General features: G+C 38.3%; 3 protein-coding genes across 14 annotated transcripts in view; 2 read left to right on the forward strand and 1 right to left on the reverse strand.

Moving 5' to 3' along the window:
* LOC102682215 (b(0,+)-type amino acid transporter 1) overlaps nucleotides 1–10,416 on the reverse strand; it is a 13,721-nt gene extending 3,305 nt beyond the window's left edge. The window contains exons 1-5 of the mRNA XM_006626352.3: nucleotides 9,606–10,416; nucleotides 5,688–5,821; nucleotides 3,857–3,986; nucleotides 3,456–3,580; nucleotides 1,971–2,058 (exon numbers count right to left, since the gene is read on the reverse strand). Of these exons, the coding sequence (XP_006626415.3) occupies nucleotides 1,971–2,058; nucleotides 3,456–3,580; nucleotides 3,857–3,986; nucleotides 5,688–5,821; nucleotides 9,606–10,346 (1,218 nt within the window). The 5' untranslated portion in view covers nucleotides 10,347–10,416. The remainder of the gene's footprint in view (nucleotides 1–1,970; nucleotides 2,059–3,455; nucleotides 3,581–3,856; nucleotides 3,987–5,687; nucleotides 5,822–9,605) is intronic.
* Nucleotides 10,417–13,306: 2,890 nt separating this feature from the next.
* Nucleotides 13,307–63,717, forward strand: LOC102698873 (pumilio RNA-binding family member 2). 12 transcript variants are annotated; one of them, XM_015357032.2, is made up of 23 exons: nucleotides 13,307–13,570; nucleotides 19,930–20,323; nucleotides 40,344–40,412; nucleotides 42,015–42,120; nucleotides 43,222–43,409; nucleotides 44,570–44,739; nucleotides 44,911–45,181; nucleotides 46,076–46,169; nucleotides 46,675–46,800; nucleotides 47,262–47,404; nucleotides 47,964–48,102; nucleotides 48,663–48,806; nucleotides 49,219–49,512; nucleotides 50,307–50,543; nucleotides 50,899–51,166; nucleotides 52,474–52,603; nucleotides 53,163–53,297; nucleotides 55,409–55,546; nucleotides 55,886–56,011; nucleotides 56,613–56,684; nucleotides 58,572–58,693; nucleotides 59,522–59,714; nucleotides 60,978–63,717. In XM_015357032.2, the coding sequence occupies exons 2-23, from the start codon at nucleotides 19,943–19,945 to the stop codon at nucleotides 61,107–61,109; spliced, it is 3,678 nt and encodes a 1,225-aa protein (XP_015212518.1). In that variant the 5' UTR covers nucleotides 13,307–13,570; nucleotides 19,930–19,942; the 3' UTR covers nucleotides 61,110–63,717. The 12 variants fall into 12 exon arrangements, with proteins under 12 accessions (XP_015212518.1, XP_015212545.1, XP_015212537.1 ...); XM_015357059.2 differs by having other exon boundaries at nucleotides 46,690–46,800; XM_015357051.2 differs by having other exon boundaries at nucleotides 13,308–13,570; nucleotides 53,163–53,291.
* A 15,446-nt stretch (nucleotides 63,718–79,163) lies between these two features.
* On the forward strand, nucleotides 79,164–100,430 carry LOC102686252 (syndecan-1). Its single transcript, XM_006626372.3, has 5 exons — nucleotides 79,164–79,398; nucleotides 95,154–95,226; nucleotides 96,336–97,000; nucleotides 97,381–97,483; nucleotides 98,077–100,430. The coding sequence occupies exons 1-5, from the start codon at nucleotides 79,333–79,335 to the stop codon at nucleotides 98,241–98,243; spliced, it is 1,074 nt and encodes a 357-aa protein (XP_006626435.3). The 5' UTR covers nucleotides 79,164–79,332; the 3' UTR covers nucleotides 98,244–100,430.
* The last annotated feature ends 38,194 nt before the right edge of the window (nucleotides 100,431–138,624 follow it).

The following is a 138,624-nucleotide window of genomic DNA, read 5'->3' on the forward strand; positions in this document are numbered from 1 at the left end:
AAAAAATGTAATGAGCTAGACATAGAAACAAATCATTATAACCAAGAGTATGTTGAGAGGCAAGACTTAGTATATCAGATGTAGTAGATAATGACAAAAACCCCACTCAAACATGGGATAAGTTTAAATGTGCTGCCCTCTAGTGCTTTGTACCTCTGAAGGAAATAAATGATACATGAAAACATAATTATGGAATCAGACATACAGCTCCAGCTGAAGTATGTGTTACGCCCGACATCCCTCCCTAGAGGGTGCTCCACTACTCCTGTTATTGTTTCTGTGATTAAGCTACCCAGGTGTACCCCCTTAGGTGTATTATTTAAAGACTAGCTCCTCCAGTCCTCGGGGCTCATCATGAGGGTAAGGATGTCGCGAGGCCCGCCTTGCACCAGGAAACCCTATGTCCGTCTCCTGAGGGCATAGGCCTCATCCCTGACACCTCCCGCTTCCTGAGCCCTGGGTCTGGAGGATCATGCCCTGTCACCCTTGGACCTCCATGTTTTGCCCGTGTTCGTGTTTTCTCCCTTCCCGGGGATTTTAACCTTGTCGTGTCCCAGGATGAATAACTTGTTGATGGACTCCCAGACTGTGCCCTGACCTGCCTTAGGACCTGTTTGGATTTGGATGCCATTCTTTGTCTTCCCCGTTCACTGTCTCACAGACTGTCACTATTGTTCCGTGCACTATTAAACCCCTGTGTTCCCTTTTACCACGCCTCCTGTTTTATCCAGCTCTTACGGCATCGCATATGGTCTACTACAAGACCTGACACGGATTTCAGTCCGTGTGCTTTACAGTATGTTAATAATAATAATAAAATAATAATAATAATAATAATAATTGCTTACACTTATATAGCGCTTTTCTGGACACTCCACTCAAAGCGCTTTACAGGTAATGGGGACTCCCCTCCACCACCACCAATGTGCAGCATCCACCTGGATGATGCGACGGCAGCCATAGTGCACCAGAACGCTAACCACACACCAGCTATCAGTGGGGAGGAGAGCAGAGTAATGAAGCCAATTATTAGGAGGCCATGATTGGTAAGGGTCAATGGGAAATTTGGCCAGGACACCAGGGTTACACCCCTACTCTTTTTGAGAAACACCCTGGGATTTTTAATGACCACAGAGAGTCAGGACCTCGGTTTTACGTCTCATCCGAAGGACGGCGCCTGTTTACAGTATAGTGTCCCTGTCACTATACTGGGGCATTAGGACCCACACAGACCGCAGGATGACTGCCCCCCTGCTGGCCCCACTAACACCGCTTCCACCAGCAACCTATGTTTTTCCCAGGAGGTCTCCCATCCAGGTACTGACCAGGCTGCTTAGTTTCAGTGGGTTGCCAGTTGTGAGTTGCAGGGTGATATGGCTGCTGGCAATCAGATATTTACCTTATGTACTGTTTTGTCAGTTTTGCAGCAAAATGTACAAATAATTGTATGTTCTTATGTGCCAACATACAATTTGCTCAACAGCAAAAATGTTGTGTTTCTTCTTTTTACTTTTCAGCATGAAATTAACCTTGACTTTTTCAATAGATATTAAATGTCACATTTGAGCATATAGTAGCAAGCTGATCACAGTGGAACTATCAATGGCATTTTCTACTGCATTTGTGCCATATCCTGGTTTCTATGCCATTAAGTAATTGAGAGATCATGTGACTCCATTCCCTGGATGGGATGCTAGTCCATCACAGGGTTACACCCAGCAATACGGATTCCCATTTATATACTTTGGTGGACTGGAGCAATCGAGGTCAAGTACCTTACTAAGATACAAAACCAGTGCCTTCAGCAGGAACATGAAACAACAACACACCACAGATGAGACCAGAGACTTACCCTCTACAAAACACTGCCTCATATGTAAGTAGAGTAACACATACATAAAAGTCTCTAGCAAAAATGAGCATAGCTGTTCCTTTACGAAAGGAACATGGTAGAAACTATGGAGTCTCACCTTGTAAGGTCTGTGAAGATGTGGCTTCCTAATCTTTAGATAAAGAAGGCCAGACAGTGTTATCCCATAGAAGAACCATGCAGTGAAGCTGTAATTGAGATCACAGGAAATAGCCTACACTTGGTAAATGTGATAACATAATTACACAGTCATATCCAAAGTAACACAGCATAAAAGAACACCTATAAGGAACAGAATAACTAGAAAAATAACCTTAACTTCCAAAGCAAAAAAACAAACTTGAAAGGAAAGAAAAGTTAATTGAAGTCACCAATTTCAATGTATTTTGTAAAGGAATGTTTATATACAATTTACACAATAAACCACAGCCTCAGTAAATGAAGGGTGTCTGTAAATGAATGGAAAGACATCAATTGGTCCTTTGAAGCTTATGTGGTCTTTCATGAGCCTGTGGGGTAATTAAGCAACAGATTCTAAAGTGTTGTGGCAAAGGGCATACAAAATAAAGAAAAAAGAATCTGTAACATGCAAATATTTCATTTATTTTGTCCAATTACTTCAGAGATGAAAAAACATTGAGTTAGTTTTAGTGGTTTAATTAATTTGTATGACTATTGATTCAAAATGGATAGTTTTTTACTGATCATAGACGTATAGGCTTTTAACTTTCAAAACATCACATCATTACCTTCTTAACAAACATGCCACATGACCTTTGCAAAATATGAGTTGTAGTTTATGACTTACTCATGGTAAATTCTGCTACAACAGGGAGGGAATAATGATCTAGCTCAGGGGCTGGAAGACTTGAAAGAAAGGCTTGTGTGTTACATTTCAAAATAAACATCACCCACACGGTTTTATAATGGATTAAGATGATTCAGTTATTAACTGTTTCAAACGATTGCAGCAAAACATTATTGAACACTGAAAAACTCTTGGACAAGAGTAGCATTTACACCCAGGGTATATCCTATCTTGCACACATTACTTGCTGTGATAGGCTCCAGCTCCCCCTGTAATCTTGTTGGGTAAAGGTGAGTTTAACACTAAACTGCAGCACCCACCTTAGCTACCAGCCCCACTACACAGCAAAACAGAGAAGTAAGAAATTGCATCACTTGTTGTATTGTGGGGGAAATTTAGAGGCCAGATTGTTCCAACCGAAAGTCAATTTTAGCCAGGATTCCTGATCTTATAAACAGTGCCTTGTGGGCTTTAATGGCCAAGTAGTCAGGACCTTGGCTTAACATTTCATCTGAAAGATATCTTTCTTGAAGCAAATTGCCATTGTCTGAAGCAATGGATTTGAAATTCTGGTCCAGAAGGAAGTAAACCACCTACTAGTATACAGTAACAGGCTGTTTTGTTTTTTTTAGAGGTATCCCTACCGGGACTGAGCTTGCCCAACCTGGAATAGCTGCTAAGGTTTGAAGAGATTGGGCTACAAGGCGGGATAGCTGCAGCAAAATGTACTGTGGACTGTGTAAAATTGATTTGTGTCTCCTAGGATGATGCTCATACCTGAAGAAGTTAACGATAGTCTGAAAGTCTCCGGGTATCAGCACCAACAAAGATAATGTTGTGGTGAAAATCAGAGCAGGGGAAGGAGTCAGGCGTCGGGCGTGAGCCATCGCCAGGATGTCCGGCTGAGCAAAACCAAAGCAGAGCAGCTGAGTTACCATGGAGTGACAGAAAGCTCGAGCACATCATACCTACACACTGCTTTAGCTTTTATGGCAAATGTTTAGTAATGATTTTATTTATTATATTTTACAAAGTCATACCTTCCTTTTAAAGGCAATTTTTAAGTCTCAGAATATATTCATTGATCACTGAGTATCTGATGGTGTTTTTAGTATTATATTGTCATTAAGAACGTACACGACAAACATCAACCTTCTTTTGGTATTTCCTTTCCTTACCATATGTCCTTCTCTTGCTGCCACAAAGCACACTCGCCCTCCACTGAAGAAAGTCCCATTGAGAGACCCGAAAGCAGACAGTGCAGCAGCCACTGACATCAGCCAAGCCCAGCTGCCAAGCACTTTGGTCCTGTTAGTAAACACATAGTTACATTCTAATAAATATAATTGACATTCAACAGTGTACAATTCCCCCCTATTTTAATGTGCTTGTATACTCTGGTTGACTTCTGCTTTGAGGAATTATGTAGCTTTCAGGTTGTCTAAACAAGAATTTAGGCCAATACAAATTTAAAATATTTTATGTATCATTAATGTAATCAAAATGTATTCAAAAAGTTTTGCAGATCAACTATGGAAATAAGAACAAACATATTCCTCACTAATTATGCATAATCTCAAAACAGTTAGCCCATTTGTCAACAATACAAGCAAATTCCCTTATAACAGAACTTTTATTCTGAGAATTGGTTAATGGATAAATTTATAGAATTAAGAAGTACTGTATATAACAGACCAAATTTTGCTTTGAAGGGACAAGCTTTGAAAATGCCCATTAAATTTGTACTGACAGTGTCTTGATGGAGATTCACCAATCGCAAAAAGTGCAATTTATGCACAAATTTCTCCAAAATGGATGAATTCATTTTTATAAAGATATCTTTAATAAGTTGTACAAGGCAAAGAAAGAACGTATCAAGATCATAATCCGCTCCGGCTCTTTCACATTTTAGTTGATTATGTGCACCTGCCTCCTATCCTGCCCCTCCTTATTTAAGTCAGATGCTCTCACTATTCTGGGCTCAGCATCGGGAGACGGACACCTGGAAGCTTGCCTACCAGCGGGTCCTGGAGTGACCCGACAGTATAGGCATCACCACAGCATCCTGACCATCTGGGTCCGGGGCTTGGAGCTCCTGGCCACATTAACCCGTTTTTATTCGCCGTCACTGCACCAGATCCCGTTCCGGTTTTTAACCTTATCTTGTTTTTGTCTTGGATGGATCACCCGGTTCTGGACTTTTGGACTTCTCCCTGGATTACCCCCTGGACTCCTCTGGACTTGTTTGCCATGGCCACACACCCCTGAGCACCAGTGCACAGTCATAACGCTCCCCTGTTTGTCAACCTGACCAGTTCCTCGTTGTCTCCACTTACTTCCAGATTATACCGTCTGCATAGGGCCCTGTACAAGGCATCGCTACAGAACATTATGAGGCACATATTTTTGATGTGATATAATCTTGTATTCTTTGATAATTGTGTGTTTTTCAGCTCTCAAATCACAGCTATGAACCTTGCGACTGCACACAGGGAAGAATAAGGAAGTGCAGGAAGACTAGTCCACTTTGAAGTCACATGTGTTTTATTACAGGCTAAACAGCTCCTTCCTAGAGGCAAGGTGTCAATTGAAGAGGTGTGTTTCTCAGATACAGCACCGAACACCTGCAAGTGCCAGAGAGGCTGCAGGGGTTTCTGTGTGGATGATAGTCAAGAGAGCTCCAGCTGACTAATGTCACTGTATCCCCAGTGGCACTCAACCATGCATGCAATCCTGGTCACAGTTGACAGTAACATAACCCAGTGTTGATCCCACAATCACAGAGTTCAATATGTGTACTTTTATGGCTTGAATTACTCTGGAGCCCCAGCATTTTGCCCACTATTAAATAAAAATAAAAAATTCAATCAAATGCATTTATGCACTTGGGCACCTAAGAAAATTTGGTTATACACATGTTAAATGCAGCTGTTTTATATGAATGATCACAATGTCCTGAACATTGACATGTTGTTTTTTAAGGTTTTGAAACACTTCATTTTATCTCACCCCCATGTGACAGCCACAGCATTGGAAGACATGAGTTCTCTGGGAGTCATGGCTGCCAGGTAGCTGACATTTACCAGCAGGTAGAGCGCTGTTACCATGGGGATAGCTATCATCAGTGCTCGTGGCAGATTCACCTGGAAGGAGATCAAAAAAGGGCTTGATAATGCAGGTCACGACACAGAATCCACTCTCCTGTCTACTCACCACTTACAAATTACTGACAAGGGACCTAATGATGGCTTCTTGTTCATCAGAGGTGTCTTTCATCTATTGAATAGAAAACCAACACAAAGTACTTGGTTTATAAGAACTTTAAAAAGGTAACATATGAGAGGACCTTTCAGTTACGATTCTGCCAATTGGTGCATCTTATTTATTTAATAATAATTATAATAATTGCTTACACTTATATAGCGCTTTTCTGGACACTCCACTCAAAGCGCTTTACAGGTAATGGGGACTCCCCTCCACCACCACCAATGTGCAGCATCCACCTGGATGATGCGACGGCAGCCAGAGTGCGCCATAACGCTCACCATACATCAGCTATCAGTGGGGAGGAGAGCAGAGTAATGTAGCCAATTCATAGAGGGGGATTATTAGGAGGCCATGATTGGTAAGGGCCAATGGGAAATTTGGCCAGGACACTGGGGTTACACCCCTACTCTTTTCGAGAAACACCCTGGGATTTTTAATGACCACAGAGAGTCAGGAACTCGGTTTTACGTCTCATCCGAAGGACAGCACCTGTTTACAGTATAGTGTCCCCGTCATTATACTGGGGCATTAGGACCCACATGGACCGCAGGGTGAGCGCCCCCTGCTGGCCCCACTAACACCTCTTCCAGCAGCAACCTTAGTTTTTCCCAGGAGGTCTCCCATCCAGGTACTGACCAGGCTATTTGATTAATTTCAACCAGTATTGTCTTCAACAACATGGCTGGGTAGTGTGTTTCAGGCTCCTTGTTCTGTTGTCTTTACAGAACCCTTTGTGTAAAGATGTGTCCCCTTGTCCTTGGTTTTAAATGCATTACGTTCCCACCTGTGCCCTCTGGTTTGTGGTTCACAGTTTATCCTGAAATCTACAAGTAGTGTGTGGGCTGAAGTTTTCATATCAAGCCATAGGCTTGTTAATGACAATGTGTAACAACTAGAAAACATAGTTGGACCAGACACTGTAGTTCCTAGAATAAAATATATAACACAAGGATGGACAATCCTAGAGTTGCATGGCAGATATTTGGAAGACGTTTTTTCTCCCCGAGATCTTAGAAATTTGGTCAGAAACTTCTAGCCCTTTTCTTACCATCTACTAGACATGCAGCAAACTGTCGGCTGAAAGCTGGCTCTCTTCTTCTTCTTCACCTGTGTTGGTAGATCCATGGTTTTCACTACTAAAGCTTCTACCTGTACCTTTGCTTAGGTTTCTCTTTCAGCTTCCCAACCATGGGAAAACTTCCAACAAAACTTGACGCAAGACTTAGACGACAACTCCAAAGACTGGTATTTGAGAATCCCCCTTTAGGATCTCATGTGCATGAGGTTATCTGAAACCTGGAGAATCTCACCTTGGAGACACGGAAACACTCATCCCCTCCTACGCAGTCCTCAAGGACCCACCCCCTGATGACTCCAAGCTCCACATGCCTCTCAAGTGGCTTGTCCCTCTATCTACCTACAGTACCTGGTTTTCTGGCCACCAAGGACTCATATATGATCTCCTAGCACAGGATCCTCATGGCTTCTGCCTCAAGAGTTTGGGCACTGAGCATTCCAGCATCACCTGGTACAGCCACTTCACTGTGTGGGCTTCAATTGCAAGCCCAGAGGGGACTGGGTAGCAGGAAAGACTCATCTCCAATGTTTTAAGCTCCAGTTCTTTCCAAACACATGCCTGTATCCCCCAGGTATCCACATGGAGTTCCACAGCCGCCTATCCTTAGGTCGTATGAGGTATCAATATTAATCTCTATTTTATTATTGCTTTTATTCCTCATTTACAAATTTCAAAAGTTGGGAAAGGACAGTTTCCAGTCTTTCAATCCTACTCATTTACATTGCATTTAAAACAATCACATGTTATGGATCCTACCTGCCTGGGCATTGTACACCACAATTCCACAAAATTGTTATTTTTCTTAAATAAATGTAAGTGCTTTAATTAAAAAATCTAAGCTTTGGGATTTATTAGGTATTGAGGAGTAGGTCAAGAAAGTGTGTTTCCGAAGCAAAGGTCATCCAGGACAGGGCAAATAAAGTTTAAAAAAATATTGTCTTTAGTATAGTTGTAATTAATAAAATTATTAATAAATAATTAATAATTAGCTAATAAGGACCTGAGCTAGATCGAACACCAGAAGAGAGTGGGACTCCCAGGAAACAGATCTACTGTATAAGAGATCTAGAACGGAGGGCATTTGTGAACCAGCTACTCTGCACTGTAATATCCGATTCTTCCAATTTTGCAGATGGGCATATTTGCTAGACACCTCACTAAGGCCACAGTTCCAAAACTAATACCCAAGTCTATGTAGGTTCCGCACCATCCAAATTAGCAGCACAGACAAGCAGTCTAATTACAAACATGGGAAGACTGCCTGTGGCCCACCCCCACGAAGCCATATAAAGCCTTAATTGATATATTGATCCTGCGAAGTACTAATTTAATAATTAAGAAGCCTGCTATAGCAAATTCCAGAATGCAGCAGATTTGATGGGACATAGGTTGATTTGCACCTTACCTACAGGATGGTCATTCATCTTTAAAGCAATCAAAGGCTTGTTTCAACAACCAGACAGTAAACATTCAGATTTGTAGAAAATTCACTGAATTCTGAAGTTTACAGAAATGTTTTATCAGCTAACACAGAAGAATGACCTATAAGTATAAAGTGCCATTTTACCAAAAAGTGGAGAATCTGGAGCTCTCCGGAGCTGGAGAGCTTCACAGTAATGGTGGATGTCTTCCCCATTTAGGTGTAAGCCATGGTCAGGGATTGGGGAGTAATACTTGATCTTCTTCTGTCTTTTTATCCCCACGTGAAAAATTTGAAATTTGAAATTCCACATTAGAAATATTGCCTGCATTAGGATGCTGAGTGCCCAATTAATGCACTTATAACATCAAGACTTGATTTCTGCAACTCTTTGCTCTATGGGCTCCCAAACAGTAAGTTGCAATATATCCAAAACTCTGCAGCGAGACTTCTAACTCACACCAGACCTTGGCAGCATATCACTCCTTCACTTAAGTCTCTACATCTGTTGCCTAGTAAGGCACAGATTTAATATACTGCAAGATCCCTATACTGACTTTTAATGCTTTAAAAGAGTCTGGCCAGCCCCATTACACATCTCTGAACTACTTTATGTTTCCAATCCCTTTTGAAGGCTCTGGTCAGTTGAGCCTGGTGCTTTGCTCAATGTATCTAGGAATAAATCTCAGACTTTCAAAAAAACGTGCCTCATCTGTTGCAGCGCCATAGTTATGGAATGCCCTTCCTCAGACTCTGGGAGAGACAAATTCTCTGACTTTCTTCAAATTTAAACCCAAGACTCATCTCTTTATTAGGGCCTATGTCTGATTTATCTACATTCCAGCTGTATGAACCTGTATGTTTTTGTTAATTTTTTTTATTGAACTTTTCTTTTCTTATCTTGTTTTTCTCCTTATCACTATGTACAGTGTCTTTGGGTTTGGAAAGTTACTTTATAAATGAAGCACCTTTCCAAACGTATAAATTAAATGTTTAAAAAAGGCTTTAACTTTGGAGAATTGAGTGATGGTAATAAGTACTCTCACAAAATACTAATGATACCAAAAGAACATTATATTCACATACACATAAGTCAACAGAGTTATGTGATTTTAGGCAGAATCTTACTTTTTTTACAAACACGAAGTGTAAATGTGCTCACCTCGGGGCGTTTCAGTTCCTCAGTTGCATAATTCAAATTGTTCCACCCATCATAGGACCACAGACCTTGATAAAAGGCCACTCCTATGTTGTTTATGCCAACTATTGTGCCTTCAAATGCCTTGTGGAAGCTGTCTGTGTGTCCTCTAAAGAGCAGCAGCACTCCTCCGATCACGATCACCAACAGGGCCAGCACCTTGGCCACTGTGAAGATGACTTGGATGGACATTGAGAACCGAACATTGAGGCAGTTCACAATTGCTAGTGTCAGTATACAGGCAGCAGCCACACTCTTGACCACCAGCTGAGGTGGGTAGCAGCCCTGATAAAAGGGGGCCACAGCGTACTCTGCAAAGCTCAGGGATATTCCTGTAATGCTGGCTGGCCTCACTACAAACATGGAGGTAAAAGCGAGAAGGAAGGCTGGCAGAGGCCCTGACGTCCGGAGAATATAGATGTACTCCCCTCCCGATTCCCGAATGACAGTTCCCAGCTCTGCATAGCAGAGAGACCCCAGCATAGCCAGGACACCACACGCTGCCCAGATCACCAAGCTTCCTCCTGGACTTCCGATATTGTACAGCACCCACTGGGGGGACATGAAAATTCCTGATCCGATCATCGTGCCCGCTATCAGGGACACGGCACTGACCAAACCAACCTCCCGTTTCAGGCTGAATGTCTGCACCTTGTCATTGATCCCTGAAGATGTGTAAGATATAACAGAATTTTTCCTGCTCATTTTTCAAAATCTTGACCGTTTCAATCCAGCTGAGAGAGATCTCTGTTTTGAAGAAAATGAATTAGAGAGCAATGCTGCTCTGTCATGATGGGACAAAGTCACACTTACAGCAATTTATTCAGTTAATAATTACATTCCCAGGGTTAGAAAATGGGTTGAACTCCACTTGTGCAAAGTGTACTAAAAATATGGTACTAAAAATAAAAATGATGATAATGTATTCCAGAGGTGACCTTGCAGAAGGGATTATTTTCAACAGTAATTTTGTGGTAAAGGAATTTTTTTAAAGTGAACTAATAACCCAGAATTAAGTTACACTGAACAGAGGTTGAGGTGTTTTGATTTATTCCTGCATCAGTCCTTCTGCTTGCTAATGGAATAACAAAGAAGTACACACAAAATTGCAAGATGATTGTGGTTAGTGAAGAACCTTCCAAAATCTGCCACTTAATAATTGACTACATTCATGGGCTAGACATAGCATACATACTTATGTCACACTCTTATCTGTTTATGCTATAATTCAATTCAAGGTCCCTGTTCCAACCTACATCTGCTTGCATTACAAGCCTCCCTTGCACATATAATTCTCTGTGTCTACTGATACCCTTGTCTGCCTTTTTTTTCCCACCTCTGCTGCCCAGCTGATGTTATCATTTGTTTTAACTCTCCATTATTGTGTTATCCTGCCCCACTCTGATAGAACCAGCTGCTAGCAAACCCAACTCCATCTCTGAACAGCTTCTGTGACTTATTCAACAACCACCTACTTAACCTGTATTTGTAACGCCTGCTAAAAACAGGAGGAAGCATTTTGGTCCATCTAGCTCATCTGGTTTTTAGTAGGTAACTGCTATGAAGATTTCATTTAGACATTTATTTAAAGGAGCTAGGGAACTCTCTTCAACAATGTATAGAGCCTTAAAAAATATTCAGACCCTTGAACACTTTTCACATTCTGTTGGTTTCAAGTTTGCAGTCATGGCACTTTGAAGTAGCAATGAACATTTATTATATACAAAACCTGATCTGTAAGTAAACACAAAGACCAAAAAAACAAACAAATAAAGAGATTAAGTGGTGAAATGTATTTACTGTACTTGTACAAAATTACCTCAACAATTAATTTAACATTTAGTTGAGTGACCTTTCTATGAGTGCATTAATAGTGGTTAACATAATTTAAGAATAAATACACGTCTCTTTAAGATTCCTCAGTCAGAAATGAGGAATGACAAGCTGCAGCATAACGTAATGCTGAGACCACCAGTAGGTATGTTACTGACTGGATGATGTGCTGTGTTGAGTCTGTGCCAGATGTAGCTATTTGATTTAGACCAGTCTTTTTTTTTATGTCTGGCTCAAAAAATGTTTGTTACATGTGTGCATTAACATTTAAGTGTTTTGTTGCATTTGTAAAAAAAAATGCAAAAAAATAGTTCAAGTAGGTAGCTGTGTCAGAATGCTTAGGCTGCAAAGGAACAACAAAAGGTTTATTCCATGCTGAAAAGAGAAGAAAAGTAACAAAACATTTTGGCTGTGGAGCCTTCTTTGGTTGTAAAAAATATAAAGCATGGATGACAAGCACTGCCACTCACGATCCAAAGAAAGCACACTTTATTTCTGAGAACAAAGTGAAAGACGATGTGCTCTACTGGAGCTTGCAACAGAAGAAGAAAAAAAGAACTGTAATACAGGGCACGTATTTCGCTCACCTAGATTCCCTCTGAATCCCTAAACCCAGGCGGGGTTCTCCTTTTTATTCCCCATTGGGGAGCTGAGAGGCTTCAAGGAGAGGGGCTTTCACACCAGCAGGAGTGGAGCCCCTTTGCCCTCACTGGACTGAGTCCAGAAATTTCCATCCAACCCCTGACCCCTCAACAGCACAAGTCTCCTCAGCAGCCACACACCCAGGGCTGTGATACCAGAGCAACGCAGCAGCGCTGCTCCCCTCTCCTGACACACAGACATCACTGCGTGTGGAGGGAACTCTTTACACAGTGTTTATGTGGTCAGTGTTAAATTCCATGTTGCAGATAACAACATTCGTTATGAAGGTCTTAAATGATATTTTGTATAACAAACTTGCATTTCTTTCTCCAGATACACAACGTGGATGTAATTATACACACATTGTAAAGAGATAAAGGCGAAGGTCAGACACGCTAGTTTTGCCCAGTAATTAAAATAAGTAAACATCTTGTCAGAGAGGTACACACATCAGTAATATAAAAAGTTATCTAAAAATACAAATATGATACTAGGGTTTAACTTTCAGCTCTTCTTCTAGTATTACCTTACTACATAAGAACATAATCCTTTCTCTAGAAGTTAATTTAACAAACTTAAATATACTGTCAATTGTTTTAACACACAAGCTTACATCTGAATAATTTACATTTACAGTTTTACTAGAACAGAAGTTCAGATGCCCAATCAGTACTCCACGCTGCGGGACTAAATATCACTAAACACAGAAAAAATGGGATGTCAAAAGGTTAACATCAGGAGCAGGGTTTAAACTGTCTCATTAATAGCATCTCCTGAAGTCAAACAAATTTGTAAATATTAAAAAAATGTAAATATGTCTATATAAACCAGTTTAAATAATACTACATAAACTTAAACCTTACAAAATACCATTTTTCATCAATTAAGCAATTTACACTGTTTCAAATTACGTTAGAAAAATGATTTCCCTCCATCTCTACGTAAACCGTTAATAAACCTGGATTTTGCTGACCTCAAATAAGTGCGACAAGACAGACAACCACGTGATTTCCTGAATTCTATTTATATTGCCAAATGTCTGCTTCCTTGATGCTGTTAACTAGCGATAAGCCGCAGTTTCTCTAGAGACAGCAAGGGTGATGAGAACGTACCTAAACGAATGTTCTCCTACGTGGGGCGCAAATCTCTAAATAATGCTAAAAACGAAACAAACCCGAAACTCGGTAACCCCCCCGGCTTGTGCCGCCGTGCTGTAGCGGCTCCCATCGCGCAGGTCTGTGGCGGAGCCGCTGCAGCTCCTCCCTCTGCCTCTGTCGCCATGTTGTCGGTGCTCCTCTAGCCCAAGCTCAGTTCGAGAGGGGAGGGGGGAGAGGGCGACACTTCCACTGAACGTACCACGTACAAACCAAAACCATTAAAACACCGACATCCACCAAAAAACAAAACAAAGTCTGTATATAATAATAATCCATCGCCATCCAGCAGCACGGCCTGTGAGTATCCCGTCCATCCCCAGGTTTGGATCAAATGCACACCTTGAGGGACTCCATTCCGGGATTATTGCCAGGGACCGAGTGTTTAGAACATGTTTTATTATTATTATGATATTTCCTTTTGTTTAGCGGGTAAGGCTCTCTGTTTAGAGCAAGGAGGGGGGCCATGTTAGTGTAGTAACCCAGCAGCAATGGCTGGCGCAGGTCTTCTCGCCGAGTTTGTGTTTCTGTTCGAGCTTTTCCGCGGATTGTTTTAAAAGAAGCTGGAAGCTTCTGTTTTGGTTTATAGCTTTCTTAAGCGACATACTGGGGACGGTGGGCAGCTGTATTATTCTGTAAATGCTTTTTGGGTGCTTTTGTCCTGCTTTCCTTTTAAATAATATTGAAGGTAAGAGGCCTCAGCTGTTTGTAAATACTGCTCTTGATGCTTTTTATTATGCTTTATGCTTTCGTTAGACGTTTACCAGCGCGTGTTTATGTTTACGAGGATATTATTTTTTGGATCTCCACTTTTAAGTAAACATAAAATAATGTTTTTGAAGTCATAGTGCTGACACCTCGAGAGTTTTCTTTTTGTCTACTTTGGTAGTGATGGATTTCCTTTTATGTGCCATCCTGTGTTATTTATTGTTTGAAAACAATTTGAACTCACTTCACCGTCGTGAGCTGGAGTAAAACTGTCCTGGTACAGGAGAGGTTCGGTTCTGCTTGGCTTCTTTCCCGGTCTCTATTTCCAAGAAGTTCACTTGTTTACCAACAACTGGGTCATTTTCTTTCCGTGCAACTAAAAATATCCCTATGCATAAAGACTTTTATATTTTGTGCTTCCCCATAGGTGTAAAGACCCGTGTGATAATACAGACGTGTGTGCGAAGAGTTAATTTTAATAGCTCTTGCTTTCTTTTTTCTCGATGTAGTTAAATGATCCTGGCTGTCTTACACTTAGCCTGTCTTTACGGTAACTAGGCCTCATTCCTTGTTTATGCTTTGTCTTCTCAAAAGCTTCTCGCAGACAGTGGTGGTTCTGTTAATACAGCTTCTGCAGGCGACCGGTTAATAATACCACTGATACATGTAGGACAATACTACCATTAGGAACACAGATCAGATTTTGAAACATAAAGCTAATGATGTTGGCTGTTCTAGATTGTATTCATTGCTAATATAAATCCGTGTGCATATAAATGTCTTTGTGGGCTACATGTTATTATTGGCCTAAACCATATGCAGCAAGGGTGTTAAAGACTGTTCTTTCACATTTGTCTGAAAAGTTGTTGCTGTTTACAGTGCAAACTTGCTAACCTGCCATGTATAAAATATGTATTTTACTGTTTCAAAGATGTTACTTTTTTTATGACCAACCTCACAGTGATGGAACTGTGGCAAATACAGCCCGTCTACTCAGCAGGCTGAAAAGGTCATGGTTTTGAGGCACTGTTGTAGAAGGAGTGGGGGGATGGGCAGTTAAAAAAAAGAATAGTCAGTGCTATTTTATGAAAAAAGCATCTCACTTTATGTGATGGTATTCAGTTTTTCTCCGTGTATTACACAAGGCAGGGCACATTCGAGTGCCTGATGGATGTCATTGAAGGATATATTATTTGGTAATCACTGAGCAGTGTTTTTAGACATTTTGCAGTGATGTATCAAGTGTGTAAATGTGGAAGTCACGTTGTTAAACAGCGAAACTGAAATATCTAAATTAAATTGGAAGTCTAGTTATGTGACACTGCATGCCATTTTTAACTGAAGTGCATTGCAACAGTGTTGTGATTCACATGCAGTGGATTCAGTTACAGTACACATAGTCTAAGTGCATTAAATATTCTACCAAAGGCAAGAGCATGTCAGATCATAAATTTAAAGAATCGGTTCTCAGGTTAGTTTAGTTTTTTTATAATCCTTCTTGTTTTTTTCCATCTTTACTGATTGAGTTATATACAACAGGCTGACAGCTCTAGGATGACAGAGGTTATGCCCAACAGATAGTGAAAGTCCTTGTAGTTTTTGTGTGGTGTTTGTACTGAAGGGACTCTTAAGCATCTCGAGAGAGAAAAGAGTGCTGCTTACTCTTTAAAGAAGTTTGGAAATGCTAAAAAAAAACTATCTTTTTTTTTGTTTAGAAACACAAAGCCCAAGGTGCCTGGAAATGCAAATAGTAAATAAAATAAACATAATTATTTAACAATATATTATCCATAAACCATCGTATGATAAAACAAATGTTCATGTTTCAAAGTGGATGTTTTGCCACAAATGATTATGTTCTTTGGGATATTATATAGCTTTTTCATTAAAATGAACAAATAGTCCTCCTGTTGATGCATGTATATATACACACCACATTAAAAAGCTATTGAGAAGTCCATCATAAAACTTTAATATTTGTTTACCAGCCATGCTTTTTGCTTATTTGTTAATTTCTGATTTATCTGTTACTTTGTTCTTGATCTTTGAATGGTTAAACATTTAAACTAGAGAAGGTGTGTTTAAATTGCCCAATCCGCTGTATTCTTGAGCTGTGTTACTCTGAAGATGGTGTGCACAGCACCTTAACTCTTTCTCCTGTCTATGTGCACAGCATATAATAAATTGAAATTTTTTTCTTGAGGGTAAAGTAACTGTAGGCCTATATTTTTATCAAAATAAAACAAGAGTTTGGAAGATTGCAATTTTCTATTTTTTTCTTGTCAGATATGATTTTCTATTTTGTTAGAGTCACAATTTCATAGTTTTATGATCGTAGAACTCAGATCTCCTTTCTCTATGAATATGTTTTGCAGGGGACTGTGAAACAACTTTTTACTAGTAGAAGGCAACATATCTCTTGTGAAGCTCATGGTTATATTTATTAAACTGGATACACCATGTCTCCAAATTTCCATTTAGGATGCATTTATATGTTATTCAGTTTAAGTGTTCCCATAAACTAAATGCTATTATAGAATGTATCCCCATAAAAATAAAAACACCCCCATACATCGGAAAGTGTCTCACTAAACATCTGGCATGAATTTTTATTTGTCAGAATTTATGGAATTTAGACTGGAAAAACAAGTTATTCAAATGATAGTACTAGAGTGGTTGGTATTAGAAAATGACACAGAATACCTGAATTTTAGAAAGTACTTTGAGCCTATCAGACAACATTGTACACAGCTTGTAGTGTATTGTAGACATGGGAATTATTTGTACTTCCAAGCACCCTTAAGGTCAAGTTACATCAGGGAAAAAAATGACATCACTTACAGTGGCTTGTGTAAAAATATATTTCCTCAGGTTGTGAACACAAGCTGAGATACCAGAAGTTTGCTTTTGGTATTATTTTCGTGAAGGAATCGCTATAATGACTGATCATGCAAATTATTGCCTGTAATCTGTAATAAAAAAATACAAGGTACGCAGGTTGAAAACTTTGCGGTAGGCTTTCTAATTATAAGATTTCTGGATGAATGTCCCTGTATTATTTTGCATTAAATGTAATGTCACTTAAGTGGAATTTCCTGACATTTTTGGGAATTTGTGGACAGAGACCCTTGTTATTATATATTGCTGTTTAGATTTAAATTTTGAGGACATTTTCTTGGCAGATACACTTAACACGACATTTGCCTGTATTAGACATTTATATGCATTCGTTAAAACATTATTGTGAGAGGTTTCTCAGCTGCGTGTGATGTGTAACTGTGTCATGCCGGTGTTTATTTCCACACTCGTCCCCTTTGTGAAAGACCCCTCTTGCACTTGTATTTTTAGTTTGCTCCAGAGCTACATTGGGGCCACAGCGTCTCAAGTTTGAACACTGACAGAACAGCTTTTTGATGTGGCCCAGGGTTGGCCTAATATATATGTCGAACATACAAACTAGCCCCAGGCTGCCTTTTTGTATCACATTACCAGTGTGAACATGTAGGTAAGTAGCTCCCTCAACCTGCAAGCAAACAAAACATGGAATCAAAAACACTATGAGCTGACAAGTTAAGCGCGTCTGTTTTAACATGAACAATACAGTCATTTGATACTTGACTTCAGTTGTAATTTGGGGATTATGTAAAGACTTCTTTTAAGCATTGAGTAATTTTGATTGCGAAAAGCGTACTTAATGCTATTAGAATTCAATTTAAAACTCGCTTTTGCTTATCGATAAGTGAAAAGCATGCACTGGAATGGATGATTAGGAACTTAAGAAGATGGAAAAACAGAGGTTGAAAACTGCTTGAACCTGATTTGTTTTTAAAATAAAAGCATTCCTTTTATTAAAAATTGCTTGGAAGTTTTCATGTGAGCCCTTCAGTTGTACAAACCTATCCACCTGTTCACTGACAAAACAAATTGCCAATAGAATATTGTGTCGATTGGCAGTAGATTTAGTGCAACAGTCTCAACAAGTTTCCCTGAAAATAAGTAATTTGCAGTATTTGTGATTAGTGGTTGTTAATAGTAGGATTGCATCAATGCACATTTGTATTACATTCCTCTGGTAATCTGGTCACACAGAAAGTAACTTTTTGCTTCATTTGTATTGAAGGTGGCTGCAACAGTTTACAGTTACTGACCAGTAATTGCACATATTTAATTAATATACATTGCTGCAGTGGTATTTGAAGCATATTGGTCCTTTTGGGGCCAGTACAAAATCCCTTTGAGCACAGGAGTTGTTACAGATGAGGAGTGATTAGTAACTAATTGATCCAAGTTTGTCTCCACTATTTATTGGAAGATGCCAGGTGTTTGGCTTAAACAACATTCCTGAGCATCTTGTTCCATTATCCTGCAAACTTTGTTATTTTAATGTATTGTTGCATTGTAGATCTATGTAATAATGTACATAGGACCTAATATCCCGTACACCACCAGAACTGCTCAAAGGAAACTTGGCAGAGATGTGATTTGTTCAAATGGTTATGTCAGCTTTTTTTGTTGATGATTCAGAACCAGGAATTGAAAACAGTGCCTTATCAAAAACAGCATCTGGTATTTAACAGAGTTTAATATGTGGTGTCATTTTTAAGTGATACTTGTTGGCATCAGGCATTTTAAAACAGAAATTCAGAAATTATAGTGATGGGTTTAAAGTAAAAGCGGGAAATAAACCACAGTCTGAAGCAAGAGCATGAAAGTCTTTATGTAGCATGAATACTACATGGATCACAGCACCAGCAGTGTTGCAAGGAGTGAAATATCCATCTAGCTCATGATCCTGTCACCCCTTCCAGTCATGGCAATTTACCAGTCAGCATTTCAAAGCACATTTTACATATTAGTGAGAGCAGTCTGCCGAATTTGGGCTGTTTTTCCACTCGTGACTTTAAACACACGAGGTCATATGTGTTTCGAGAGTGACTGGAAGGTTGAAAGAAATGCCACGACAAATGTGGTGCAGAAGAGGGCTGGCCTAAAAGGTAGAAAAGGGATCTATGCCACTCTTGCATTTACTAAAGAGGGTTATTCTGCCAGTTCCTGGCTACCTCTGGAGTGGCTGAACATAAGGATGATTCAGGAATGGCCAGTTTCATTGATGCTGCTAAGAAACGACATGTGCCAGCATAGAGCCATCCTACAAATGGTTCAGAACAGTGGAATACAATAATATGAGTCAACTCAAATATACGTTTAAAATAAAAAAAATCCACATTTTTGTGTCATAATCTTTATTAAATAATAGATTGTGTAATAGTTCAGGACTATTTTTTTTTCTAATAAACACAATCAAATGAGAAAATAAGAAAGGTGAAAAAAGAGAGGAGGCCATTTAGCACATCTAGCCTGTTTGGTAGTTAATTGTTAGAAGGATCTCATCCACCTTTTTCTTGAAGGAAGCCAAAGTATCGGCTTCAACAGCATGATTGGGTAGCTTGGTCCATACTCCTACTGCCTTTTGTGTACAGAAAGGCCTCCTGTTCTCAGTTTTCACACATACTTCCATGTAATTCCTCAGGTTTTTGTTCCACTGTTAATTTTTGAAGAGGTCCTCTGGGCTGACTTTGTCGGTACATTTGAGAATTTTAAAACTTGTATCTAGGATATGTAGGAAGGTATAGTACCCTGAACACTTTAAATGAAAACACAAAGTTCAGTAAGTAGCCCTTTCCTCTGATTTAAAAAAGTATGATGCATAACCCTGTATTTCATCATCTTAAGGTATTCTGGTGAGAATTAAGATGTGAAATCTTTTAGTTTTGAATGAGGCGATTGTGTGTAGACTAATACGAGTTAGAGTACCAAGGGCTGAAGATCATCAGCGTTGCCTACAGCCTGACACAGGTGTTACAGCTTGCTGAGTGTCACATGGCGACATTCAGTCCTCTCACTGAGGGCAAAGGAGAAGATCCTCAATCTCTGTCTGCTTTTATCCGCAGGTTTCTCCGTGGAATGAGCATTCCATGCGTCCTCCTAGGCATGAATGAAGTGGCCTGGCAGGACACTCGGGGAGGAATGATGCATGCGAATGGTGCTCAGGAGGCCGGTGCAGTTGGGGTTGGGGTCCCTGTGCCAGGATCCTTACCTGGTGCTGGGGGTGGGCCGGGTCCAGGGGGTGCACCCCCTCTACAGGTTCTGGGCGGCGGCTCCACCCCGCACTCTCTTCCGCCGGCCGCTGTCGTAGGCGCCCCGGGGGTGCAGCCTCCTTTAAGTGGGCGCTCCCAGGACGATGCCACAGTGGGTTACTTCTTCCAGCGGCAACCAGGAGAGCAGCTCGGGGGTTACACCAGCAAGCACCGCTGGCCCACGGGGGACAGTATTCACATAGACCAGGTAGGTTGGATTTGTGGGAAGGGTTTGCCCCCCACCCCCCCTTTCACTGTAACCAGGGCATCTGCTTGTGGCTTGGCATATGGGAGGCAGGCGAGTCTGATGTACGTTTTAAATAACTCCTTAAATGTCTTTTTGAAATGAAAAATCTAAATTTAGCTTTTTACTGTTTTTAAAAACATTTTCCTGGGGTAGAAATAAGCTGCACAAGGAAGTCAGTAGAATAGTGACAGAAGCAGATTTCAGTGATTCTGCTGATGTGCTATCCTTCCAAATAATATGCCATATGCAGCTCCACTTATGGGTGCAAGTCTTCGTCAAAGTGTGTGAAAAGTAGAGCACATGAGATAGCTAAAAATGTTTCCAGCAAACTGTTTGTTCTTTTGCTTTAATGTGGTAGCAAATGAAAGACTTCAGTTCTTACAAACGTAAGCAAAGAACACATCGTTTTCCTCTCTTTGTTCATGTCTTTTCTGTATTAAAATTTAAGCAACTTAGAGAGTAAACCTTCTAAAAGGTACTTGCTTTGTAATCTGAATATGGGTGGCGATTCATAATCACATAAAAAATGTTTTTTATCCAAACCACACAAATGCAGAGAAGAAAGTGAAATAGCATTGTAATTTAGTTATTTTTTATTAGGTGCATCCTATGACTCATTTACTGGAACAAAATAAAATACTGTAGCTAATACCATGAAGTGCCGGCTCTAACATTCTTAATGGATGAAACATTGTGCTGCACAGTCTATCCCTATGAGGTTATATGAGATAAAGTATCACAGTAAGTTTGTAAAAGTAATAAAAATGTTTTATGTCTGCCCTCTGTCGGACAGGTGTAGCTACTCCACTCTTCTCTTTAATATCGCTGCTGATATATCGAGGTTAAACTGAACCATTTTGTGACTATTGTTATAATGGTAGAGGCTTTACTTAAAGGAGGTTTTGTAAGCTGTAGTTAGAGCCTGCTTACTCTAGTGATGACTTTCATGCTGGGCAGCATGGTGGCGCTGTGAAAAGTATTGCTGCCTCACAGTGGGAGGGCCCTGGGTTCAGTTCCTGGGGTGGTATCTGTGTGGAGTTTGTATGTTCTCCCTGTGTTCATTTGGGTTTCCTCCCACAGTACAAAGAAATTCTGGTAGGTTAAGTTTTGTAAAAATTGGCCCTGGTGTAAGTGTGTCTGGACTAGTGTCCTCTCCAGGGCGTATGATGCCTTGTGCCCTTTGCTTGCTGGGACAGGTGACCCCAAATTGGGCAAACTGGCTAAAACGTAGGCAGTAGATGAATAATTGTATGTCATGGAGACATTCATAATTTTGCATTGCACAGTCCATCAGTTATGAGTGAGCTGCTTCTTCTGGTGAGGATTGTTTCAACCCAAGCCTAACATTGCAAAGTGTACTCTTTAAAAATGTAAATAATATTTCAATGAATAAAATGAACTGTATTAGATATGATCTGTATGCTGGCATGACGTATTGATCTTCAGCAGTAAAATCGTGTAGTAATAACTTTTTGGCACGAGTCAAGAGCAGTACAACTGTTTAATGTTGACGTGACCAGGCAGCTGCAAAGCAACGTGTTTCTCTTTATGTAAGAAGTTTTTTTTATAATGGCACTAGCAGACAAGGCCCTGTGATGTTAGATTAAATTAACTGCTGGTGTGGCCTTCTGGCTGTTTGTGGGGGCTGTCTGTCTGGCGTTTGCATGTTCTCTGTATAATCACATGGGTTCTCCCCCAGGTCTTTTGGTGTCTTTCCACTTCCCAAGGGCTAGCAGTTTTATTTTTATTCGGGTGCTGTAAATTGTCCATCTTCAAGGTGGGTTTCAAGGGGTTTCCTACTGTAGGTTTGATCACTGTGAAACCAAATTGGTACTAGTGAAACAGAACCAAATGAGCACAGTGGGCCAAACGACTCTTCTGATCTGTGGATCTTAATGCATCATTTGTTATCCAGCCCCACTTCTTCTAAAATGCAGTGTATTTTTTGTAGTTTTTACCTCATCCGTGCAAATACATTTTTGAAAGTGTTATAAAATTGCCATTTAAAGTTTTAGTGGCATTTTTGTAGTAAGAGGGATGGTTTGTAAAATGGAATTGTATTAATTTTATTGCTAGTTTTTAATTCATTTGATGAGATTTCTCTATGGGAAGTTATTTTGATATAAAATAATTATAATGCTTCACACATCTGGCCAAAAAAAAAATAAGAGTACAGTACTATTACATTCAAAATTGCATTCTTAGATTTAAAGTAAAAAATTATAAAAAAATTGTTTGTGAACAAAAATGATTTTTTTAAAGTATGCCAGTATTTTCTAGCTATTATATACTAAGGCAGTGGTTCTCAAACTTTTTGGACCAAGTACCACCCCTGATCAAACCAAAGAATCCAAGTACCACCTACAAGTCATCTTCTCATAGGAACCCCAGAAAAACTCATTGACCAACATGATCGCGCACACACTCACACATATAATAAATATTATTACAATAAACTTTATTTGATATAGCACCTTTAAAGGTTGCTTCTCAAAGCGCTTTACAGAAAAAAAAAACAGAAACAACAACAATTAAAAATAATAAAAAAGCACAATATCAGCGAAAGGGGTGGGCCTGTTTAGTCGAGCAAAGCAGATGTGAATTTATTGGTCAAGCCTTTATACAATTCACTACAGAGTCTAACAGATTTTCAATTGTCAGGCATTTTCTTGATGGCAAAGGTCTCGCGATGAATGTTGTGCGTCCATTCAGTTCTGCAGCAACCTCTCTAATTCGTGCACCTACACCGCTGTGTCGGCTTGTCATTGTTCTAGCACCATCTGTACAAACTCCGACACATTTTATCCAGTCGATGCCATTCTCTTTGATAAATTCATTCAGAAGCTGAAATATGTGCTCTCCTGTAGTTCCTGTTGGTAGCGGCTTACGGAACAGAAAGTCCTCATGGGACGTACCCTCAAACTGGTATCGAATGTAAACGAGCAAATTGGCCAAATTGACGACATCTACAGACTCATCTTAACACGCTCTACCAGCGTACTTTTGATATCATCCGCCATATCAATAATTCTACGAGTGACTGTGTCTTTCGGAGGGGGCAGCAGGTCGAGCTGTTTAGCAGCTTTTTCTCCACACAATATATGTCAGCTCTTTTGCCAACGGTAAATAAGGTTCTTCAAAAATAGTGTGGGGATGACCTGCTTTAGCAATCCGCTAGCTTTCATTTTCCCCCTTTTCCATTTCATGAGTCTGTCTCAGAAGTTAAAAGAAGTTTTTATTTCATGTGCATGGGAGCGAAACACAGAGAAGCTTGGTGTATTTTTCTCAAATTAACCTAGAACAGTTCTTAAATATTTTTATTTATCACGCTTTCCTGTGCTAACAAGATTGGCAGCGTTCGTAGCACTCAATTCTATGCATTCCTATGCTTACAACATTGGCATTGTTCCAAAATCACGCACATTCTCCTACCTCCCTGTTTGCTGGAGATACCTTTTTTAAATACAATTGGTCACTTACGTTCGTAGCACACATTCCTATTCAATGGTATAGAATTACATAGTAGCTCTTGTGTCCACTCAAGTATTGGCGCGCGCTGTATCGTAGTACTTAGGCTGCGTATTCGACACGTATTGAAATAGAAAATGTGAAAACTCGTCCAGATTTTTCAGTGCACACAACAAAGTTCCAGGGTCATATGGCGTATTGCCTGGCGGCGCTCCACGTACCACAGTTTGAGAACCACTGTACTAAGGTAATTAATCTGAAGTCCACCGATATTGCATAAAGTCTATGAAAACCACTGAACAAGTGCTTAAACGAAAGTGCATGGAGGTATACAATCCTGTATAACCGAGAGCACTGCCAGAGCAGCATGTATATTTGATAACTCATTGCATTTACTGCCATGTTACATATAATCATAATTATTGCATTTTTGTGTTGCGTGTTTCATCCCAAAAAACAACCTGTTATACAATTCTCAGGTGTGCCTGGACAGTCAAAAAAAAGATATACTGATATTCACAATGTGGGCTCAACCTGTACTGTTTCTAATCCTATTCTCCAAGGATCTTTGCTGGAGAAGATCAAAATGTGAAATTTATATGCAGTTCAAGTCACTTAATATGACCGGACTTTCCCCATTTTTGGAAAATAATGATTGGTATCTTCAACCCTTTGTCTTAAGCTCCCATTTCTAGCAGAAGGTGCAGTCTTTAAATTAACACCACACTTTTGCCTATAAACAGATAACTGGAATTCCAGAGGGTGCAAGGCAACACAGCAAAAAGCATAGACTGCTAGCTTTCTTTCACCTATATAATACTGTCTGTTACCAGGACAGTGTAAAAATATAGGGTCAGCATCCACAAGGTGAAGCATGGAAGAATTCCTAAGAAGTCAAAAGGTTTTCTGCATCCTCCATATTATGCAGAGAGGACTCCAGCAATCAAAGCCTCAATGACAGTAGTGGGAGAAGAAATGTGTCATGTCCAATCATCCTTCTTTGGATCGAAGTTTTGTTTTGTCCAGATATATGTGGAAGCTGGTGTGCAATGGAGACTTGGAAGACTGAAGGGTGTGGCTTGCTGGCACTGGGGACTATAAACATATATTCAAATTCCCGCACTGTTGTTAAATCTAGGATTCTGTCTGTACTACAGGGGCAAACAATGTAATGGGTGAACTTTGTGCAGCACTGTATTGTAGCTGTTTGGTTTCTTTTCTCAGTCTGAATTATATATCCTTTTCTACCTATCCAATATAATGAAACTTTTCCCACTGGTTCTGATGATTAAAACCCCCTGTTCTCCAGCGAGATCACTACATGGAGCTTGTTGGGGATACAGTTATAAGAATGTGAGAACTCTTTCAATACTCCACCATTGGGTTCCCTGATCAAAAGGGCCACCACTTTTCATACTGCTTGCACAGTATCCTAGTTTTAATGCAAGGGCATGGTCCTTGCTGATGGGTAGTATTTAAGTTGATGAGCTACTCTGAGAACCACAGTTCAGGTTTAATTAATGCAGCCCTCACATGTGTCAGGACCATGATATATTGTCCTGGCTCGGGATGGGTGTTGGCGATAAAGACAACAGGGGGTCATGGCCACAGTCAGTGAATCTCAGTAGGATCCATATCAGGGTCTGTTGTTGCTCTCAAGTTCAGGTTTATTGTCATTATACTTATATACAGGTAAATGGTATAATGAAATGGTATTTAGGTAGCTCTCAGACGGTAAGCAGTACCAAAAAAAAACCAACAATACAATTGTATAAGAAAAGAAAGAGAGAGACAACAGGCAATGTGCAATACAACAACAGGCAATTTGCTAAACAAAATCAGATGTGCAAAATCATACATCAACAGAATGTAATAAAGGATAGAAAATTATGGGGAGTGAGCTTCTTGACGTGAGGTAGAGGTGGATTTCTATGTGTATTTGAGTTTTGGTATAGAGAGAAGGCACTGTGAGGATTCAGATCATAGGTCAGAGAGGCTGAGAGATTAATAGCTTGATAGTCTGGGGGTAAAAACTGTCTCTGAGTCTGGTAGTCTGGGCCGGAATGCTTCAGTACCGGTTTCCAGATGGTAGAGGGTCAAACAGTCTGTAGCTGGGGTGTGTGGGGTCTTTGATGATGCTTAGAGCTTTTCTCAAGCACTGTCTGTCATAAATGTCCTGGGTGGATGGGAGAGCAACCCCAGTGGTGGACTGGGCAGTTTTTACCACCCGCCGTAGGGCTTTGCGGTCAGCAATACTGCAGTTGCCATACCACACTGTGATGCAACCTGTCTGTGTGCTTTCTGTAGTGCATCTGTAAAAGTTAGTGAGGTAACTCACTGGATAACTGGAAAGAGCTTAAGAGTGGTAATTCCCAACCAGTGTTAGTAACTACTGTGATTGGCCCACCTGTGGTCACAGGGCTGCTTCATGATGGGCTGTACTTTGTAAAACTAAAAGTAAGAGCCCATCAATGTAATGGTAATTGCATATCACTCTCCAGAATTGAGCTAAAAGGATATTGTGCATGACTCCTTTGAATGTTGCCAGTAAAAGATGAATGTTTACTGTTACTTTGCATTTTGGAGGGTAGAAGAAATGCAAATATTTGTTTTTGTTTCAGCAGAATTATCAGAATGAAATTTTTTAAATAACATTGCTGGTGGAGGTCAACTTCAGCGACAAAAAGCCATTCTGCAGGAGGCTGCTGCAAGGAACATTCTGAGCATGCCAGTGTTAAATGACGCTGTGAGAAGATGAATAGTTGATGAAAACAGTGTATTTTGCTATACAGTTGCCTGAATCCACTGATGATCCCAAGGCCATATGATTGCCCATTTTTGCCAGGTACAGCTAGGTTGTTACTTTGTGCAAAGATGTACTTTTAAGTGATTACTCCCCTCCAACATGACAACAGAAGAGTGTTTTTGATACCTCTTATGAGAGAGGTAACCGATAAGAGGAAGCAATCTGGCCCATCTAGCCTGTTTGTTAGTTAGCAGTTAATTGATCCAGGTATCTCCTCCAGTCATTTCTTGAAAGAAACCAGGTTATCAGCTTCAACAACATGGCTTGGTAGCAAGTCCCTGTTGCCATTCACTGCCAGGTACGTATTTTATCTTTTTTGGTTATGACGGTTGTAAAAATGAATAGCAGGAATAATTTGTGAACATCTTTCAATACTACTTTGCACCATAGTTTGGCTTGGGTAGTTATGGTTGATTTGTGACTGTTCTCATGCTTTCCATCTGCCATGTCTTGCTTGTTTTAAGTGTCTGCTCTTAGGCATTAACTTATCTCTAGGTTTTCCTATTTCACTGGTTTCTGCAGTTCCCGAAGGACCCCATTAGGGTGGCTGCATTACTTGTATGGTAATGAATTCACAGGGTCTTATCCCAATGACTTTAAAGGATGTGTCGCTGATTTTTAAAATATTAAAACGATGATTCCTTCACTCAGTCACCCTGCACCTCTACAAATAAAAGGGTACATAAAACATTGGCTTAAATCCAGTAATTTGGCACAGGGAGCCCTTCCCAGAAAACTAGTTCCTTAGTCTGTTTAGAACTGTGTGCCCCACAGTGTTTTTGCTACTGTGAAAGTAGAAATGTATTTCCGTATTATCCCTTCACTAGCCAGGTGTTGCACATAGTGCTTCACATTCACATCCATAAACATCCCAGGCTACTCAAACAAGGTTCCAGGAATATCCAGGATTAATATTCTTCGCGATGCACGACCAAAATCCCCCGCCCAATTAGTGCCACAGTTTCCTCATTTATCAATACGTTACAGCAGGTGTCGGAAACCTGCAGCACACACATCCCTTTATTGGCACGCAAAATGATTTTTAACAGCATGTGCAATAGAAGTTTAATGAGCCAGGAAGAAATTTAAGTTAAAGATGATAAAAAAAACAATGAACTGTTCTGAAATTATCTACATGCTACCCACTGAACGGTCTTTGGTGTAAAAAAAAAAAAGATTATTTACTGCATTGTTTTGTAGCAGCACTAGCCTGTTTTTATAGGAAAGCTCGCAATCCCATGCCACTGGTAACATTTTTCAAGTGTAAAGTCACACTTTTTAGACAAAATAGTGGTTGCTAAGAAAGCAAAGTTAGATGTTCACTCATTTCAGCCCTTTTGGAGAGATGAATGGATTTGTTTTACATGAAGACCATGCTGTTTCTGCTTTTAGTGCGTGGATATAACCAGTGTACTGCAATTAGCAATTCTTTTGAGATGCTGCGACTCAGATTCCTTCAAGAATTCGAGAAGTGGTGTGATGCCTAAAACCCATGCATGACACAACTACAGGCGAAGATATAGCTAAGATGTTTATTAATCATTTATCTATCATTAAGAAAACATTTTCTGTGATGACTGACAGTGCCCTTGCTATGGTCAGAAAACAAAAGGAATTCGTAGAGATCATTTTGGATCACATTGGCCACCCCACTGGAAGTTTTAATTGCATTGTTTGTCAGGAAACACTTTGTGCCAATATTTTGAATTATAACTTAAAAATGCAATGACTGCAGTGATGAAGATAGTGAATTTTCTTTTTGCTTGATTTCAAACTACTATGAGACTGAGATTGGAGAATTCAGAAAGGGAAAGCATGGGCAAAGATCACACTTAGTGTTAAGACGTGCACATTCTTAATTTTAGATATGATATTTTAATATTAAAATGTTATTTTTCAAAATGTAATTTGGGCTATTATTGACTTTAAAATATATCAGTGGCATGCAAATCTGTAAAAACAAGTGCATGAGCTACCTCTTGGCACACCCCTTCTGAAAGATTGCTGTCTCTTGCGTTAGAGTGAGTGTAAGAGTTGAATGTCATTCTGATTCCATAGCCTTTTTTGTAATTCAGTGAAGTCAACCAGTTTGTTGGTTTAAACTGAGGCTCACAAAGTTATTCCTAAAGTGGCCTTTCAGGGTCAACTTTTTGGCCATGGTTACACGGTTTTTGTTTCTTGTCATATCAGTGGACAGTTACATGAACTCATGTTAAACCCTCTCTTTTCTGTTTCATGTGTCCACAAAGTCTGTCAACCTCGATGGGTCTCCTTCATGTTTAAGGGGTTTCCTGTTTACATTTTTCAGTTTCTTCACTTTCCTCCCAGTCATGTATTCATGGAGTGCTCCAAATCAGTATCGGCCGTCAGTATATGCACACTAGTGTCCCTTTTGGAATTTTGAGTGCTTTGTGATCGCTGCAGAGAGTGGACAAAATATGGAAACACGTGGGTAAATGAGGGACACCAAGTATTTAAAAAGCAAGGTCTTCCACACAAGCATTAATAGACCAAATTACATCCTGGCATGCTTGGGGTCAGGTAAAGAAATGCTGGACAGGCCTAGTTGCCTATAACTATGACTTGCATACCTGCACGAGGAGGCCCCAGTGTCTTTAAAAGAGGGGTGATTGTTTGGGCATATTTGTCAGGAGATTCAGTGACTAAGACAGCTTGGCATGCTGATGTTCAAGAGCCACATGTCTAAGGTGATGTAAGGTGGAACTTCAAGTTAAATACATCGTTAGAAAAGGGCAACAATTGGTAGAAATACACTCTAGGATTGCGATATCCATGCAGTGTTCCAAGTACAAAGCAAAACAAATTTCAATCTGTGGCACAAGCAGGTTTGTCAAAAATAGTCCTCCCAAAACTCCACAGAACAGTATTTTTGTTGGGATTGAGTGCACAAAACACCCATCACACCTGGCATTGAAACTTGAGCGAAGAGCACAGGCAGTGGGCTTCCAAGCAGTGGAGAAATATCAGTTGGTTAGATGAGTTATCCTTCAACTTGTGATCAACGAACAAAAATACATGTGTAAAGAAGTCTATAACACAGAGACCTTGGCTCCAACAGTTAAGGGTTCTGGTGTTTCTCTATTGTTGCAGGACATTTTCCTGGCATGGTTTGAGTGCATTGATTCCTTTAGAAGGCAAGGTCAATGCTAAGCACTACTTACCCAGTCACCCAGTGGTTTAATGAGCATGACACTGATATTATCCATATGTTGTGGCCTTCTAGGTATCTAGCAATCAAACAGAATTGAGATGGGAGGTTCTGAAATGACACCTGGGACAGCATTTTCTGTTTCAGTCAACCGGGTGTGAGTTAATGCTGCATCCCTCCTGCACAATTCCAGATGCTGGTAGACTCTGTGTTGTCCAACACCTTATTAAGTGACCTTACATGACTGTTTAATTTAATGTTATTATTAATAATAATTCCTTACACTTATGTAGTGCTTTTTCTAATGTCTTAACTCAAGTTTAGCAGCCTACGGTATCCTTCTGTTTTTAAAAATCCCAGCCAGTTGGTGCTACGTTGTGGTGTCCCATGACTCCAGCACACCTCACAAGACTTCTGAACACCTTTTACTTTTTCATTTGACTAGTTCTTAAGGATTTCTAATTTTCTACTTTTCCTTTAACCTTAAATTATCAACTTGTTGTCCGCTCCCATGTTTGTGCTGGATTTGGTTGACAGATGCACTGCACAGCTGTTTATTACTATACTTCTTTCTCATCGTCTTTTCAGTAATTCAAAATTAGAAATTGGCCTATTTTCAATTTCACCCACAACTGTAACATTTAATAAACTGTAATATTTGTTAATCTTTAATATTTTCCATGTTTCCTAGGAACAGCTGTTGTTCCTTTCTTTATTATTCAGGCGAGTCTGGCTGGCTAGACTCGCATGCTGATGCATCAGAGCTCTTGACACACACCAGACACTGCTCAATCTCTAAGTGACTTTTTATGCTTGTATTGAGTTTTCTTTAACCTTTAATCTCAAACGCAACTGTTTCAAGCTTTCTCATCAGCTACCACTGATATTAAACTACTTGATCTTGGAGGCTTCTATGTTACTCTTGTGTTACTTCATTTTTCTTTTATCCCTGTTGTCTTATAACATCCCCAACTCAAGGCCTCTTGTAAGAATAGTGAAAATAAGCATTTATCCTTGATGGAAGGGAACAGGTAAACGTTTATTTCATGCTGAAAGGAAAAGAAAAGAGACAGCGTTTTAGCTGTGGAACCTTCTTCAGGTTGCTCCTTTGACTTTAAAACACTTTCAAGGTGTCTTAATACACATAGGGATTATTCATCATACTTACCGCCTGTTTTCCTTTGATAGTAATGGCTGTTGTACCTTTCTCCTGTTTTTAAAAAGGGGTTTACTGGTGTAGTAATTGAATTAATGTGACAGAAGTCCATACCACTGAAACCCCCCTTTTTCTCACTTGCATACACCGAAAAGTGGTTCAGAAAAACAGATTTGACGACTGTGACTTCCTTTAACTAGCAGAGAAAATGCCATATTCTCAGCTGCTTGTAGTAACTGTGTAGGCATGTCAGTGAGAGAGGTTTCATTCCATAATCACATGATTGATGTGCCAGATATGATAAACTTATCAATGTAAATGGAATGTATTAGAAAAGGAGTTAAATCTGGGAGTAGTCTTGATTTCCGATCATAATGTAGGTAAAATCAACATGACTGAGAATTTGAGTTTATCATGAGAAAGATAATTTATTAGCTCTTTCACCTTGATTTTTTTTGGTAAATAGCTTTGCTACAGTATTTGGTATGTTTCTTGTCATAATGCCTGACACTCAACAGAAAAAACTTCAGATCATTTTTTGGAGCTTATCATGGAAAGAAAGCAGCAAAATCACATGGAGTTGTGCAGCTCCTGCACTTGCAAAATTGTTTAATATTTACATTCCACTGCAGTTTTACAGTGAAGTAAAGTGAACTACAGCTTTCAGTTACTGCCACAGAAGTCTATTCATCTGCTATTAATTTAGAGGTTGCATTTGCACATTCTGCATATTATTTATCAATTTCGTATTCTTGCCTACAGTTGTAATTTAAGTAATACTGCCTTTGGTTGCCTTTCATGATGAGTCAGATGTTACCTTTTTGGTTTTATCAACATAGCTTATATTTTGTAATCTGTTGCTCATTTTGTTGCTTAGTCTGTAATTTTCATTTCAGTTTCCATGTAAGATGTAGAGAAGTAACCTACAGTGTGATGTATAGGTGTCCCTGATCCAGTTATTACTTCTGGGACGCTGGTTGTGTGGTGATCAGTTGGGTTGCGAGTGCAGATTGTTTTACTTTGTTTCATTTTTTTTCTCCTCTTTCCTCTTTGTTATTGTTCATTCCGGGCCCTGCATTTTTGCATTTGTTATGTTGTCTATATGCCCTGGAAATCAATGTTTCAAATGTTTTGAAGCCTTTTTTTTTCCTTTGTGAAAGCACTGTATGTTTTTCATTCGCTCACTGGATAACATCGGAATACACAGTCAGCACTCACCTACAATGAACAGGGAGTTCATTCGGTGTCTTCAATACAGCGCAGCAGGCATTGTAGACCCGGAAATGTGACACAGAAAAAAAGTATTGATACACCAAATAAAGAAATAAAATGAAAAGGGGAAAGAAGGGTGGACTAAGACAAAAAATGAAGCAATCCATGAAAAGAAGGCCGCTACCATTACTGATTTTAGGTATGTGCGCTCATTGCAGAACAAACTGGACGAACTGCAAGGGAATTTCAGTTATCTACAAGAGTACAGGGATGCGTCTAACATAGCTTTTACAGAGAAGTGGCTAAGCAACGAAATTTCTGACCAGAACTTGTTTATTGATGGTTTTGGAACTCCAGTCCGCCTTGAGCAATATAAAAACAGTACTGGTAAGAGAGAGGGGGGTCTTCCTCTGTGTTAATCAGAGAAGGTCTTAAACCAGTGGTTCTCAAACTGTGGTACGCGTACCGGCAGTGGTACGTGTCGTGCCGCCAAGTGGTACGCCAAATGACCCTGAAACTGTGTCGTGTGCGCTGAAAAATCGGGACGGTTTTTCATATTTTGTATTTTAATACATGTCGAATACGCAGCCTACGTACTACGATATAGTGCGCGCTAATAGTTCAGTGGACACAAGAGATACTCTGTAATTTTATACCACTCTATAGGAATGCGTGCTATGGAGGCAAATGACCAATTGTATTTAAAAAAAAGCTACTGTATCTCCAGCAAATAGGGAGAAAGGAGAATGTGCGTGGTTTTGGAACAATGCTAATGTTGTAAACACAGGAATGCATAGAAATACGTGCTACGAACGCAGGTAATCTTGTGAGCACACGAAAGCGTGATAACAGAAAAATATTTAAGAACTGTTCTAATTTGAGAAAAATACACCGAGCGTCTCTGTGCTTCGCTCCCATGCGCATGAAATAAAAACTTTAAATAAATACGGAAATAAAAACGGAAACGCGGAAAAATGCAAGCTTGCGGATTGCTAAAGCAGGTAAGCTACAGTACACTATTTCTGAAGAACCTTATTTACCGTTGGCAAAAGAGCTGACACGTATTATGTGTAGAGAAAAAGCTGCTAAACAGCTCGACCTGCTGCCCCCCTCCACCTGAAAGACACAGTTATTCATAGAATTATTGAAATGAAGGATTATATCAAAAGTACACTGAGTCTGTAGTCGATTTGGCCAATTTGCTCGTTTACGTTGGATACAAGTTTGAGGGCATGTCCCATGAAGACTTTCTGTTCTGTAAACCGCTGCCAACAGGAACTACAGGAGAGCACATATTTCAGCTTCTGAATGAATTTATCGAAGAGAATGGCCCCGACTGGATAAAATGCGTCTGAGATTGTACAGACGGTGCTAGAGCAATGACAAGCCGACATAACGGTGTAGTTGCACGAATTAGAGAGGTTGCTCCAGAAATTAATGTACGCATTACAACATCCACCGCGAGACCTTTGCCGTCAAGAAAATGCCTGACGATTTAATATCTGTTAGATTGCTTTGCTCAACTAAACAGGCTCACCCCTCTCACTGAAATGGTGCTTTTTTATTAGTTGTTGTTAATGTTTTTTTTCTGTAAAACACTTTGAGAAGCCACCTTTAAAGGCGCTATTTCAAATTAAGTTTATTATTATAATATTTATTATATGTGTGTGTGAGTGTGTGTGCACACACGCTCATGTTGGTCATTGAGAATTTCTGGGGTTCCTATGAGATGATGACTTGTAGGTGGTACTTGGATGCTTTGGTTGGATTAGGGGTGGTACTTGGTCCAAAAAGTTTGAGAACCACTGTCTTAAACTGTAGTAGTTTGAGAACAGCTCGTGTGTCATATATAGAGTGCTTGACTGTATCTCTCCACCCATACTATTCACCAAGTGAATTCCCGCAACTTTTTTATGTTGGTGTATAACCATCTTCATGCCTGTGCAAATAAGGCAGCTGAATACACTGTCAGTGTTGTTCATAAATTAGACTTTGTTTCTGCTGATGCCCCCTATGTTTATTTCAGATGATTTTAATCATTGCTCTCTGGAAAGTGGTTTACCAGTATGTCAAGTGTTATATTGAACAAATGGAACAAATCCATGACAGATACTATGGCTCTTTCTCTGGACCATAGATGTCATTCTTTATGCTAGGTCTTGGTGCTGCCAATTCTGCTTGCCTCTGTGTATGAGCCATTAGTCAAGTGCGCAGAGGCAGTTGTAAAAGTAAACGTATGGTCAAAGTCTAGTATTGACACCTTGAAAGGTGCACCAACTGGGATACTCTTATTGCACCATGCTCAGATCTCAATGAACAAATTTACATGATTTCTTAATGCATTACTTTTTGCATAATTAAATTCACTCTAAGAGCTTCACTGTTAATCTGAACAATAAGCCTTGGGTCGCCACAGAGCTCAAGAATATTCTGAATAAAACGAAGAGGCTGTTCTACTGTGGATCACTCTTTGTTTTTGCATTTTGTTGCATTTTGCACCAATGACTGCTTAGATTGCCCCTGTGGGAATGAATAACATCTTATGAATTGAGTTTACCTACAAGAAATGGATATTATACGGTGTTAGAAAAACTTTCTGATACAGAATAATATGTCATTTTTTTAGGTATTTTTGACACCATTATTTATTGCTTATTAATTATGAGGACCTCATTAAAGGTACAGAATTGGTCAATTAGAGTATTACAGTACTTTGTTAACCAGCACGTTGTTACTTATAAATGTGCAGTACACACTGGGACAGAAATTATCTAGACCCTGTTGTTACTCAGGGTTGGGAGGCAATGTGTAGGATACGGCTGTTCTGAGAGAGCAAATCCGCTTCTTTATCGTTGAAAGGAGCATTTAAATAAGAAAGATGGTATTGGTGGTAACGCAGTTTCTATGTTAACACCATGGGCTCTGAACAGCCAGGTGCTATTGAACAGCTGACTTTATTGTAAGTGGTAGTCCAAAATTACTTGCAGACTTTTCAGACATCATGCTCAGGGCCTGGAGTTTTTCTTGACTAATTTTCTAACCTGTGTCCTCCAGTATCAAGATGTCAGTATTAACTCTCCTAAAGTCACTTATTAAACAATTGTCTTGATTAATCGTTTAGTTAATGCAGTTTATAGACACTAGTATATTGCTTAACAATGGTGTGTATGGCTAAATGAGTTGTAATCATGTCTGATTTAGTCACTAACCCCTGTGATAAATTAAAATTAACAGAATGTACAGTGAAAAGTGTAACAATTGGGACAGTGAAGTGAAATTTAACATTTTTGCTGTGTACTAATGAAATTTGTATTTCAGATTGAGAAGATTGAGACAAAGGTATAGAATATCAGCTTTTGTTTCTTATTTTGCGTACATATGTATTGGGACAAATGGCTGACAGGTGATACCAATTGCTCAGATATTCCATGTAGAAAATACAAAAAAGCTGTGAATGTTTAGCCTTGGTCCAAACCTATGGATTTTAATTTTTGGATCTGCCTCTTGTGTTCAAAGGTGTAAATGAAAATTAAGACTACAGAGTTGTCTGTGATGGAAAAGCAAGCAATTTTGAAGAGGAAAGTGAAAAGGATAACAAATAAAACCTGTAAGAGATTATATTAGACATCACAAAATCCACAGTATGAAAAGTCTTGATAAAAAAAGAAATAACCTGAGGAGTAACCAATCGGTAAAGACCAGGTCATTCAAAGAAGACAGCAGTTGATGAGAGAAATTATTAGAGAGATTGCAGACAATTTCATCCCGGCACTCTGAAGATTATCTCACTACACTGTGTGCACAGAAGATTTTTAACAGGACATTTATAAAAGCTACTTTGCAAGTTGCAAACCTGTCATCATTAAAAACAGAAAGGACAAATTAGAATTTGCAAAAACGTTCAAAGATGAGCCACAGTTTTGGAACAAAGTTTGATGGACAGATGAGACAAAGCCTTTGTCAAGGTGACAAAGTCAGAAGTGTGGAATAAGAGGAAATGCAGATGATCCTAAGCACTCCTCCTCATTCATGAAACATGGTGGAGGTAGTGTTCACTGGTGTTTATTGATGCTGTAACAGATGATAGTAGCAGCAGAATGTATTCTGAAGTGTGCAGAACCTTTTTTTCTGTTCAGGTCCAAAAAAGATTCCAAACTCATTGGATGACAATTCCCCCTGCAGCAGGACAGTTAACCAAAACAGACTGCACATAACAAAGGAGTTCATCAGGAATACAAGTGGAAACTTTTGATCCGGCCAAGAGTCTCTCCAGATTTTAATTTTAATGAGCCTGGGTTTTACTTGTTGAAGAAGAAACTAAAAACAGCAAACCAAACAAGCAACAGCCAAAAGTGGTTGCAGATACGGCATTGCAAAGTCTGGTGATGCTGATGGGTCACAGACTATGTAGAAGTCTTTGCATGTTGGGCTTGAAAAAATAGTGATTTATTAATTAGTAAATTGGTAATCTGTCCCAATATGTATGCTGACTTGAAATGGGGGAATTGAACACAAAAGTATCTAGAAATAAAGTCTGACATTCTGCACTTTTGCCTCATTTATCTTTTGATCTGAAATACAAAATGGCTGATACGGTATCCTTTTAATCTGAAAATCACATTTTGTGATTAGTTGTGATGTCATTAGTTAAGATCATCCTCCAGATACGATACCAGTGGATGGATACCTGGGCATCTTATGATTAAAAGTACCATACAAAGTTGTTTTACAGACTCAAGATATGCTGCTTATCAAAGAGGCTCACTTCCAATGCAGTCCTTCAGGCTTGAATGAGCAGAGCTAAGCGTTATGCAAAATCATGCATTAAAAATAACAGGGCTTATGGGAAAAATAGAGTTAGGGGCATACCACCCAAAACCTTACCAAAGCTTTACCAAGTTTATTAGTTATCCTAATAAAAATGTTAAAACACGTCAAATTTATAGTGTTGCATTTATGGAAGAGTTCACATGGGCAGCGAGACATTTAGAGGTCTACACACACACTCTTTATTACAGGTCTCCATCAGCCTGTTACCAGGCAAAAGAGACCATAAACCCCTTGAACAAAACTTAAACACACAAGGGCAGCAAATAGAACACTACACAACCTTAGGGTGGATATGGGTCTTGGGAAGAAAACGGGGGTAAACCGCAACAACCAAGTACAATTTCCTAAAAAAACACTGTTTACATAGCTAAGGTTAGCTAGCGGTCAGACCCTAAGACCACCTCCCGACAGTACCCTGACAGTGGTTCAAGCCTGCACCGCGGCACATAGTAATTATCCAGGTGTGCTTCTGTCAAGACACCAGGCGAGGGCTCTACAATAATAAATACTACAGTGAATTTAGAACTTAACCTTGAAAAACAGTTCACCACCTGAAATTTAAGCATCAGCATCTCCGCTTAGACAAATTCTTATCACCTTGTCCACTCATATTTACAGCAATGCAGAAGATTTAGTGAAAATAACATGAGAATTGCGGAGCACCCCCCCCCAATTAGCACTTCCAAAACAAAGCACGTAGGACAACTGAACATCATGTGTATTCCTCCGCGGACCGCCGCGTTCAGTTGTATTACTCCACCATGCAAAATGTAAACATGTCGGGGATTAAATCGCGTATAAACCGACACAAGATTTCGCATTACACAGTCATCTGTCTCCTATTTACCAATCGCGTATGAGCCAATTTGCATTTTGGAATGCAATAGCAGAGATCAGTGTAAGCTATTAAAGACCTCTGTCATTATAAAGAGACACATTGGGTGTTTATTAGTTAATTAGTTAATCGGTGAAAGATTAAGAGAACACATTCTCACATGGGTGTAATGAACAGAATGTTTGAGTATAAAGGGCCTCACATGTTAGCTGGTAGTTAGGAGCTTGGAGAGCCTTGTTTCAGATTTTATTGCATTAGCAGCAAGATCTCTGCAGTAAAGCTTCATGTACAGTACAATATCCATTGTGGGTTTTTGATTGGGTGTTGAGATCTCTTTAGCCACCTTATTTAGGGTTGGAGTCTAGTATCTTCTTTTCCATACTAGCTTTATTGTGATCGTTTTGGAGGCTTCTTGTGCATCCTGCTCTTCATATAAGGCTGTTCAGTTTATCACCCATTTTTACATTCTCTATGAAGTTAAGTTCTTTGTGGAATGGGAGTTGTGCTAGGCATTTAATTCTTTCATTACCCACCTCACTAGAGACACTTGATGGATGCTGCACACATTTCGGTCTGCTGTGGATTGGTTCAGCAGTTTGGTCTTTCCCATCCTAGTGTTGTTAGATTTAGTGCCATTGTTTTAAATGCTTCACAAAGAAATTAATATTGCAGGGTATATTGTACCCTTTCTTAATGTTTATTTTTACTTTAGTGGTAGTGAACTCTCAGAAAGACTTGAAGGCCTTTCCAAGGGTTCTTGTCTAGAGCACTGTAGAGCAGTTGTTGGTCAGTGATCTGTTTTAAGCAAAGAAGAAAAGATTACTGCACAATATATTCTGAGCGTTTTTACATAAAACCTGGTTATTTACTACTGGTTTGCAAAAGCTAACATTAGAGAAAAGTTTGGTGAAGATGAAGAACTGCAGTCCCGATTTCCTAGACTGATTATTGAGTCTCAGTACCGAAATAAATGACAGTATTGTAAAATTTTACAAATTCTGAATTAAATGTAAAATCGTGAACTTTGTGAAAGTATTGGATAGTCTACATGTCATAAACCCCTAGTATCCCCATGGGAAAGAGTGAGAGTTTGCATGAATTGTGATATGAAACGGCCTTTCTGCTCACTAGTGACTGTAATGAAGAATGTATTGTGATGTTTGAGCGAATAACTACAGGTTGTGCAGCAGAGATTTCACTGCAGAAATGTTGCAACGTGATCTACATGCAGAGTTGTAACAAGTTGCATTTGTTGGTAAAAACCTTCTCGAAGTCGAGAGTAATATTTCTGTTGGATTAAAAGAGATGTATACACAAGCCTGCTTGTTCACAATGTAATAAGGGTGCTTCACTTCACCGCAATATTTGTTGCCTCATTCTGAATCACAGAAGATGGCGCTGCACGTACCTGGAAATTGTCTATTTTGTGATGTAAATTGGTTGTCTTACATGCTACTGTGTACATTTTACTTTCATTCTGGTTTGGAATGCACTCATCAGTGCCGGTTCTTTCTAACCCTGAAATATAAAAATAGTGTTGCAGTTTCCTTTTAACTGCTGGGTACTGTTGGATGTGCATTTCCATTAAAATTCTAGAACGAAAGTGACATTTAAGAATGTTTTTTTTTCCTAAATTATGCAATGCCCTGTGCATTTCTAATTGCTATTTCTGTTTTTTGTGTTAGATTTTAATTTAATTGTAATTCTAGGAATCATATATGCCTAAAGAAACAATTTGCATATTGGCTTTGTTAATTAAAAAAAAACATGCAATGTATCAGTTTTTTATCATTTCTTCCATGCTAAATCTTGTTTTGCTTATCTTAGGCAAACAATTTGATCGGCATAGTCTGTTGGAATCCAAGGGACATTGCAGATTTTTTGAACTTGTAATTGCCAAACTGATTGTATTCCTTGTCCTTTATCTTTCCGTTTATTCCGAGCAGGGTTTATTGTGTTTATTGGAGGTCACAAACTTTTAAAGGATATATTGTTTTCATGAGTGGTGTTTAATGTCATATTAATTCTTGGAAAAGGCTTTTAACTTTAAAAAAAGAAAACTTGTCAGTTATCAAAGACAATTGGCAGTAATTGGGTAGTCAGTATGCCTTTGGGTAAGGTGTTTCTTAATTACTCTGAGTACAGTTTCTTAAATAGGTTTTTCTAGAAAGACATGCCTGCAGGCTTTGTGGTGAGGAAAAATAGAACTTGAAATTTAAATCTTGCATATAATAGTTAGGTACAAAAAGACAGCATTTTTATATGAGGAAATCTGTAGAATAGGGACATTTTGTTTGTTCTGAAGGACAGCACATGTTGACTCATTTTAGCTGTTGCATCTAAGTGCTGTTGAGTAAAACCTGTGGACTTCTGCGATGGGTTAAAAAGTAGAGCTGAAATGCAGCGTCTTTGAAAATGTAACTCTTCAGGTTGGTTTTTGTCAAACATGAAGCTAATTAGTAGTGTTCTCCCTGACTCTTAAGACTAAATTCTGTTTCTTTCCAGGTTCGATCTGTGGATGAGATGAATCATGACTTTCAAGCTCTTGCACTGGAATCTAGAGGAATGGGTGAGGTATGTAAATGTTTTTAAATCTGGAATTTTTTTGGGGGGGGGGCTTCCATTTTTTTGATACAGTAAAATAGGTTAATTGAGAAACTCTCAAAAATACTGAGACTATTAGATAGACTACTAAATATTTTCTTTGCATGGGTACCCCTCCGATAGGATGTACAATGAGTAGTGGGATTTTTGTTTTTTCTTTTAATGGAGGTGATCTTTGTCCAATATCTAAAATCTGTATTTTGGTTCCTCTCATTTCATGGTGTGCTTTAGGAGTAACGCAATATGTTGGTGCATGTTACGCTCACATTGCACACATTCCAGAGTTGTTCCAATACATTTTCAATACATTCAGTTATAAGGTGCTTTTATGCTTGTGTTTCTGCTTCATAAAGGCCCTGAGCACAAAAACGGGAGTCCCACATTGGGAAACGGAACATATGAGTTCCATTTGGTTGCTATGCCATACAACAGCAATATGGTTTTTATATAGTCCGTTAATTACACTTTGGGTATGAGAGGAAAACAAAAAAATTGATTAGGCTAAATCAAGAAAACCAATGTTGTGCTGTATGTACTATGTAGAACTTTGTGTCATTGTCATGTTGATTTGTAGCAAGTTCACTCAGAGCTTGTGGCTGATTTCTGTGTGAATAATAGCAGGCTCAGAAGATGATATACAGAACTCTTCAAATGCCTTATTTCCTGCCCTAATTTAAAAATGAACAAATGACTTCTTCTTGCATGGAGTTTGACAGACATTTTAACCAATTTAAATAAATTTTAAAGGTTCATATGCATTAAGAAACATTTATTCTATTTTAGGCAATTTAATGGATTAAACATTTATTTTTATCAGTCATTAACTATTGGGGCAGAGTGGTGGCTCTGTGGCTAAGGATCTGCGCCTGTGGCCGGAAGGTTGCTGGTTCAAATCCCCCGGCCGGCAGAGGTATCCTACTTCGTTGGGCCCCTGAGCAAGGCCCTTAACCCCAACTGCTCCAGGGGCGCCGTAAAAATGGCTGACCCTGCGCTCTGACCCCACGGTTCTCTCCCTGCCTGTGTGTCTGTCTCATGGAGAGCAAGCTGGGGTATGCGAAAAGACGAATTCCTAATGCAAGAAATTATATATGGCTAATTAAATGATCCAATCTTATCTCTTATCTTATTGAGATTTTTTTATTAAAAAATGAAAATTTAAGATGTAAACTGCTTTTAGGATGATCTCCACTCATAACTAATATGCACAGGTCTTTCATAGAACTATGGAAATGATCTTAGCTTACCTTTTAAGCAATTCTTTTCAAACAGACCTAATGGGACATTTTTGTTTCATTCATGCTTGCTTGTTCTAATATACAAATTTAAATCTGTATTACTGTAATTTCAGAAATAATTACCAGAATTCCTAGTTCCATGCATTGTAAACAATCCGTGAGCCTCATTGAAGCATCACTGTTTTGGAGATCACCGAATTGTACAAAAAAGTGTATTTGGAGTGTGTGACATTTTATCAAATCACTTTCTGAACATTCTTTAAATTGGAGATGATAACTGTGTGATCATGACCCCCCCTCCTCCTCCACTTTCCCCAAACTTCCACCTTCACTGAAGCTGCTGCCGGCGAAAAAATTCTGGGAATCTGATGAGCCAACTAAAGATGGACAAAAAGGGATTTTCTTGGGAGATGAGTGGAGGGACAATGCATGGGGGCCATCACGTAAGTGTGTTTTAGTATGGCTTTTCTGAAAGGTGTCCATAACTAACTTAAAACACAAGGTTTGCTCTGTTGATTCTTAAGTGCTGCCCTGTGCAGCAGGTATAGAAGAGGCTCCAACTCTTCTGAAAACATGCACTTATTGAGAGCCTCCAGGAATCAGTTCCCTATCTGCTAGCAGCGTGGAGTGGTGGTTAGGTCTCTGGACTTGTGCCTGGGAGGTTGTGAGTTCAAATCCCAGGTAGGGCACAGCTATAGAAACTAGTACGCTTGAGCAAGTTACTTTACTAAAAGTGCTCCAATAAATCGGCCCTGCTTCATATAAATGGGCACAAATATTCGTGTTTGGATAAAAGCCTTAGCCATCATAACACTTCCAAAGAATGGTTCCAGTCAGAATCATTAGAAGATAGTTTCTGTCACTCTGCGGCAAAATCATATTTGACATGATCTGATGAACATCTGAAAATATTAAAGCTTTCATATTTAAAAGCGACGTAGGTCCGACCATAGCTGCTTAAGTTTAAAATTAAACTGCTGAAGTGTAGTAAATTGGTGGAATGCAACTTGATATTTTTTATTTTCTTTGTAGATGCTTTATAATAAGCAGTATTGTAGCTTCTTGTTCTTAACATGCACATGCGTGTTTTGTACACGAGGAAACAATCTGTATAGGTAAGCATAATGCTGTGCAAAATGTTTAATTCTTATTTTACTGTTTTCATCATTGGTAGCCCATCTCATTTCAGTGCTCCATGACTTAGTTGCCTTTTGAAAGGGGTTCATATCCATTCTGTTGTTGATGAAAATGATTTCCATTAAATGTTAAATTGCATAGGTAGCACAGCATTTTCTAGTTTTAAGTGCTTTAATCGTTTATGTGTTTGTCACATAGGCGATAATATGAAAGTAATTTTTCTTCACTCAAGACCTTCCGCTTTCAGAAGAGCAGCCTCATTGAACATAACCTTCCACACGGCTCATACAGCACTCATTGCCGATTATGGAGCATCTTAAATAATTTATTCCTATTTCTTTTGCTGCTGTGATGTCTAAACGCGTTAACAGAATGTAAGTGCAGATTTCTGTCTCTCCTGGAAACAGATCATTCTGTATCACAGCCCATTATGGTGCAGCGGCGGCCTGGACAAGGTTTCCATGGCAACAGTGAGGTGAGCTCGGTCCTGTCTCCGCGCTCTGAAAGTGGGGGTCTAGGAGTCAGCATGGTGGAGTACGTACTCAGCTCTTCTCCTGGAGACAAGCTGGACTCCCGCTACAGGAAGGGGGCTTTTGTAAGTCTCAAGCAATCACGTCGTCTTCTGTTACCTTCATCTGTCTTTTTACTTTTTTTTCCTTTACCCGTCGGGAATATTTTGCTCTGTTGTTCACCACTGGAAAATAAGTTAGCTTGTTTGCTAGCCAGCAGAACACCGATATCCTTAAAATAGTGATGTTGAAACATCAGGAATGTATTCAAAATTCATCACAATTTTTGCAGGTGTTATCCATTTATCCATATATAAAGACAAATGGTAGCTTATCTGGCTAAAATTGCTTACTGGTGCAGATTTGTGGTAAAAAGCACCATTTCGGTTCTTTTCAACCATGTGTTTCAATAAGCAGAATGAATAAATTGTGGTTCTTCACGTAGGATAATAGTGTAATAGTAAAATGTAACATGCATCATTTATAGCTGTTGAAAAGTGTGGGAACTCTCCGCATTTATCTGAAGACCTAAGGATGTGTGTCCCCCAGCTTCTGAGAGGGAAATTATAATCTGGTCTCCTTAGTCTGGAGCCTCCCCCTGCCTTTACAAATGTATCGCAGTGGCTTACATTATATCTGATATCCATCAGTTCTCACAGTATATAATCTTAACTGGTTGTCCCATCTTAAAAGAAATAATCAGAATTGTGCCATATTTGTAGCATGAAGAAAATAGTTTTAATGGGTAGAATCCAGTTCTTCCTCTGCATTAGTATTTTGGATTCCCTGTGGTGTCAAATGGGCTCATGTTGTTAAAATAGCATTTTGTCATTGTTAAAAAGCATCTATTAATAAGAATGGTGTTGAAAACGGGTGTTTAAAAATGTTTCTTTTTGGGACAGTTATGATCTTAACGAAGCCTAAGATGTTTTGTCAAATTATTATTGACTATTCTTTTTTCTGGTTGAGTTTCTTTTGTTAAAGGATATGTGGTAAGATTTTCCTCAGACGTAGAGCAGTATTTCAGTTAGTATGGGATACATTTTCAACGGGCATTCTTTGAATCCTTATGTGAAAAGTTCAACTGACTGCACAGATAATTAGCCATATAATGTATCAGAAATCCTCCTTTCAGTAATTTTGTTGTGTTGCATTTCAGTGGTCCATTCGTCTTCCTTGTAAATTGTTAAAGCTTTCATCAGTGTGTTTGTACATTTTGTGACAGTAGTTTGCGTTCCTCTGGCAGGGTGCTGGCGATGTGGATGCAGATGGGGCAGAGAAGAGTGACCCGAAAGGCAAGTCATCTCCGTTTGAGGAAGACAAAAGCAGAGAGATGAAACAAGAAGATGACGATGCGTCCAAAGCAAATGGTCGTGGTCTGCCCAATGGAATGGATGTCGACTGCAAGGAATTTAAGTATGGAATTACGTTCGTGACTGTGGGTGTTCTGTAGTACTTAAAACAATATTTAGTTGTTTTTGCAGATGAAAACAGGATCTTCAAGTACTTTATACTTTAGTGAAATCAGCTAACTTATGGACATGTATACGTGTGTCACTTGAGCTGTGCAAATTATTTTTCTTCCAGTCGGACTCCTGGCAGCCGCCAGGCATCTCCAACTGAAGTTGCAGAACGCCTGGGTCCCAGTCAGAACAACACAGAAGGGATGGGACAGCATCCAAACCCCGTGGTCAATAAGGCAACCGTGGAAGAATTCCAGAACTCGGAGGGACAGAGTATGGACAGCATTGAGCAAGTTGGCATTGAATCGCTACAGTTCGATTATGCAGGCACCCAAGTACAAATGGACTCCTCTGGAGCCCCAGTGGGACTTTTTGACTACAACTCCCAGCAGCAGGTTTGTGAGACAGCTCTGGACATCATGACATAGTCTTTAACAACCTGTGTACATCGTGTTTCTTATGTAATGCGACAGCTGAATAGCTGGCATTTGCTGCAGAAGTTTTTTTTAGAGAGAAGCAGGAAGTTTAAATTTAAACCAAATGGGAAAACAATAAATTAAACGTTTTATGTAGGAGACGTATTATTCCAAAATATGTATATAAAGAGAGATTATTTTCTATGATCTATAATAATATTATATATTAATTCATGATGTATTTAAATATATATTAATATTAGTTAAGGTGGGTAACTGCGTCAGCATGCGTAGGGTGTGACACCCGAAGAAGGCTCCACAGCCAAAACGTTTCCTTTCTTCTCTTTTCAGCATGGAATAAACCTATTATTGTTCCTTTGTATATTTTATATTATATATGTCAATATAATAATCTGTATAATGTTTTTCAGTATACATCAGTACTAGTTCTAGAGGTGTTCACTGCTGTTGCAAAAAAATTATAATTCATGTCTTCAGCTGCTTGCAGGAAGTTGTCAGAAGCTTTTTTACATATATGTTTTAAAAGTTTAGTAGCTCTAAAATTTGCCACTAGTTAATAAAATGCAGCAGACAAAGTTCTTCTGGATTGTGACGCACTGGATGCATTTGCAAATTGACGTATGCTGGATCTGGGATGATTAAGTGTTATGGTAGTCCCCATGATTGCTTTAATACTATCCTTTTTGCATTTAACTGTTGGCAGATGTCTGTGATGTTGCTTGTCCAGTCTTGGTTCCTAGCCCCTCCGTGTGTAAACTTATTTAACATCTTGACATTTGTTGAGGCACCCAAAACAGTATGATGTCAGCCTCTGATGAACATGGATGTTTATACATCTATATTTTTTCCCAGCTTTTCCAGCGACCCAATGCACTGACCGTTCAGCAGCTGACTGCAGCACAGCAGCAGCAGTACGCACTGGCTGCAGCTCAACAGCAGCATATAGGTGAGATGTAACAATGTGTGTGAGGAGAAATGGCTCATTTCACCTCTTTGGTCTTATTTGAGAAATGTTCCCATTAAAGGTAAGGCAGTGCTAGGTCCATTTCTCCTTTTGTCTTTTTTAAAAGGAAAGGTTGACACAAAGTTCGGATGAATTTGAATGGAATTTGATCTAAAAAAAGCATGACATTGAAATTGTTTCATTAGTTTGGTGAAAGCTTTGCAAACACAGATGTGGTATATTCTGGTTCTTTAGTGTTTAATTCCCCTTTAAGTGCTTTTGCCCTTTTTAAGTAAGAATGTTTCATCTTCCAACAGTTGATACAGATTTAAGTCACACATTACAAGCTTTCGGGAATCTGTTTTAGTACTTTAATACTTTCGTACTTTTCCCGACTTATTAATTCCAGATCTACAGCAGATGAAAAAAAACTGTTGACCAGTCTTGTGCTGTGGAGCTACCTGCAGGGGTTGTAAATAGTTGTAAAATGTTTGCTTCTTGTTGACAGCAGGTGTGTTTTCAGCAGGCCTTGCTCCGGCTGCCTTTGTGCCAAACCCATATATAATCAGCGCGGCTCCTCCAGGCACAGACCCCTACACCGCAGCGGGCCTCGCGGCAGCTGCCACCCTGGCAGGTACGACTCTGCTTCCTCGCGCCGCCGAGAGGTCAGCCTGCAGGGGGCGCAGCGCCCGCGTCTCTCTCATCGGATAACAGTTCTGTTACTTCAATGGTTTATTTTTCTGTTAATACTTGTGGAGATTGTTCAATATCCCCGTTTTTCCCTTGTTTTACTTGTTGCAAGGGGGCAGAGGGCTGTTCAAAGTGAAAAAATCTGAGTTAGATTTGGAGATAATGTGAACCTTTTTCTTAATTCTTTAGATCTTAGTTCTTTTCATTTCTAGCAATCGGTAAAAATGAGAAAATCTGGTTATAATTTGCTCTGTTGCGTCCGCATGATTGCTTCATGTACGGATAATTCCTACAAACAAAGAACAGTAGGTCATTGCAGTTGTAGGTGGGCAGGTGATCTCCTTGGCATTTAAGGAGTTACTGCCCATCTCCTCTCATGAGTCGCACCCTCTCTTCCGTCCTCAGGCCCGGCTGTTGTGCCTCCCCAATACTATGGCGTTCCGTGGGGGGTGTATCCAGCCAACTTGTTCCAGCAGCAAGCAGCAGCTGCAGCTGCCAGCAACTCTGCCACCCAACAGGCTGCCAGCCAAGGACAGGGACAGCAACAGGTACACCTCCAGCTATGCAGAGCCGAGCGCTTGACTATGCACTGCATATCTGCGATACGCTGTGCTCTGCACTTCAGAACTCCTGGTTAAGAAAGGACCTTGGGAGTGAAATCGATATTTTCCTGGTCCTTGGAGCAGCAGATCTTTGCTGTGCTAATGCACAATGGGTCTGATCTCGGTTATCTGGAGTTGAGTGGTACATTTCTTCTCTTTCAAAACTAATCAGTATTTTTCATAGTCTATACTGGCTGTTTCATGAGAAAATGTATACATCGCCTGTCCTAATGACAGTGATTCCATTGCAGTTTATTAACATTAGTTGTTCAGTTGGTAACTGTCATACAGTTAATTCTTTTCACTTCATGTTTTCAAAGGTCTGTTGTGCGATAGGCTTTTTCTTTGACAAAACCTTAATGAAATGTTTTAGTTTGACATGCGTGCCTGCTATATAGAAAGAGCCACACAGATGTGTGTCATGTGAATGTCCTGCACGTCAAATGCATAATAAAATAAAGCTTCCTGTAATTCTGCCCACTGGTGGCTTGTGCTCCCTGTGCAGGTGATGAGAGCAGGAAGTAACCAGCGCCCTCTCACTCCGGGGCAGGGCCAGCAGGGCCAGCAAGCAGAGTCACTGGCGGCTGCAGCGGCTGCGAACCCAGCCCTGGCCTTTGGACAGGGATTGGCCACAGGGATGCCAGGTGAGCTCTCCCGGGCACATAGCCGTGCTCTTCATGAGTTTCTTGCAACACTGTGCTTTCTAGCTATATAATCAAATAAAACAATTCAAGCAGCTTTTTTAAATCACATGACACCTCTCCCTCTGATTCTCCTCTGGATGCTTCTCACCTACTCTTCTCTGCTTTGTTCTCATTACCTTTCTCTTTCTCTCTCTCACACCTGAGGAAGGCTCAACAGCCGAAAAACACATTGCGTTGCACTTTTTTTTTTTACCTTTCATTGTGGAATTAACTTTTACTTGTTCCTTTGTGACCAGGACTTCCTGATACAGTTTACGTTCACCAGTCCTTAGGAATAGGTCAGAATTTACTTACAGGGAATCTTATATTCTAGCCATGACACAAAACTTATCGTGCACACTTTCCATGAAATTTCTCTACCTTTTTTAAAAAGAGAATTCCTCTTCAAAAGACTCATCAGTGTACCAGCACCGCACTTACCCAGCGTTCAGTTCTGTCAGCAGGTGTTTGATATGAAGTGGAGAAGTGAATCTCATGGAGTTTTACATTTGACCTTGCAGGCTATCAGGTTTTAGCCCCGGCTGCCTATTACGATCAGACTGGTGCCTTGGTGGTTGGCCCTGGAGCTCGGACAGGGCTGAGCGGACCCATGAGGCTTGTGGCTTCCGCGCCTGTGATCATCAGCCCTGCAGCTGCGCAAGCAGGTGGGGCACAGCAGTGTCACAGCTAGTCCCATTTCGTGTTTTGTTTTTCCCCAGAGTCCTCCTCTTCCTGCTGGTTCCTCCTACACCCTAAACTGCATGAGAGTAGGCAGGTGGCACCTTGCCGTGATGTTGTTCAGGTTTTCAGAGCTGTATTGAATTTAAAACCTCCAAGGTTTATTTGCTTCGTCCCTGTTTGGGAGGGTCACTTGTCGTAAAACAGGGGAAATAACTTCAAAAGCCGGAGGTGGTCAGTATGGTTCAAGGCCATCTACCTTTTTTTGGTCGAAGTTCGACATAGTTTGAAAGCAATGAAAAAGGAATAGAATTGTCGAGAAAAGTGATTCTGAAACGTGCTCAGCTCGGTTGCTATTGCTAACAGCGTTGTCTCTGTGCCTCGGTTTTGTTGCCCCAGCTGCGGCAGCTTCCGCCACGGGAACGGGGAGCAGCCTGGCCGGAGCTGCCGCCGGCCTTTTCCGCCCCATGAGCTCTCAGCCGCAGACGCAGCAGCAGCAGCCTGCGCCGCCGCCCAACAGCAACCTGCAGTCCAGCTCCTTCTACGGCAGCAGCTCCATGTCTACTAGCTCCCAGAGCAGCTCGCTGTTCTCCCACGGTCCCGGCCAGCCCGGCAGCACCTCCCTGGGCTTCGGAAGCAACAGCTCCCTGGGGGCCGCCATCGGATCCGCTCTGGGAGGCTTTGGATCCGCAGGTTCGGCCTGCTTCTGGCACAGTAGCCCCCGTTCTTTTTTTTTTATTTAACTGTTTCCAGTGTGGATATGTAGTCTCAGAAAGGACTGAGCTTATCAGGCCGCTGAGTTGAATACCTGCAAATAAACATGATATTCGATGAGCAGAACAGATTTGCAGCTGTCTGCTCCTACACACAGAAGTGGGCTAAGGGCCAGATTAAATGAAAACTTCCACCCACCCACAAGTGGCTTATTACACACCCTGTTGACATGATAATGGTTTATCTTCTGCAAGACGATTCTTAGCTTCTGTTCAGGGGGAATCAGCCATCAGCTAGGTGGAATTTGTTTCAATCCTGGTTTTGGTTTAGGTTGTGGACGAATATGAATCAAGACATTATGATAGTCATGTCATTAAATTAACTTTAATCTTACTGCAGTCAAGGTGCTTTTGCCGTTGTCATTAACCTGTCTGCATTTGCACAGGCAACAGCTACTGCAAAGAGAGGTTTGATATAAAAGGCGAGCTTAAATTGTTGCAAACTTTGCCACCAAATAGCAAACGGCAAAGCAACTTTTGTAGTTTTCTTCTGAATCTTGAATCCGCTTCATTTTGAAACATCTGAAGTTGGCATGGGTAATCCGGAATAATTTAAACGGTGACGTGTTTTTCTTTGCAGTGATGTACTGGTGCTTTATCCAGTAAGTACATAGGGGCTGCAGACCCTGTCCCAGCTCTTTCAGTGAGGCTGTTCATCAAGTGTGCCAGTTCAGTTGAATTGCCCTCATAGCAACTTTTGTTTATCCTCTTCAGTTGCCAGCTCTGCGAGCAATAGTGCCTCCCGGAGGGATTCCCTCTCGGCCAGTTCCGACTTGTACAAGAGATCTGGTAACAGCCTGGCCCCCATCGGGCAGCCCTTTTACAACAGCCTGGGCTTCTCGTCCTCTCCCAGTCCGATCAGCATGCCCCTGCCCAGTCAAACTCCAGGGCACTCCCTCACGCCGCCTCCCTCCCTCTCTTCTCACGGGTCATCGTCAAGTTTGCATCTAGGTATGTTTGGTGCTCGAAACGGGCTGGGGATTAGTGGCTTTCCCTGTGATAAGAATATTAAAATCATCTGTAGATCTTTTAATTCTGCGTTTACAGTGGGGTTTGTACTCTAGACAATTCAACTTTAGACTGTGTGAATCTAGACAATTTGTACCAGTAATTTGCCTTCCTTATCATTGTATTGTGTATCATTAAAAAGCTTACCACAAAACATTGCATCTGCGAAAGGCTTAATGACTGTATGCATGATAGTTAGAAAATGCCTTTTGTATGGTATGCATTAAAAGGCACAGTACTATAGGATTTGATCTTTGCTTAATCCATCTCATTACTGTTTTTTCCCCACACCGTGAAGGAGGGCTAACAAATGGAAGTGGCCGCTACATTTCTGCTGCCCCAGGGGCGGAAGCGAAGTACCGCAGTGCCACCAGCACCTCCAGCCTGTTCAGCTCCAGCAGTCAGCTCTTCCCTCCATCTCGGCTTCGCTACAGCAGGTCTGACATCATGCCGTCCGGGCGCAGCCGGCTGCTGGAGGACTTCAGGAATAATCGCTTCCCCAACCTTCAGCTGAGAGACCTGGTGGGCCACATAGTGGAGTTCTCCCAAGACCAGCACGGCTCAAGGTGACCCTTCAGCCGGCAGCGTTTTTCAGCCCCTTCATAATGTGAAGCACAGTGGTTAGGGCTCTGGGCTCAGAAATAGAAGGTTGTGGGTTCAAATCCCAGGTGGGGTACTGCTGTTGTGCCCTTCAGCAGGGTACTGCTCTCAGAAAAATGTTTAAATGCTGTATAAAGATTTTCATGTGAAAAATAAAAGCCAAATTAATGTGAGTTAAATGAAGGTGAGTGCCATGGCAATTAAATTTTATGTTGTATTTTTTGGTGTGTACTTTATTTTTGAAGTTGTTAAGATTTGGCTTTGGTGTCTTCTGGCCTCCTTAAATTATTTAATTTTAATTTTATTTAATTTTAATAACAGACAGTAACAACAGGCCTTCAAACTATATGGCTCAAAACCTACAGTAAGTAAAGGTTTTAAAAACAAAAAGCCTCTAGTTAAAACAATCAGTAATTAGCCTCCTTTGTACTAAATAAAGATTAAATTTAACTAGAATGTTACATTTAAAACCGTATTTTTCAGCCGGTTCTATCTGTGAAAACTGCCCTGGAGTTTCCTAAGCAGCTTTTTAAATTGAGAAAACCTGCAAAAGAAATAACATTTTTTTGCAATTTGAATAAACTGAATGCCGCCTAGACCTTTAAATTAACGTTTAGTTGAATGGTCAGTGAAATTAATCTGAAGATCCCTCATATTAAATTATATTGCCCAATGATTAAAAAAACAAATGAAGTGGAATGAATAAAAAAACACAAATAAACCTTTTCTTTTGGGGAAATAACCCCAATGGAAAACCTTGTACCATGGTTAGGTTACAAAAACTGGAAAATCTGACTATTTTCACAGAAACCAACACTGTACATTAATGTGGTAAGAAGTGAATGCCAAATCATTATCTGATGAAACTGGATAGTAAGTTCACACAATGATTTTCCAGATTGAAGCATTTTTGCACTCCAGTATGAATCTGATTATACTCTCAACCTTTTAGGCTGTATTTAACACTGAATAAGCAATGCTGTATAGGGACGCATGAAGAGATGCTATTTCCCATTTCCGAAGACAAATTATTAATTTAATGGTTAAAGACCAAAGTTAATTACAGAAGTTGAGATTTCTGTTGATTTTGAAAGTCTGCGAGGATTCATAAATCAGCTCTTTAATTACAGATTATTTTTTTTCTTGTCACACCTTTTAATCCTCTTAGGTATTTTAGTTTTAGCTATAATTTAGCTAGTAAACAAAGTTAAGTGTTCATTAGCAATGGATGGAAAAGCACAGTCTGTCTGTCTTAATCTTTGATTTTGGACAGGTTTATCCAGCAGAAACTGGAGCGAGCCACTCCTGCAGAGCGACAGATGGTTTTCAGTGAAATTCTTCAAGCGGCATACCAGTTGATGACGGATGTGTTTGGAAATTATGTTATACAGAAATTCTTTGAGGTAATTTTCCGAACTGAATAGTACTGCCAGTCACATTAGTCAATATGCACCTTCTCTTCCATATCATATTAAAATGAAGTACAGATTCTTGACTGGTGTGCCTTCGGGCATTAACAGACGTGAACAACATTTTGGAAAAGTCGTATTTGAGAAAAGAAATGCTTGAATGTATTCGTTTTGTGTAGTTTTGTTCGGTATATAGACATAAGGCAATGGGCACTATAGAGGAATTCACGTGTGAATTGTTTTTGGTGAGAATTCAACCATGAATTAAGTTTTGTTTAACAGTAACATCTATGGCAAGTGATGTGTGCAGAGGCGAGTGGTGTGCCACAAAACGTTTATACTTATGTGAGTTTGCTGAGGGATGGAAGAGATTGAGAAATGCCAAAGTGAGGGGCGGTGTCCAGTGTGTACACAAAATACCCTTTTGTGTGTCTGATTTTACAGAATATTAACAGTGCACCTGAAGTTACATGTATAGACATAATTCTTTAAAGACCATATTGTTTATGGAATTACTTCCAGCGCAGGTTTTTTATTTGGTTTTCCACCACAGTTTGGAAGTCTGGATCAGAAGCTCGCCCTGGCAACTAGAATCCGAGGTCACGTTCTCCCTCTCGCGCTGCAGATGTACGGCTGCCGTGTGATTCAGAAAGCCCTGGAGTCCATCTCCTCAGACCAGCAGGTAATTGTAAGTTAGATTTTTTTTTTTGTATTTCTGTAACAATTGAGTTACCTTGTAACATCAGTCTACGTTAAAGACTATTCTTTAATCTCTCCACATTGGTTTTTAATTGTTGAAAAGCTTAAATAGTACAGTATATTGTTAAAAAACTTTTATGCCACACTTAACTGGATTATAGTTGAAAATGTTTTATTCTTTAACCTCAATATTTAAGTGAAAAAATGCATGAGAGAGATATGGATGGAGTTTGAATCTTTAATGGGTTTTCATGGGAGTTTATTGATTTTTATTATTCACCTTGGAAAACATGCGTAAAAATCAGTGCACTGATTCGATTCTTCAGTTTTCATGGTGTACAGTCGTGGCCAAAAATATTGGCACCCTTGCACTGTTTGCAAATAACTCACAATTTTCTCTAAAAATAACTTTAAATTGGCCAAAGTATGTGGTCTTCACAATTCTTTATTTCACTGTTCATATTACAGAACCTTTGTTTTTGTTTCAGAACTTAATATATCCTTTTAAATTAGAAAATAAAAAGAAATGGCATTGACAAAATTATTGACACCCCAGATTTAATATTTGGTAGCATAGCCTTTGGTCAAAATAACTGCAATCAAGCGCTTCCTATAGCCATTGATGAGCTTTCTGCACCTCTGTACTGGCAGTTTTGCCCACTCTTCTGGTGCAAACTGCTCCAGTTATCCCAGATTTGAAGGGTGCCTTCTCCCAGCTGCTGTTTTCAGATCTCTCACAGTTTTTCAATGGGGTTAAGATCTGGATTCGTTGCTGGCCACATCAGAACAGTCCAGCTTTTTGTCTTGAACCATTCCTTGGTGCTTTTTGAAGTGTGTTCAGGATCATTGTCATGCTGTCGTTACATGTCAAAACAAACTGCAGTAGATCTTGCACTAATGACCAAAGAAATGTCACTTTATGAAATATAGAAATTTAAATTTTTCTAACTAAAGCATGGAGCAGTTTTTTAAAACATTCAGCCACAAATCTAAAGTTTCTGAATGAACCTTAACTTCCAGTTTAAATTCATTTAAACATTTCACATACTTTTCATATTATTTAAATGAAACATCAGCCCTTTACATGAATTTTTAATTGATATACATTTGTAAAACAGTTTGTAAAGTCAAAAAAGAATACATATATATTTTATGCTAAATACAGAAAACAAGCTACGCTGGTAAATCATGGAAGATTGAATTGTAAATGTTTATCTTTAGAAATTCTTATAAAGAAAACATCCCTGGGCAGATAAGTAATCCTGGGACCTTCCTTCACTTACCACACATTTACTAGGTACAGAACCAGTCAGTAAGGTACCCGTTTAGTTGAAGGAATACAGTAAGTTCATGAATCTCGGCATGCGTGCAGCAGACCTTGAAGGTGGAAGCTGGAGCCGAAGGCAAAATCACTGAGTGAGCCGGCAAACGTGAAGGTACCACAGCAGTCAGAGATTTCCCAGCATGACAGGCTTGGGATTCCTGTCCCTCTATCAGATTTGGCCTTGCAGTCGCTGTGCTGTAGTAGTGGATTGAAGTCGGGAAAGCCTGTGATCTACATGGTTATTGCATATCATTGTAGCTGAGGCAAAGTGGCAATGAACTGTGGGGGCTGGCGTGACAGTATGTTCAATTGCACTACTGTCTGTGCTGTTCACCGTCTGTGCTGCAAGAGTGGAGGCATTGAATTGCGTTGACTGTGTTGTCGGGCTTTTTCATTGAGACAATCATTTTTTTTCCAAGTACTCTATATTGGAAAAAGGATTATCAAGACATTTTAGACTAAAATAGAGTGAGAAAATTACGTTGTTAATTAAGTGAAATGTTGAATATTTGGTCCAAAATGTATAATGTATGGGCAATGTATTTGTTTAGATTCTGGTTGAATTCCTTAAATGTAAAAAGTATTTATAAATCCATTCTAGAAATATGGGACTTTTTAAAATAAAAATTAATATAAACTGAAAACTGAAGGGCTGTATATCTGAGACTTTCATAGCAACTGTGTAAATCTTTTAAGTGTGTACTAAAAGCTGCTGAGACTCGATTGTGTCTTGTTAAGCATGCTTTAGAAAATTAAATCTCTGCATTTCTCTCCAGAATGAGATGGTCAGAGAGCTGGATGGACATGTTCTAAAGTGTGTGAAAGATCAAAATGGGAACCATGTAGTACAGAAGTGCATAGAATGTGTTCAGCCACAGGCACTGCAGTTCATCATAGACGCATTCAAGGGACAGGTAATTATTGACGTGTTCAAATACCCATCCAAAATCTTTATTTGTTTTAAGCATCTTAGTGGTTTTAGTGCTTTTTCACACTTTGTGAAGACTGCGCTTAGAACTTTTAGTACTTTTTTTCAAAATCCTATCCAGAGCCAAAGTTAATAAAAAAAAATAGAAAACATAAGCGACAGATGCCGTAAAATGGTCAGAACAGCTGCTTTGTTGCAGTAGGTTTTTATTGCTATTGAGCATCACCAGCCTCAGCAGTCAGCTGGGCTTCATCCCTTTTATTTTTCGATGCCGTCACTCAGTGTCTAGTCTGCTTTTAAAGCCAGGTCGGTCTTGCCCCCGCAGGTGTTTGTGCTCTCCACTCACCCGTACGGCTGCCGGGTCATCCAGAGGATCCTGGAGCACTGCACCCAGGAGCAGACCCTGCCCATTCTGGAGGAGCTGCACCAGCACACGGAGCAGCTTGTACAGGTCAGCGGTCTTTCCTGGGCGGGCGGCGGCAGGGGGGCAGGGTGGTTGGCGTGCGTGAAGAAAAATGTCATAATCCACTGCCATTCTTTTTTTGCAGAATGTATTTTTTTAGGGAATGCGTTTTCAGCGGTTTTATATTTCTGTATCAAGCTTTCTTAGTTCACCTTTTTTCGTGTTTTTTTTTTAAGCATGTTTAGCTTTGTTCTTTTGTTCTCTCTCTGCCACGGAAATTCCAGTGGCAGTCTTGTAAGCATTAGATCAGTCATTAGTAAAGTGCATGTCCTGTTGATTGTCATGAATGTGTCCAGAAGATTTTCAGGCAGCTCCACCTCTGTTGTCTTTAAAGAGAAGCATCTCTGTTTGGAAACGTGGGTGAGGGTGTGAGTGGTCAGTCAGGGTCAGGTTGTTGTAATGGAGTCCTTGCATGTTTTTATTTTGTTTGCATGTTTCTTCATTACATAACAATGGACATTACGTTGTTTGTGGAAGAATTAAAATTGAATCCCTATAATATATATTAAAAACCGCCATGATACAATTCTATCATTTCTTTGAACAAGTGAAACAATCCTTCTTATAAAACACCCCTTATTTTATCTAGAAATATCAAGGAGTTTCATTGGAGATGACAACCAAAACTTTTTATACAGTGTCAAGTGATGCCCTGTTCAAGGTCAGAGCAATTACATTCTCTAAACACGTGAAGGATTTCTAATCCTCTCAGTTTTTCTCTTGATTAATCCTAATGTGCTTCAGAAATATCTTGTTTAATATACAGAGCATTAAAAATCTGAAACAACAACATACCGTTAGAAACAAAGCCCTTTAATGAAAAACTACTTCTACTTCAAAGTGATTTTGGCACATATTTTCTATTAAGGGATATCACAGAATTACACAGTGCTCGGTCATACATCATAGAACTGCTTTTGTATTAGATTGAACGTGTTTTTAATTTCAAAACAGCAGATCCCTCCTACTAGGGAAGATGTTGCCAGTAACACTTTGAAGTAAAATACTTAATTGCATTCAGACTGAATTGACAAAGCTACAGTCTGTGAAAATACATAGAAGGGTTCATTTCAGAAACTGATTACAAAAGGGCTTGGATGTAGTTTGCATGCAGTGTTCGGGGCAGTATATAACAGCACGTCAGTTAGACTTCAGTGAACTATGTGAAGGACTGGGGGAGTACAGCCTTCCACACTTCATTGTTAATGAGGCACACATGAAATGCTTTTCTGTTGTGGAACCTCTGTTTTGATGGTACACATTCACGATGTGTAATACTCTGATTCTCTTGGACTTTTGTCTAATTTTGAACTTATTGTAAAATAAGTCAAATTTTATATATACTATAGACTATGTTTTGGTCTACTGCAGTTGAAAGATATTCTTTGTCATTGTATTAAGAGTTGCATATTTTGAATAGCAAAACAATGTAAAGATGCTTTCCTTATGCTCTGTGGTTTTTATTTGTCTCTTTCCTTAATTCTTAATCATGCCATTGAGGTCTAATTATAGATCAGTCCTGTAGATTGAAATGAACCCTCTTCTCGTAGCTCTTTAATCTTAATGTTGTTGTGGCACAAAATGCTCCTCTTCTTTCATGAGTTCTGTAACCCTTAAAAAAATCTTGGCAAAAGGGAGAATTTTTTTTCTTGTTTGTTGTTCATTTTCCCAACCACAAACCTTAGGTATCAAATATTAGTGATCTCTGAAAAATCAAACTTTTAGAATTTGTTGTCTGAGTCATTGAACCGTTGTGTCAGTAGGCTGTTAAGTTGCTGGCAGCATTGCATGTAAACCATGTGCATTTACATTGTGATCCTGTGTCATGTGTAGTTTACACAGGCTTGACTGGCACCAGCTGCAGTCAGACATGGAAATAGTATAGTATGGATCTGTTGTCTGATCTTAATGCTGTGCTTGCAGAGGAAACGCATCATCACTGTTGCTCAGACATTTCACAGACTTGTTTAATTTGCCACCAGTCAAGTGAGAATGTTGTCTGGACAATTTATCCAGCCAGCATTGTCTTTACTTTGCCTCTTGGTTAAAACAAATGATGCCATTGGAGTCCAGGTTTTTTCTTCTGCATCTGGATTGTGGACTGAACATCCCTGCAGGCCATGAACATGAATAGAGCATAGGAGGTTCATGTCAGCTTATCAGCTATGGTTTTATTTTCCCTAAAGGTTAGTGTGTCTTATTTGTTCAAAGTATATAAAACTAAATGTATATACCATTTTGCTTTGAGTTGAGCCAAGGTATAAATTAGGATGTTAAAAAAGCAAGGAGCTACTAAGTGAACAGCATCCATAGGATTTCGTTTATAGAGGTTTATTTCCTTTGGATAAATGTGATGTGAACAAATATTCACCTGCTTTTTCAGAGGAATAATATTGATCCAAATGTTTGTGGTTGATACTATACATCTGCATCAATGCACCAATAGACATGCATGCTTATTTTAAGGGGGAAGAAGTAATCATTTTTATTGTCTTTTTACACCTTCATATTCTGAAAGAGAACCTCGCGTTTCTGTCTGTCCCAACAGGATCAGTATGGTAATTATGTCATCCAACATGTTCTGGAGCATGGGCGACCTGAGGATAAAAGTAAAATTGTAGCAGAGATCAGAGGAAAGGTTTTAGCCTTGAGTCAACACAAGTTTGCAAGGTACGTAAACAGCCCCTGTTTGTGTGGGAAGATTTTTCTTCATGGTTAGGTCTGTGTCACCGGAAAAGAGTTGATCAGATCTCTTGAGGCTTTAAGTTGCCGGTTTGTAAGCTATTTAGCATGTTTTGTTCTTTTTTTAAAAAAATGCCGTTAATTTCCATAATTTGGTAATCCTGATTTTCATTTGCAATTTTTTTCAGAGAAAGAGTTATTCTTTAAAACTATGAATGCATTAGTTAAAATGTTAAAATGTATTTATATAATAGGCGATGCAGATATAGTCATGTTCACTATAATGTCTTAAGAAAAGTTTCTGATTTCAAAAAACAAGGGAGTGCAGTACAAAATATGCTAAAAAGCCATTTTAAATCTTGATTTCGCTAAATAAATTAAAATGACCTGTTTTACCTCTCCGTTTCTACTTTAAAGATAAGCTTTAACAAGTAGTATGTAGATCCCATATTCAGCATGAGAAACCAACTGAATCAAGATGAATCAGTTGCTACCCAACTTTGTGTCACCATGATAAGGTTAGAGTCTGGATTTCATTACAGATGAGCATTTTATTTATTTTATTTTATTTTATGATTGTATCCAGCTGCTCAAGTCTAAAACTACATAGCACAGGGCAAAAGGAGAAACATGTCAGACATCACTTGAAAAGGTATTGAAAGTTTACTGTAAAGTGAAAAGGGATGACATGAAATGAAGTGAGTCTGGTAATCGTACCGTACATACAAGATCAAAAGCAAAAAGCCATAGTAGCCAGAGTGTTTTGAAGGAAGTAGTGCTGTCTCCGGTTTCAAAGACCTGTCATTTGTTTTGCAGCAATGTGGTGGAGAAGTGTGTGACGCACTCCTCCCGGGCAGAGAGAGCTTTGCTGATTGATGAGGTTTGCTGCCAGAACGATGGTCCCCACAGTGCCTTATACACCATGATGAAAGACCAGTATGCCAACTATGTAGTACAGAAGATGATTGACATGGCAGAGCCAGCACAGCGCAAAATAATCATGCACAAGGTGAGAGGTAGACGTGTGTCTGTTCTAAAGTACAATTCTTAGGAATGTGTTATTTTTTGCTTCTCTCTTACAGTTCACAGAAAAAGTCTGTAACCCCTTAAGATTTTCACTTATTTCATATATTTGAAACCTCAACTGTTATATGATCTTAATCTAAGTCATAATAAGACTCTTTTAACATTTATTTATCCCCAGATGTTGCAACATTCAAAATCTGTTTGAGTCAAACTATGTGAATCTTTACATTCATGAACTACTGGCATCCCCTTGAGCAGCAGTGATTGTAGCTGAATGGTTTTTAATCGCTGCTCAGCCTCTCACATTTTTGGCCCATTCCTCCTTGCAGAACTCTGTGACATCTGAGGGCTGTTGTGCATGGACAGCTCACTTCAGGTCCCGCCACAATATTTGAATGACTTTGACTAGGCCATTATAGGACTTCTTTTCTCATCTAAGAGTGACCGTTTTGCATCCAGTCCAGGCTGAGATTTTTCTACAAACAGATTCACAAGAGACCATTCATGAGTCATGGTACAATTTGTCATCAGATTTGACCTTTTAAAAACCTACTTCATTAGAGACAGGCTCACAGTTACCATTATTTAATAGCTTTATGAAAGTAATTCCCATGAAATTCAAAGTTTGTCAAATGAATAGTTTATCTTTTGATGTGTTCAATATTGATCAGCTAATAGTGTGGATTATTATGAAGATTATCATCACAACTGATCTTTTGTTATCCTTCAGCATGTTGCATACTAAACAATAAGATAATTTCTGCATTTATGAAATGCAACTTGGAGATACTGAAGTCAAAACAATATGCAGTGTAACTTAATAAGCAAATGGTTCACATAATTTTCATTACATTAAACAAAAGAATGCCTAATTCTATGGTGTAGCAAAAAAAATCCTCAAATCATTTATAGTAGTTTTGTCTGTGAGATCCACATAATGTTTTATCTAATATTTAATCTAAAATAATATAAATTATTCTTCAGGTTCAGTTCAGGCAGTCTTATCATTTGTGGAAACAAAAGGCTTAGCAGTGTATCCATTAACCACACAACCAGCTATTCTGGTCATGATGATATTGTGAGAGGATGTTAAACCTTTCTTCATACACAGAAGATCACATTTTGCATTTTAAAAGAAAAGTACTCCTTTGCCTTCTTATATCCATTTTAGATGTGTTGAGTTTAGAGGATTCATGCCAAAATAATTTGTTACTCGTTATTTAAAAACAAATGTTTTTGTGTGCAGATACGTCCTCACATTGCGACTTTACGCAAGTACACCTATGGAAAACACATCTTGGCCAAACTGGAGAAGTATTACATGAAGAACAGCGCTGAGCTCGGGCCAATTGGCGGACCAACTAATGGGCTGATGTAGGAATGTGCACAGGCTGTCAGCCCTTCCAGGAATCAGGTGTATCCAATCAGCTGAGAGGAATTTACCAAAAATCATCTTCACCTAAAAACGCTATGACTCCCTCCCCCTGTTTTTTCTGGCTATTTAGGAAAACCGAGAGAATAGTCCATGTATTTTGTCCGGTATTTGCCTACACTTCCAGCACATTGCCAGCGATTTATCAGATTGCTCTGCTGGGTAAAGCACAGAATGCTTGTATATGTGTAATTGTATCAAACTAGTTGTTACATTTTGTAAATTTTTACCTTGTAAATTCATTGTAAAAAATGGGTAGTTTTTAAACTGAGAAAAGTGGTATTCTTACAGTACACCAGCATGTGACGTGATAAGTCTGCTGGCACAACAGCACAACAGATGCCCCTCATTTTATATATAAATATATATACATTATGTATTGTGCTTCATCTCTCCCAAGCACTGCTAGAAATAGCTGACAGTTAAGTGACAGTTCTTTGTAGATACAGAACGTAGAAAGTTAAGTTTCTTTGTAGTTCATATTTTGTAACTTTGTCTTGGAAACGGCAAAACAGCCTTCTATAAAATCACATGATATAGGCAATTATTTTAATGATTATACTAAAAGCCCTTGGTGGTGAATACTTACTTCATCTCACTTCTTTGAACTGTTAATGTTCAGAAGTTTGAGATGATCAATGCCCTATATTTTTTTTTGCTGAAAACGATGGTGATGTATAGCAGCTTTGTATATAAGTGAATATTAAATTTTTTGAGGTGGGGGGACAAAATATGGTGGTACTTCTATACGTACATAAATATATAAAAATTACGGTGAGAATTTTAACATTTCCCCCCCATTTATAGAGCAAGATTTAAGTGCATTTGCATTTTAAACAGGCTGACAGGACATACTTATTTCATCATCCATATTGGTCAGGAAGAGGTGAAGGTCTAGACATTTTTTTATTTCAGCTTTGAAATGTTATATAGAAATCTTCAGCAGAGTTAGAAATTAAAAGGGGCCATCAGAAGGTATACTTGATAGCTCATTCTGAGGCATGCATGATTATTCAAATAGCCATTGTTTTGCTTCATATAAATATGTAGTGTATATGTCTAGTTAATTACATAGATGTAAGTTTACAGTTTCAAATCTTGAATTACAAAAACTTCTTTCTATGTTTATCACAGGCCTTGCTAACTTAGTAGTGATGCTTTACTTTGTTTGTACAGTTGTACATTTGTAAACCTTGATGCTGTAAATGTAATGTCTTTTACCCTTTTGACAAAAAACGCAAAAATTAGCATTTTAGTGTAAATTCACTCCCTCACCCCTTCCCTTGGCATATAGTGTTGTATACTGTACATTTCTTTGGAACTTTGGAAGAGTGATTTTTAAAAATTCTATCTTTATATGGCTTCGGAATTTGACATTGCATTCTTTTTAACTATTATTAGGATCAGTAGCTTTTGTTTATACATGTAGTTGTTAAATATTCTGTTAATATGGTCATGAATTATTCTGTCATAAATTGTTAAAGTACATTGTGTTTAGAAAATCGAAAGGACTGGACAAGACATTTAGTTACCATGGAAACTTTCCATCTAGCCTGACAGGACTTTCTTTTGTACAGAAGAGTACTGTATTTTGGAACATCTACTAACTTGTAAGTGAAAGAATGTATGATATTGTCAATTATAATAATTTGAACATTTGAGGCTGTAACACTAGCAGACGTTATGTACATTTACAGGTGGCCTTATGTACATTTCCCGAAGTAATTAAAATATCCTTTTTTGCAGGCAGAATTGTGACAAGATATGTATAATTAAACAATTCTTTGTAACTTTTGACTCTGGATATATTTTGAAATCAGATTTGTAAATTCAGTTTAAGAAAATTTTAATCATTTTTCTTGTATTTCACTGACTTTGGTCAGCTTTTTGTATAGGTGATGAATGTTATGGAGGTTTGTTTTTTATTTTTTTCTGAGTCCTCAGATGACTTGGCTTTGGGCAGTCGAAAGTTTTAACTCGGGCTGTGCTTACAAAGGTCTGTCATGGGTTAAGTTCATGGTAAGTTTTAGGGGACAGAGAAATTATGTACATTTAGTTTTTATCCTTCAGCCTTATTGTAGCAGTTTTTCGAGCCCATTTGTGTTTAAAACCTCCTGAAGTAATGCAGGTGACTCTTTTACAGTATATCTTGTCTGGTTTGTTCGAACACTCTCCATCAGACCTGTTTCAGTTTTGTTAGGGAGCACTGCCCAAGTTTCCATGGCAACTGTGTTTGTATAATGGCGGATGCGTAATGGCTCTATGGTGTTCTCTTGGTTGGTGATACAGGGGCTGTGCTAGTTCTGAATTTCTGGAGAAGAAAAATGTGACAAAACCACTAAGCTGTTCCTCTGACGTGTGTTTTTTTTTGATGGATGGTGTGTTTGGACCAGTTTGTCATTCGTGTGTGATCAAGTTGGCCACCAGTCTCCATGGCAGTTCTACAAAATTATTTGTTATTTGATCATTTGTATATGCTGTATAAACAAAAAAGAGGAAAAATGTGAATAACATTGTATGAAATAAACTTGGTCATGTGTTTTCTGTAGGAAAATGCCCATCATGGCTTTTGTTTTGAAACAACATACAATAATTTTCACAAAGTAGAGATTTGTTCCTGAAGTATTTTTAGATTCAAATCGTCGAATACACATTATAAATAGACACCCCTCACCCCTTCACAAAGCACCTTCACTGAATATGGCACACTAAACCATTTCAATCTCGATGTCTCTAGTCTGCACTAGGCTGTTTCTTTTTTGCATTTATTTCCAGTCCAGTGAAGACTGAGAATTGAGACGTAGTTATAGCATTTTTTAATTAAAATAGTTATTTTTCTAGGAGCATTAGTTTTAGGCTGTCATCTTTGTGCCTTCTTTCTCAATATTGTTACTGATTTATCTGACACTTTTACCCAAAGCATCTTACATTTGCACCCATTTATACAGATGGGTACTGGAGATGTTTGGGGTGAAATACCTTGCTCAAGGGTACAACAGCAGTATCTCATCTGGGATTCAGACCAAAAACCTTCCAGTTCCTGAGTCTTGAACCCTAATCACTGCCATTCATTATTCATTCTTCATAATATTGTATTTCTTTGGAGTCCATTTTTACACTTCTTATGTTAAACCAGCAGATGGTGCTGTTACAGTACTTCATAAAAATACACTAAAAATGACTCAATCAAATTTCTAAGTTGATACTTTATGCTGTACTAATACGGAAACAGGAATCAGCAGAAATTCACTTGCTTTAAATTGTTAATTTATTAACTATATTAAGTGTCTCCTAATTTTTACTTTTGAGATTCTTTTGCAGACACTGAATCTGATCCAGGTGTTGCACGTGGGTCATGTCACCAGCAGCCTGTGGTCGGAATTCCCCAAGCAGTGTCACAGATCACCAAAGCCCACTGAGAGTAGGGTCGGAGTTGTCAGCCAGGGCTGTCTTGGCTTTCTGTGACACAACGCCCCCTCTAAATCAGTGTCTGTGAGGGATTATCCTTTCTTCCAACCTGTGATGTTTCTGCACAGGTCTGTGCTGTTTGTGACAAGTTAAAAGATGAGCAGCTGGAAGCTGAGGGAGATGAGCTAATCTGCCTGCTCTGCCTCATCCCCTCCTGTGTGTGGTTGTTGTGAGCTGAGACATAAAAAACACACAATATTTCCAGATTGGGTGGGTGTAACAGAATATTGGGTGATTCCAAAGTTGCTTGAAAAACACTAGGATCCCCAAAGAATCACACGTTGTTTTAACTATCCAATTTGAAGTGCCCTAAGGCTTCTTTTGGCCTAAGTTGGACTAACAGACAAGAAGATACAATTGGAAACCACAGGAATTACATTTAAAACTAAGAACAGAAACGGATTTTGTACAGAGTCTGTAACTAACCAGTTGATACCCTGGTTTACTTCAAGAAAAGGCTGGATTAGATCCTCAGGTTAATTGGCTAATAAATGAGCTGAACGAATGGCCTAGTGTACATTCATTTACGAACTCTGTTATTAAAGAACAGAGCTTCATCTTTCCAAAACTAAGTCTGGGTTGCATTCTGACTGCTTTCAAAATATGCGAAAAAAACACTTGAAAAATATTTTTTTTTTCTTTTCCAATCCCTTTGGAAATGCACTTCCAGTTCCTCCGATACTCATCAAGATGAATTCCCACTTCATCTAAACGTCTGTTGTGACCTCTTGAAAACAGCGTTAACTCTAAAGATTAGACAGTGCTATAGCACGATCATCAATCATCAGTTTTATTTGTAGTTCATTATGGATATACAAAGGTAATTTTTTTTTTATTCAGTCAGTCTTCAGTAATTCATTCTTTAGGGAGCATTCATTACATTTAATATGCTTTTGTGTTGGGCAGTTAATTCGCCCTCTACCCTTTGGTTTTCAAAGATGTGGGTTTACACAAAATGTCGATTTACACAAAGGACCTTTTTTTCTCACAGGTGTGGTGAAACATTGGTCATGTTGTGTGGTTTGGCAATTATGGTTTTTCCCTCTTTCTCCACTCTAAAGAGACTCAATTACGGTTATTTTATAAAGAGTGGTTTCTGGGGTGTGTACAGTATTTAAGTGAGATAAAGAGACCCTGAGAATTTTTTAAATGTAGATGTCCATAACCCACATTTATGTGGTTTATTGGGATGGTGGTTAGAATCTGAATAGCAGGTAAGCAGTTTATCTCTTTATTATTTATTATGCTTACACTTTTTTTCATATTGACATTGCCACATCTTGGAGGGGAAAACTCCATTCACATCTTTTTGAACAGCAACAGCTATTTGAAAACATAAATATTTGTAGATAACTTTGTGCAAAATAGAACGATGATACTTCTGCTAATTATGTATTGTGTTCTGTGAAACGTCTGAGAGTCAGACTATGGGTGTAGCCAGTTTCACGTGATCAGACTAGACATAGATAAAACAAACTTGAGCCATTGGAGGGTATGCTGTAGTTCATTTTAAATGCTAATGTCCTGTAGATGCCCGATCAGCTAACACAACAAGTGACCTTTATACACTCTGTGTTTTCTTTACACAACCTTGCACAGAATTAGCTGAAATTTCAGGCAATACTTTACACACTACAAGGTGTAGATTTACTATGTTACAGAAAGCAAAGAAAGGATAATGGTAACACTGGTAATGGTAATGGTAATTAGTACTGGAAGCTCTGCCCTGCAAGTACTTCTGAAAACAGAAATGTGGGGACTTTGAATAGTGCACTGTTGGCAGAGTGGTTAGCATTGCTGTTTCACAGCGTTGGGGCCCTAGGTTTATTTCCGAATCTGGGTTGCTGTTACTTGCAGGAATAGGCCACCCTGAACTGGATAAAGCCGTTAGAAGATGGATGAATAGCGCACTCAGTAAAGGCCGAAAATGTTCAAAGAGTTGAAGAAGCATACATATGATTATGTACTTTTAAGTTTGGATTACATGGATTCTGCTTTTACTGTATATGTCACTCCTTAGCCCAATGTTTAAGTTTTTTTATTTTTAAATGTATGCAGCAGAGATGCAGAATGCTGAGGAAGCTTGGTGAGGCCTTTCAGTTGCCCCCTGGTGGGGATCATTGCAATATTTTCTGAAATTACTCCTGTTTTCCCTCCTGCCACATGCCCATCAGTCATCTTAAAAATGACTCTAGTGCTTGAAGTTGCTTTGCTGAGAATGAGCCACTTTGCAGCTGCTGAACAGCAATAAACCACAAAGGAACACAGATTGAATGCAGGTGAAGGACAGGCAGTCGTGGGAACTTGGCCTGTCCTTATATCCCTATGTCGAGACAGAGTAGGATTGCAGTAAATAGTAAAGTGTGTAAAGGCTGTGTTTCCAGGTTAGCACCCTTAACCCCATCCCTTCTTACGGTGCAGAAAGGTTTCAGATGTCTGATAAACCTCATTCTGCTGCTGTTCCCAATTACCCTGTGCAATAGTCTGTGTGGGTTACCTCATTAAAGATAAAATACACAGCCATATGGAATAAATCTTAAAAATCCTTAGTCACCCCCGGCAGAACAAAATCCTTTCCCACATCTGCAGTCTGAAACCACTCAGAAGTTAAAATGAAGTGCTTTTAAGTTCATCTTCATTTCATTATATACAAAATGGCTCTTTATTGCTTTGTCAGGCTTAGCTTTAAACAAATGGTTGTGGCACTTTAAAGATCTTCCTTTCAGGCACTTAATTGGGGTTTCCTTTCTTTTTTTCCCCTCCAATGCTATCAAATGATGTTTGAAAAAACAGTGTCTCCTAGACTTCATGTCATGATGTCTCATTAAGTTGTCTGGCCAGATTTGCTGAGTCAAACTGTGGAGGACGGACAATAAACCATGACAGGCCACAGGGCTAAGCCACAACATCCTGAGGAACAGAGGTTTCTACATCAGTTTCATCCTGAACCTTATCATGTGTGCTTGGGAGAAAAAGCTGAGCGGCCATTTATAAACTGTGGAAATACATGAGTGCTATTATTTGCCAAATCCATTAACACAGGGACACTGAACTTGAACTTGTCTGCCCAGTCCACTCCATTACGGCATTACATTTCTGCCCTTTAAAGTAACCTTTATATTGATATTCAGATATTTTTATTTATCAGTAAGATAATTAAGGAGATGGTTGTTGCTGAACTCTGTAATGGAGCAAATTAGGAAGAGTGAACCTGGTAAGTCGTGCATTGATATCTGGTTCACTTACACATGAGAACATTAGAACATTTACAAAGAAACAGGTCATTTGAGCCAATGTGCTTATTAGTGGATAATACCAAACTCTTGTACATCTGTTTTATGAAGGCTAGAGGACTTCCCAACCCTGTGCCTTCTGGTTTCTATTTCAGCTGAGCTGCTTCTTAATTCAGCTTAATACCCATTTAATTAAAGTATTATTTTGTAAAATAGTTTCAGATCTCAATAGTACAGATGAGCGATTTGTATGAATACATCACAAGTTTTATTGGCAAACTGTTATACACACTGTCATTTTCACCTGTTTCTGTATATCGGTAATTGATAACCAATTAAGAAAATTGTTTGAGTTAATAACCATCATAAAATCACAGTAAAATTCTCGTTCAAAATCTAGGTCAAATAAGAACATAAGAAGATAGGAAAGGTTACATACGAGACGAGGCCATTTGGTCCATACTGTATAGCAAGTTTGGTAGTTAGTAGCTAACTGATTCAAGGATCTTGTCCATGTGTTCCTTGATAAGAAAGAATCCATGATATCTGCTTCAATAACATGACTGGATAGCTTGTTCCACACTCGCACAGTGATGGTTAAAGAAGTGCCACCTTTTCTCAGACTTAAATGCACTTTCACATAGCTTCCACTTGTGGCGTGTGGTTTGTGTTTCACTTTTCATTCTGAAGGAATCTGCTGGGTTGATTGTCAATGCCCACGAGGATCTCAATTCTTATATCATAGTCTTCTCTGTTCAAGATAAAAAAAAAACTTCAGTTCCTTCAGCCTGTTACTGCAGGACATTTGCTTAAGCCTTAGATTGAATCTGGTTTGCTTTTATCTTGATACCAGACCAGCGATATATTTTCTATAGTATGGTGTATCTATAGTATGGTGACCAAAATTGTACACGATATTGTACTTCTGGATAAGATGCTTGGATCTATGTTTTGCAGTACGAAAAGAACACTTGTAGCTTGATGGGTATATAGAGAAGAATAAATGGTGGAAGGAAAGAGAATCAGAAGGCAATGATGTAATAGGATTTGATTGGTAAATATGATGGATAAGCTACCATAACAATCCATTTTGACAGCTGCTGAATAGTTTACCTTGAGTTGCTGTGCTCAAACTTTGAAGATTCTGACCAATGTACACAATGTAAAGATCGCTAAATGACAAGCTTTGTTTCTTCTCACTCAAACTAAGCTGTATTCATAATCAGAGTTGCCCTACTAGTAGAAAACACTAGTGGATGGTTTCAATAAATTGTTCATGTGTATTGTTGTACACATAAATTGCAACTCGGGAGTTTTAGTGTCTTAGATGTGCAAGAATTCCAGAGAGTAGTGTCAGTGCTAAAAAAAGTTTGGCAATGTGAAGCCAGTCGATCGACTATTTAATTAAATGCAAGTGGCACTCACCTGATAAAGTCATTACTACAGTATAGTTGCAATTGCTGCCCAAATAAAGAAATACTGGGTAACATGAAACACTAGGGAATCCAAAGGAAACCACTTTTTCACAGGCTGTTTCATGTGTGACTGCCCCGGTTATTACCAGACTGTGCTAATGATGATTCTGGATGACACAGAGCAGGATTGCAGCATACAGGCATTCTCAGGCAAATCTGTCAATAGATTGGCACAGTGTTGAAACATGCTAAGAAGCTGGCTGAAGCACTTGGTCACTTTTGAATCCATTTTCCAACACGCACAATTAAGAAAACCCTTTATTTAGTGTCGACGCCTCTTTATTTTAGACACTAGTCATCCAGTGGGCAAGTAAGGTTGTGCTATGTGTGTTAAACTCTCCCAAAGCTTGGTATATTCAAGAACAAAATGGCTTCTCTAATATAAGTAGAAAGTTCATAATGTATAGTAGATAGTAGTCATATAGTAGATTTCTGTTTTTCACTGTTTATAAATCAATCAATCAAAGTTTATCAAATGCACAACAGTACAAAGTGCAGCAGTAATAGCTGGCAATGAAATGTCTTTTCTGAGAGCTCACCAAGGGGAAATAAACATAAAAATCACAAAAAAATGTTTTTCAGTTTTGTGCAATTGTTGTAAATGCATAATGCTCTTTGTATTTCTATGATTCTGAGAGTAGATGCTTGCAGCAGTTAATCAGCCAAAGCAATGTGGAGCTTGAAACCCACCTATTAGTCATTAGCCTTCACCATCTGTTTTGTGGTAACTCTGTTAAAAACATATAGACATGAAATAATGAGGACTTTGGCAGTTTATGGCTGAGAACAAGGAAAAGAATGTCCCTCCTACTTTTACTTCAGTGAAAAGAGATTTTACAGTCTGCCGGCTCAAAGCCACATACGGATTGTTATCGAAATAGCAAGATAACAAGACCCAGTCATGACTGGAAATCAGAATATCAATGTTGTAAGAAAACCTGAGCTGTTTATTCCAGAGGAGTTTACAAATTATCCTGATTTGACCTGACTACAAAGCATGCCTTCTAAAAGACAATAGTCAGTCAAAGAAAGTAGAATTATTTTTAAAAGCTAATTTCTTTCCCATAAACTGCATTTCCCCACTAATACATGTTAATGTTGGTTCAATAGTCAACCACAGACAAATGCAATGAAATTCGATTTATTTTTTGCTGTATGTTATTTACATACAGTGTTGTTCCTGGTTTAAGCCTCATTTCTCTATTTGGATATCTCTGCTTCAGCTTTTCTAGTTGTTAAAGTTGTACATGTTGAATATTGGAATATTTGTATACCCTATAGTACAGTTCAAAGACTGGCAAATTTTTACAGACAATCCATAAAAGTATACTGTGACAGGTCGAGCTTTAACCAGGCGGCTTGTGAGGCATGAGCAAAAATACTGGACAACGAGGTTTTATTTTACTAAACTCTTAAAAATTTACACAAAAGGAAATCTAGTACCACCTAGTCCAGTGAATCCCTTGATATACCATAGGACGTCTTAGTTGATTCCATGTGAGAATATGGCTTTCTGCTTCTTCATCAATTTCCTAATTAATCAAATATTTCACCACATGTGAACCTATTTACACACAAAAGAGGTCTTGATGCCCCTTGTGGCAGGTGAGCTGAAACTCCTATACTCCTTACTCCAGTCCTGACGCAATTACAAACACAGCCAAAAAGATGTAGTGACATTAGGTGGAGCAGCTGAGGTTGGATGGGTCCTGAGTAGCTTCGAGCAGTACCTAACAATGGTTTAAAAATATTAACCAGTTTGTGCATCTGTTAAAAAATAATTTGGAGCCTTTAGTTATATGCTACTAGAGTAATATAGAGAGTGTTTTTTTTGTCAACACAAAATTAAATTCAGCAGTGAACTGAGTCAAATAGCCAAGACCAGTTATACATAATAAATAATCCTTACCCTTATATGTCACTTTTCTGATAATGGGGACTCCTCTCCACCACCACCAATGGGTAGCACCCACCTGGAAGGTAGCCAAAGTACAAAGTGGTATGGTCACCACACATAAGGCAATGAAGGCAATTAATACATGGGGATTATTAAGCGGCCATGATTGCTAACAGCCTTGGGGGATTTTAGCCAGGACAGTGGTGTAACACTCCTACTCTTTTTGAAAAATGCCCAGGGATTTTTAATGACCACAGAGAGTCTGGACCTCAGTTTTATGTCTCATCTGAAGGACGGCGCCTTTTTACAGTATAGTGTCACCATCACTATACTCTGGGCACTAGGACCCACACGGACAGGGTGAGCACCCCCCTGTTGGCCCCACTAACACATCTTCCAGCAGCAACCTTAGCTTTCCCAGGTACTCCCATCCAGGTGCTGGCCAGGCTCACACCTGATCCTGAGCTCCAGTGGATTGCCAGTTGTGAATTGCAGGCTGAGCAAGATGAATAAATTTATTGTCTTTGCATCCTAGATCTAATGAAATATTGTTCCAAGTTGTTTCAAAAATAGTAGATTCTATTGATTGAAAAATTGGAGGTGCTCACATCAGAATTATATCAACAAGAAAATAATATTGACAGTAAAGAAAGGAAAATTGTAGTGCTCAGAAGGCAAGTACAGGCTGCAGTTGAAGAAATGTATCAACTGGAATATTGCTGCAGGCAAAACAATCTTAGAGTAATGAACTTACACAGGGGCATGGAGAAAGGAGATATGACTGGCTATTTACAGTAGCTGTTTTAATATCAAAACAATTAAACATTGATCTGACAACTGGAAATATTAAAAGGACACACAGAGTGGGCATGAGAGAGAGGGGGGCTACATTTTCCCAGAATGTGGTGTTTTAATTCCTGAACTACCAAACGAAAGTCAACATTTTGAGAGCTTTGGAAAAAACTGTAAAAGAAATAAGGGTTAGTTTGACTACAAATAAGTTTGACCAAACCTGCCGCATTATTGTGAGGATTGAGCTAAGAAGCTGCTACAAATGTGTAGACGGAGGAGATGCAAGAGAGGTACGTGAACTCTTGGGTGTGAGACTTATATACATAGGCAAGCAGGTTATAAAGTTATAAAGTTTATTTACTCATCTGCAACTTCTACTTCATTGCTCACTACCAACTTACAATGGGCTTTACATTCTGAAATTCAATAAAGGTTATGAATGTACTCAACTCAGATTTTCTTATCCATTGTGTTACTTGGATAACAGTAAAGATAATTTGTTGTATTTAAATTGTGAACAACTTCTGGTATTTGTTCTCAATTCCACCAAAAGAAGAAATGAAAGTGCTGTGACCAGCAAAGCACATCTTCATCCTACTGTTTGAGCAGTTTTATTTTGAATACTGAACCAGTTCTGTCATTAGCATCTATTCAGTCATCTGTTGTACTAGACAATCTGGTTACAATGTAAAAGTATCCCAGCATCAACATACCACTATAAGCCAGAACAGCCTTGAATTAAAAATCTTATTTTTGGTGTTGCTTTATATTTGTTATCTTCAGCATGGGCTACAGAAGGTCTTACTGCAGGGCTACACTTAGACCTTAAAACTCCAGACACACCCCCACTACAGCTATTGAGTCTATATTTGTAGCACCCCACCTCCATAGATCATCTCTTTGATCTGCTAAATGCTAGGGAAGGATTAAGAAAAATGCAAGCACACCCAAACTGGCTGTTATGCAAATCAATGATCAGCTGATTGTAGGACATTCACCTCTAACGGCTCAACCCACAGCAATGTATGCAGACTAAAGAGGAGCACCTAATTTTTTCTCAATTTAACTTTGAATTTCTTTCATAGTGATGCTAAATGTTCAGTAACAATTTAGAAAAAAGATTTTTAAATCTGACGTTTAAAGAAATTAGCGGTTAATCAACTGAAAGTTCATCAACAAATAATTGGACAGCCATTAGCCAGCTACAGTATGTACTGCATTAAACACAATTTGGTAAGTTTTTGCACCAGCTATTTTTCTATGTTTGGGTAAGTAACCTCAGCAGAAATAAAAGTAAACGGCATGGCCCAAAACAAAAAATCTAGCAGAACTTTGGTCAAAATTTCTCAATAAATTTGTCAATCTAGCACATTACAAAATTCCGGTCTTGGAAGTACAGAAAGTTAAAAAAAATGTTTTCGGTGTTCGCATATTTTGAGTATCTGAAGACAATTCTATGGTGTGTTTGACTGTAATATATATAGATATGCATGTATGGTATGATCTCAGTTTATTTCCTAATGACAGTGTTTGGCCAGGTAGCTACTGCATAAACGGAACAGAAGACTGCAGCCTCCCAATATCTCGTCACACCTACACACTAAGAAAGCAACTTTCTTTGTTTACTTCACCCTGTTTCTCATCAGGATACAGTAATTTGAGCCGCTATGTAAAAGTCATTTGATGTCATATTCATGTTCTTCCAGCTTTAGTGGATGATCAAGTAACTCCAGTGACATTTGCCCAGAAACTAACTAACCATGAGACTAGCTGTTACTAACATCATAACACCATGGTCTGGAAAGTAGTGAGTCAGATCTCTTGCTCTTTCAATACATTATTATTTACAACAACCCCCCATGCCCTTAGGATCAAGGTTTGAGCAGGGAGTTCTGTCAACATGCGTTTAAAATACAAATTAGAGATTTGTTTTACTTTATAAACATGACTTTTATTTCTTCCATTGACCACTCAAATGATGTTGGAAGTATTGTGTCACAGGTTCACCAGGTGCTCAGCTGCTAACTTGAATCACATCATCTTGTTCAGTGTGAAAGTGCTGGGCCCTCAGACGCTGAGGAAACACTAGCAGACAGCCATGGTCCAATTTAGTAGCACAACTACTCCAGCATACTTCAGCTGTGTACGCTGACGTCATGCCCAAGCCCATTACATTTTGTCAAGAAAACATGCATTTTAGATGTGTTAAACTTCAGATCTTAGCATTTTGTTGACACATTCTGCCTTCTGAAGTGTAAAGCTCAAATATTTGCATGTCCAGAATAGCAATTACAATTTATGATTGCATCGGAGGATTTATTGAAGCAAAGTCAAAACATTTAACCCCATTGCATGGCTATATATATCACTCTGGAGGTCTGACAAAGCAACTCTTCTCTGTCATAAAAATGATATTTTTGTCTTCTAACAGATAGATTTTTTTACCCTAACGGGACTTCCCTGCATTAAAGGCTATAAGATTATGGCTTATAGTGTTTTCAGACTGTGAAAGCACCACCTTGACAAGATAAAATTGCAGCTTTCAAACCAAAAATGCATGTGAAACACACACTTAAAGTTCTATTTATAAACAGTAATTGAAAATCTTAGTAAATCTGTTAGAAAAAATCCCCAAACAAACCAGCACAACCAGATTTCTGAAAAGCAACTAACCTGTTCTTTCTGTAGTATAAAAAAGTGTAAATAAATGTACTAACTGCTGTATCATTCAAATATATTTCTGCTAACTATTTGAAATTGTTTAGTCAGGAAAAAATTGGCTTTACCGCATTGGTCTGTCAGTTTACTGAAATTGTTAAGAACGTTGTCACGATCGGGTTCCCTCTTCTTAAGGGGGCTCCGACACTTTTGTAATTTAGTTGATTTTGTGCACCTACCCTCTATTTTGTGTTTCATTATTTAAGCCTGGCACTCTCAGTATTCTGGGTTCAGAATTGGGAGCTAGATGCCCAGAAGCGCGCCTACCAGCGGCATAGACTTCATTAGGCTTCCTGACCATCTGAGTCCAGGCCTCCGAGCACCTGGCCTTGTTATCCTGGTTTTATTCCCTGCCCCTGTTCCGGATCCCTTTTAACTGTGTTTATTTTGTCTTGGATGGATCCCCCAGATTTGGACTTGGACCGCGCCCTGGATTCCCCCTTTTGGACTGTCTGGACCTGTTTGCCCTTGCCACACCCCCCGAGCACCAGATCACCGTCGTCATGCCCCCCTGTCTGTCTACCTGTCCGATCCTGCTGTACCTTCCCAAATGTCCTTACTTCCGGATTATACCGTCTGCATAGGGTCCTGAACTATGCTTCGCTGGAGCCTGGACCAGCTCCCGTTACAAACATAAGAAACATAATAACAATACTACTTATAATATATTGTTAATATATACATAGATATTAATAATATGACATTAACATAGTGTCTACACAAAGTAGTCCTAAGAGCCCTAGCAACAGATCCCCACACAAATATTTCGTACCCAGCTGAAAGCTGTAAGGATTTCCTGAAAGGTCAGCACTGGGCAACACTATGTTGCTTCTTTAGTGTTTCTGCCTATCATGACCATTGCAAAGATCACTGGACTAAATAAATGCATGAAATATAGAACTTACTCATTTAATTCAACACTCACATTACTGAGTGTAATTAGGACTCAAGTCCTCAAAAGTGATTTGACAGCTATTTGAAAAGAACAATAAATGAAGAGTGTGCTTAAAAGAACCAGTCAAAGGAACTGCACATTATTGAATGACTTGAGAGAACCAATTTTAATTAATTTCTAAGGTAATTAGCCCAAAGTTCCAACAGAAACATGTAAAAACTAACAATATTTTACACATCCATCTCGTGAATTTGAATTAAAGGAGGTGTTGGTTATGTACAACAGATGATGATAATGCTAATAAGGCAAGATTTCCAACTCTTTCATTAAGAGAATGGATATAAATCCAGGCTTATAGTATCTAAATAAGCCTTAGCTAATTTTAGGTGGCTTTGTTCCTAAAGGAGTTAAAAATCAGAGTTTTAAGGTTTCAGGGTTCCTGTGACAAGAGTCTTTTGGTGTAACAGATTTCAGCGATGTCTGGTGGTGGCGCTGTGTGTCCTCTGAATCCAGTTGACCAGTTGAATCCCAGAAGGGCCAGAGTTGAGTTACACGCATTACATCACCTACGATAAGTCTACCTCCACTGTGTCTTTCTGTTCATGAGGTAGAAAAGATCTGATTACACAGCATTTCTGTTTGTCGTTTGAGATTAGAGGACACTAATGGCTAAAGTGATATATCCAGTTCTTCACTTTCAGCCTTTGCGTAAACATTGTATGGCTGCCACAGCGTTCGTGCATTGGACATACTGTAATTGACAAGAGCTGTCACTGCACAGTATACACTGTAAGAATATAAGAGCTGCTCTGGATCATCACAAGCAACAACGATGTGAAGGTAGGCCTAAATGTCTATGTCAGTTTCTTCCACGATTACAGCCCATTTCTGAGTGAGTGGGTGCCATTTTGACATTCTGTTTGCTAAATGAAACATTGCCTATTTCATTTGTGAGCACTGCAGATCATTACAGGACCATGACAGCCTTGAAGGACAACAAACGAAATAGAAAGAGGGGACAGATGCAATGTGTTTCACCTTTTATTTGAACCAAGGCTGAATGAACATTAAAATAGAATTTTCTGTATCTAAATGATGAAAATCTCAATAAAGTATTTTAGAAACTACACAATGCCACACCTCCAGCATTCTCACCAAATGACCTAGATGGGTCAAGTGTCTTCCTCTTGTCTCTTGTGCTTTTTGTGTGCTCATAATTACCTGCTTCGTAATGTGAGAATTGCAATATACACTAATATTGAAACAGGCTAGAATGCCCTGGGGCATTCTATGGCTTCCCTATACCTTGGACGAAATGTCTTCCAGTCCTGAAGTACTAGTGAAGACTGGATCTGAAGATTATACTAAGGAGAACAACAAATTCAGAGCAGGTTGTTTAATGAGCAGGAATTGGTAAAGTGGTCAGGTGGGTTAGTGAAGGAACACTGCTTGATATACTGAAGAAAGATAAGATAAGATCAGATCACTTTATTAGCCATATACAATTTCTTACACTAGGAATTTGTCTTTTTCACATACCCCAACTTGTTCTCCATGAGACAGCTTGGGGTCAGAGTGCAGGGTCAGCCATTGTACAGCGCCCCTGGAGCAGTTGGGGTTAAGGGCCTTGCTCAGGGGCCCAACAAAGTAGGATGCCTCTGCCGGCCACTGGATTTGAGCAGGCAACCTTCCAGCCACCGACACAGATCCTTAGCCACAGAACCACCGCTCCGCCCCAGAATTACTGTAGGGTTTTAGTATGTCAGCAATCAGTGCTGTAGAGCTAACACCAATTTAAGGGCAGAATGAATTTAAAACAAATGTATTCTTGCTATTTAAAATGGATCGTGTGCTCTCTATTCAAACCTGTCAAGACAAAAAGATTTATTTCTTTTAGACCATTAGGGTAGGAAATTCATCTGAACCCCCGGCTCTCTCAATTCACAGCAGTATCATCATTTTTGTAATTTGGTGATCAAAATATTCACATTATTCTAAATGGGGACCTATGGTTGGTTTATTCTTACATTCTTATTGCCTATTTTATTGCTTCTCCACAATGTCTAGATTGAAGATAAAAATTATGTGCTACATAAACATTGAAGTCATAAGTGGTCTCTTTATGCGTGACATTTCCCACTTTACATATACTGTAAATCTTACGGCCGACAGGTACTGTGTAAGAGCCGGCTTACCAGAGCAGGTGACGTCACCGCCCTTCCCTGTGATAGCAGGACTACAGCTACTGGGCTGTAGAGAGATCTCTCTTTAGCTCACCGGGCTGGGTCCCTGTTGAGTGATGCGGGAGTCCCGGGTTTGAGCCCCCGACGATGCGGCAGGGGGCGCCCGCCTGAACCCCTGTTGCGTTACAATACAATTTTCAGATTGTTGCTACTTTTAAGCAACATCCCGCATTTGCCTACTGTATAATCCACCAGGATTTTTTCTCAGTCCTGAATTTAGTCTTAGTCTTGTCAAAATTAAAATTCAAGCTTTTACACTGTTTTCCAATCCTATTGTGGTATCATATGAGAATATCAGTAATGAAATAATTGTACCAGAATTTACATAATAATGAAAATCAATCAGGAAGAGCAATGGTCCGCATACAGATCCCTGTGGTACTCCACTAATTACAAGCATTGTAATCCAAGTACAATGCATGCCAACCATCTGTAAATTGGGAAGTATTAGTTTATGGGACGTCTTCTGAAAAATCTAAATATTTCAAATGATATCTTCTGCAGATGTACATCATACAAAGTACTTTTAAATTAATTAAGAACTACATTTTTATATCCATGTTGATTATCTTCTAGAATCATATTGCCTTACAGATTTTCATCTGTATAGTTTAGTTCTAATTATTGTTTCCTTAACCTAGTATGTAACAGAAATAAGATGTATTGGTCTAAAATTAGTTGGTTCCATTTTGTCACTTGTTTATGAATGGGCACTGTATTAGTCAATTTCTAGTCAGATGGTACAGCCCCTGTCTTGAAAGTCTTGAAAGTGTTGTCTTAATGGCTTATTGTTTCCTGAAGTACAGTAACTTCAGGCCATGGAGGTATGTTTATCATATGGGCTTCGAGTACCTTTAACACTTCAAAGTTAAGTTCTTAAGTATAGAATTTGTGTTTGTTCAGCATAAGCCTTGTTGTCTACTCTCCTTGGTAAACACCCTTCATTAAACATAGTCATAAAGTGTTTTTTCTCCTTAAATGATTTAAAAGTGTGCTTTCAAATACAATATCTAAATTATTACCATAAACAATCAGTTTTATATTGATTCCCCTGTCCCCTTCTACTTCTCCTTCGTTTTATTCCGTATTTTTAATGTTATGAAATGTCGCTCGTTTACGTGTTAGTTTCTTCCGCTAACACAAAAATCACGCATGTCAGATTTTTGTCCGGTAGTACTACCCTCTACTAAGGAACGGATGTGTCCAAATTTGGACTGAGGGCGGTTCTTGCAAGCTCACCTTGACTAGACAGAGCGCAGGGCATCAGTTGGAGGGCGGAGTCCTGCCGAGGAAGTTATTATAATCTTCGCTCTCACTCTCTGTTCTTAATTCACCACAAGCCTGACAACGCTACTGGGACTGAAGGACAGAATTGTTACCCGGTTGCTTTTTTTTTAAATTAAGAACAGAGTTTCCCAACATTCAAAGAAAACTCGCAACAAGACAGAATGAGGATGCATAACACTGCAGTGCTGCTATTGTGTTTGGGATTATGGATTCCTGTTGCCTTATCGGTGAGTTTAACCAACTCTTTCTAAATTGTTAAAGACTTTCTGTGTTTGAAAACTAAGCAGGAGAAGAGGGTGCGTTTGGTTTGTGGCTGTTGTTTCTTCAGTCTCATTGTGTTTCGGTGGTTGATAAACTGGAGAAACAAGCCTGCAGTGGGGGGGAAGATGAAAGACAAACGGGTTTAATATATCTGTCTCGGAGCTCGTCGGGTGATGGTCTCTTTTGTAAGGTATATACAATTCCTTTGAATGGAAACGGAACAAAGTTATCATTTGACTGTCACAGAAGGCCAAGCAAAGACGAAACAACTAACAAAGGGAGTGCACACAACTTTCGAAAACACGACACTTTATTTTGCAAGATGTTTTATTTAAAATCCCCCCACTTCTGTTTTTAGCAGTGTTATTAGTAGTAGGACCTGCTTCTTTATTTTTTCGATTTCTTTTTTTTACTTTTCCGTTTCTGTGTGATGGAAATACAACTCATAATTCCTTTTCTTAGTTTTCCCCACATTGCTCTCTCACAAACATTTTTCAACTCCGTATTGGGACACTGATTCTTAAATGAATCCTGTGTATGAGAATTGATCAGCTGTTAATTTAACATTCACTGCTTGCATGGTTTGTACTGGCATGTAAATAGGGATTTTAACTTCTTCGATAGGTTAAATGTGTTTAGGAATGAATTGAAAAGACTACTTCAGGATTCCATCTAAAAAATGACATCTTCTCAAATCCTGGTGTACACGCACGCAGTCTGTCATTCAATTGCAGAACAGCAGAATGTGAGATTCCACGTCTGAGTTTCGGGCGCTTTGAAACTGCACCGCTGTAGTGCGCTTTACAAATTGTTCTGTATTCTTTGTGATGTTTATCGGTTTTTGTTGTATTGTTGTGTTGGACTTTGCCATAAAACAAATCTCCACAGGGATGATAAATCTTTGAATTGAACAGGTTAGAGGAAGTTAAATCTTTACAGACCGAACCCATCTGTATAATCGACAATGCAATATAGTGGCTTTAAGCTTTTGTAGCAATAATACGGTTTAGTCAGACTTTACAAAACTGATTCTTCTGTGGTTAATGTTTTATTTATTGCATTGTGGATTTATTACCCTTTAATCGAAGAGTTTGGAGTAAAATGTATATTAAAACTCTAGCAACAGAAGCGATAGAGCGCAATACATCTAATTTCCTAACATTGGCCGGCTGTCAGAATTGATCTGTTCATTGCTTTTTCATCATGAAGGAGTAATTGCATTTAAATTAAGATCCCCCTGTTCATGTCAGATGGCAGGAACATAAAAAGGAACATTTTTCCCCCCTGTAAAAGAATCTATTAGGTCAGTTAGTTGAAAGTTAAATTTGACTATTGAAAAATAAGTGTCCGTTATGCAAAATAGTTAGCAAATTAGATATTAAAATAAATCCAGACCCGAAGACAATAGACAGTGCAGCCTTTTATTCTGAAGATTCTGATTAGCGACTGCTTTGATTAGTAGAAACTTATTGCTTCAGAATATACTTTTAAGATTTACTCCGTGAAATATTTTCAATTCCGTCCTTCGCAATTTGTGACTTGCTACCCCCTTAGCTTTTTTCAGAGCTACAACAGAGTTTATCTATTTTCCTATAATGTTTGGCAAGAACTAGCACCACAGTACTATTGTTTAAGGTAGGCTTTAGTGGGGTTCTAAGGAGAAGGGACTAGATGCGTTTCCATTTCAGAATGTTACATCAATTACCACTGTGACCAAGCCCTTGCTCAGTGGTCGTTTACTGAAAAAAAATGTTGGACTTTTCCTGTGGAATCTCATTTCCATTGAAACCTCCCCTTTCCCATCTTGGTTTGACGTAACCAAATATCTTCTTGCAAGAAGCCTTAAGGCTTCTGTTTAATGTAATTTCAGTAAATGTCAGTGATGAATCATGCACAGTCATTGTTCTTTAATTATGTAATCTGTACATTCGCTTGAGTCTCCTATTATAATGTGCCCAGCGCTGCAAATATGAGAACTGCTTTGACTCATGAGTTTCGTGAAAAGTGTTCATTTTTATTATTTAATTTGTACATTATTTTGTTTGGATTGGTGTGTGTGGGAGGTATAGGGATTTTTAGTTAGCTTTATTTAAAAATATATGGTTTGCAGTCTCTGACACTTCATATATTTCTAAATCTGAAATTGAGAGTAGGTCACTTAAACACTCCTTAAAGGTTTTAAAATAGCGAGTTCTAGAAGTGTTTAGATATTGTCCCAAAAGATGGTAGAGGTAAACTGCACTGAAACACTACAAGAAAATATTGAAAATAAAATGGAAATTTACTGCTTTGCATCCCCTGTGTAATTGCAATAAATTTCCTGAGACTTTGTTTTTCTTTCCTGAGAGGTTGTAAATTTGTTGTGACTGGATACGAATGATTACCATGTCTGCTCTTCAAGAAAGTGGTCTCCATTTAAATGGCACTTCAGCAATTCTAGGCAGGCTGTGAGCCAGGGTGTTTTTACTGTTGACTGAAGACATACTTTTTTGTTTTAATGTGACAGATACCTTTCAGTGCCTGGTGTTTAACCTTTTATATGATGTAATTTCTGACTGGTTTAGGCATGCCATTGATATACTTTGCAACAAAAGTGGTCTTTTTTTCAAGAAAGTGGCAAAATAAAGGTTAAGCACAAACTGTATTAAGTAATGTTTTGTCTTAAATCTAAGGTGCATCGTAACTTTGAGAATTGATATTCTGTGTTGGTTAATTTTAATGTCACTGCATTGGTGTTTCTTGTGGCAATAACATTTTAATAGACCTAATTTAAATGAGAATAATTCTCATGCTCTGTAATGTACAATGACTGACAACCATTTACACCTTTGAGTAGAACTCGTAATTATGCAGATGCTGAAATTCGCTTGGTAGCAATAATCTTAGAGAGTGGCGATTTCCACCTTAATGTAGTGTGCAGTAGGTTATACGATCTGCCTTTTGATGCTGTGGTGTTAGGTTCAAAATAACTCGGAAAGCTCTTTCAAGGAGTCGTTAACATCTGATTGACACAGTATGTCCCCGTCTCCCTGTCAAACACTGGGAAATACTAGGCCTAGGGCCGTGATTCAGGGAGTCTTTCTGAATTACCATCCTAGTGTAGGTCACTCTGGACTTGTTGTTCTCCATTCAGGCAGAATCTGAAAGAGAAGGAGTGTTCAGAACTTAAGAGTCTTAAATTCTAAACACCCCCTCACTATTGACAAGTTTCACATAAAGTACTGTCTTTATAAGACACTGAATTAGTATGTAAAATGACAAGATTTTACAGGTGCCTTAACATTAATTGAAATTTTAATACTAAATCAACAGGAATGGATGTCTCTTTCTGTTAGACTGTATTGATAGGCTATTTGATAGACTATTCAGTTGAGATTTAGAAAGTAAAGGAACAAGTAAAGGTTTATTCTCTGCTGAAAAGAGAAAAAAGAAACGCAATGCTTCGGCTGTGGAGCCGCCTTCTAGTGTCATTTAGAAAGTATACAACTATTCACTGGTAAGAGGGCAGTGTGCTGCACCCTTGTGTCCATTATTAATCAGTGTGAGGAAGTTGCTCTTAAATTTAGTTTAATGATATATTTCCAGTATAGCCCAAAAATATATATAATTATGTAAGCACCTTATGGCAGTTGCATAGATAGAAACTTTATTTTTTATTATCCCGTTGAGCCTGCAGATTAAGTTTGTGGATAAAATTAAGTAAAGTTGCTCTGCTTAAAGCTGAGAACCTGCTGCATTTTTTTCTTATTATAAGAAAAGGTACAAATGAGGGGAAGCCATATGGCCCATCTTCACTTTTTGGTAGATAGTAGTTAATTGATCCAAGGATCTCATCCATCCATCACATTAATGGGCTAAAGGAACTATTTTAATACCATTGCAAATGCATCCTTTAACTCACTAATGCTTAATTCACACACAGTGAGTCACTGATAAGATAATGTACCTTTCCTGAAATTACTTTCACACTTACAATATGTCAAACCTTTACTGTACAAAGGTTATAAAGGGATTACAACTATGAAATGTAGTGAAGATTGTTTTTTATTGAGAAGGGTGTTCTTTGAAAAAATGTTATTGGGTCTTCGATTATTTTCCAGTCTGATAATGGTGGAGACAGGATCATCAGTCATCAATTAGATGGTAATGTCTCCATGAAATAACTTTCTGAGTTAGTGATGCAGTGAGAAGTTTGGTATTTAGGTACATATGTATTTAGGAAGTGAGCATGCAGTGAATGTTTAGACCCTTTGGTTTCGAGTCTGGATGTTGCTGCTTTGTGTAAGAAAATTTCAACATCTCAGACATAATATGAGGTGAGTTATCCATGATAGGACTTTCAGTTAAAACCTTTAAACTATGACCTGCTGTACATGTCCATGTTTTTCAGTGACATTCTGTACCGTATTCACATAATAGACTTCCCATTTCTCCACTGTTTAATAAATAAGGAACAAGTAAATGCTGAAGTTACTGCTGTGAGTTAGTCAGACAGTTTCTGTTAATCAGTTTCATACAAATAATCACCAAATGTTTAAACTCCAACCTAAGTATCCAGGCTGTCATTCAGGGTGAAAATGAACATTTGAGCTGGTGGAATGGAGTTAGTTACGGTTTGCATTTTTTTTTCATTTTGTGTTTTTTTTATCATGGGATAAATTAAGACGTAACAAACAGAAACAAAATTGGAAAGGTTGGTAATCAAGCAGTTTTGGAAGATAGGTGAAAGCATATGACCAGACTGTTGACATTTTTGCGTTCATTCAAGATTTACAAATGAATGAAGCCGTGGGCCTTTTGAGGAGAGAGCTCTTTATAAATTATATTCTAAATGTAAAAATGTGATTTCCTATCGGACTTTCAATAGCCCAGTCCTGGACAATAGAATATTTCTAAGTTTAATTTGCTAAAGTCTGAAAGAAATGTCTTCACAAAGATGACTGCTTGGAGTCTTGTATTTAATCAGTTTTAATTACGTATAATCCAGACACACTACTGTATGTTCATGAGCAGACTCAGGGCCATAATTGTTGTAGATGAATCTTTAATCTCAGCATTTCTTATCAGGCACCAGATAACTTATTACCCTTCCATGTCTCTGTGGACTCTCCACTTTGATACCATGGCATTTTAACAGACTAATGCTCTGTTCTTGCCTGAATTAGATTTGGATTCACAAGGTCATATAAGGATGCCTTCCGCCAGATCTATTTTCCAGAATTCTGAAATATATTTACTGGATTAAAACATTTGGGTGGTTTTCTTGTCAAGTTGTAAGTCAATACTTGTGTAATTGTTTACTTACTCTTTTTATGTACATTTGTGAAGATTCCCCACAAGTTGGTTACATTGATTTTCGTCCAACAATCGGTCACGGTGAATGTAAATCTTGCCTCTTCTGCTCCATAAATTAAATTGTATATGTTTTCAAAGAAAGACCAGATAAAAATGGTATTCAAAACCTAAAATGCTTTTTACTGTATCATTAGTAGGTTATATTCAGATCTTCCTCTTAATATGGTCTTCATTTGCTACTAGATATTATTCATAGTTTTTTGTAACATTGGGGTTATCAGTGTTGTCGTACTTTTTCACTGTCTGTAGGCATATTTACGTAAAAAGGTCTTTCATTGTGAGGCTTTTATGTACTCTTCAGTCTGTTTCCTGTCTGTAATCAATTAAATCAATTTCATATTAGATGTTAAAGATGATGGCGTTTTCCTACCACAATGGCTTTGTCAATATTTTGCTGTACTGGTTCTTATCTTCTTTAGCTGCAGATATTATCCTTTTCTGTCTATGATCCTTTCCTCTACAGAATATCTTTGGTTCATGGGTTCTTTTTTCACTTGTGTAGATTAATTTTCCAGGGTTGGGAAGGATTTTCAAGATCTGTTTTTTAACGAGTCAGTTTTGTGCAGGAAAGGCAGTACAGAATGCTTGTATGCAGAGGTCTAGACAGTTCCATCTTGATACTAGATTCCCACACCAGATGGGACTCATGCAGTCGGTACCAGTTAGGGTTTGTGTGAACCTTGTGTCTTAGGGGTACTAAAGCTGGCAATTAGGTTTCCATCAACTCTTGGTTTTGCCTGACCTTTAAACGGGCCTTTTTTGTATGAGTTAATCCCTCTTCAGTTCTTCAGTAACAGACCAGAAACATCTGTGAAGGCTGGAAGTGGTGGTTTCAAAGGCTCCTCTTGATGATTTGAGCTGTGCTCACTCACAGTCATAATTGCGCACACCCACTTGTTCTCTTGATGGAAAACAAACAGGGCTCACCATTACTTTTTTTTCAAAATTCTGTCTCGTTTGTTTTATGATGTCTGAGTTCTTCTAGTAGTGCCTGTTTCCCCTCTTGGCAGGGAAATATGCAGGAAGTAAACCAAAAATGGAAACACCAATGTAAAGTCATTTAATAGACTATTGGGCCATCTTGTTTTGCCAGTTTGCATCATGGCATAGTCTACCAGCATCTGGACTTCTGCAGGAATGACATGGCTCTATTCTTCCATGTGAAAGTCGATCAATACACGCCAGGTGGATGGTAGGGTAGTGGAAAGTGGTTCAGGCCATTTCCTGATGTCAGTCCACAATATCTCTGCTGTTCAGCTGAGAAGGCAATGACACATGGATCCCTCTGTAGGAAAAATACTTTAACATGCAGTATGATTAATATGACCATTATAGTACCATAAAATAGTGATTGACATTGACCTGGCCTTAACCCTATGAGGTTATGTGTACATCCAAGCTACACTAGGGAAATGCACCCCACAACATTATGGAAGCACCAGAACAACTCAGGGCTGTGGTTGTATAAGTTAGTGTCCACAGACACATGACAAAGAATGATTCATCGGACGATATCTAATTTTTCCAATGCGCATTAATCAATTGTTTGTGCTCTTTGCACTGCTCGATTGCACGTACATTGCCAGGTGTGATGAGTGGCTTCTGTACTGCAGACTGACTGTGGAGTCTCACTCACTCTGTGGAGTTTTTGGATGACTGTTTTTGATTTAAACTGACTACTCATGTCCCAGATTGACATTTGCAGTTCATGAGCTGCATTGTTCACCTCTATTACCTTGTACGTGAATATCGTGTGTGGAGTATGTGCTTCTGCCAGTTGTTGCTCTTTTCTGCTTAGCCCTTTCCTTCTGACTTCTATGCTGACATCACCTTAGACACTGCTGCTCGTGAAACATCTGCAATTTGGGCTGTCTTGGTCACTCCTGCCAAATACCCCCAAAATTACCACTCTTTCAGAGTCACTGAGGTCTCCTGTTGGAGCCATGCTCGCCATAATTATAGACGACCAGGCCTTTACAGCATTTTTATATACAACCTCATGTATGCTAGTATGTTATTTGCTTAACAAATGAGCTACACCTATGTGAATATTTTTGGTGTCCCTATTTACCCAGGTGTTTCCATTTTTATATCCAATACATGTGTGTAAACATGTATGCAAACATGGAAACTAAATTACTGTACATTATTGAAGATAGACCTAGTGAATTTCAACACTTTTACTGTTACCACTACTTTTGTTAAAAAACAGAAATCTTTATCTGCAGAATCTTAATCCTAATATTTAGAGGCAATTTCCATTTCCAACAGTAAGGTGATTCTGAAAGTGATGGGCACAGTAAAAGTTGGTTTGACTTCATCATTCTCTTTTACATAAATGTTTACTCTGATTAAAAAATCATGGGTGAAATAGTAGTGTTTAACACGTGGTAGACAGGATTTCCCAGGCAAGATTTTCTATGCTTTTCCATGATCTCTCTCCATATGGCAGCAGCAAAGCCATCTGCATCCAATAAAACAGGTTAGTAATCTCTTAAGTACAGTTCTCCATGAATTTAAAATACACGATGGTCAGTCTTATTACAACAGGCACTGCTAACAAAGATGTAAACATCCTGGAACACAGATGAGACCAGTCTGTATGTGGAAGGTTAGAAACTAAGACTGACCTGACATGTTTATCTTTCATGTGGCAGCTTACTCACTCAGTTGAAGTATGTGACCAGCTGTCACATCGGTAAGCTCAGGCCCACCAATATGAATGAACAGACTGTGTCCCTGCTTTTATCTTTTTAATGGAATGCCACAAGAAGAAAGCTTCTTGTGACAGTAAATTACACTTTCCAGCCCTGACTGTAGTGTAGTTGGAGAATGCTTTGTCCGTGACATCCTGGTAGGACACCAGAAAGCATTTCTGTTTTATGTTTCATGTCTTTGAGTTGTATCTTCTTGAGGGAACTTTGCTTGAGATTCCAACAGCTTCACAGGTTGGGCCCACTGTTTTGACAGAAGAGCTGTCAATGCAAGTGGCAGTAACTTTGACAGGAATATTTTTTAAAAGGTCTGGACCAAGCAATTGTGAAAGAAGCTTAAACTAAAATGATTTTCACATTGTCGGTGACACCTCTGTATTGGTGTTCTGAGGTATTAGCCTTGGGAGGGAGAAACAATTGGTCTTTGAACTTTTTTTAATAAACAGTTTAAAATGATTGCATATGTGGTTCATTCTAATGATTTACAGTGAAATCAAATTTTAGCCTTGATTATTTAAGGTATTCAATGGTGGTAATGTCTTTGGAAACATATTTTTAAAAACCAATATTTTTGGTCATTATATATTCTACAGATAAATGTAGAAAATGAGTATATTTGTAGAATACCTTCCTGTTTTGTATGTTGACGTAGGCCTTTCTTGTAAGCTTGACATTTCTCCTGCAACTCCAGAAAGCTGCACAGTGCACCGAATCCCAGCTGTTTGAGGTAGTATTGCCCCATTCTACCAATTCTAGGGTGATGCCCAGGGTTTGGTAGGTTAAAAAAAATGCATTTCATCAGCAGCGCAGTTTATAGTTTTACTGGAGCTGATATGAGCTGAAGTATTTCAGAATTCTTTAGAATTCAGTCTCTTAAAGTTTCTTGGAGCAAAGGCCACTCTTTCGTTTTATTTCTTCAAGGATTTTGCTCCTCTGGCACGATGCGTGTTCCGATTTCTTTTTCCCACTCCCCTTCTGCGGTGCGAGTCTTTTGTTTGCTGGAATCTCATCTCTGACTAAGACCTCTGCATACCTTAAACCCCAGCTAGCTGATCCACTTGGGTGATGACAAGGGCTGTCATCAAGACCAATATAGTATAATTCCCATCTTGATAACTGCACATTCCATGGGTGCCATTGATGGAGTCCTTCAATGCTCCCATTTATATCAGCAACGTGTTTCCTATACATTCATGAATCCTTGCCAGGATGCTCTGTGTTGAGAGTGCTAGGAAAGGTAGGGCTGCAGACACAGCATATCTGGCTCATCTCAAATAAAGCTGTGAGCAAATGGATTAATTTTGTAAAACAGATAATGATTATAATGATGATTCAGTGTAGCAATATTTGTCTCTTGCAATTATGTCACAGGCTGAGATAACCATTGAAGTTATTTCTTGTCTTTAAATGATGAAGTCTTTTTCCATGTGAGTCTTCATGTACAGAGACACACGTAAGGTGCATGTCTGGCACTTGCAGTGGAGATTTCAGTCAGACTGAAAGCAATTACTGGTTCTTCCACGCCTTGAAATATTGCAGTTAGCTTCAGAGAAATTTTTCTTTCATGAGCAGAATATAGTTTTAAAAAAAGAATATTAAGTTTTGCAGTTATCTCTCTGACAAGATTGCATTGCACCTGTTTCACAGACTAAATTATTAGCCTTGGTGATTATCCTGGGGCCTTTAAAAGCACTGTAGTTCTATTGTAAAAAAAAAAGACAGGGTGGGACATGCTGTATAGTTTTGTGTGCCAGAAAAGCTTCAGATTTCTTTACTGCAAAGGTGGCGTGAAGAATGAGTCATCAGATAGCTGACGCTTGTTCACTGATCAGGATATAAATTGCTTTATGGTTTAACATTTCCATTGAACATTTTCTGATGTTAATTTCACAAAGTTTAATCTACCCTTGCCGTGCAAAAGGAACCTGGTCAATTTTTTGCAGCCGGCTACATGCGGTGTATTTTGTTTGGTGAAATGTGCAAGCTGTGGCTTTACTGAAGGAGAAGGGAGGGACCTGGAGAGAGCAAATAACTTTGGTTTTGTGTAATGAAGCCAGTTTCATGGAAGGGAACCTGAGGTTAAAGAAACGGAGTCCCCTTCCCAGTCCTTTCTTTTGCTCATTAGCCAATGATTTCTATTGCAGCTATCATTTTATTGCAAGGTTCCATAGGGAGCTTTATAAAGCAGTGAGCTGTACCTGGTTTGGTCAGGGCCAGAACTGGCATAGTTTCCATGAGTTATATACTGTATGCAGACTTGGAAACGGGCCTCTTATTCATTAAAAGATCTATTCCAATAGATGAATACAGTACTGTAGTACAGTGTATGTAATTGGGAAGAATTCTTTTTCTGCTTCTTAGCAATAAGGACTTCACTTGATAGCAGGCAAATAAGTCAATAAATGATTTACCCAGGCCATCTGAACACAGAGACCGATTTACAGTATATTTGTCCAGAACTACATTTATGACAGATCATTTCAGTCTGTTAGGCTTAATTACAGCATTAAAACCTTTAGTGGCAGAGCACATTGCATATAGAGGCAGCACACCTCTGTATGATGTATTAGAAGGAATTCTCAAGAATAGTCTGAGCACAATAGAGTATTTAAATTGTTTGTTGTTGTGCTGATCAACTTCATGGTTTTTTATGGCAGTGGGTATGGACTCTCATTTGCATTTATCTTGTAGATTCTTGCCAGTTTTCTGCTGTAGAACATGTTAATCTTTCAACATATTTTAAATGAGCAAAAAACTATACTATGGTCTTTCTCTAAAGCTTTACTAATTATGCTTCCATTTTCCTAAGTCCCATACTAATGGCCAACTTGCCAGTACCTGTCCCTTATTCATTCCCCATCAATCGCTTTGTGCAATGGAATCTTTGATCAGTTCACAGCCCTCCCCTGAGGATGAGGTGGGACTTGGTTGCATAATGTCACTGAGTTTTGGAAGGTATTACCACATCACAGCTAATATTCAGGTCTCAGCATGACATCTGATAAAGCGAAGTAAAAAAAAATGTATTGCTCAGCTTTCAGGTTTAGCTTTCTCAGTTAAAGTTCTTCCGATAATACCTTTTCTTGCTGTTTATCCTATGGTCCTTGTTTTTTCTGTTTCAGACTGATTTAAAGGACTTGGAAGAAAAGCACATTTCTCTCTGGAATTTGTTTTAAAAAGATATTCCTTTATCCTTTACTCCTAGAAAAAAAGCTGATACAAATAAAGAGATCACATTGCATAGAGATACACCTACATGTAATCGCACAAGGCTGGTTAAGAGCTGCAGCACCAGCCTATAGTCTCAGCCTGAATACTTTTCAGAAACTAATCCCAATGACCTTTGCACTAAATAGGCCAGAATGTTTTTTACACGAGAGAGAGATCCTCTTGGTCGTGCATGCATTAATTTAAATTTAATATCAGTTCCCAAATCGCCAAGGACTTGTCTAAGGTTGAACGCTGTAGCAGCCTTTCAGCAGTAACCCTAAACCTTTCTGCTGTTCTGTTTTATGTTTGGCTGTTAAACCTGAAACACCTTGAAAGGTAATACACCAGGATAATAAAGAAGGCTGTTGATTGTTGCCAACAAGGATAAAGCTGCTGCTGTTGAGTTGAGTATTCTAGATCAGTGGCAGACAAAGGCTAAGGAGCCTCAGCATTTAATAGTCTATCCATCCATTTAACCACTTCATCCAATACAGGGTCTTGGGGGGAGCTGGTCTCCTTTTAGAATTGTGCCAAGAGGGCATGCACTTATGTGCCTTGATAGGTTTTGCAAAACACTGCAAAACCAGCCAGGCAGCCTACATCTCCAACACTGAGAACGCTTAAGACACTGAGAAAAACTGCTAACTGCATTTCTCCGGACAGTCTATTGTAAAACTGTAGCTGGGGGTGTTTAGGAGTATCTACACCAGCGGTCATTTAAGGGGAGGTTCTACTTCTCTTTGCAATTTAAAGTTAAGAAAATGTGAAAGATGTGTGAAAATGTATAAAACCTATTAAGAGTGAAAATTGTGAATGTTACTCAATGGCAAGGCCAGCTCCTCACCGACAGGATAGTGCACTGCTTGTGGATGTTATTCAGTCACCACCGGGAGAGGTGGAGAGGTCACGGTTTTTAAGATTTTGTTTTAAGGTCACTTTTTTTTTAAGGGAAAGACACCCTCTGCCTCCAGTCTCCCTTCTATCCACAGGCTTCATACAGGCTCCATGCCCTGCCCCTTCCCCTGTCACCTGATGCTGAAAATGTTTTTTTATTGGATGAGTGTTTTTTAAAGTAAGCGAGACCGTAATTATCTTCTTCCTCTCGGCTTCAGTCTGGCCTCTGCTGTGCATGTGCAGCAGCAGGTGATCTCGAGGATGAGAGAAGCCATTTTTGGAAGACTTGTATGTTAGTTTGAGGATTTCCAATTCAGGCAGACTTATACCTTTTAAATTAGGATGTCAAATGATAAAGGAGAAGCTCAAGCTCAGACTCATTCTGAGCTTCTTGTTGTGGCGGACAAATTGGCATGGGGATAGGACCTCCAGATTTAACTGTCATGTGAGAAATGTCTCTGAGCCATTTTGTATGTGGTCAGATAGGTGGAATGCGTGTTCCGACTTAATCAAATAAACTAACAGTGTTTAGAAAGGCATAAGATTTAGACAATTAAAGGGAAATGGCAGATGTATTAAATTATTTCACTCTGGTATTTACCAAAGAGGAAATAAATGTTACAGGTATGAGACGCACTTAAGCGAATTTTCAGGGCCTAATGGTATATCCTCTGGGCCAGATGGTATTCAGCTTAAATAAACACTTATAAACCATTACCAAACCACTTCAACAGTCTCTCAAGATGGGGGTAATACCCACTTACTGGAGAATGAACATAGTTTTCAACCATAAACAGTGTGACAAATCTCAACCAACTAATTATAGACCAAAACATCTTCTATTACATGCATGTTTATGGAAGCTGAACTAGAGGAGCATCTGCATGAGATTAAGATCCGAGAGGTTGGTCAACATGGTTTTAGAAAGGTAGATCTTAACTAAACTTTTGGAATTCTTTAAAAAAGAAGACACATTAATGGATTAACATCATGCATTGCGGTATAATTGGGATTTAAAGAAAATGTGTGTTTATGCACCTCATAAATAATAACTTGCCAAAATTGCATGCAATAGACATTCAAGGAAATGCGTTCCTGGATTGAGAACTGGCTAAAGGATAGAAAACTGAGTATGGGTAAGAGGTGAATATTCAGTAAGGGGATCCGTATTAGTATGACTGTATTTCTTAATTGATTTCAAATATCTAGATTCTTGTATAGTTAGTGAACTATAGACGATTGTGGCCACTGTAGATGCAGCAAAGGAAATTGGGGGGGAGTAGATGGAATTCAAGACAAACACCTGGCAGATGGCATTCATAGAGTACAGTGTATTTACACGGAGATATCAAAGCCATAAAGTTATTGCTTCTCTGGAATCATTCCTGGGCTTAAAGGAATAGCCTAGGTTAACAAGCCGAAAAAACTAAACCTGAACAGAGAAGGCCATCTGAGGATCTGATTCAAGTCTTCAAAACCCTTAACGGAACTTAAAGTCGACCCAGCAGACGTCTTAAGAATGTAGCGAAAGGAAAAATTAGAGGCCACGAGTGAGAACGTATGCTTGAAGAAGTGCCCCCTGTTCCTGCTTTTAAATGCACATCCATGGAAAGATTTGCCTGAGTCTGGAGAAAGCGATCCACTCCTGTTTTGAAGCCAATACCCTGGCATCTTTTAAGAAATGGGAGCCAAACAGGCTGGATGGACCAAATGGATTTTTCTTATTTTTACCCGCTCTTATGTTCTTAAAGAAAATGTGTTTTTGGCTTATCTTTAAAAACCATGTTTATGAATACAAAGATTTTCTTTGCAGAAAAACTGGGACATTATGTAAGTCATAACAACATTTATAAATGATTAGACAATAGTGCAAGTATGTCTTTCATCAAACCTTTTGACAGGTGCCAAGTCTCCTTTTTTATCCATTTTGTTGAATACGTCACTCTTTTGTACATTGTGTATGACAAAGAGCTGAGAAAATCGCAAACATTTAAAAGGATGACTCTAAGGAGATCCTTCTTTGTACACAAACTACTACAAAGTAGTAAAAGGTACCAAGAGGGATATAGATTACTAGGATTTTCAGGGCTTCCAGTCCAGAGATCTAGCCTGAGAAGCGTTCAGAAACCATTCATCTCAAGAGTCTGGCTCCTCACATGTCTCAGGGCTCTGCAACAAGGAAAATAACAGAGCGCCTTGTGCCCTAAACACAAAATGGAGAGAACCCAAGCCTTGCTCTTCAGACACCAGTCAGATTTAACACACGATTCAAAGAGAATCCTTGGCTTCCCCCCACTATAGCAATCAGACCAACAGTCTCAGATTGCTTTTGTTCACCTGCTGCTGAAACAGATGGGCTCCAAGAACAATACTGAAGGCTGTAAATTATCATTATCATTATGACTATTTTATTTCCTGTTTTATTATGGCAAGCACAAAGACTTTCCTTTCAAAAAATTAACAGGTTAAAAAACAAAAGTCAATGAGGTAAAAAGTTGGTTCTGGGAAGACTAAAACAAGGAGACTGCTTACAAGTGATTTGTTTTCATAATATTTCAAAAGCATTGCAGTTTGCTTAGGCAGTCATGCAGCTCATGGGAACTGTTGCACAGACCATGCCTGCCATCTCGCATCTCTTCAAGTTTTCTCTTGGGCTCGGTTTTTGGCCAAAGATTAGTTATAGGCGAATGCCATATGAGACCAGTATCTTGAAGATAAGGTACCTGAATGTAAACATCCTCAGCTGTAATAGTGCATTGGGGATTTTAACAAAACACTACAGTGAAACTGAAATGTGTACTCTAGTGTGCTTTTTGAAAGACGTTTCTCACATTTATGTGGGGTTGAAAATCCAGTATCCTTTCTGTTTAGGTCTTCTGCACAAAAAGCATTCCTTGCACCGTGCATTAATGTGTTCTGTTTAGGTCTAGTTTGGCAGACTTACACATAAAGCTATAATTGAACTGAGTGGCGATGAGAATGTTCAGAGTTGTGTAACCCATATTGCTTTCACTTTAAACCCCTAATGCACACAATGTACTGTATACACCTCTATACAGACAAGAGAAGTACCACTCTATGCATGTTTTTGATTAAATTTTGTAATAAACATACAGAATTTGTAAACTGTTGTTCTTTAATGACGTCAATTTAACACTCAGAATTGGCCATGAGTGATTTAAAGGCATTTTATTAAGGGGGGGGGGATAAAGTAGTTTTTACAAAACACAGAAGTCTGTTTTCCCAAACTTCAACAGTATTCTTGAAGCCATCCTGAGGTATAGTTGCCTTAAATGTAGCTGGGGTGTGATTTATTAATAGTTTGGTTACCCCCTTAAATGTGTTCCTAGACTGACAGCTTGCACCAGTACAGGTTGTGGACATTGTCAAAATGTTTGTGGTAAAAGATATTTTGCAAATGATGGTGTGTATTTTAGAGGAAATGTTTCATTTATTACAAGATATGCACCCATGTCACTAAAGATGAAAGTGTTGTAAGATTACCATATGAGCCCTATCTCAATCATTGTCAAATTATTATTCACCAGAATTCAATTCCTCCTGAAGACCTGGATGGGTCATCAGATGATGAAGATTTCTCTGGTTCTGGAGATGGCACTGGTAAGGTTTGTCTGTGTGCATTGACAAAGGGGAGGATGCGATTAGTGAAGACCTTAAAAATTCCTTCCTCACTGTATCTAAAAAAAACAAAGAGCAGTAAATAGGAGCCAGAGGTTCTTAATGGCAGCTCTTACAGAGCAATCCAAGACACTCCATGCTCTGATCCAAGACGCTCTTATTTGGATCCTTCACAATTTGTGCACTACATCTGATAAGTAGGATATTCTTTATGAGCCATTGAGACTTTTATCATAACAGGATTTTATTAATTTTATCCTCACAGACTACCAAATAGTCCAAATACCAAATAGCCCTAATAGCAGATTAGTTCACCTCTACCTCAACCAAATGTAGAACGTATACCTCTATATTATATGGGAGTGACTGTTCTTCTTGCAGCCTGCAGTTTTACACTTCCTGTAAATCCTAAGAGCTGTCTGAATTAAGGCATAACCCAAGTGCGCTGTTGCTGTCATTTGTAGACCACCAGCATGTCCACCAACATTCATTTCTCTGAAGAGGCTACTTCCATCATTCATCTTTCACTATGTAGAGCTTGCTAAGGAAAGGATAAGCTGTTATTGTGCAGTCAGTTCTCGTGGAATGTGAAACTTACTGACCCATTCCTGCAGCTTTGGAGAGGATGAGTCATTGCTTTGGGCTATAGTAGGCAGTACAATTAATAGGGCTGTGTAAATACCTAGGGAATAGCATTTAAAAAGTTAATGATCCATTCATGTTTTTTCTAAGAGGAACCATAATCTGCTACTATTGAACATTTTCTGACCATGTAGTTTAAAAGTTTTTATGTGGCAGTAAATAACACAATAATCAGTAAATGACAGTAGATTAAAAACTTGTGAATTTGTATTTAGAAAGGCTTGTACACTGAAGAGACAATTAGAAAAACAATATTAAACATCAGTCCTGACAAACAGATAGGTCAGACAGATAAAGGTACAATTTATTTAACAAACATCATTCAAGACTAGGAAGAGCACATCTGTCCATGATCTGATTTTAATAAGTAATTTCACACATAATAAGATGCCATGTAAATATCTATTTGTACTATTGTTTAGCCTTACAGTTTTTTTTCCCATTCCCAGTGTTTGATACCCCAACTTCCTCTGAAGATGAGCTTCATTTGAATGTCACTGCAACTCCCGTAGTCTTGAAAACAACTGAATCCCCGAAATTACACGAGGCTGAAGAACAAAGGACCACATCATTGGCTCCTGTTTCATCGAGCAAAGTTACAACCACGCCCGTCTCTACAGCATCTCCTGATACCACGGTGATGCCACAGATCCCCGTTCAGGAGCCCACCTCTGCCAAACCAGAAACAACAACCCGGGATGTCGCCTCCCCTCCTATTGTAGATGTGGCCACCTCTGCGCCCAGTGCTGCAGACACCCCTCGTGGCAGTACTACTGCTGAAATGGATTTCCCACATTCTGAGGACCTCGAGCCCACTACTGCAGCTCACAGCTCTTCAGCCACTCTCCCCAGCGATGATCAAAGTGCTGATCCTTTCGTGAAGGGGACTTCCGTCGTCACTGTGGCTGCACCTTCACAGCCGCCTACCACTGCTGGAGCCGAAGATGTGACCTTCAGAGAAGACTCGGTCCTGTCTTCCACCATCCCCGTTCACACCACACAGCCCTCCATCGAGCTAATTCCAGAGAATGAAATTCATCCGAATCCCAGAATGGTCAACACGGAAATACATTCCATTTTGGCCACAATCAAACCGGAAAAACCCATAGAAAAGGTACAGAATAATATTTGTCTGAAGTTCAGGTTCAAATGCACCTGTTTTGCCCTTTTTAAATAATTACAAGGAAGCACCTATAAAATGAACCTTTGAAGCATTTAGATAGCTTTTAGTTGAATTGGCAAATCCCATATATTCATATTGTCAGTTTTATTTTTTACTGCTCTGGCTTGCTCCTTTGTTATTTAGCCTGTATTCCTCACCTTTTTAATATAATTCAGTTTTATTCTCCTGTACGTTTGCATGCATTAAATATATTTTTAATCATCAGTTGTAAAGCCTCTGCACAATTCCTTTGTCGCAGAGATGCGAATAAATAGAAATTCATGTTGGTCTGGGATGGAAAAAGTAAAATGGCTTTGTACTTTGTCTTAAAGGTTGATTCTGACATATACTTTGCGGAAGAGCGTCCTTTAGACTCTGAAACATCAGAACAGGCTGCAAGTGAAGGACTCCTGGAAAACAAAGAGGTGCTGGCAGGTAAAAATAAACCCGTTTTATTGCAGGTTTTTAATTGGTGATCCTTTGCTTTCCCATTTCATCTTAGAATCTTGATCTAAAAAAGAGGAGACATGTTCTTAGTATGAAATTCATGAAAAGGTTTCTTACATCATTGTGCCACAAACTTAATGAAAAGCTAGTATTGTTTTTTTGTACTAACATTTTCATAATCGTGTAGATTTTTACTTTGGGGAGATAGTTGGACTAAAACAGAAGATTCGCCCAATAAGACATTACAAAAAGAAATGGTTCATTACAAATTGCTCCTTGATAAGAATACTAAATACTGTACTTGTATTATAAGACATAGTATGCACAAAATGTTATTCTGGGCAAACTGCTGCTGAGAAATAATTTGGCATATGCAGGTTGTAATGTTGCCTAACACAATTAGCTAAGTCGAACTTGGGTTACAAAGTGTTTTTAATTAACATGGGCATAAAATGTATTTTAGGGTAAAATGTTAATAATTTTCCAACAAATTACAGAAAAGGCAGGAAAACAGTAATGCCATGGGTATAAGTATTAGAAGTTTGTATATTTAAGAATGAGTTTCATATTGTTTTTTGCAGGTGTTATTGCTGGTGGAATCATTGGTCTTGCATTTGCTGTACTGCTTGTAGCCTTAATGGTGTACAGGATGAAGAAAAAGGATGAAGGAAGCTATGCTCTGGATGAACAGAAACATTCTAATGGGGGCTACCAGAAACCACAAAAACAGGAGGAGTTTCTTGCATAAACTACTGGGACAAATACTCTTCTTAGATCTTAATTTCTGTCCCTGAAATATTTCTTCTTTGTGTCTGTTTTATCAAGTGACAGACTTGTGGGCACAGACTTAAAACTTGGTCCTGCAGCCCAAGTCATTTCTGACGTTTTGGAGGAGAATTTGGATGAATCTTGCGCTTATTTAAATAAGTGAGCCTAAAGACACACTGAGCTTCTGACAAACATGGATTTTTCTCTAATTTTTTTAAAGAAACAGTTTAGTTTATGATTCTTCTGTGATTTTTTTTTTCTGTTGCTGTTGAACTCAATTCCTGTGCTTGGCAAAAGGGAATTGGAAAACCAGTTACAGATTGCTTTTTTCCAGTACAACATTAGCATTTGTTTCATCGTATGACTTTAACTCTGTACTTTTTTCCCCTCAACATAAACAAAGGGAATTTTTTTTTAGAAGAATGGTTCAGCATCAAACCCATTGATGCATATCTTAGCTCAGCAGTTGTCGCAAAGGATCAAAATTCTCATCTTTTTCCACAGATGACAGCAGTAGAGCACATTTTGCACATCTAGGCAGGTGCATGAGGTAGACTTTCATACCATCAGGCATTGCATGATTCAGTTTAATAACTTCCCTGTTCCTCCAATAGTGGTTTGTCCAAAGAAGCTGCTGCTTCTGTCTTGGAATACTGCTTTCTGTATATCTTTTCTACATGGAGCATCCTTGTTTAGACTTGAGGTTTTGTTTTAGTTTAGGAGACCACCTGTCTTTATTATAGGGCTATTATTTTAGCCTTCTAGCTATCACGGAGACTTGCTGAAAAATGAATCCATGTTTCTGAAGCATTGTAAAATTCTAATTGAGACATGCAGTGCAGATTTTTACAAAAGACATTTGGCAGAGAAAGCACTGATAATCATTAGAAACTGGATGTAAATTGTAGAGAACCTTCAACCGCAAAACATAAATACTCTTCCAAGCACATTTCTGTATTGGAACAGCAATGCATTGAATTGCCCAATAGTATTTGCCAGCAAGTTCCAGACTTTGTTGGGAATTGTACACAAAGGGCCTAAATAAAGCTTTTTCTCTCTGCACCAAAATCCGATTGCTGCCATTGATAAACATGTTGTTTTGAGGCTTTCTTCTTTTGGCTACATTACTACAGTACTATATTAAATGGAGTAAAACATAATTATATGGAGATTAAGTGTATTTTCAAGTTGAACTGGTTTCTTGAACCAATGTGGTATGCTAACATCACATTTTGTTTTGGCTGCTGCTTTTTAAACTTGTAAACTATAATCTGAATTACAGCAACTAGTTGGTAATAGGTTTACAGAACCAGATCATTTCAATCAAGCCTTGATTCAAGAAGTCTTTGACCATTTTTGTTTTTGAATGATCACTATACTGTTTACTATTACAAACACAACAAATGAGTATTGAATCCAATATACAGTCGATAATATTATGTGAAAAGTGCCCATTGCCTAATCAAAATCTGTAGTATCCCGGTGATACAACTCTTAAATGACATGATTGTGAAAAGGTTTTAAAGTTATTGTGGCACACCTGGCACAAGTGCAAACATTAGCTTGTTGCGCTTAACAGTCTTAGATTATTGCATTTTTGGAAGTCACAATGGGATGCAATATGGGAAGAGTATGGTTGTTGTACCACAAGAATGTAAAATGTAATTAATGGTGTAAATAGTTGTACAACCGTTTGAATGCCAACAATGGATACCCCCTAATCCACTGCTGTGGACAAAAGCATTATCTTTTTATTTTAATGTGTATATTTTTCTTTTTCTAACTGTTATGGACTGATACACTGTTTTTTGTAATGTCGTGCCACAGCCCTTTTTATCCTCTGTGCTTTCGCTTCTCATAAAAGGTCGGACTATGCAAGTATGATACAAAATGCCTTAAATTGAAGTTTTCTAGATATCTGAAAATAAAATTGAGTAGAATACTGTGGAGAAATTGATAAGTCCAGTGTACAATGATGTTAGTCTTTCAGAGTGAAGAGCATAAAGACTAATCCTGAGCTGATTTTTCTGCAGTGTAATGGATAATTTTTATATTTGGAACAATGAACTTTTTATATATTTGGCTCAGACTTGGAATTGTATAAAGGTTTCTATTTATTTGTGAGTTTCACAATCATGCAATAAATCTGAACATTATCACAATTAAATGGCAGTGCATTTTCTTTGTAATGTTTTCAATTTTGTATGTTATTGCTTATGTACTTCTGAATATGACATTTACAAATAATACGTAAATGAACTGCAGTGAATCTGTGAATAATGCAACAGTTTTTTTTCCTAACAATCCCTTAGTAGTTAACCATTGAACCATTCTGCCCATCTAAAAAAGCTTATGGTTTAAGAAGAGAAACTTTCAGTGGTATCCACCATCTTTTCAGACATTAGAAGTAACTTAATACTGCCTTTGTACCTTTGTTCCTGTTCTATCTTTTGATAGTTTTTAAAATTGCCCTCTGGCTTCCTTACTGATCAAATCAACTGCATCACCAAACACCCCTCTGTGCAAAGATACACGACAAGATAGCTCAAATAGCTCCTTTAATATGCCAGCAATGATTCTTAGATTAAATCTTGCTAACTCGGATTTTAAGTGAAGGAGTAATCTCATACAGATACAGGTATACAGTCACTTTGAGGGGGAATACAGTATAGGTGAACTTGTTTTTTTTTACTTGCTCTGATGTCACTGCTGTGAATGCAGTAGTAGAAATTCGGTTACAACTCCGGGTTTATTATCCATACTGTTCTTTCTGTCTGTATAAAAAGCTTAATGAGAGGTATTTCTCAAGCTTTCTTTTTTTTTAAATTGCATGCAAAATTCTCTGGGTAAGGTGAAGACATTTCCAGGAATTAATCACATGTGTGATGTCTCTTCACATACTTACTTAGGCTCATGGTGATCTCAGTGGGAGATGCACCCATCCGCCACCTGACATCGACTCTCCAATGGGGTACCCTTTTTAAAACATGTCAATAGGTAAAATGGTTCAGTAGGAAATGTAGGTTGGAGATGCATCTCTGTACTTTAAAAAATAACAGTATTAAAGCTGTTTCTAAACAAATTTGTTTTGCAATTTTGTTTTACTTACAGTAGATCAAATATGACTGCTGTGTGACAGTCAGGCACCTTTAAGCATTCTTTACCTAACACAGGATGTTTTTCAGACCATTACATTGAATTCCATTCCTTGCATTTACTGTGTTCTTGAGATTTATTCATACTCCACATTAATTTATTGCTTGGACAATGTTCTGTTCAAAACAACTAATCAAAGATATACTGTAACTTTAATAGCTTTACACAAAGCAAAGTCATGTTTTTCTTAAGTCTCAAAAACATGAAGATCTCATTCATTCACACCTCTGTGGTTAATGTTTTGTAATTGCTCATGAATGGAGTATGTATTACAGTGACATGATGCTTCATGTAGTGTTATGAAGTTTGGTCACTTCTGAGGGTGATATTTGACCATTGTTCCAGAAAGAGCTGCTCACAGTTTTCAGACCCATTTCTGTGTGTCCATTGCCCCCCTGTGATCTAACCAACAATGTGTAATTGGGTTGAGGAGATTGAGATAGCCCATAGAGTACATTAATTATGACAGATATTTAGTCCACCAATTAATTGCAGTACCCACCTGAGTGATGCACAAGAGCAGTTATTTGCAGTCCCACTACACAGAGTTTAAACAGGGCATTACCCTTACACTTTCAGAAGGCAGTGTAGGATCTTTAACGATCAGGCACTCATGACTTTAACTTCAAAATCAAAATACAGCATCCCCTTCAGCACAATGTCCCTAGACACCACACTGGAGCATTGGTTTGGAACAGAAGAAAGACCGTCACCTACTGATCCACCAGCACCATTTGCAGTAATCCCCATCAATATGGGATGTTTCCCAGTACTGACAAGGCCTACCGTTTCTTGCAGTGAATTTCAAGAGTAGAAGTCAATTGTTCAAGAATGTACTTATAAATAGTAAAAGGAAGTCAGTGGAATTAAAAATAATTTGTTTTTCAAGAATAGCATAGTTTTTTTTCCTAGATCATTGTCTTATGACGTGTCTACAGAATGCTAAATTTTGATGACTCACTCAATTAACAAGGTATTTGCAGGATACTACTTGTTTGGTAACTCTCACCTGTGAAGAATCTTGAAAACAACACGTCTTTCTTTAAGTTTAGTAACAATAACTGCATTTACATGGTGATTTTCAAAGAATCCCTAACTGTTTTAAATGTAGTAGGGGACCCACTTAATAGACCTATAAAAGTATTACCCTCTTGGTTGACACAAAGTAGCTATTTTGTGCTCCTCTACACAGTAGATCATGTAACTAAAAAAACCCAACTGATTGCTTCACCAGTTGAATCTCAGAGAGGCCAGATGGTTCAATTCCAGAACTTAACTAGGCCACTGAGGTTAGTGCCATTACTCTTTTAAAAAGGGCCCTGGGATCTTTAATGACTATGTAGCCAGGAGCTCAGTACAGCCTCTTATCCGAAACAGTACTGTACTTCCTAGAGAACATTGTCCCTGATCACTACAGTGGGGTGTTAATGTGTTGGGGCCACTCTGGACCAGAGGGGAGAGTACTGCCTACTGGTAACCCATCACCACTTGCAGCAGTTACATGGTTTTCCCTAGAGGTCTCCAGTCCCAGCACAAACTGGGTCCAGAATTGCTCAGATTGTTGACAGAAGCTGTTAACACTGTTGATTACGTAATGCTGTTATTTTAATCCTTTACTTTTCAGTAAATATCCCCAAAAGGAGACTTTAAAGTCTTAGGATAAAACAAAAAAAAATCTCTCTTTCAGTTTAAGTAAAACAATAATTGGAACTTATCAACCTCTATCCTCTTAGCACAACATCACAAGGTGGTTCCACCTTGGAATACATAACCGATCTACACATTTAGCTCACTTTTAAGTTTTAGTTTTACTTGTCGCCTGAGATTCAATAGCTAAGAAAAGAACTGAAATGAGTCCAAGACCTTTCTGTTTTGCTATGGTATTTTTCAGTAATATTTTCCTGTGTTACCTCATGATTTATTACATTATGAAGACACACTTCTTTCTCCAGGCTGGTATCTCAGTAATCTACCCAAGCTGTCCTTTTAAGGCTTTTTTGATTTGCTTTTTTGATCTATTGCAAAAGAAAGGCTCAGAAATTGTTCTTTGGGTCCTGCCAGAATCAGCATAGTTTCTAAATAGGGTGGTTTTAGACATACCAAAAGAAAAGTATGTAGTGCTCACCAAACCATGCTTGAAATTACAGTACATATTTGTTCCCCATTAATGGAAAGCAACAATTTTGCTACTTGTGCCTTTAAACAAAAACAGGATAAATAATAGTCATTTTCTTCTCTTGTGAGATATTTTATTTTTAGAATTAACGATACGTTTTATGTATAATATATACATCAGAGTGCTAAGCAGTCCCCAACATGATATGGGTATGATGCTTATTCAATTTAACTTAGATCTGTCTATATTACAATAGTATGTTCACCATCACAGATACAATAATTAAATATGCCTAGGACACGTATTAATCAATATTGTATCAATAGTTATTTACATTCATAAAGAAAATGGAATCCAATACAGCTGTCTTATGAAAAAAAGACTGTGCTTATTTTTTAGCCAAATGAATGTGTCTTTTTCTGCATGGTATACATTAAAACAAGTAACATTTAATTCCACTCTGAAAAACAGAGAAACACAACATTGTGAATTGTGAAGTAATTCACAATTTATTATGTTGCGAATTCTAACATAACACATACATATACATAATACATAACAAATGCAAGAAGTATGTTTGTGTAGAAATTGAACAATTTTCTGTGTAATGTTAAAGTGGATTGAAAGTTCTAGTAATTATTTTACCTGTTATTTAAACACAAATGCTGAAATGTCTCAAAGATATTCAGCCCTTTTGCTATGACATTCCAAACTGAGTCTAGGTGCATCTAATTTTCTTATGAGACCACTCTAAAACTTGAATGGAATCTACCTGTGGTCCGTTCAATTGGTTCAGTTCAGAAGAAATATTCCTGTCCAAGTTCCTAGACAGTGTATGAGAGCACAAACTCTACCATGAAGATCATGGAACTGCCTCTCCATGATGGAATTATGAGGATGACAGAACTACATAGTTCTATGGCTGAGATTGGAGGACCTGTACAAGGACAACAATCTTTGTAGATTTAAACAGACAGAGTTTCAAAGAAAGCACGTGGCAGACCTCAAAACGATGTGGAAAAAGATCCTCTGGTCTAAAAAGACAAAAACTGAACTCTGCAAATTGCTATGGTCTAACACAAACTGAACACAAGCTCATCACCTGTGCAACACCCTGCCTACCATGAAGCATGGTGTTTATCGTAGTGATGCATTTGAATAGCAGGCACTGGGGAATATGTCTGGATAGAGGGAACGATGAATAGAACCAAATGCAGGCAAGTCTTTGAGAAGATCCTACTTCAGTCAATGAAAGACCTTAGACTGAGGAAAGTATTTGCATTTCAACAGGACAATGATGCTAAGCCAAATAGACACTGTAGTGGTTTCAGAACAGGCAGGCAAACATTTTGAGTGGCCCAGACTTGAATCTCATTGAGAATATGTGAAAGATGTTGAAGAATATAGCTCGCTGATAGTTCCCCATACAACTTGACAGAGAACCTGCAAAAATCCGAAAAATTCCCAAATCCAAATGTGAAAACCTAATACAGATATACCCAAGACAACCTGAAGATGTAATTGCTGCACAAGGTGTTTCTACAAAGTACTGACTCAGGGGGTGAATACTTTAGTAAACAAGATATTTCATTTTTTCATGTTTAGAAATTGTTGTTATAAAATAAAAGTAATTTTGCCCCTTTTACATTGTTGTGCAAGTTGTACTAAGGGAACAAATATTTCAGTGCTTTAAAAATTCAGGTTGTAACAACAATACCTGCAATTGTTCGTGTGTGTGTGGGTGTGAATATTTTCAGATGGCACTGAAGATACCCATGACACATAACCCGGGAAGGTTTGTTACAGTATCTGCAGAGATTAAAGTGCTTTTATTTAAAATAGGTCCCATGGAAAATCTGACTGAATAAAGACAAATTATGGCTCCAAGTGGATCCCCAATAATGAGTATAGGGTACAGTTTGCAAAACGATACAGACTAATCAAGAAGAGTCATAAGATGCCTGTTGCCAGTGAGCTGTTTTCTCTTTAAAGACAATAAGCCTATTACCAGCATACTGCCGATGAACAGGTGGAGGTCTTTGAGGGGTCCTGACGCAAGTATTCAAAATCCTCAAATTCACTTACAAAGGCAATATAAGGTTTGTCTTGAAAATTAAAAGTGAAACTGTTGCCAAAAGCAGCCTAGATCAAAATGAAACATAAACCAAAGGGCACAAGTGGAAACTATACGGAAGTGCATAAAATCAAGGACAGGAGGCACTTCATGCAAGCCAGTAAACTAGACGCTATTCATGCTTAAGTAGTTGGAAGATGGTGAGATTATGGTTTGATGTCCTCTTTAACTCTAGTTTAGTTATTTGAGAGAAATACTGCAAAATATATATTTTGCATTTCTGACAAAAGTGTGATATGTATATTGACAGAATTGTGCCTCACGTGATCTGCCTCAGGCTTTTTTCAAGGCTGTGACAAATATACTATCTGTCCTTGTTAGAAGGATGGCCTTGATCTTGATAAGCCCAAGAGACATTATTTACATATAAGTTTTATGGGAGCCAACAAACAGTTTTTAAAGAAACTTTGCAGCTGGAATAGATCTGGAACAGGTCCAGCCCCTAAGAATGAAAGGGAACAAGTCAGGTTTTGTTTGGTCAACTTGTAGAATCGTGTCCCCTTTGTTAGCTTAACATCCCAGAATTCAGGAAATGTTTGGATTTCCATTTTTAAAAAGTCAAAAATGTATCTTTATCTTCATAGACATGAAAAACACTTTAAACAAAGCATATAGACAAGAGTCCCCGTGATTTTGATAGATAGATAAGACTTTATTGATCCCGAAGGGAAATTGATTTAATTGATATTTTTATATATCTTTCTCATCTGCCCCATCATTTTAATATAACTGACTTCCCAGAAATTAATAGTGCATGTTTCTACCATGTGATCTTGCAAGTGCCTATGTCCACAAGGTACAATATGTATTGACTCACTTGAAATGAAAAAAAAAAAACTATATTTAAAATTGAAGCAGATGCAAAAGGAAAACAAAAATGGCAATTCATCTATTTAATCTGTATATATCTATTTTCTATTTATATTACTAGTCTGGTTGCAAGACACACATACAGTACAAGCACTGCAACACTGCATATAATAACGTTTTTGTGAAATAATAAATAATGTTCTGTAAAGTCTTGTCAGTGAAATAATCCCTTCTGAGTTCATGATGATGTGGTTTAGATAAGAAATGGTTCAGTAAGTTATCTAATCTAAGACACACGGTAATAGTATGTTTGTTGAAAACTTTGAATGGTACTGTAAAGAATAATGCTTTTATGGACATTTTTTCTGACAGGAGACTTCAGAACTTCAGAACTGAGATCCTTTGTCATGTTTTGTCAAATATTCTAGGGTCTCTTTTGTATTAAGAAAAGACAGAGAGACTTGTCCTTCTAGTTTCTGGTCTTATCAGTGAAAACATCTAGATATTGTCTCACTGCTAATGAAAGCCAAGTTTTCCACACGCAGCACACATTACAAGTTGGACAAATATATTTTCACAAACGACACACCATTTCTACACTTTTATATGCTCATATTTTGCTCCAAATGCCAGGATATTCATCCCAGGATTAAACAATTTCCCTCTCTCTCTGTCAAGGACTGTGATTGTCCATGTGTACAGAACACAGGAATGTAATCAATAATACAAGGAAACTCTTATTTTATACTGCACCTTTAAAAGAAACCATGTCAAACTGCTTCACAATACACAAAAACCACCGCACAATAAATAAATGAAAAAATTAAATAACTTACAAATCCAATAACACACAGCAGATATTGAAGATAATCACAAAAATACTTTCTGAAAAATTAAGTGTACAAGCAAAAATCTCTGTCTCCCACAGGGTGTGGACAGTCAGTGAGGACACATCGTAAACCAGACGAGTGAGGACACAAGGAGGGGAGTATCAGATAACCTACTAGCTAGATACTGGTGGACAAAAGTCAAGAAGAGCCTTGTTTAGAAGCAAAAGAGGATTAAAATCAATTCTAAACCTAACAGGAAGCCAGTGCAATGACTCTAGGAAAGGAGTGAAGTGATCACTTGCTCACGATGTAGTCAGGATTCGAGCTGCTGAATTCTGAACATATTGTAACTTGTCCCTGCAAGCAGGGAGTTTCAATAATCAAGCCTTGAAAAAAAATAAATGCATGAATAACACCATAGACTGTAGAAGATGCAACCAGGCCATACAGTTGGAAAGATCTGTCAATCCAGGATCAAAGACCATAGCCAAATCCTTTAGGAATTTAAAATGATCTTTTTTCCATTTCTTCCATATCCACATCAATGTCTTATAGCTTTTTTACTTTTAGTGTTCACAAAAGCTTTTGGCAATGGGTTTATTGTAAACATTAGAGTAGCACTCAAAATACAGATATAAAAATTTAAAATACATTAAACTGTAGAGAATACTGAAGAGGAAAGAACAGACTGTAAAGGACACAATGTTCTTATAGATACAATGTTTCTGACAGCAGGTCCTTTCCTCAAATTTCAAATATCCTAGTGTACCTTATGTATTAAGAAAACAGAGACTGTTCATTTTTTATTCTATATATTATAGTCATCTATAAAGCTATAAACATCAATACATCTGAAATGTTGCCATGCATGTTTCTGTTATTATATTAAGAATCAGAATTATGTCATTCCATTTTTGTTTTTCCTAAGTAAATCCAACTATAACTCCACAGTTCCTAAGGCTTCTTTGTCATAGAAACTAATCAGTTTTAAGATCCATATGCTCTCAAGATCTGAGCCTTTGATATTTTAAAGTTCCTTTCAGAAAATCAAAAGAAAAGTTTGATCTGGCACACAATGCTTCCTAGAAAATATACCCAGTTGGTATTTACAAATCTGCTTGTGTTTCTTCATTAGGCAGGGTAAAATTACAGAAAAAAGAGCAGGAAACACAGTTGCCATGACAAGTAAGTTGCCATAGTAACGAAGTGTAAAAGTTCTCTTCGTTGTCCACTTGAACCTAGTGTGAGTCACGGTGTGCTGTGTCATCTCACAGGTCTCCACACGCATGTTTTCACCACCTTAATCCTCAATCCAAATATGCCTGTCTCATCGTTTTTTTGTGCTCGTATTCATCATTATGACTTTATTTGTTTGTCTTACACAATAGCTAATGAGCTTGGAAAGAGTCATGTTTTAAGAGGGAAGGAAAAGCACTTTCCTAAGAAGTTAGGCTGGAAACTATTTAATGAACTAACTTTTTCTCATGAAATTTGAAAAATGACTTATTACACATTCAACTTAATTCAACTTAACATTAGTGTGACCTAACTACATTTTTGGAGAAATGCCAATTCTTAAATGAATTTATAATCAAAAGGGTGCAGGCCTAATGATATTTCTCAACAAAGCAGCTTCACTTCAGTCAAATGTCTTTTTAAAACATATTTATATTAATAAGTTTGGTTATGTACTGCATGGAAATGAAGCTTTGTTGGCTTGGTGAACAGTGCTGTTGGGACAAACCTCTGTAAGTATCCTGTGGCACTACAGTCCCATGCATAATCATCTATCTGTCTGTCAGTCCATATGTTAAAAACTATAACATAGATTGTGATCGTGTAATTGATAAGCCATTTTTACTGCATCTTTGGTTGATTTGTCAGTGTTAAAGTCTGTCAATCTGTTAAGTCTATTTGACCGGATAGCTGCAAACACATACAGTACTTATACTTTATGTAATCAATAAATGCCTGGATTTCTATGCTCATACATGTGTACACCATGAAAGAATAGTATCAATTGCACTGAGACCACACAATCTGTATTCTTCTTTATTCTCCCTCTGATCCATTATACAACATTCACTACCATTTATTATTTTCAATAACATTGCAAATGGGTTTGTGCTGTGCACCAGGGCTTCTGCTCAATTCATTATTGAAGCAGGACGGAGGTTTCGTTTAAGCCCCTCAAACCCCTCATGGAGTTTTTACATAAATTCATGAGACGTTCAAATACTAATCTCACCCACTTCTTAGACACACACACATATAGTCTCCTGAACGTCTCTCTTAAACTCCTCCTGCCACACCATCTTCACCCTTGCTAATGGAAGTGAGGGGGTTTTAGTCAGCCTATACTTCCTATTTGGCAGCTATTCTCTTAGCTAGGCCAGGTATGTCAAACAACCTCTGGTACATTCCATCTTTATATCACACTTATTACTCTAGGTAATGACGGAGGCACTGATGTGGGTATTGGTACCTGTATGTACTGTATCCCAAACCTCTCACTCATATCAGAGAAATCGTCAGTTTCAGTGAGACTTAATTGTCAGAAACAGACTAAATGGCAGGGGCTGGGAAGGGCAGGTATCAAGCATGAGTTCACAACCATAGCTAAGGCAAATATTACGTGTCTGCAGGCTGTTTGCCTGTTTGAGCAAAGAACCTTTCATATCATTATGACTAATGAGGGAGCAGGAACCATATTTGACTCTTTAGCAAGTGGCTTGCCTCAACAGTCATTTCAGTTTTCAACAACTCAGACTTCATGAAAATTAAAAGCATACATTTGATGCAGTACATGATACTAGTTCATGTATGGCAAAAGTCAGTTTATCTGGGAGTATTAGAAAATAATATACATGGCCTGATTTAAATGACTTGTTCTTCAATCATTTCTGATCCAGAGGTTTTAAAAATATTCATTGTGCAGTTTTAGGCTACACTAGATTACATGGGCACAATCTGTATCTCACTTGTTTTTTTAAGTACGGCACATAAAGAAAAGATAACTCTGCTTTCATTCTGGACAAGAACACACATGTCGACCTCCCTCAGGGGCAGGTGTTGCTAAGAACCTCATTCTAAGAGGAACAATAGCAAGTCCAGGCCAGCCATCTTGATCTCTCATTTTACACATTTGTAAATTTGTAAATTTACATCTGTACATGTGTCTTTATTCTGTGTTATTGGCGCAATTTTAGCTGAATCCCACTGTAAATACAATTTGAATAGAACAAAATGTTTTCTTCACATGTTAAACATTACCCAAGAACCAATGTGTCAATGTCTTTTTTGCTTTGACTATCAAATCATTTATCAAATTGCACAAATAAACACACATACAGGAAATACATTTCATGTTAGTTTTTTCTTTCTTTCCATCTCTAATCTTCCAGCCCCCTATCGTCAACGCACACACTCTCTTAAGGAGTTTCATATTTTTATTCACTACAAATTCTCTGTACCAGTATAAATCTGCTTGTGTTGTGCATCTCTGTTCAAAACATGAAAACAAAGCCAAACTCTTCTTTGTTCTTTGTGAGTGACAAACTGACATTTTAAAGAAAATACCACAAACAAGTATGTTATTTTACTTTACTTCCTCAACACATGATGACATTAGAAAATCTGTCATTATTCTTAGGCAGTAGTTCATAAAAAATAGATGCATTCATACACCAATTCTCTTAATTGACACTTAAATTTACTCAGCAGGAAGGTCAGAACAGAATTTGGTCTTCGTTCAAGGCTTTTATTCAAACACAGTTACATGCACAGCAATGGTGCTCCAGACAACATTTTGTTCTGGCAGAATGACCATAGGATTAGAATATTTCAGTCTCCTCACAATCTGATTCCCGGCAGCAGCTCCACATGGCCAAATCCATATTGTTCTATATTTTTGTGCTCTGAAAGGTCTGAGTAAGATCAAGCAAGGTATTCTCATTATCCTGTAGTGTCAGTTTACAGACATTACTTAACTAAATCATTAAAGAAGGGCTAATCTTATGTAATGCCAAGTCTGTTACAAATGAAAAAGTTACATCATTGCATATTCCTGCATAAAGGATCAAGAACAAAAGGTTCCACCTCATAATAATCAGCAAATGCATATGTCTTGTCACATGATAACATCAAAGATTGTTCTCAGTGTTTTTTATGGTTTTCTTGCATTGCCTTTAAGCTGTGGAAGACAAATCCACAACATCTCTCCTGGGACTTCTTAGAACTGTTGTTTCTTCTTTAATGCCACACATTCTGTTTATAGCAGCACATTCTTCAGTGCTGCTTCAGCATTGCCCAAAAGCCAGTGGCAGAACTGCTGTTCCTCAGAATGCAAGACGCAGAGCAATAACTGACTCTGCACTTGGAAATCGTCCAAGCATGTTTGGTCCCTCACAGTTGTAGAAGATTCATCAAAGCTTATTAAAGCTCTGTACCAATGATTTCTGTGGGGGGAGGAGGGAGGATAGATTGAGAATCAGTGAACATTCAGTAAGAACATAAGGATAAATGCAAGTGAGAAGAGACCATTCAGCCCATCTAGCCTGTTTGGTAGTTTGTACATCATGGCATGCTAAATTATTATCTGTGAGGATTGCTTGTAACAGATTATCTTGTAGTAATCTCTGTTCACGACAGTTTAGTTAAAAAGTTTAGTTCTTTCTCTCCGTCAGTGTAGGACATTCCTTTTCCCTTAAGTGCAGGAATGTACTGTATGGTATGTGATTGCTCTTCTCTGGAGTAATTCAGAGTTATTTTATCCAGAAAATGTTGACCGCAATTGTACACACTATTCTTAATTAGGTCTTACTAGAACATGGCAGAATTTTATCCTTTCCCTTGACTTCACTTATATGCTTATATCGTTACATTTTGATGCACCAAACACTGTTGAGTACCCATACTGGGTCTGTAAGTCCCTTCTTCCAATTCAGGGTCACAGGAGAGCAGAAGCCTATTCCGGCAAGCAACAGACACAAAGCAGGATACACCCCGTATGCCAGTCTATTGGAGAGTAGACAAACACAAGCAGAGACTTGCACATAATCAAACCAAAGCCAATAAACTTACCAGTGTTTTACTGGACTGTGGTAGGAAACCAGAGCACCTGGAGGAGACCCACACAAACAAAAGGAGAACATACAAACTCAACACAGACTGCACACCAGGTACAGAATTGAACCCAGGGCCCGAGCAGTGTGAGGCAGCAATACTAACCACTGTACCACCATGCCACCTGTGATCAATAACCACTTTTTTTCAAATGAAATTAACATCTAATCAGAGGAGCTCGACTATATTGTTTCTTTCTACATATCCACTTCAGCTATATAGACAATTTCATTCAATAAAATCATTATTTGTTAACTTCTTTGTCATATGTGAGGGTTCTTAGAATTGATTAATAAAAACATTAAACATCCTGGAAATAAAAATATCCAGTTTTAATGCAGGTGCAAAAAAAAAACATAATCTCAACAAAGCATCTTCCTCAGCAACTAAGGAAACATTAAAGGGTTTGCCTTAGCAACACTGAAAACACAAGACACTTGTCACAAGCCTAAACTAGTATAGAGACCAACTCGTAAAACTGTGAACCATTACCACAATATTATTCACTCACAACCCCATGTACTGAGTTGAGAAAATTATGTGATTATTTATACAGTAGGTGCTCCAGGAATGTTTCAAAACAAAAATTTCTCAATATTTACAAAACTGAAGGTGTGTTGCACTTGTGAAACCCATTCGAATGTGTAATCAGTACGCATGCTTCCTGCTTGCAGGCACCCTTCAGAATGATTCAATGTTCAGACTCTGGAAGAACCAATTGGGATGAAATGGGAACATTCACCAGACCTTGACATGAGATTCCACACCCTTGAGGAAAAAGCCGACACATCTTTACGTGGGCCAAGGTAAATTAATCACACCTTGAGGGGATAATTGCTAACATCCGTATCTTTCTGTTATTTTCATTTTAACTTGTCTTATGAAGCTATTCAAACCGTAAAATAAAGATAATGCCTTTCCTTCTGATTTTTGCACAACCCATTCATGTTCACTAGAGCTCTAAACAGTGTGTCTGTGAACATTATTCTCCTTAGTTCTATAATGTATTGACATCTGGCTAAATTTGCAAAACCTTTGTTTGAAATTTCATTTTAGATGAATCTTGTATCCTTGACTCGTCAGTCTTAATAGAAATAGAAACCAAGGATAGGTTTTTGGTTTGGTTACCAATTATTTTATTTATTCACAACTTGTTAGCTTGCTGAAGTATATTTGTGATCCTTAGACTTATGATGCCCTATGTCATGTCCTTTGTAGTGACATGTAGTGTTAAAAGATGCTAGATGTTTGGTCAGAGGATAATTTGCTGGCTTTCAGTTCAGAGCACTCCTTTCAGAAGGAGTCTATGCAAACATAGTCAATATAGAGGAATACGAATCAGAAAACAGAAACTCCCAGACATTCTTAATTGGCAACATAAGTGGATAGCACTGAAAGATGCAATTTTAAAAAATACAGATTAGAAATTAATGTTACATCATTAGCACATTTTTGTGGTTTCAATATGCAGTATGAGCTATTCCACTCAGACAAACGTGTCTGCAATCAACTGTAATGCTGTAATAATACCATAATGAATTCCTGTAGAACATTACCACAGTAATGGCAACAATTACCCAATTTCAGAAAAAGGTGTTGTCTAGTTATCTCACTTTTCTGTGGGATATGGTGCCTGGGACTGAATGCAGTACTCTAGACTGATGTCTCCTAACTGCATCAATTTATCACCTCACAGCCTATCTGATCTTATAATAAGTGTTCTGAGATGTAAGCCCAAGAATAATATTTTGCATATCAAGATTCTGACAGTGATTAATATCTAAAGCTTTTTTTCCCATGGGATCCTAGCCAGCTTTGTGCCATATATTATGTATAGAGTTTTGTACAGTATATAAAGTCATCGTATAGGTAATTGTTTGAAATGTCTAAACTTCAGCTGTTGACTGCTGTACAAGTACAGTCTGTGGTGTTAATAATTATATAAAGAAAAAGGACAGCAAACATCATTGGCTAAACTCATGTCCGGCAGCCTTTAATTTCACAGTATCCCCTGCCTGTCACCAGAGCAATGATTTATTTTTTGATCTTTTAATTGTAACACCATGTGTTTAACAAGACTGAATGGACATTATAAGGCACATTTCAGGTGAAAACTTGTGTCTAATTTGTTTATTTATTCTATCCTTATAGATCTGTACTATATCAAGGGAACTAGAGATAAAAACAATATCATCCCAGATTTCCCTAGTTCATCCAGGGAGTGATTAGGAATGGACAGACAGGTGATCAGATCCCTCAGGAGGGCTTGAGTGAAGATTGGGCAAATCAGGGCCTAACACAGATTTGGAGAAAGGGATTTCCACCCAGTGATACGGTCTGTACATCCAACTTTCATAATTTCCAATTATGCTGGATAGATCACTGGATGCTGCACATTGGTGGTGGTGGAGGGGAGTCCCCATTACCTGTAAAGCGCTTTGAGTGGAGTTTCCAGAAAAGCGCGATATAAGTGTAAGCAATTATTATTATTATTATCACTGGGAGGCAGGTGAAGATGAGGTAAGAATGTGATAGCGAAATGTTAAAAAGGAAGAACTGGGCATCACCAGTACAGGAGCAGCATGAAAGACTGCAGAAGAGAGAGTCTTTCAGAAAGGTGGGGGATCCCAGCACTGAGTCGGAGCTGACACCACGCAGAAAGAAAATGGGGTGAAGGCAGAGAGCCACACTGCTGGTGAGGAGAGAAAAGATCCCTGTGAAAAGCACAGCAAGCAGGCAAGTCTCGACCCAAAAGGAAGGAGTCAAGACGTACTGTATGTAGAGAAATGTATGGAGATCACCCGTATGTGATCTCCTGTCACAACCTGAGGAACAGTGAGTCTGTCTCCCAATAATGCTCCTTCTGTCTACAGTGTATGTAAATATTTTATAATATGTCTTTGTTGTAAATGTCTGTAATATGTCTGTAGATTTTATTTTACTTTTATTTTTTGTTTTGTTTCATGTGAATTTCATTATTTTATGTGCTTTGGCAACACTGATTGTACCCATCGGTCATGCTAATAAAGCACCTTGAACTGAATTAAATTGAAGGGGGGGGGGGGTGCACCCACATTTGGGAGTGAGGGGGTGAGGAAGAGGAAGTGGGAGAGTAGCACTGAGGATTCCGAAGAAGGGTGGGGTGGTAGACAAAATCAGGAGGGGGAGGAACACATTACGATGAAGGTGTGGAGGGAGTAACGCTGAAGATTTCAGCAGATTAGTGGTGTTGTCTAAGGATAGAAATACAGTACTTTGCAGTTACAATGAATTTGTACATTGTAACACACAATATCAGGGATAGATACTGTATTTCTTACTTTAAAACTTTTTAGATAAGTTTTTTCTCTTTGATGAATCTGTCCTTGTTTCCAGTGTTGGGGAAAAGTACGTTTAAAAAAGATCTATTTCACTTCCAAGATACTTTTGAAAAGGATTTTTTTTAGATCAATAATTTTAGGGGAACTGCATTTAAGATATAATGCACAGTAAACATACACACATGTAGATCTGTAACTGATGCATTTGAAAATTGCTTGTACCCACCATTTTGTTAATTATAAAAAGCTGTCCCCTGCACACGTACCTTGAAACTGTATTGGATTACTTTCTAAAATTAACTTCCCCAAGATGGCTAGCTTTTAATTTTCCTTAGCAGCCAGATGTTGTATAAAGAGAAAAAAATATTCTTCAGACATATGAATTTATAAACATTTTCAGTCTAGTTTCATTGTAGTCCTTCCTTGAGGATGGATGTTGCATTATCTTTGTGTAGAGTACTGAAACAATGGTAGGAATTTATAAACATCAAAGCCTGCTCACAGCATGTAGGTGTCTAGACCATTTTGTCACCACTTGACTGCCACCCACTGTGAACTACAATGGCTCCTCTGTATGGCCCAATGGCCCTCTTGGGTAAGGTAAGGTGTATATTTATTGATTTAAAAAGGAAGACACTACTGTAGTGTAACAGGGGTACAGGTCCATACCTGAAACATTGGTGTTTTTCCACAGTGGACTTGCGCTTATAGTTTTGGTCCTTTTTGTTAGTACAAGAAAAGATGTACTGTATTCCACTGTGCTATGAATCCTGGTCTCATTCCTTCTCAAGAGAAAGCATCTCAGGCATACTGGGAAGATTTCAGGCTCTTACCATCAGCTGTACTAATGCTAGTGCTATTCACACAGATTTTTAAGAATATAAGAAGGCAAGGAAAGGTTATTCTGCCTTGTTTTTTTACTAGCAGCTAGGATCTTATCCAGCTATTTCTTGAAAGAAGATGGGTTTGCAAAACAGGGCTGGATAGATTATTCAAGGCTGCCAGCCCTCTTTGTGTGCCTCCTGTTCTCAGTTTTTAAAAGCACTTCCCCTTAGTTTTCTCTGAAAGTCCTCTGGTTTGTGTTTCACTGTTGATTCTGAAGAAATCCACAAGGTTGAATTTGCCAGTGCCTTTGAGGATTTGGAATACTTGAATCAAGTCTCCTTGTAGTTTTATCTGTTCAAGACTAAAAATATCCGGTTGTTTAGCCGTTCAGCACAGGACATTCTTTTGAGGGTCCTGTATATATATAAAATCAGTGTTCTCTGCTGTAATTCTATTATCTTATCTGTAATGTGGTCTATGATGTGTTAACAGAGCCTCGAGTCTGAATAATAATAAGCAGACTCTTTAAACTCAGTGTTTCCCATCTTATGCTTATGGTTTATGTTTTTGCCTACCTGAATGTAACTTTTCTGCATTAAATGTCATGCGTCAGATGCATGTGTCATGGTAAGGGTGACCCCCAAATTCACGGATTTCTTTACTTTGTAGACCACTACACCACCTAGCAATTACAGAGCATGCTAGTACTCTCCTTTCCATGCCACAGGTTCTATTCATCTCCCAGAATCAACAATACAACACAAGTATGGCTAAAGTGCCCTTTTTATTTCCTGGAGGTTAACAACATCCAACATTGTCTACTCAACACCAAGAGCATACTATAAAAAAACACAACTCTAAAACACATATTCCAGATTGGTCACAAGCACCCCATTGGACCCCATTTACACAACAAATGTCCAAAATAATGCAGTCCAGCAGTTCTGTGCTCTCATAGTTCCTCAAATGGCTCTTAGACATCTTTTCCATTCCTGGAAATGATGTGGTTCCCTCATGTTTCCCCATACCTTGATTTCTCCACACCCAATATCAGGTAGGGGGAGGAAGATCATACCAGAGCCTTCCTTAGCTGCTCCCTGTAGAGTCCTTGGTGTCAGTGTCCTCTCCTGGGTCCAGTGCTGTGATCTGTCCTGGAAACCTTCCTCCAAAAGGTCCCTGGTCTGCCTTGACTGGGGCTTTTAAAGCTTTCTTAACAAAGGCTCTTGATATATGGGTGCAATGCTTTCTGTGGGCAGAGCCAACTGCCCAGGGTTCCTTCAGGAATTGGGTGTAGACAGATGGATGACCTGGTGCCATGATGCTTTGATCCATCACATCCTGTCCTTAGGCCCAACTCTCAATCACAGGTACAGCTAAGCCTGAATACAACCCACACATTACCCCTAAATTATGTTGTAATTGCCCTGCCCTTATGTTAAGAAGGCAGGAAACTCTCACAATAAAGCATAAAACTGCACCAACACTAGGGTGTTACTGGCCCTTCAGTGCACAAACAATCACCTTTTTCACTCTGTGACACTTGTGTAGTCTTTTGTTCTGTCTAAATCTTTATGAATTTCATCTGCTGCTTTTACAATGTTTGCCAATACCCCTAATTTGGTATTTTCTAATATAAATATTGTAACGCATACGGCCACCATTGGTTGTGAGAGCCGGCTTAGCAGCACCCTTCCCTGTGAGCAGCAGGGACTGCAGCCACTAGCTGAAGGGAGATTTCCCTTCGGCACAAGAGGCTGGGTCCCTGTTGAGTGATGGCCTTGGTTTGAGTCCCTGACGGTGGGGGGCTGAGCTGATGCGGCAGTGGTGAGGGTGCCCATGTGAACCCTGAAGTATTACATTATATATATTTGTTATTTGGTAAATATATACCAGTATCTAGATCTTGACAGAACAGTTAGAAAGAGCAGTGTTACTAGTACAGATCCCCATTGTACTCCAGTAATTCTGTTCACCCAATTTAACCAATCAAAATTAGTTCTATATGAAATAGAAGATGCTGTAGCGTGAGGCTATTGAGAATCAGAAACAATGGCGTGTACAGATAAATAGTTAATCATCAAAACTAGAACTAGTGTTGCAGGTTGGGATTTACTAAACCTTGCCTCATCTTTCAAACACTTTAATACCTCAGCTGAATCAAACTTAAGGTTACTGTTAAGGAGAGTCAGTGTTCTTTTAACAGTGTTCCCATTCTTGCTTGCTATTCCAGCTGCCAGAATTATTTCGAGATTCCACTGGGAATCACATCTCATCTCTTCCTCCAGTGCCCTCAGCACACTTTGAATTGCTTTACAGTCTCTTTAGTGTTGCAAGCCTACTATTGCCAGCAGCAAATATCTAATCTCTGATCTCTAGTAACATCTTTTACTAGAGATCAGGGTCTGAATAGATGAGTGCAGAAAGGCAATAAAGCCTGCAGCATCAAAATGGCTGCTTTTATTTTGTGTGTCACTTTGTTTTGTGATTCATTTGATAATGTTTTTTTGCATCGAATGGTGAATTGATGAAAACACAACAGGCCAAAAAGTTGAATTTGAGTATTGTTTATTAAATAGAGATCTATGCATACAGTGACACTCTCAATCTTCACCCTGGGTTCATTCCAACACCTGGAGAGCACATACTGTACAGTTTGAGAACGTTTCCTTAGGGTTAGGGTTGTTTCATGAATTAGGTTTAGAATTGTGATGTGATGCGTTCAATCACAGCAGTGCAGTTTGCTACATCAAATGGAAGTTATAACACATTTTAGAGCCCCAGCTGGCAATGGCCCTATCAGCTAAACACACCAGAGTCTCACCACAGATTCTGAAGCATTTTAATGCTTACAAGGCAGACAGAGTCTAGATGTAATTAGTCATCAGGAAACTGTACCACCCAAAAGTCCCTCTTTGCAGAACTGCAGGGTATTGGTTAGGTTTTTCTTCTCCAAAACGAAGACTGACAACTCCTGAACCAAATAAACCAGAATGCAAGAATGAACACAATTTCTGGACAGCTAAGCTCTATTATGAGGAACTGGTAAAAAAAACTCTGCTCATTTTCAGACTCTGTTTATTCCTAGAATGGAGAAACATGTCCCTGAAGTGGTGAAAAACTTCGTATTAAGTTATGTCCTTCAGGCCGAGCTTCTGACAGTCCTTGGAAGGATTTCAAAGCAGGTGTTCAATCCAGATGGAGTCAAGGAGAAAATTATCTTTTATTTCTCTACCGTAGTTCTAGCTTATTCTATTTGTCTCAGTGGGACATTAAAGTAAAGTGCTCAATAAAGCCTGCTGCTAAATAACATCTGAAAAGAATGTACCAAACTGGATTCTGGTAGTCACATTTCTTGTGGATTTGTTAATTGGAGTTTGTGTGCATGTGTGTGAGATGTAGATAATATCCCTTCACCTACAGAAATACAATACATTTTTACTTGTCATGCATATTATAGTCTAACAATGTAATCTCATAATATTATACAGTAAATTTAATTTGACTTAGTTTGAGTAAATACCTTCTCAGCAGAACCTGCCCTGAGGATAGAAACTTTAGGGATACATCTAAGGATCGTAAACTTTGATACTGTTAATCCTAATACAAACTCAAAAAACTCACATCTGCTGTGATTTTGTCAATGCCTTTGGTCAGAACACAGTAGTAATGTGAAAAAAAGTATTTTTTAAGATACAATTAGCAATTTACACAGATATTCAAATGAAATTGCAAAACATTTAATAACTTTAGCCAGCATAAATATCCTTAGATTCAAAACAATCACTGTATAGTAAACAGACAAGGATAAAATTTAGTTTGTAAGTAAAATCACAACTTTGTAATTGGTTAAATGAAATTTAATCCTCTTTGAAATCAAATTATAATGAATGGTGCAAATGAACTTTTTGAACATGGTTGTTTGCAAAAATGTTCAAAACATATTTTGTTCACTGATCAACGAGTTTGTACTCCAATAAATTACCTTTGCTGCCATATCTCCAGATCTATTCACAGAGACATAGACACTTCTTTTTTCCTTTTTCTGATCTAGAGCTGATTCCAGTGAGGATTCACACTGCTGTTAATATTGTGTTTACCTGTAGGCAGTGTTTGTCTCCTTCTCTTGTTGATGCCATCCCAGTCAAACCCAAAGTTTAGAGATATGGTGAAGAGATGCACAATAACAGAAGTGGTTACAAGTGAGAGGAGGCCATTCTGCACATCTAGCCCATTATCTGGTTAGTGGCTAATTGATCCAAGAATCTCACCCAGCCATTAATGCGCAGATATATCAAAGTAGCTCTCAAGGAATAAACAAGGGAAGCAAAATTATTGGTCAGAAACAGAACCAACAGAACCACATGTACTGTATGCTAGGAGTGTTTACAGGAAAGCAATGTTAACAGTAAATGATGCCTCACACCCACTACAGCCCCAGTTAAAAAAAAACTACAATCTGGTTGACAGTTTAGAGTACCAAAGGCTACAAAAAACATTTAAGATAAATGTCATTCATTCCAAGTGCCGTTACTCTTTCCAAATCTGATGTATTGCATTTTTAAAATTGTAATTTATATTGCATTGATTGTGCACATCTTGTAATATCCTCTGTATGTTTTATGCGCTCTGCATTTCACAGTTTTTATTGTTGTCTCAGTGAAGCCAAGGGAAAATGCCCACTGTATGTGGACAACAAAGCAGATTCTGAATCTATTGAAGGACAATAAGCAATGGTGAGCCTGCATTTGTGCTTTCCTGTAGCTTCTTCCTCACTCCCAAACACAGCTAGGGGCAATTAAGGAAGATCATGAATGGTGGAGGTGATTAGAAAGCCCGGTCTTGGAGCAGATCACTGTGAAGAGACAGAATGCTGGTTTAGTAAGTAGTTTAGAGGCGGACAAGTAGCCCAGGGAATAGGAGAAGGAATGGTGAAGAGATCTAGAAAAAGCTTTAGAGGAAGGCAAAGGGGGTCGCAGCAGAAGTAGGTTGAAGTACAGTAGTTCAGGTGGGTAGCTGTGTCAGCATGCATAGACTGAAAAGGAACAAGTAATAGGTTTATTCCATGCTGAAAAGAGAAGAAAGAAAACACAACAATTTGGCTGTGGAGCCTTCTTCGGGTTTAAACTATCTATATATGTGTATATATGTGTTCACACAATAGCTAAGAAAGGATTGCTTCCAACGTACAGAAGATTCAAGTTTTTTAGGTAGCATTTTTCTTGTTGTTAAATTGCATACAATTGTACTTCTATAAGACCATTGCACCAGTACAAGGATTATCCTTTTGTTTTCTCATAATAAACCTAATGCATTTTAAATCTTTTGTTCAGCTCAATGCCAGATACTGATATCCTCCTGATACAGTTATTGAGTGTCAACCCAGTTTATCAGTTTTTAAAAAAGCTCACTAAACTTGAATATCATTGTGTATGGTTAACTCCTAGCAAAAGCAGAAAAGTAATGATCTACATTTCTGGTAAATTTCTTTCAAGTTTCTTTTGAGTTTGTTTTAGGTTATATATCTTCCTATTGTTTTTTTTTAACTTTAATATACCACTTTTACATTTAAAAATAGACTGGGTGTTCCTGTCACTCACATTTTATAATTTGTTATTGTTTTATTAATGTAGCAGCTGATTTAGTAGCAATAATCTTCAGGCAGCTTGTCCTCATGGGAGTGTGTGCATAGTTTTACAAAATAGTTACAGCTCATCTCTACTTCTAAGCTTTTCACTTAAGAAGAAAAATTTAAGAGATAATTTAAATATCTAAGATATGAAAGTATAACCTGCATTAATAGTGTTATAATAACTTTTAATAATATTTAAAAGTAGCATTAATTAGTGTTTTATTACTCAACCATTTTCAATCTGAATTCATACTGTTTACTTTATGTAGTGCCAACTCATCCACTGCTGCACAGTTACTCCCTTGTGGGTCTTGTGTCATAGGCCATGGGTCATACACAACAGATCATGTGCAGTAGAGACAAACTGCTTTTTCTGGGGACATCTGGGGAAATTGTACAAGCTCAAATGAACATTTACCTAGAATACTGGTGTTAAGACTGCTGCTCTTACAAAACTGTACCATTTTTCTATCTTTAATGACCAAGTAGTCAGGACCTCAGTTTATCATCTAATCTCAACGATGGCACCTCCTTGAGCACAGTATGCCTGGTCACCAAACTGCTATATTGGTTAGCAAATTCTGGTCCAGAGATAGGAGCGCCATCTATAGATCCACCAATACCACTTGCAGCACCAGTATGGTTTACCTAAGAGGTCACCAGTCCTGGTACTGACTGGGCCCAACCTTGATGAGCGTCTGACTAGATGAGGCTAGAAGATGGTAATTATGCTGTTACCGAATTTCCCCATGTAATCTTAGAACATAAAACAAAAAGATTTGTTCCAATTTCTTTAAATAACCAGTATAGGAAAGACTTGTACAAACAAGATTCCTAATGCCAGACAGGGTTAACCTTTATAGGTCAGTTTACAGTCTGAAATCTGACTCACCGGGACCACAGGCAAAGAGAAACCTTTAAGACTGAATTATAGCTTAGCATTTTCATGGGCTACACATTGCAATAAAGAATGTTCAGCCATTATCACATTATCAGCCAATATCACAAGAAATTTAATTTGTCTCTCCTCAACCTGAAAAAAACTTTTAAAAATAATTGCATTTATATGTTAAATGTCTTTGAGGCCATATTTTCAAGTGTTTAGCAAGCAGAAAAGATCACATAAAGATAAAAAAAAGTTCTGATTTTTGTGCACCTGGTTAAACTTATAGTCTGCAATTGTTTATATATTTTATTACACAGCTTTCACAATTATTGCATTCTGCACTTCTTTTATTGTACTTCCTAAGTCATGGTACTAAGTAAACTCCTGGACTGTTTTGTGTGAACTATAAAACATTTTTATTGCACTGGGTTACTTATTACCTTCCTCTCCTACAAGTGCTCTCTCTTTGTAAGTTTTTTAAAAGTATTTGCATTTTGTAATTGTATTGGTTATACAGTAAGTAAATCAGCTTGGAAAACAGCTCCAGTCAATTGCATTACATATTGTTGTTATTAGTTTTGTTATTAGTTGTTATTCATTTTTAAAGAAATAATATGAACCTCTCTGAAATTGGACACTTGGTACCCAGATGGCTTTTTGTCAAGGATCTGGTAGTGTAGGAGTAGGACACAAATCATCACAAACTTCAGAAGCTAATTTATTGTGTGGGGTGCAAATTGTTTTTTTCTGTCTTTCAGTAGTCGTTGGGGGGCTGAGCCTTTTATTCATTTTTTTTTCTTTTATTCACAACAGCTGCTATATCTGTTTCTTCTTAAGCTTTTTTTCATGTGCTGTAACTACCCTGTGCGCCTCAGTAACATCTGGCTATTGGGTTCAGGATAGAAACAATGGATGCAAATTGTCCCATCTCTTCTGTTTGTATGGTTAGCTCATGTGCTCTTGGTAAGTTTAAAACATCTTATATTAATGCAGTATCTAATCCTTTAATGTCTCAAAGTCTTATGAAGAATCCAATATAAAGATGTTATGGTGGTCTTTCATTCATGAAAAATTTCAGAACAGCATTGTACCTCAGATGATGAAGTGGACCCATTGTCCAATGTTCTTACAAGGGCAGAAAGTGATGACTGAGAGAGGGAACTGTCTATTCTCTACAAGACAAGTTACAAACGTTTCTCTCAAAATGCCTTAGCAACTGTACATGTACAGTAAAACAAAATGCAGATACAAGTAATGACATTGATTAACTAATCAATTAATTGATCATAAATAAATGTATGATTTGCATGCAAAAATGCTTTTTAAGTAGTCGGGTGAATTATTTGTAACATTTTATTTTATAACTATTTAATATACAGCTTCTCAATTTTAATTTTTTGATAATACAGTTTGTTAAAGAATTGTTTGCAATTTTAAAAATGGTTATTTTAATAACTGAATAAGATAAACAGACTGGGAAAACAGAAAACTGGGAAAGACAAATGTACTTCCTGAGCCCACTAAGTGTATATTAAGCACCACACCATACATATCAAAAACATTCCTATACTTGAAACAGCTTTAAGTTGCCTGCCAACTAATTTGTGGGCTCAGTATTGTTTGCAATGAAAACAATAACAGATATGCCCACCCAGCTTATCTCTCCTCTCCAAGAATGAAGAAATAGCATTTTCATTATGTGCTGACAGCTCAGTTTCCTTTCCTTTTCAGTTGGGTCTGTCCCGCTAGAGTTTATCAGTGCTGCTTCCAGTTTGTTTTCCTCAATACTTTCTCTGCAGATGTGTGCTATAATGTGAAATTTCAGCTAAGAAAACTCAACAGAGGTACGTACACAGGGTGTGAATGCAATCCCTTCAACAGAGAGTCTGGGTGCTAGACCACTGAACATTCTAAATGGTAACGTAAAAGAAAAACCGAAGCAATGTTAAAATACATTGACTGAATATTTTAAATCTAATAAGAGAAAGTCAAATAATCAACATTTATTTAGTCTCATGTCTCTTTGGTGGAGCCCAGTAAAACGTACTTAGATCTTCCACAAATACAAACTAAATAAAAGATTACAAAAATGACAAGGCCGGCCAGCCTGGCTTGCCCGTTAGTGTGCTAGCTTGCTGTTTATTGATTGAAGGAACTTGCTGAGCATTGAAGGATAACAGCAAATATGTTTCAAAGGCTTGCAGGGACATTTTGTTCCAGACAGCATTGAGGAAAGTTGCTTTCATGGAGTAATCCATCACAGATATAACATACTTGTGTAATGGAACACTTTTTTAAAATGAATGAGAATGTGGGAAAATTGCTTTAAAGATGATAATTTATTAATGCAAGTAACTGTATACAGACTACATACAGTAGATCACTGTATTTTTCTTATTTTTCCCCAAATGTATGTTGATTTTTAAAAAGAAATTCCTTAAACAAGTAAATTGTAATATATTACTTTTTACCCAGCACTTGTCCCATGCACTCATAACCCATTGTGTGAAGTGATTATTCAGGTCTCTTGTTTGTTGTCCATTGGGTTATCTGGACTAAATGTGTCAGTACACTTCAGGGTGTAGAATGATTAAATCAGAACGCTTTGTGAAGCGTCTAAGGCTAAAGAGTTGTAGTTAAGTTTTGCATTACACACCCTTAAAACCAGAAAATAACCTGTTTGCTCTTCTTTGAGCTTTTCCTGGACAGGGCAGAAATGTCCTTTTCTAACTTTAATTGCATGCAATATTTACAGTACATGAGGTTGCACCTATGCCTACCACCAATTTAATGTTCCATCATTTAAAACCTACACTATTCCCATTTTCAAACATTTTATCAGCCTTTTCCTGAATTGTTGGGAAAAACCTGAAGACCTAAATCTTTTTATTCAGTTGTTTTAAGATCAGTGCCAAACATCTTTGTTTTTTTTAAATTAAAATCAAAATTGTTATTCTTACTACAAGCTCTTGACAAACAGGCCTTCCCTCCCTTCTCTCCCTGGTACTAAAAGAAGTCAGTAAAATACATCACAGACTGTTGGCAGTTAGCAGCAAGGAAAGATTAGTAAACACATAACACTTAGGTAACACTTAGGAATATATATGTTTACATATAAAACATTATAATATACACAATGTATCAGTAAATGCAGCACATTGTTGGGGGGTATACAGTATATAATCATTTACACATAGTGTTTCCCATTGGGAATGAAAAAATAAGTAAATATACTGTATGAAGAAAAAAGGAGTTATAGTTTAGGAGAAGATAGAAAAAAAGGTTTTCTATCATGTACTTTGATGCAGTTGAGTAGAATTAACAGAGTTGACACATTTAAGGAAGTCACCCCAAAGGCTTTCCCTTCAAGTAGTAATAGATCTCATTCAGCAGTATCGTAAGACCTGGTGGAACACCAGGTATTAAGTGGTGTTTTAATAGCTGATTGCTTTTCCAAAGTTAAAGTAAAAGTTAAAGTCAACTTTTTTTACTTTCCAAAGTTAAACTAAAATGCTATCATTGCTGTCTTGATATATGTGACTTTATTTTGTATTTTCCATCTAGTAACCCACCAAACATGGAATTACTTGTTACTTCATCTTGACTTGCAGCAGTGATTCCTGTGACACAGTTGAAGAATGTGGGTGGGCACAAATTTTCCTCCATTTGTTGACTCACTGTGAGCTCCACAGAATCATGCAGGTGAATAAGCGCCAGCTGGAGGAGTGTTACATCTGTCAGTGATGTGAGTGATGTAGGAAATGGAAAGAGCTTCTGTTTCAGCAGTAGAGTCCTGGACAAGTCATCCCTACCCTACCACAGCTGCACTATATTAATAGTGTACCACCACTTGGAAGGTCCTTGTCTCGGTCAGTTAATGGCATCACTCAGACCTCAGTTCATGGCATCTGGGCAACAGACTGAAGCCTAAGCCTGAATCAAGAGCCTTTTCTGACTAGGCTGCTCAGGCTACTCAGGAGCCTTCTGAATTTACCCAGATTTTGTTCACATGGCTTCTAAGCATGTTACTCTTTCCTCCATTTAGAAGCTCACTCATCCAGACAGTCCAGAAGACTTTAGTACTGACCTATATAAATTATTTATTCTGTCACTTTGGTTTAGCTAGGGCTGTTGTCAAGGCAGAAACATCATTCTGTTGTTGCCACCTGGTTTTGTGTTCCTGCTTTTCACACAATGACTTTGTACCCATGCCCCTTTTATCACATACCTGTTATTATTCATTCTTCTTTTTTTTCTTCTTTGTCTAAAGTTCAGGTTTTAAAATGGGAAGGGCAGGCAGTTCGAATGTGGTGATTTTTAAAGGACAGTCACTAGACTATTTTTCTGTGGCATGAATATATACTTACTAAAACCTAAGTTTAAAATGTACAGCACAAACACAACCATTGAGGGTGGAATAAAACTTCATAAAGTACTGTAGAGAATTGTAAATAGAGTGGAAAGAGTCATTTAATTTTAATGCTTTTCAAAAGAGGGCAGTTATACAGAGTACTGTATATGTTAAAAAAAACCTTAAGTTTGTGTGATTTCTGAAATTCAAGACGTGTCTTGATTTACAATAAAGGAGATTGTTTTAGAACTTTTTCCCTCAAGCACCTGGTCTTTAGTCATACTGTGGAATAAGTCTAATTGCACAGCAATGTACGCATACCTGCATTTCAGTGCACACTGAGTCATGATTGCTCTAACTGCTCTTGCAATATCAGACATGAACAGCTTTGTTAGCTTTGCTAAATACTGTTTCTTATATGGTTATACATCACATTATATTTACTGTGTATACTGTATATATGGTGCTTATACTGATTAGTATAACAAGTGCTATACAGTACATCAATGTTGTGAATCTCCTTCAGATGGCTGTCAGCTCTAGGTTAGAGTGGGGCCTTCTTCCTGTTCAATATTCCAAAGCACTCATGCAAAGCAGAAAGGGCAGGTCCAGATTCAAGTTCCCTCATGTTCAGGAACAAGTGGTGACAGGGAAGGGGATGGGCAGCCTGTGAGTGTGCTCAGTGACGCTGCTGTGGCCCTGTTCACAAAGAGGGGAGTTCCCTCCGACACACAATGAGCAGCCTTCACAGAACAGGGGCAGAAATCACCTTCCAGGCACATTAGCCTATCATACCATGTGCACCTGTCTGATTCATTCTCAGCTAATAGAGATTGTTCTGTGATTTTCTCAGACCGCCTTGAAGTCACGTATTTATAGTGGCAGGACCCCCAAAAAAAGCAAACCTTGATAAACAGAAAGGCTAATGAAGCTGAGCAAAGTGAAATGCTTTTGGAATTATTTGTTATGTGAGAAAAAATAGCTTGTATAATGCACTCAGCACATAACATTCTGAGCTGGAAGTCACCAATGTCTTTTAAAGGGTGGAATTAACTAAGTGTCTAGGGGTGACTGGCTTCCCAACACCAATAATGGAACATGATGATTGACAAATGGACAAGACATTATAGACATTACGTGCTGTATAACATATTACAGATTTTTATAACTCTGATGATATTTTACTCCACAAGTTTGCACTTGAACCTCAGCAAATGCCCATGCTTATACAGTGCTTTGTAAAAATATTCTTCCCATTCCTAAATGTCCCATTTGGTAAAATTACAATTGATATATGTGCATGTTCTGCAGAGAACATATTTAATCAAATGTTGAATGTTAATGTTCAAACTGAACAGTTTTATAGGTGAATGAATTAAATGTCAGTGAAATTTGGATTAGAAATATTCACTTTGAAAACATATGTATGCGTCATTTGTAATTCAACAAAATTGGAAAGTGACTGGAAGGGGTTGAATACTTTGCAAAGTAATGTACGTTATATGAAAAAAAAATCATTCTCAGTAGCGCCATCTACTGCTTCAGTAACCCAACAACTCCTATATATGAACATCCACTTTCTGCTCCCTTTCCCTGGTGAGGGTCATGGCACTGCCACTTTTCCAAAGATTCCCAAAGAGCTTCACATAGAGGCAGGGACCTACTTCATCATCCACCACCCTCATGGGTGGCACATTCTGCAACAACAAACCCACTGCAGGACAGATCAAGCAATGAAATGAGATGCTGAGTTCAATTTGAGGCTCAGGTAAACTGGATTGTTCAAAACAAGAGCAGGATTGATCCAGGACGCTGGGGTTAACACCCCTTCTTTTCCAAAACAGTGTTGTGGGATCTTTCACATTCAGAACGCTAGTTTTACATCCTTTATCTCAGGAATGAAACAATGGAAAACATATCACAACATATAACAGTAGTGAATTTATTGCCCTTCTCCCTTTGTTGTATTACCAATGGATATGTGACAAAGAGAATTTTCTGAAATATTATCCACTCATCTAGACTATGCAGGAAAGCAATTTAAAAAGCAAACAACATGTTAGGATATGTAGATAAAAGTGTAGAAATTAAATCGTGTTCAAATTGTATAATAGATTAATAGACCAATAGGCTCTTTTGGTCAACACATTATAGATAAGATGTAACCTCCCTGGAATCAGTCCAGGATGAGTAACCAGATACTTACTGGGACTGAAGGGACACTGACAGACTGACAGAACTGAACCTATTTAGTCTTGCACGGAGAGGATTACCCGATACAATACAAGTCTTCTGAAGCCTCAAACATGTTGATAAAGTCAACCCAGCAGAATTAATCACAATTAACACTGAAATAAGAACCAGAGGACACAAGTAATACCCTAGATAAAGTACCATGGCATCTTTCAAGAAAATGCAAGTTAAGATCCTTGGGTCCGTTAGCTCCTATCAACCAAACGGGCTAAATGGGCTGAATGACCTCTTATGTTACTGTTCTTATGTTCTTATCTTTATAGGAAAGACCCTGAATGACAGGGCTTAGCAGTGATGACAGGACTCCTTCCTCTGCAAGGTACAGCTGGTCAACATCAAAACCAATGAAGTTCATCCCAACATCCATCAAACTGCCACCACCCCCGATCATTATTTACACAGGTTCTTGTTTTCCACTTGTTTGGATTGCAAAAGTCTGGACTGATTTATGTGGCCTTAATGACAATTATTCCACACACTGTGAATACAGTGTCTGCTTCATGCACAGAGCATCAACATAAAACTAAAAAACATGTTTTGCTTTCCACAAACCTAAGTCAGATTCATATTTTTCTCAGCCTATGGCCACTATAAAATAAAGAAAAGGAAAGATTCCTGACATAGCTTTGAAAGAGCTTTTGTTTTCATCTTTCATGCTTTGAACATAAAAGGCACATTAAAGCTTAAAAAGGCTGTAAAATTCCAAGAGTGCCTTACAACAATTATTCAGCTGAGTGAAACTTTAAATCAGGGTTGTCCAGTCCTGGACCCAGAAACCCTGTATATCTACAGTTTTTTTTTATTTTAACCCAGCTCTTCACAAGCTAAACACATTGGTTGCTGTCCTATGTGAATCACTTTAACAGCTTCTCCTCGCAATTCAAAATGGTCAGAGCAGTGATGACAGAAAATAGGAAAACAGTTAGTTGTTTCTTATGCTCAGAAACTGAACAGTATCTCCAAAAGACTCAAATCTTCAACCAGAATGGGTGCAAAGTGTTCAGTAATCAAGGATCCACACTGCAGAGTGAAGCTGACATGGACCAGGAAGAATGTGCATCCAACAGTTAAGACAATATACCATGTGTACATGAACCAAGGTACTGCAAGCACCTCATATGGGTAGTGAAAGACCTTTTTCTCCAGACTTTCCATCACTGAGTTATGAGGACAGGGGAATGAAATGTATCCTTAAAAATGTTTTTTTAGGAGTCAGAAGGCCTAAAAGGTATGATATACAGTATGACATATTAGTGAAGTGTCAGAGAGGCCACAGATTCTAACATCCCACCCAACAAGTCCTCTATCCCCTTTGAAAGGGGGGCCCAAAGGAAACATTTATCTAATTAAGCACAGGAAAGAAGAAAAAATATGATTTTGCACATGGAGGACTGTCACTCCAGGAAATAATTTATTGTGGTAGTAACCTAGGAACTTAAGCAACCCCCAATGCAAGCTTCACCCTCCAACACATGTTTTAAAAATGACACCTTTATGTTGAGTTTCAATATTTCTGTTGAAGAACATAAAGCTATTGCAGATTCTCACTTTTATAGAACTGTATATTCTTCACATTGCACAGTTGCATGAAAGAGATGACTCAACTGAGAAAAACTGAGAAACCCAAAGTGTGAGGGTGGGCCTATCAACCTGATACGTTATTCTTCACAGAACTCCTTGGATAGCTCTGCATTTCTCACAATTAGAACTATCAGAGCTTGCTAAATTCATGTATATCCATCCATTTTCTGACTGCTCTATCCAATACAGGGTCACTGGGGGAACCTGAGTCTATTCTATCAAACAACAGGTGCAAGACAGGGAACACCCTGGACGAGATGCCAGTCCATTTCAGGGTACACACAAACACACACACAGTCACATCATGGACAATTTTCCCAAAAGCCAATTAACCCACTAGTATGTCTTTGGACTGTGGGAGGAAACCAGATCACCTGGAGGAAACCCATGTGAATGCAGGGAGAATGTACAAACTCCACGCAGAGAATACACCAGAAACTGAGCCAAGGGCTGGGATGCCAGTACTGCGAGGCAGCAACACTTATCAATGTACGACCTGATTTGATTTACTGGTAGGCCAGTAACAAAAACAGGGACAAAAATTTAACATATAATAATAACGGCTATTATTAATTAATAGCCGTTTATACAAAATTATTGAAGAGGGAAATGATGTTTAGACAGAGTTCATGGAACAGTAGTATGACTGCAACGGAGCAGCCTTGTCTCAGCCATCTGTGATGGTGTGGGCAGCAGGTAAACTCTTACCTGCATTTGTGTGACGCAGAGGGAGTAAGATCTGCAGTGTCTTTTTTGATCATTGTTCTCTATATAAATCTCCTTTTCTTAATGTCTATGTGTCTAGTCATAAGTTAAGGCAATTTACCATTAGACCACAGGGGAGGTTAAATATTTTCAGTGAGTTTGGAAAAGGGAAAAGCGGACTGGCTCTCTCTTCAATTTAAAAAAAGAAAAATATGGCTAGCTTGCCATGATGAGTGTTGTTAAAGAGGAGAAGCACAGTGCTGCTCTTCCATCATTTAAGCTAACGTTTACTGGGGAATATGGACCAAGTCGAGGCGCCAGGCCACAGCTCCAGTTGTTAAATTCCCCAGGGTCATCACAAACGTCACACCAAGTGGGGTACAGAGACCTTGCTTTACAGAGGATTTACCTGTATGTGCAGAGGTCCTCCACATGATGTGGAGACCTGCCACACTGAAAAGTGTACAAGCTGCTTTACTTGTTTTGCATTTGTGAAAACAGGTTTCAGCAGTCCTGTTTTTCTCAAACCACATGGTATTAGGCCGTTTAGATTCTTTTGTCAGTTGTGGTAGGGGAAATGAATTCCCATGTCCTGTTCCTGTTTCTTTTCTCCTACTTCAAAACCGAAGTCAGACATATACAGCACGCTTAGATACAGAGGTTTATTCCATGCTGGAAAGCAAAAAGAAAGAAAAAAACAAGGTTTTGGCTGTTTGAGCCTTCTTTCTTTTTACTTTTCAGAATGGAATTAGCTTCTAAGAACATAAGAAGGATTACAAACCTTCTTTGGTCCTGCCCTTTGTAGCTCACAAAATAACACAACTCCCCATTCGAAACTCATACTGTATATACAGTATATGCAGCTGGTGATGTATTTAAATTGTGTATTTAAATTAAATTCCATCATTGATTTTTATACACCGTGATGTCATGTTTCATGATTAATACAAGGCATTTGCTTTACTAGGCTTGAGAGAGAGATAAAAATGTGCAAAATATTGACTTAGCTATTGAATGTACTGCAGTGTAACAAAAAAGAGGTACCCTATTAGTGATGTAACAACTTTTCTTTCACTGATAAATGAAGGAATAACTCACTCATTAACCATATAGATTATTAATCCTGAACAGTTATTTCCAAATATTACATCTTGCTATGGAATATGTGCAGATGGTTTTCACAAATGCTTCTCCTACACTATTATCACTAGGAACACTAACCTGCATTCAGGTGTCCCAAAAGAGCTTTGGGCTTGGCATGAAAAACAGGCCACCCCCATAAAGTATTGATGCTATGAGAGAGTGCACATTAACTTAACTAAAACTAAAACTCCTGATAGTATCTCTGAACTGCAGGTCACATATTTCCTCATTCACTGCTTTTAAGAGATCAGGTGCTAACCTGACAGGATAGATATAGTACAAGGTAGGTAGAACCCCTGAGGAGGAGGTCCTGTCAAGATAATGATTCAGTGTCAGTTTCTGTCTCAGGCAAACCAATGATTCACCAGTGGCTGTTGTTGTGGGTTGTCTTTGTTAATTAATTTATAATTTCTCATGTTGCTGTTGATGTTGGAAGTACAGTACATATGCAAATATGAACGGGCACATTATGTGTTTTGTTTTCATTTTTAAGGGAACAAAAAATATATTCAAATTTTCTGTTATTTTAAAAAGGGCTTTTAGTTGGTTCGTTTTAGTACTGAACAATCATGCCACTGATACATTTCCCCTTTGTCATTTTGAAAGGAATTCTTTATTGATTACTAAAAGACATGCAAAAAGTATAAGCAGGTTTATACTTTTATAAGCTCTCTAATGTGGCACTGTGTTAAGCATTGCTGTCTCATAGCACTAGGGCCTTGGGTTCAGTTCTCGGGGTGCTATGTGGGTGGAGTTTGTATGTTCTTACCGTGTCCATGTGAGTTACCTCCAGAGCCTCCAGTTTTCTCCTGTAGTCCAAAGACATGCAGTACTGGTAGGTTAATTGGCTTCTGTGGAAACTGGCCCTGGTATGAGTGTGTTCGCGTTTGTGTGGTCTAAGGTTTTAACCTGTCTTGTACCCATTATTGCCAGGACAGGCTCTGGTGCCCCTGTCACCCTGTACTGAGTAAAGCAGTTTGAATGCATTCAGAAATGAATGGATTGATAGTTCTCTAGAATCTTTATATTGTAAAGAACACAAGAAGATGAGAAAGGTTACAAATCAGTGTGCATTTTGGTGAGAATGGACTGCACAGGATTAGACTCCAGAATTAGACCATGTATTTTTCATGCATTTCCTTAGGTAAGGTAATTGCAGATACATGACTGTCATACTTTATCTCCTTCTTTGGGATTATAAGGATTGCTTATCACCTGTGCACAACATGGGCTTGGTACCACAAAGCTTTTAACATTAATTTGTCAATGTAGGCCCATTTGGCCCATCTTATTTGGTAGTTAGTGAATTGATCCATGGATCTAATCCAGCTACTTATTGAAAGCAGCCAGGTTTCAACAACATGACTGCACAGGTTGTTCCACACTCTTACAACCATTTCTGTGAAGAGGTGCCTCCTATTCCTGATTTTAAATGCACTTTCACATTTTAAGTGCATTGAAAACCAAGAAGTATGAAGAATAAAGAAATATGCTAGATTGACTGTCAATGCTCTTGAGTGTTTTTAAAAATTGTATTAGAAATTAAAAAGATTCAGTTCCTTATAACATATGACTTTTTCTTCTCTGGCACTGCTCAGGTGATAGAGTATTAAATCAAGCTAAAAGTTTGTAACAAGACTTACCAAAAGACATCTAGGTATGTTGTGTGCATTTCAGAGTCACACAAAATCACATTGTGAGTGCAACACTGTAAATATCTTCTTAATCTCTCACATACACAAACTAACGAAAAAGAATTTCACAAACTGAAGAAATATAGTAGTTTACAGCTGTTGAAACCACTTTCTTCAAGAGAAAGGCATCCACTTAATTGGGCACATCAGGTATTATGTTTGCTCTTTAAAACATTGAACCCTAATTTTTTTCTTTTGAATAAAAAATGCCTGAATAGCAAAGTGTTGATTTCAGGGTCTTTTGAAGCAGCTTATATTGGTTTCCAGTGCTCTCTGTTTTCAGCTTAAACCTGCTTATGTAAGACCTGTATGATTTACAGAATGTTTCTCCATGCCTTACCGTTTCATATAAAGACTTCAACTCAAAAGGCACAAAAGCCTCATTCATAAGAGAGTGGAATTTGAGGTTATGTCTTGGAGGAGCAATATGGATTCAGACATAGTACAATTAAAACTCTTGAGGTGTAATGTTACAAGAAATAAACACTGCTTTATAGCCAATAAGCTTCTATACTGGGTTATACTGTAAGTGTAGTCATCTTTTTACAGAAAAAGATTGGGAAGTGCAGTTTCGTGCATCCTACACATTTTCATCATTCAGTAGAAATATAGTCAACACAAAAGTTAAAAAGTAATGTATATACAGTGCCTTACAAAAGTATTCACCCCCCTTGGACTTTTTCACATCTTATTGTGTTACAGCATGGAACCATGATGTATTTAACTGAGAATTTTTGCCACTCATCAACACAAAGTACTCTATAATGTCAATGTGAAAAAAAATCCAGAGATTTTGCTAAATTAATTAAAAATAAAAAACAGAAAATAACTGAAAGCATAAGTATTCACCCCCTTGCTTTGAAACAGCTTAATTACCTCTGAAGCTCTGAACAGCGTTCTGTTTGAGTCACCACACCACAAATAGCATATTTTAGCTGTAGACGTTCAAAAGCATTAATTAATGTTCTAATTGGGATTGTAATATATGGCAAGGTAAAGGTAGTAAAATTTTATTTAAATATGTTATGTGGACTACTTAACAGTCAGTACAGTAGTTATAACTGCAAACTAAGGGAATTCATTTCAAGACAGAGAATAGGAAATGGCCCTTTACACAAAGAGTTTACACAAGGGAAATCTTTCATTTGGGCGGCAAAGGAAGATTCTTAAGATGGGTGACTTTCTTCAAACATCATTTCATCCAGTATTGTGATAAAACTGTACAGTTTTCTTAATGAGGTCTTACCATGCATGTATAGTTTTAATATAACTTCCCAGACTAGTCCTCAGACCTTTCAGGTGTGAGGAACCATATGAGCAAGATGGGCTAAATGGGCTTAGTGTAGTTTGCAACCATTCTCAGTTAAAACATCCTAACTGGAATGTCTTTAACAATAACTCTATATGACAGGACGTACTTCGCATGTGCCAGCAAGCTGGGTGTTGTAATCTTCTATCCTAGTAGAGAAATAGTCAATTACATCATTTTCTCAACATACAGTAAGACATGGACAAAAGGCCTCCAATTAAGTATATTTCTTAAGGGGAGGCAGTACATCTCCTTGGTTACCATCTCAGCATGAGACTCATGGCTCACATCAGGATCAATTATAATCCTTAAATTTCTCACCTCGGGTGACTGCATTAATCTAAGCCTGTGAAAGGAAAATGTGTAAGTTGGTACAAGTCACTTTCCAAAGAAGATAATAAGCCTGTGAGAGGTACATCAGTGAAGTTATGGAAAGCAAATCTTTAGGTAGCCTGGATAAAAAAAGGCTTCTCGAATTATTGTGTGTGTGGTCTTAATCTTGGATTAATCTTTGCATTTATGTATTCTACCCATTACACCCATTGAGCTTTAAGGACACCAAAACACTTGACATTCCATTTCATCATTTTGAAAACCAGGAAGTGCCACAGGTTTTGTATTGAAATGACAGAGGCTGTAACTTCATCCACTTTTCTTGATCACTGTTCTTTCTGACTAATACTGCAGATCATTTCTAATATCTGGTAATATCTGGTAGAGTAAAGAGACGGTCTTTAATTAAATCTCTATTTAAGCAAGCTTTCCTGATGTGTGTGTGAGAGATTTATTTAGTGATTCATGCTGTATGGGAATAAAGAGGTTAGAAGACCAACTTGAAGATCCCATCAGAAATACTAATTACATAGTTCCTCTGTTATAAGAACCCGCTGAACCTTAGACTAATACCACAAAATTTCAGAGAACAGATTTCTTAAATTCTGAAACAGAAGGCCTCCCACATGAATTCTGGAGCCTGTTACGCTTGTATTTATTCAATTTAATTTTTCAATTTATTCAATTTTTCTGTTTCCTTATTTCATTGAAAGGATTGTGTTTTTTTTGGGACATGAGCATACTTTCACTGTCTCCAATAAAACTATTACAGTACATTGTATGTGTAGTGATTCTAATAAATTGAAGAAAGTATTGGTATTTACATTATTAAGCAGACCTTAAAACGTTTTAAAAAGTATCACCAAGTAAGATCCCAAACCTAAGACAGCACACTTAAGGTGTGCCCCTATAGTACCTGAAACCTGAAAAATCTGAACATATACCAAAAATTAATATGTGGTAACTCTCTTTGGAGTCTGATAATTCTTTATTTAAGCTTTGAATAAACTTTTTTATGATGAAACTACTGTGGTAAATGCTGTCATTGGAGACCCAGTCTTCCTGCGGTTCTGCTGAGATAGATAAGAAAAGGTTCTCATGTCACCAAACCACAGCAAGGAGTAGTGCCAGCATAAGATCCAAGACTGCACTGCAATTGGGGTACTACAATACCAATGGCATACACCTGCAACACAGCAACACAAGCACTTTAGAATAGACCAACCTGGAAAATCCCAAGACAGAAAGTTGTTTTCATGTTCACATGTATTGTACTAAAAAATATCATGTACACTGTTGATATTATACAATATTTCTACAATTCTTTGGCTGTGTCTGTTTAAGATGTCATGCAAATGAATATCATTCTCAGTAAGTTACACTTTCTCTCACAGTGGAACAGGGTTCATAATGATACAGTGTACAGTTTCTTGGCAGCTTCTCTATGTTTCATATTATGAAATAAAACTAGATTACCTGTATATAAGAGTATTGTGGAGTTGTGGACAGGGCTCTTGACTCCAGACCATAGGGTTGTGGATGCAAATTCCAGTTCAGTATTTCTAATTAATCAAATTGTAATTAATCTGATGGGACAACAAGAATAAAGGTGTAGCACACTTAAGAAGTTGGCATTAACTAGTCTGGCTGTGGACATGATGGCGTTGGCAGAAGGGTTGGAGATACATCAACCCCCTTCCCATGCAAGGAATGAATGAGGGAGGCAGCTTTAAGGTGAAGTTGGGGTGGAAGGTAGGGTGCTGGAAAAGATTGAGACAAAGAGTGCAATTCAGAAGAACATATACATATAGCAAGAGGGCATTTATGACACACTTTCCATTTTGCATAGTTTTTTTTCTAAGCATATGATTTAGAATTCTAGAACTAGAAATATGATAATACTACATTTCTGACAGAGTTATTAATGTTGCAATGATAAAAATAAACCTACCCAGGTGTACTCCTGAAAACTTTATTTATGCAAAATAACAAATTTCAAAGTGAAAGGTAGTTAATAAATAGTTAATCAGATCACAGATAAAGGTGCTTATAGCCCAATGGGTAGAATTTAAATACTAAAATGTTTTGAACATAGGTCCTGTTTAATTTGCACTTTCTCTTTTTTTTGTTCTTGGAGTGTTTTTTACAATGGTGGAATTATT

This window comes from Lepisosteus oculatus, chromosome 2 (assembly GCF_040954835.1).
Source record: "Lepisosteus oculatus isolate fLepOcu1 chromosome 2, fLepOcu1.hap2, whole genome shotgun sequence".
In the NCBI taxonomy this organism is placed as follows: domain Eukaryota; kingdom Metazoa; phylum Chordata; class Actinopteri; order Semionotiformes; family Lepisosteidae; genus Lepisosteus; species Lepisosteus oculatus.

Coding starts and splice junctions, on each gene's coding strand:
- LOC102698873 (XM_015357032.2), top strand. CDS start 19,943: ATGAGCATTCCATGCGTCCTCCTAGGCATGAATGAAGTGGCCTGGCAG. Junction 20,324..40,343: donor ACAGTATTCACATAGACCAG/GTAGGTTGGATT, acceptor GTTTCTTTCCAG/GTTCGATCTGTGGATGAGAT. Junction 53,298..55,408: donor CCTCAGACCAGCAGGTAATT/GTAAGTTAGATT, acceptor ATTTCTCTCCAG/AATGAGATGGTCAGAGAGCT.
- LOC102686252 (XM_006626372.3), top strand. CDS start 79,333: ATGAGGATGCATAACACTGCAGTGCTGCTATTGTGTTTGGGATTATGG. Junction 95,227..96,335: donor TGGTTCTGGAGATGGCACTG/GTAAGGTTTGTC, acceptor TCCCATTCCCAG/TGTTTGATACCCCAACTTCC. Junction 97,484..98,076: donor AAACAAAGAGGTGCTGGCAG/GTAAAAATAAAC, acceptor TGTTTTTTGCAG/GTGTTATTGCTGGTGGAATC.